Below are 144,179 nucleotides of genomic sequence, written 5' to 3'. Positions count from 1 at the left end.
GCGTTGTTAGGTACGAGGTGTCTTTGGTTTACTGTTGAGGTGCATTGTTAGAAAACTCCTGCTTTTATAAAATGGTTATTCCATATACATAGTAAGGTTTTCACAGAATAAAACAGAGCAAATAAAGTGTAATGACAATAAAAACTTATTCGTCTGCCATACAATGTAGTCCTCAGAAACGGTTGTGGTTCCAACAAAGTAGTTGCTGAGCAACACACTGAAGTAAACAAAGGTGTATGTTTGTAGTGTAATTAACAGCTTTGAACGCGGCTCAACCAATCAGAATCAAGGACCGGAACTATCTGTTTTATAAAGTTTGTTTGTAGTTTTGTTTAAGTATTTGATAAACAGAAGGAAGCATCAGTTTACTGTCGGGGATTTTTTAGTGTCGCACCACATCCAGTGTAGAAAACATCATGGGTTTTATTGTCTTTTATTTTCAATCAGAAATCATAGTTGTAATTCAGCCTGTTTTAAGATTCAAGATTCAAGAACTTTATTGTCATATGTACTACAGTACAATGAAATTCTTACTTTGCTTACTCCTCTCGAGAATGACAGGGTATAATGGGAACAAATGTAACTTACACAGGCAAAACAAAGTATGTAAAAAATATAGAAAATACAGTAAAGTAAGTAAAAATATAAATATATAAATAATAATAGCTTAAAAAAGAAAGTGATGAAAGAGAAAGAAAAGGGGGGAAAAGTGTTATGGTTGATTTGATTTTTAATCAGCTCTTTAATACTTAATGAAAGTGACGCATTTTGGAACATTTTGAACATATTAAATAAAATTCAAACATGATACTCTTGTACCACCACACAGATCACATTTAGCAGAAATAATGCTGATTTAATTAATAAGACAAAAAAAAATATAAAAAATGAAACAATTTTCTGTGAAATGACTGTTACTCAGATCAGTTTTTATTCTATATTCAGTTTATATTCAGTCTAAATGGGTCTTTATTCAGAAAAGTTTTAAAGCGTCCAAATCTTTTTTCTTCAGTGACCGCCCGAATCTGCTCCTTGAGTTTCTCTCTGTTGTTTGAGATGTTTTTTCCAGCGACGTCCATAAGATCAGCGATCATCTCAGCACTGTAAGCACCTTGAAATGTGCGATATTTTTTCCTCCAGTCCTTAACTTTATCTGAAGAAACAGTAACACACTTAAATCAGAACAATTTATTTCAGTGATATTTCAGGTTTATTCAGGACAGCTGTAAGAGCTGAACTTGCCTCCACAGTTGACCGCATTAAACAGAGGGATGTGGATCACGGTTGGAGTGTTTTGGCCTTTGAATACATAGAAGTCCTTTGGTTTCGTCTTGTCTTCACTGGTAACGTTGACTTCAGGGAAAGGGATCTTTAGTTTCTTGCAAGTCTCAGCAGCGTCATTTACTGTCTGCAATAGAAATGAATGAGAGAAAGGCTTCATTAAAAGCTTTTGAACAGAATGATCAGTGTAAATTGCTATTTTTTTTTAACAATATAAAGTACCACCCTTCCAAAAGCTAGATGAGATATTTACTTTTCCCAGAAGACAAAATAAGATAAGTTTACACTGATTATTCTGTTCAAAAGTTTTTATACCCCAATTAAAATTCTTTTTTTGAGCATCATGTTTGTAATAGTTGCATATGAGTTCCTCAGTCATCCTCATTGTGAACAGATGGATCTCAAAAAAAAAAACTCAATGTTAAAAAGGGTTCAAAATGTGTAGACGATGCTGGAAAAGAAAAGAAATTTGTTGTTATTTTCTGAAGAACAGTGGTCAGTTTTACTGTTCAGGATGACAGCATTAAAAAAACAAGCATTTATAAACTTTTGAACGTGTTTATTTGTGTACATTCAGTTATTAATATTGTCTATATGTGTCCATATATGGACTATACAGGTGCATCTCAAATTAGAATGTTGTGGGAAAGTTAATTTATTTCAGTAATTCAACTCAAATTGTGAAACTTGTGTATTAAATAAATTCAGTGCACACAGACTGAAGTAGTTTAAGTCTTTGGTTCTTTTAATTGTGATGATTTTGGCTCACATTTAACAAAAACCCACCTATTCACAACATCTCAACAAATTAGAATATGGTGACATGCCAATCAGCTAATCAACTCAAAAAACCTGAAAAGGTTTCCTGAGCCTTCAAAATGGTCTCTCAGTTTGGTTCACTAGGCTACACAATCATGGGGAAGACTGCTGATCTGACAGTTGTCCAGAAAAAAATCATTAACACACTTTACAAAAGAAGGGTAAGCCACAAACATTCATTGCCAAAGAAGCTGGCTGTTCACAGAGTGCTGTATCCAAGCATGTTAACAGAAAGTTGAGTGGAAGGAAAAGATGCACAACCAACCGAGAGAACCACAGCCTTATGAGGATTGTCAAGCAAAATCGATTCAAGAATTGAGTGAACTTCACAAGGAATGGACTGAGGCTGGGGTCAAGGCATCAAGAGCCACCACACACAGACGTGTCAAGGAATTTGGCTACAGTTGTCGTATTCCTCTTGTTAAGCCACTCCTGAACCACAGACAACGTCAGAGGCGTCTTACCTGGACTAAGGAGAAGAAGAACTGGACTGTTGCCCAGTGGTACAAAGTCCTCTTTTCAGATGAGAGCAAGTTTTGTATTTCATTTGGAAACCAAAGTCCTAGAGTCTGGAGGAAGGGTGGAGAAGCTCATAGCCCAAGTTACTTGAAGTCCAGTGTTAAGTTTCCACAGTCTGTGATGATTTGGGGTGCAATGTCATCTGCTGGCCCATTGTGTTTTTTAAAAACCAAAATCACTGCACCTGTTTACCAAGAAATTTTGGAGCACTTCATGCTTCCTTCTGCTGACCAGCTTTTTGAAGATGCTGATTTCATTTTCCAGCAGGATTTGGCACCTGCCCACACTGCCAAAAGCTCAAAAGTTGGTTTAATGACCATGGTGTTGGTGTGCTTGACTGGCCAGCAAACTCACCAGACCTGAACCCCAGAGAGAATCTATGAGGTATTATCAAGAGGAAAATGAGAAACAAGAGACCCAAAAAATGCAGATGAGCTGAAGGCCACTGTCAAAGAAACCTGGGCTTCCATACCACCTCAGCTGTGCCACAAACTGATCACCTCCATGCCACGCCGAATTGAGGCAGTAATTAAAGGAAAAGGAGCCCCTACCAAGTATTGAGTACATGTACAGTAAATGAACATACTTTCCAGAAGGCCAACAATTCACTAAAAATGGTTTTTTTTTTTTGGTCTTATGCAGTATTTTAATTTGTTGAGATAGTGAATTGATGGGTTTTTGTTAAATGTGAGCCAAAATCATCACAATTAAAAAAAACAAAGACTTAAACTACTTTAGTCCCTAGGTGCTCTAGCGGTTCAGAAATAATGCATGCGTCTTTCGGAAAAATAAGGATGAATGTGTTTTGCAGCATCTGCGCAAATGTGAGTGCTATCTTTTGCTGTTGTTTTGACTAATAATTGTTTTTAAATTAATAATGTTACATAAGTTTGTAACATCGCTAGTCTGATCAGGTAAAACATTATAATTTGAGTGGTATGCTAATATACCATTGAGTAACAAAAAGCCATCATTGGGTTGCTTTTAAAACATTTTAAATGTCTGAGTTCTTGCTATTTGAAAAGCTAAGTCAATGTTGATGATAGTTTCGTCACTCACCCTGTAGCTTTTTGTTTTGTTTGTAGACTTTGGGCGTTTCTATTTGGTTTGCTATTTTGCGTGGTCTATGATTGATATTTCTCACTTGTTGTGACGACCCTTACAAAAAAAGTAACCATGGTTTTATTATAGTAAAAATGTAGTAACCATGTTTTTTTGGCTGAGTGATTACCATTTGTATAGCCACAGTTTTACTACAAATACCACGGTTAAACGATTGTTAGTGTAGCCAAATCATGGTTAATTTGTGGTCACCATGGTTTAACTAGTAACCATAGTTTTTTGGTTTTATTTGTAGTGAATTTTCATAAGGGAATTAACCTACAGCTACGCTAACCCTACACCATACATGTGCCAAAGTAGCCAGGGCTAACTTTTTTTTTATTAGTATTATTTAGTAAATGATGATTTCTAGGTGCTCTATTTCTTTAACTTTGATTATAGTATGTGTTATATGTGTGTGTATTACCATGAAAGGATCGCCTTGACTGAAATCCAGGGAAATGATGAGGTCAATGTCTCGGTCTTCTCTCAGCACTGAGAAGTAGGGTGAGTTCAGCAACAGTCCGCCGTCTATATAGTCTCTCGTCTCACTTTGCAGAAGAGTGGAGTTCACTGCTTCATCTAATCGATTACAGCGAAAAATTAGTCTGTTTCTTATTCTCATTGAATTGCAAGTTTTTAGCAGGTCTGTTCTCACCTGTCATGTTGTGGAGTAAGTTATATTTCCTCCCCCAGATCCACTGAGCCATGCATTTACAAATACTTATCCAAACATCTGTAAAACAGTTATATATTTTATAAAGTTCTTCATTTCTTAAAACGATTCTCAGGTTTGCAAGAACCATTTTGGCTGTAGACTTTTTGACTAGATTGTTTCATTACTGCTTATTGTGCGTATGGAAAGCAAACAATTAAATGCTGCTAAATATATAAACCTGGCTACTGTTTATTGGTATTAATTTAAAAAATTGACCCGTTTCATTTATGTATGACTGACAAATATGCATCACTTAAGTTTATTGTGTAATCTAAATGGATGTGAATTTTATATGCAATTGAAATAGCCTACATAAATCTTAAATTTAGACCTATTTCACTAGTTAGGACCACGCCACAAACAAGCTATGTTAATTGAACAGAGAGTTGGGGAAGAGTAGAAAGAGGATGAGGGGGTCGAGGGAATGGGATGATCGTCAGGTTGATCAGGGCATCTAGAATTGATGGCTCAGAGAGGAGAGACAGGCCCCCCCGATATATATGGAGGTTTTTTAGAAGTCAGGTGATTGTTTGGGGCGTGCCCCTGCTCCCGAACATCTGTTAACCAATTAACTCTATTTGTTTGGAAATTATAGACAGTTCAACTTACCAATTAGCCAATTACTGGTCCGACTACTCAAATCTTCGCACACTTCCATGGTGAAATGCTTTATATCCTGTTTTTCTGCTCCTTTATCAGCTTTTTTCAGTGTTTCTATTGTAGAAATCGGCTGACTTTTGCCTCCAGAGAGGTCAGTAAGAAAACAGGACATGATTATATTATTATTACATATCATTGTTAATGTTACCTTATCCATATATTTTATTATATATTTTATAGTTATATATTTTATATGGATATAAAATAGTTATATAAACTATTTATAGTTTATATATACATATGTGACCCTGGAGCACAAAAGCAGTCTTAAGTCTCTGGGGTATATTTGTAGCAATAGCCAACAATACATTGTAAGGGGTCAAAATTATACATTTTTCTTTTATACCAAAAATCATTAGGATATTAAGTAAAGATCATGTTCCATAAAGATATTTTGTAAATTTCCTACCGTAAATATATCAAAACTTAATTTTTGATTAGTAATATGCATTGCTAAGAACTTAATTTGAACAACTTTAAAGATGATTTTCTCAATATTTAGATTTTTTTGCACCCTCAGATTCCAGATTTTCAAACAGTTGTATCTCAGACAAATATTGTCCTCCTAACAATGACTGGTTTTGGGGTCCAGGGTCACATATTTAGCAGATGCTTTTTTTTCAAAGCACAAATGACAATTTTTAAATGCAGATATGATGTGAAATATGGCTTTCATTCTAAATACCAAGTATTCTTCACAAATCTGTTGTCATTAAACAGTAGGTTCTCACTGTGATGTATAATGCTTTACCATTTAAATTTGTTCTGATGGATTTTTCAAAACCAGAAGGATCTTTGCCATTCAAAACAGAGAGATTCATGTTCACAAGATCCATGAGCGCCCGGTGACATTCATCTACAGACGGGGAGATTGGTTTGTCTGAAGGAAACCTGTATTTGCCGGAGTCTGATGGACGGGGCTTGGACAAAGAGTCCAGTACTGCTTCATTTCCTTCTGTTTCCTTCTCTTTTCTCATCACTTCATCTGTTCTCTCACGCTCTTCTGTCAATACATATATTGAGTAAAGATGAACACATTGCAAAAAAACAAAACGCTTTTTCCACATTCAAATTTATGATGTTACAATATCAGTTTTCCCACAACCAGAAGCAATTATATTTAAATAAAAATGTTGTACTTAAATAAAATACTTAAGTTCTTAATTAAAAATAGCTACTTATATAAAAAGCAGTAAGAAATGCTTTACCCTTCCTCATTGCCTCAAGTGTTGTTTCGTTTTGAAAGAAAGCTGAAAAACATTAAAAGGATTGTAATAAAATAACTGTTGACTTTAAATTAAAAAAAAGCAAAAATTCAGTCCTCAGAAAAAATGTTCACCTTTTATCTTTTGCCACATGGTTTTCTTAATATCCTCTTCATCCCCTAAAGCGCTGCCGCAAAGAGCTGCAGAAAAACACAACATCAACACTTGCAAAATAAACTGCTGAGATTTTGTATGATTGACCTTTTTAAGCAGCAAGGATGTGTCTCATGGCAATTTGTAATTTATTTAATAAATTTGTAATTTAAAATAAATGTTATCGTTTTATAGACAATTTTTGTCCCCTTAAAACACCTTTATTTGGGGAATAGATATCTCTCAATGTGTTTTGAGAATTCTTCTGCTAATAAAGAATTCTTTAGTTATTTGCAATTACAAACTGTTTAAGGGTCAAATCAAAAACGTACAGCTATTGAGCAACTCTGCTACTCTGATAAACCATTATATAAAACAATTAGGGTTTATGGGTTTAGGGTTATGGTATGTGTAGATGTTAATAAACCATAATTTTATCGACAGCATTTTTCGTTGTTGAATTGTACTACCCACTGTTTTTATGGGGTTAGGAAAATCTGACAGCGTAGGACAAATCGACAGAACACCGGCATTCTGACAGCGTAGGACAAATCGACAGAACACCGGCAGTGCTTCATGAAGTCGAACGCACCTGTTTGACTCGATGACTTAATCATTAAGACATTTACCACCACCTACTGGCAGTTTTAGTTTATTACGAAGAGTATCATTTCATTAAAGAAATAATTTTATATTTTCATAGTAATAACAATAAAATTAAGAAAATAATTTATTAAAGTTATAGTTCACCCAACCAAAAATGACAATTCTGTCATCATTTACTCACATGGCCCAAAAGAGGATATGTAAATTTTATCAAACAAAATATTTCTTGCTGAACCTACTTTTTGTAATCTGTGTTTGATGCTTTGCACAACAATGACTTTAAATTATATTTTCGGAGTAATTTCTCCAAATTTGATGTGCGATTATTTGGTTTAATTAATTACCACATCACGTAATTAATTAGATTAAAAAATTTAATCGCTTACTAGCCCTAATTATATTATATTATATGTTACCACAACTGATTCTAAGGAACTATATTGTTTGGTGGCAGAATACTGTTTTTATTAATCAACGTCCCTTAGCTGTTATAAATTCACTGTAAACCACAGCTTCTTTGGGCTTTTTGCTTTAATAAAAAATGGAATGAGCATCAAATGCAAAATAACACCCATAAATAGCCATGCTAATTATTTTTCTGAAATAGCAAATAATATAGACCTAGAACCATTTGATAACTCATCAGCAGAAATCAGTGTACAGTATGCAATCAATCTATTTGATATTACAAAGAAAGTATTACCCAAATATTGAACTTCTCTGTGACAAAGTTTTTTACCTTGCAGGTACAGCATGTCAAATTCATCCTGATTTTTTATTTTTGAGCCTTCGTGAAACTGGCTGCCAAAGTCGCCGGTGTCCACAAACACTCCAGAGAGGGAATAACCTGCTTCATATGGATTGATCTCAAACCAGGGGTCTGCAGACAGAACACATGTCCATGTAACTACTGTCACGATCACATTCACATTTCATCACTTTTCATGCATCACAAGCAGACCTCCGTCATTGCTCTGTTTGCTTTGCTTGTCGATCACTGCGTAGATGGGAAACGGGTCTTTATTGTGCTGCTTCCGCTGCTCTGTGAGTGTGTGCTCATCGATCTACAGAAAGACACACATCATGTTATTGTATTATAGGGAGACAGTTGTAGGACATTTAGTTTTTTATCTTAAGGACCTGAGGCTCAAATGGATTCATTACCATTTTATTCTCAGGTGTAGCCTACTAAAAAGAAATATGACTGCTGGCTTAGAGAGAAATGTACCTAGGATAGCAAAGTCCACTAAAGGAGGTAGAGCTTTGGCTCCCAAACTCTGGAATAGCCTTCCTGATAATGTTCGGGGTTCAGACACACTCTCTCTGTTTAAATCTAGATTAAAAACACACCTCTTTGGCCAAGCATTCAAATAATGCATCTCATAATTTTTGACTGCAGTTATATCTGATCAAATGTGCATTATTATTCTCTAGCTTGGGTTAAACGAATTAATTTTACTTGGCTGGAACAGCAGCTACGCTAATTATGTCTCTATTGTTTTCTCTGCTTTGCAACGGGATTTACATCCCGTGGTAACTAGGATTTACACAAGCTCAAGTCTGGATCCAGAACACCTGAGAAGAGATGAAGCCAGCCCCTCAGAGGACCTCAGATGATGCTAACCCAGAGACAACATACAGAACTACCACATTTTGCTATAAGTTTGATTGCATAATTGCTGTTAATAGTGTTAATCGTCTGTTTGTTTACGTCTTCTTATTGATTTTTCTGAACATTTCTGCTATATGCACATGAACTGACAATCACCACTGATAAGCTACTACTAAATATTGTAGAAACTTAATTTTCTGTAAAGTTGCTTTGTAATGATTTGTATCGTAAAAAGCGCTATACAAATAAACTTGAATTGAATTGAAATGTTCCATTTAAAACTTGAAGTACGTCCTTTTTGGAGATGTCCATCAGTTTTATCGCTAGGTTGGTTTGTTCTTTCTCAATTTAAAATTTAATCCGGTAACACTTTCTATGAAGCCCGTATTTATAAAACACTATAAGGGTATTCTTAAGGCATTGTAATGAATGCATAATGCATTATACATAAAAAAAACAAAAACAAAAAAAAAGTATAATATGTTGTATAAACTATAATCATAACAACAATCTCATGAATAATCATATCAACTCTATTTGTGGTTATAAGTTTAAGAGTATATTTATTTATAACATACAATGAACACCATATTAAATCTACTTACTTATTAAATCTACAGTATAATGGACTATATCATATCTTGACATTGTTTATTTAAGACCTGCACAGTATCTTACTACAGCTTGTGAGTGGTTAGATGTTGAGTGTTATTTGAGTGTTTCCTGTGGAGCTAATGTTAATTAATTGATGTGAGCTTAATACTCCAACTGAAAAAAAAAATGCAATGTTTTATATGGTTGCATTTTATTTTGATGGTCCCCTTAATCCATCGACTATAAGCAACTTTGCAACTACATGCCAGCAAACTCTCACTGGAGTATTTGTATGCTCAAGAATGGTAGAATCTAGTATGGTAGAATAAGTTGACGTGCTTGCAAAGACACTTATAGTCAGTTTATCTGTTGGTTGACCATCAAAATAAAGTGTTAGCATATATTTACAGTAGCAGACATACTAATAATCTAATGACGGCTAGTTGATCAACAGCTGTCTAAAGGGCACCATCAAAATAATCAAACTGATATTACAATAAAAATAGTTCAAAGCAAACTTGTCATATTAAACATTCATCTGATCTGATATCTGATCTAATGGCTGTTTCAGAGAAAATTTTTATTATTATTATTATTACTACTACTACTACCACTTATAAGTGGTCTTTGACCGCTTTAAGTAAAGTAGCATCAGAAAAATTGCAAGATATGGGACTTATAATACACTATAACTATGAGAAGCATAATCCATTGTAAAAGTGGATGCAACGTGTTCATTGTGTTATAAATCATCATACTCTTAAAAGCTATAACCAAAAAGTAAAATTATATTTTATTACAACTGTTCTTATTAATATTTATGAGATGATTCAAAATATTATAAGTTTTTTTTCTAATGCATTATGCATTCATTATGATGCCTGAAGAACACCCTTATAATGTATTATAAATATGGGCTTCATAGAAAGTGTTACCTTTAATACTTCTGTAGGCCTATGTAACCTATAAGTCTACTATAGTAGATGCTGGACCCTTTTTTACAAACAGAAATGTAGCATTGCCATAATAAATAACATTGTAAATCTATCAAAGTTCTTTCATATATTTTTTTTCAATGGCATTATAACAATTTATAACACTCATTTACCATGGCATTAAATGTGACCCTGGACCACAAAACCAGTCATAAGGGTAATTTTTTTCTAAATTGAGGTTTATACATCAGAAAGCTGAATAAATATTCAGTTCAATTCAGATATATGGTTTGTTAGGAGGACAATATTTGGCTGAGATACAACTATTTGAAAATCTGGAATCTGAGGGTGCAAAAAAAATAAATAAAATAAAATAAATTGAAATATTGAGAAACTCACCTTTAAAGTTGCCCAAATTAAGTTCTTAGCAATGCATATTACTAATCAAAAAATTAAGTTTTGATGTATTTATGGTAGGAAATTTACAAAAAATCTTAATGCAACATGATCTTTACTTAATATCCTATAATTTTTGGCATAAAAGAAAAATCTATAATTTTGACCCACACAATGTATTTTTGGCTATTGCTATAAATATACCTCAGAGACTTAAGACTGCTTTTGTGCTGCAGGGTCACAAATGACAAAATATGGGACCACAAAGCCCAACCTGTGTAGCCCGATTTAAGAACAAATGACTGCTATAATGAACCCGTTCTTTTTAGTGAGTCAGAAAAGAAAAGTCCAATTCAGGAACACTGAATCAACATCATTTGAATACTGAACTGCAAGATATAAATAAAAATGATAAACTAACCTTTTCTATACATCAAACTCAAACTATATGTTGATTCAGCAGTATTTGGAAAGACAGGCTGTAAATCAGTCCACCTTATAATTTTCTAAATTATGAATAAAAATTAAACCTGTAAAATCCATCCCTGGTCATGAATATTTACAGACCTCTTTCACATATGACGTGACGACCAGCACTGCCCAGACGTCAGTCAAACTGAAGAGGTCTTTCCCGTAGTAATATTTCTTCAGTTTGGCCATTGCGTCTGTCAAGCTGACTTCTGGACCTCTGATTCTCTCAATGATTTTGTTCTTCACGGTCTCTAGTTTAGTGGACCAGTCTGGTTCTTTGTATAAGGAGGCCATGCACTTCAGAGAAGAACATACAGTACTGCTCTCATTTTTGACATTCACCTCAATTCAGTCTCAGTGTGTTTGTTGTTTTCAGGGTTCGTACCAGGTGGATCCAGAGACTCCGCTCAGATAAAGGATGCAGTCCAGAAGACCCGCTTTATCAAGCTGAACCAGGGATCCCAGCAAACCCACCATGGCTCTTTGTCCTCCTCCAGAACCCAGTAATGCAATGTTTGGCACCTCTTTCTGAAATTCACACACCATTCAAAGTATCAGATATCAGAAGTATCAAAAAATTCCAATTTGGAACTTCTCACCACTTGCTTTGTAGTTTTATGGAAAATGAACTGAGATATCCAATAGTTTACAAACGCCTGTTCCCATCCCACAGTTTAATCCTGTGATTTACGTAAGAATTAAAAAACTCAGGCATGTCCAGTCTTGCTCCTGGAAACACACTCTTCCTTTACAAATGTTCATTGTAGAAAGTGTGAAAGTTATGCATTAACAGATTTGAGATAAAAAAGAATGTAATGCTACAAAAGTTAGAATTTTGATTGTGCTGAGCTTTTTGAAACAGCAAAGCATTGGAAAATCACATCAATGCTTGCTACCTATGAATGGCATTGTTTTTCACAATGAAGAGAGTGAAACTGATGCTTGACAGCTGATGTTCATCACCCAACACATCATTTGTAGTTCATTTCAAAATAAGCAGAAATATGAAGTATAACATAGGATGTTTTACCCGACTGCATTGAATCTTAAGCTTGTTCAGGGTTTGTAGAACAGTGTTTCTCCTGCCGGCTACAAACTCCTGCTCGCTGTTATTCAGAAAGTTTTTGTTTCTCCTCTTAACACTGAGGAAGCCACAGAGACAGACAAACAGATCAGTGCTGACATGAACATAACTTACTTGATATATTTAGATGTCAGATATTCTAGATTTCAATGCAATTAAATCTGAAGTTTATTTTGCAAATGTTATTCTCAGAATATAGCAGTTTGTTATATAAGAAATCTGGGCAGGATTACGTACCTTTCATTGGGTTTAGATGCACTCATCTGTAAAACAAGTCAAGTAAATTTCTATGATTTAAAATTAATATTTTTGAGGACATAGCAAGTCAGTAAACTCTGATAGGCTGTTTTTTTAGAGAATTACGATAAACCAAAGAAACAACAGAGTAAATGTGAAAAACATTTTCACAAGTTAATACAAACCTATTGTAAATAAAGTAGAAACTATGAGTGAAATATATTTCATCTTAAAATGAAAACACTTTTGAATAATTTATCTTTTACACAATGTGAAAAACATGATCTGAAATATTTTTTTATTTATTTATTTTATTCAATAAAATATTAGATGGCCAAATTACCGCTGATTACTTCAGACATCATGCAATCTTACATCTTTATAGTTTTTAGAGTCAGATTGTTAAACGTTCTATTACTGGATCAAAACATCAGTCTACTGTATGTTTCAAACATACAATCATTATAGTATATTTCAATAATTGTGTAAAGATTGTGATGTATAAAAAATGCAAAACTTTGTCACACTGAAATATGAAGTCCACAATTAAATCACTTTTCATCATCATTGCACTTTTGGTAGTGTGCGGGTCACTAATAAGGTTGTCGCATGCAATTTATAATGACATGAAACATTTAAATAGCCCTGACGTTATTTATATAAAGCTTTAAATCATATACTTACTATTTCTGTAAATTGTGAGTCTTCGATACCACAACCAAAAACCAGCCTGCAGTCCTTATCTGACATTCGGCCAGAAGATGCTCTTATAAAGGGCTCTGAAACTACACTGCAAGTCTAGACATTATCCTGAGGGTGGGGTTGTGAATGATGAATGACTCAATCATTCACTGAAACCAGAGAAAGGGTGACGTTTCCTTGTATATTAATTATGTAGCTTCTCCTAATGCACCTCACCTAACTTGTGTGACAGAAACAGGTTGTTCCGTTGTCCTTTTCAGTGAGAACAGGGAAAATCCTTCATGCTCATTACCAGCAGAACATGCTGCAACATGGTATTGCATAACTTGCATAAGTAAAATTAAAGATGGCATATATCGTCATTTAAGGTGTGCCAGCGTTTGGTTTTAATTTCAACTGACAGATTTCAGCTTTGTTTTCAGGTAATGCCTTATGAGCTTAAATATGAATCTTGACGGCAACCTTGAATATCACTTGTGAACAACGTTTTTATTGTTTCATTTTCATCAAGGTATAAATTTGTGAAATGGATGAAAATAATATTATTACATTATTACAATATTAGATTTAAATTTTTACCACTACATACATTTTAATCCATAAATGTTTAGAATATTGTTAAATATCATAAATGTTTCAAATACCAGACATTGTGTTTTTGAAGTTCATAAGAGTCATGTGTGCATGAATAGTCTACACAGGTAGCACTTTGTGGTATTGACTCACTAAAAAGAACCATACATTCTCCCTGATTGGACTACACTAGTCACATAACATGATTGTGATGTGTAGCAACCTTTATATACAGGTGCATCTCAATAAATTAGAATGTTGTGGAAAAGTTCATTTATTTCAGTAATTCAACTCACATTGTGAAACTCGTGTATTAAATAAATTCAGTGCACACAGACTGAAGTAGTTTAAGTCTTTGGTTCTTTTAATTGTGATGATTTTGGCTCACATTAAACAAAAACCCACCAATTCAACAAATTAGAATATGGGGGCATGCCAATCAGCTAATCAACTCAAAACACCTGCAAAGGTTTCCTGACCCTTCAAAATGGTCTCTCAGTTTGGTTCACTAGGCTACTGAGAATCTTCTGTCAAACTGCAACCGTTTACCGAGAAATTTTGGAGCACTTCATGCTTCCTTCTGCTGACCAGCCTTTTGAAGATGCTGATTTCATTTTTCACCAGGATTTTGCACCTGCCCACACTGCTAAAAGTACCAAAAGTTGGTTTAATGACCATGGTGTTGGTGTGCTTGACTGGCCAGCAAACTCACCAGACCTGAACCCAGAGAGAATCTTTGGGGTACTGTCAAGAGGAAAATGAGAAACAAGAGACCAAAAAATGCAGATGAGCTGAAGGCCACTGTCAAAGAAACCTGGGCTTCCATACCACCTCAGCAGTGCCACAAACTGATCACCTCCATGCCACGCCGAATTGGGGCAGTAATTAAAGCAAAAGGAGCCCCTACCAAGTATTGTGTACATGTACAGTTAATGAACATACTTTCCAGAAGGCCAACAATTCACTAAAAATGTTTTTTTTTTTTTTTTTTATTGGTCTTATGAAGTATTCTAATTTGTTGAGATTTGTGAATTGGTGGGTTTTTTGTTAAATGTGAGCTAAAATCATCACAATTAAAAGAACAAAAGACTTAAACTACTTCAGTCTGTGTGCATTTAATTTATTTAATACACGAGTTTCACAATTTGAGTTGAATTACTAAAATAAATGAACTTTCATGGAAATGTTTGCATTTATACACACATTTGCATTTTATGCACAGGGGTGGCAAAGGTTTTTCTTATGGACATACTAAACACTTCAACTGAAAAATGTGACATTAATGAAGCCTACCAAAACAGCAGAGGTTGAGGTAATGAATTACAACTACTCACGTTACTGTAATAAGTAGTTTTTTCGGCACTTGTACTTTCATGATTATATTTTTAAGTCTGTATCTTGTACTTAAGTACAAATTAATCAAAGTATTCTACTTCACTACTGTTAGAATCACAATTCGTTACTGAGTATGCCTTCTGGGGTCCACCTCATTATAAATCATACTTTTTTATAATAAATAATAAACACAGCAGAGAGCATCTGTACATATAAAACAACAAATCTTAATCAATATATATCTAATTGAGGCTTAATGATATTGAAATATAGCCTAATAGCAAAGACCCAAAATGTAGGCTAAGGTAAATAATGTTAAGCTGTTATCAGTTTATGAAACAGAAGATTATTTTTATTACAAAAATATATACCCAGGAAAGTTATCTTTACACAGAAGAAAAAACTTTAATCTAAAACTAAGTAAAATTTTATATTATAATATTTTAAGATGTCTATTTGCTGATGTTTTGATGTTCAAACATGAACAAAAACAAAAAATATACCCTATCTAGGCTATGCTATTTAACTAAACTTTTATGTTGTTTTTCTGATGTTGAAATTATATTATAATATTTTAAGGAGGAGGAGAGAGAGAGAGAGAGAGAAATTTCTGTAATTTACAAATTATTGTTAATTACAAACTTGGGGTGGTCTAATCTGATCAGGAGTGTGTTTCCCAAAAGCAACTATGGTCGCAAGTTCTGTCGTTTTTACAATTATACAGAAATACTTTGAATACAGACTTTGCTTAGGCACGACCTACGGCTTGATTTCAGAATGACCATAACAACATATAGATGCCATGAATGAGATCGGTCCGCTGCTGGTCAAGTTATCCCGTCTCATAGCGCATAGAGGAATTTATTCGGTAAATGTGTTTCCATCGTAGTTTATGTGCCTTTTTTCTTATCAGATAAAAATTTATCGTACTCGAATGTGCGCATAAGTTTTTTACAATTTAGGCGCATCTTGGCGTTTCCATACAGCATTTTTTAAATGCAATATTCCAAAATGTGCATAAAAATAGGTGGATGGAAACGCAACTTATGAATAAACAACTTGAATTTTTGATCTCTGCATGTGGGCTGGAATAAAATGCTCCTTTCCGCTGACTGGTCAACCAAACATTAAAGCGTGCCGTGATCAGTTCTTCCGCAGTTCTGCGCAGCAAAAAACAGTCCTGCTGCTACAGTTGTATGCGTTCTTAACACGTTTATTACAACTATATTTCATTCACTTTCATAATTTGTTGCATCCAGTGGGGACATAATTACTGATTATAATGACTTATACTGTATAATACCATGTCTGCATTTGTGATTGGAGAAACAACAAACAGCAAGCGCTACTCTACACTGCTCAAAACTCACGTTTGAATCAGACTGAGTCAGCAGCGCCAGACTGTCCTTGCAAAGTTGGAACTGCCCCACTTTATAGTAACAGACACTGGCATTGTAGGCTACTCTCCTCGTCCTCGTCCTCGTCCTCGTCCTCCATAAAATGTGCTGCATATATCTGAATATTTGGCTTGAACTGTTCTGGAACAGTGTTGTAGATACAACTTAACCACTGATTTCTAGTCATGTCCTCTTTTGGAAGACCAAACAAAGTAGTTTCACTTCAACGAAACACACAGCGACTCCACAACATGGTGCCAGCAGCAACAGATAGAATAAAAGTCACGCCTGCTTGAACATTTGGGCGGCATTATGTAAATCTTCCCACATAGTGACATAGAGATGTGGGGGCGTTTTTAAACCAGGCGTTTTAGCGGGGTGTAGACAAGTCGTAACTTTTATAAAGTATATCTCTTTGGGTTTGAGACTTTAGTCTTTGCAACTTTACAGATATTCTTCATGCACCAAGAGCTTGTAACACTCCAAAGGGAAAGGAAAAATTGAAATCGCATTATATGACTGCTTTAATTTGTATGTTCATTATTTATTTGTGCAATTGACACAATTAAAGGTTTTTTTCAAGTTTGTAGGTGTCCAGGTACAGAAACCGTATAATCAAATGTAAAATAGCACTGCATAGTTTTCACTGTAAAAATTAAATATAGAGTCAAACCAAAGTTTTGTCAGATAACTTTGATAGAAAGGTATGTAATGGATTACAATCAACCAAAAATTCAGACAACTGTTAGTATGACTATATTTACACAGCTATCAATACTTTGTTGACCAATTACCAAGCAATGCTTAATTTTGTTCAGTCTGTGGTGTAAAAAGTTCACATTAGCAATTCAAGAAAAAACACTTAAGCAAAAATTCAGAGTCTGAATAATTTTGGTCCCAAATTTTTTATCAATTTTACTGGTGGTCCACCACTATATGTAGAATTTTGGGGTATATGTCACAGTTTACTTTATTTTGTTATCCTCACCTACATAAATGAACTAAAGTGTCCTGCGCCCACTTGTAAAAAAGTATATAGGCTATAGGTAGCTGTGGGTGCAGATGTGAATAAATTAATATTTAGGCTATGAGAAATATAATAACTTATATTTTCTCGCGCAGGTTGCCAAATTTATGCCTACAAAGAAGTAAGGCCTGTCTATAGGCTCTGCCCCAGTATGGACTATTCGTTAGCCATTTGTTAGTCTGGTTGTTTGATGAGAAAGTGATGAAATATAGTTGTAATAAACCTGTTAAGAACGCATTCGACTGTAGCAGCAGGACTGTTTTCTGCTGCGCAGAACTGTGGAAGAACTAATGACGGCATGGATTAATGTTTGGTTGACCAATAAGCGGAAAGGGGCGTTTTATTACAGCCCACATGCAGAGATCAAAAATTCAAGCTGTTTGTTCATTTTCTTGCCCTGAAAGTAAAAACGGGAAATAAAGCATAATTCTTGCTAACCCTAATTCTTTTTTTTTTTGATGGGTAAAAAGGACACAAGGACCTGAAGTGGGACAATCATATTGACTCTACTGTGTATTTCTTTTGCCAGCTGAGAAAGTTCAACCTGCCACAGGAGTTGCTGAAACAGTTCTACATGGCCGTTATTGAGCCTGTGTTAATCTGTAACTCTGTTTAGTTTGACTCAGCTTCCAAATCAGACTCAGGAGACTACAACAGTCATGACTGCTGAGAGGATTATTGGTGCCCCCTGTTTAATCTTCAAGACCTTTACACCTCCAGAGTGAGGAAAGGGCTGGTACTGTAAAATCACTCTGGACCCCACATACCCAGCCTGCTTCTTCTTTGAGCTGTTGCCCTCTGGCTGGCACTACAGAGCAGTGAGCACCAAAACAGCCAGACACAAGGAGAGTCCCTTGCTTTTATCAAAAAAGGTGTGCTATTATGCCCTTTTTACAAAGTCTTGATTTGGTTTTTTGGGGTGTACTTGAGTAGGTTTTTCATGCTTTATTGTTCAAAAATGCATAATTTTTTAAAACATTTTTAACACATATTTTTATTGCAGTGCCTCTTTTCCCAGTCTGTCTCAAACACCTGTTCAGTTTCCTGTTTTGATTAAACACCTCCTTCTGAAACACGAGATGTGCTCTGATTGGTTAGCTGGCCCAGTGTAATGTGATTATTGAACCGCTAGAGCATGTTCCAGACATGGAACGTTTGAGTATGGTATATTGTTTTTTCCCCTTTTTTTCCGTATTCCCATGCATTTAAATGAGTGACACTGTGACTTCACTTTAACCGGAGAAAGCACACTATAGTCCAAATGAGCCGTTTGTGTTATATTTCTTGAAAAATAGTTTTCTGTTAAAGAATTGTAATCTTAAAGATCTTTATGCTCATACAATAACATTACACCCCGAACTAAAGATGATGATAGGCATTATAGGAGCCTCTTGAAGGTTATGTCTGCTTTAGATCTGTCATTGACATTTCTATAGTACTTTTTAGTGTCACAAATTTTTAAATGGCAATTTAACTACTTATAAAGAAAACACCTTGGTCCTTGTGAAATTAATAATAACCTATTGAAATATTCTAGATGTCCAAAGTACTAAAGTTAATGCTCATACATAATACTGAAACAAACTTTGAATTGACAAATCAGCATCGTGGACCACAGTTTTTATTTTTTTTTATTTGCATCATAAGAACAGTTCAATAATACTTTTGAATAGAAGCAAGGTAATACATATTTTCATCAGCAATTATGCATGTAGTTGTAATCATGTCAGTTATTGTTGAATTGTGTGTAAATAACATCCTTAGCATTTGATGCTCTTCTATTGCTGATTAAGTATTAGAAGTAATGCTGATTTAGTAAGTTTTTTTTTTTTTTTAGTTTTAGTAAGTTTTAATTAGTTTAGTACATCAGTGTAGTCAGAATTTAGACTGTTTATAGTATTTAGACATGTATTAGGTCTGGATTTTTTCAGCCCAACGGCCGACAACAATCTGCTCCAGCAGTTTCTCTCTGTTGTTTGAGATGTTTTTTCCAGCAACCTCCATGAGATCAGCGATCATCCCAGGGCTGTAGCACCTTGAAAGGTGGAATATTTTTTCCTCCAGGTCTCAATTTCATCTGAAGAAACAGTAACACACATCAGAATTTTTTTTCAGAGATTTATTTGTTTATTTGTGTTTTATTAAAAGAATCCCCATTAGCTGACGCCCGAAACGACAGCTAGTCTTCCTGGGGGTCCAAACAATACATACAAAACCCAATAATTACAATCACAATTACTCCCAAATATATCATATGTAATACACATGAGAGAGAAACAAAAAAAAAAAAAAAAAAAAAAAAACTACTAATTAAAATAATAATAAAAATAATGAAAAACAACATAGCACATAATACAACCTCACTCAAACCAATCCAGACAATGTTATGATGGTGACAAACAAATACAGTCTTAGTCTTTTTTTTAAAACCAGTTTTCCCTTGATTTCACGAACCCCAACTGGAAGATTGTTCCAAAACACAATTGACCTATAAAACACGGTCCTCTTAATAGAGTTCAGATTGTAGGTAGGGGTAAAGAGATCTGTCGACTATTCGCCCTCTTGTATAAATGAAAAAAGCATATCTGATAGTAAATTATATTATCATAAAAAAATTTTAGGAGTAACCGAATATTAATAATTCTATGAAGGTTCTATACAACATATTAACAGATAGCATCTATGCTTGACCATCAGCCAAGCAAGACGTTCATGCATCTCTGCAACACTAGTTCTCGAAGAACAACCAAGAACCAGTCTTGCAGCCTTGTTTTGAGCCACTTGTAAATTTTTAAATGACTACTTGATGCAGCAGACCATACAACAGACAGTAATCCAAATGACACAAAACCAATGTACAAACAAAACGACTCTGACTAAACAGCTGTGAATACGCACAACTGCTGCAACAGCTCTACCCATTTTAGCAAACAACCGTGTTTAATGTGATCAGGGCCATGACAGTGTGGAATCAAGCCAAAGTCCAAGAAGCTTTCACCTTTTTTACTTGCTGTATATTGTGAACATTACTTGTATATTAATTTTAGGATGTATCAGCCTAATCTATACTTAGAACCAAAAAATATATACTCATAGTTTTTGAAATATTTTAGGAGCAAGTTTATTTGTTTTGATCCAGTTATACACTTTGCTAATCTCACAAGACAGGAACCTGATTACGCTGCTGATACATGTAGGGGCTGCATAAAAAAGAGTAGTATCATCAGCAAACATAGTCAAGTAGCCTTGCTGAGTATATACGGCATATCCTTTGTCAAAAATTGAAAATAACAAAGGTCCGAGGCAACTTCCTTGAGGAACACCACAATCCAAAGACTTGCTACAGAGAATGCAGCCATAAAAATAACTCCTTTGCGACCTCGTTCCGACAAATAGCTCTTAAACCACTTGATTGCTGAGGACAAAGTGAAAAACAATAACTAATAAAGTTTTGAAATCAAAATTTCATGGTCCGATCACCATCGAAGGCAGCACTAAAGTCCAGTAGTAGTGTAGCCCACTAGCATTGGAATTATCAATTGATGTTTAGCCAGCTATCCGACCATTTGTGTCATTGCCAGTGGAGGTGGAATGACCATACCTATAAGCATGCGGGAAACATCGTAGTCAAATCATTGTTAGAAAAAATCAATCTTGGCACTTGCTTCCAACATACAAAGGCTTTTTCCAATAATTTACTTAGAATAGGCAAATCGGCTTATAGGTGCTCTATTTTGACCACAGACAGTTGCATTTTGTGTCTTTGCGGTGAAAGGAATTATCTTACACCTCCTTCCAAAGTTTTGGACACTCACATTTCAATCAGACAATCTGTTAAAAACTGTGGACAGATTGGTGAGTAATAGGTCCAGCTGATCAATTCAACAGAGCGACTATCCAAGTCTGTTCCTGCCTACCAACAGACACCCACCAACAATTCAACAGATCCTCAGCAACATTTCCACCTGCACAACATTAACCTGATGAAAATTCAAACACTACACAGTTTATCTTTTCATAATACACACTTTCCACTTAGCTCATTTGAGTTGGACTTCAACAGTGTATTTTCATTGTCCTCTTAAAGTTATGAAACCTTATTTACAAAATAATCATTACAATAATTTGCAATATGTTATGGGCCTTAGTCAAACTAAAACTCACCAATTCACATTCAACAAAAGATAGTACAAGTAAGATTTTTTTTCCCATGATTTCATTGAGAGACATTCCACCCCCCCATTCTCTTACAATCTGTTACCACTATCGTTCACATTCTATTTTTCTTGTTTCACTCTGTTCACACTTGGTTACCTGAGTCCTTAAAATTACAATAAAATTTGCTGTTCTCCAAAGAGTCAGAAAGAACCCGCACCTTTTAGGAGCCTCTTCCTTTGTAGCCATTATAGCCCTCCTTAAGCCTCGTTCTAGCTCAGTGTACTCAACCCCAAGGAGCACTTTTGGCTTCTTTAACTGTAAATTTCTTTAAATGGGGCATGATTGTTACCTAACTCACATCATAATAAGCCCTCACCAACTCGAACTAAATTAACTTCCTTGCAGAGAGATGCATCCACATCAGCAAGTGTCACTTATCAAATTTCCATTTAATATTATGCAATTCATGCTTTAGAAAACTCTCCTTATTAAATGCCCCTATAGATCTTTTCATACTATGACATCACTTTAGGACAGGCTCTTAGGTAGCTTAGTTCTTCCTAGAGAACAGCAATACAGTTGTGATCACTAAAGCCAACTGTTACACAAACGGGTGTTGAGCACATATCAGGATTATTGTACGTGTAAATATGATCAAGCTATAACATTTTGATGTTAAAGATCGTGTATTTGTTACTAGAAATTCTTGTTGGCTGATCCATTAATTAGATATACCACAGGTGTCTGTCATAGTTTTAAGCTTATTCTTCAGAGGACATAATTCTCCGACAGCCAATCAATATTTAGATCGCCCAGCCAGTATAGCTCTCTGTTTTCATCAGTCCCCATGTCTTGCATGTTACATAAACCATTTACATACTCTATCCTGGCACTAGGTGGCCTATAACAACAACCAAGAATAATCGGTTTTAAATGTGGAAGTTGTACCTGTAACTATAACACTTCAACATCATCAAACATTAAGTCATGTCTCAGGTTTAAACAGGGAAATGATTCCGCGTATATAAATGGCCACACCACCTCCAAACCGGTTTCGATCATTTCTATAAATTGAAAACCCCCCTATATCAACATCTGAATTGTCTATGAAGTGATCCAGATGAGTTTCAGAAATCATAAGTATGTTTATTTTGTTTAATTGTAAAAATAAAGACAGGTTTTGAATCTTGTTCCTTAGACTACATATATTAATATGTGCAAGGATTAAACCTTTAGGTAGTTTATTTATACTAGTCATCTTAGTTGAAGGTAAATAATTCATATATTATAATCTAATTGAAATATCTTTATACCCCTAAGTTATTGTTATCATCATCAAGTAGGCGCATACATATAAGTCCCTAGCACGGGGAACACAGACACACCATGAATTACACAACCATATATAAAATTGAGCTTTAAGCTCATTAGGCCAATAACTGACTTTGTCCAGCCCTGGGGTGATAAATCAGTTTATCATACTTCAAACTCGCTTTATCACCTCTCTCTGGCAGCTTTCACCTTCGGCCACAACTCTTTCCTCCTATGTTGCACAGCTTCAGAGAAATCTTCGTTAATGTAGATCCTAGTGCCCTTTAATTTCATGGCAGAAGAAAGAATCAGCTCTCTATCTTTAATGCAAAGAAGTTTGACAACAATTTTCCTTGGCCTTCCCCTTTCCTGAAACTGACCAAGTCTCTGGGCACGCTCAATGTCCATGTGTATTCCATCTAAGGCCAAATTTTTTGAAAACATTTCACGCACCTTTTTCTCTGATTCACACCAATTCTCACCTTTCTCGTCAGCAATGCCATCAATTAAAATATTTGTTCTCCTGCTCTGGTTTTTCAATGTAGTCAAGCTTGTTGAACATTGCATCCAATTCCTGCTTGGAAGTAGTGATGTTTGTCTCAAATGCCCTTATCTTTGCCTCAATCTCAGTGCATCCCATCTTCTCCTCTTCAAACTTTGTTTGGGTAAATTCCAAGCTGGTCTTCAGCTCCTGTACATCTCTGATAACACTATCCAATCTTTTGTTAGTTCCATCCATGATCAACTGAATAAAACATTTGAAGTTATCTTGCTGCTGCAATAACATATCGTTATAGATCCCTTTCTGCTGCTCCATTAACTGGGAGAGTACACTCATTGTGACAACAGCATCCTCCTCACAAGGAGATGTTTTAACATTTTTAGGAGGCATAATGTTTCTTACCAGGATGTACCGGAAGTTGATGAAAATTGCAAATGTTGATGGTAAAGATCTGTTTGTCAAGGTCCTAGTAGGCCCAAACGCCCATCAACTTGGGCTACAGCACAAGCTCAGCGGATAGTGGAAATATTGTCCCTCAATATTGAAACACAATTTAAATAAAATGCAACTTGAGTCAATTAACCACTAAATCTGAGAATACCAAAAGGATTCAGTAGATTTTTGTTAGATTCTAAGAGGCCAGGTTCTCAAAGAAATCTACTGGCAGCCATCTTATTCATATGAAGAAGTATGACGCATGAGTGTTATCACTATGTCGGTGACATGCTAGCTTTCCCAAATCCGGGTTTAAATCACGCTCAAATTAATTTGATTTTGATGCAATATTTACACTGAACCTTGCAGCAGGCAGCTATGGTAAGGGGCATGACATTTCCTAACTCAGGCGCCAATATATACACAGTTCTAGCATGAAACTAGAGATGGCGCAGTCCAATAGGTCTATCTCAATCTGACCTAATGACATCATTATCACATGGCACAGCTGATTGGTTCTCTCCTGTATCGGTAGCCAATGAGCTCACTGCACAACATTCAAATATATGACTAGAGCTTGCTGTAGCAGTTTGCAGCCTGCTTCAGAAACCCTCCACCTTCCCCAGCTCCACCTGAATAAATCTGCTATTGATTCATGTATGCTATATGGGGGTTAATTCATGTATGTTATATTTGCAGCAGCAGTATTTTCTTACATGCTTACTGCAGCATGAAGTGGATATATTGGCAGTAGCAAGTCTCGGTACTTGCTCTGCCACAGCAGCAGCAGCAGCGTAGCAGATCTATTCCGTCAAGACCAAATACATTAACATTGTCATGTACATTACCATGCCAATCCCTCCAAGAGTTGTCATACAGAATTCAGATTTTTTTTTTTTTTCAGGAAAATGATAAGATCTAAACTTGCCTCCACAGTTGCCCAAATTATCAGAGGGATGTGAATCATGGTTGGAGCATTTTTGCCTTTGAACACATAGAAGTCCTTTGGTTTCTTTGCGTTCTTCATTGGGAATGTTGACTTCAGGGAAAGGGATCTTTAGTTTATTGCATGTTTCAGCAGCTTCCCTCACCGTCTGCAGTGGAAAACCATCACAGTATTACTTCATGAAAAGGTTAGACATTTCAGTTGAAATTTAAGATGTTATCCACTGAAATTGAGTCCTAATTGTGTCCGTTAGTGAGTGTGGATCGCGGTTATATCCGTGGGCTCTGCAGATAATCTGCAAGATCGGGTAATAAACATATACATTCTGATTAACTGCAGGTGGATTAGATAAATGATTAATGATGCAAATATTAACTGGATTCTCTAAAAATATGAATGTGTTTTAAAAAATGCATTTTTCATTAGGCAGATAGAGACTTTATTTCATGTGTTTTTTTTCTTGATTTTTGGGGTTCTACAATGGGTTAGTTGGCTAAATGGTTGTTTTGTCTGGTTTAGTAATTGTGTTTATTGCTATGTCCTACTTTGTTGTGCTATAGCCTACCGGGGACAAAGTTCAAAAACACTTAAAAATCTAGTTATAAATGACAAGGATTAAAGATAAAACTCTGTTTTTAGTCATTTAAAATACATCCTCAATTATCTAATCATGTGCTTTGACACAGCATCCGTCAAAAAAAAAAAAAAAAAGATTAGCCTATCTTTAGTGAAGCAGTGCGGAGAGCCGCTTCTGAAACATGCCGCGGTGTGGCTGGTATAAACACAAACATTGACTAGTGTCCGTGATCTGCTCCAGGAGCCATAATGCACTGCAGACATGTGCAGTGAGACGCGAATAACATCACTGAATCTGCAGTTAAAAATTAACCATCATTTCATGCAAAACTAATAATTAGAATCATTGTAAAGTGACAATTGGGTGTGGGTCAGGGCAGATATCTAAATTAAAGCAGAAAAATATAGGTGCGGTGGATAACATATTTGAAGCAGCGGAATCAGGTGACGTTTGATCTGATTCGCCACATCTCTAGTGTCCATGCACTAGTTGGGATTTTCCTTAGTTGTCAGTTATAATCATCAAAATTAAAAGAAATAAACATTTGTAATATATCAGTCTTTGTGTAATGAATGAATACAGTATAATACACAATTTTCACTTTTTGAATGGAATTAGTGAAATAAATAAACTTTTTGATGATATTCTAATTATATGACCAGCACCTGTATATATATTTCACTTTTTGAATGGAATTAGTGATATATATATATATTATATATATATATATATATATATATATATATGTGTGTGTGTGTGTGTTGGTGTGTGTGTATTGGGGTTATGATCAACTTTTTATTGCCTTTAGAGATTATGTATATATATTTTTTTATGATGAGAACAGATGAACAGAGTCTGTGTGATGCATTGTTGTGTTCACCACACCACACAAAGTAGATAAATTGGAGATAAAAGTAAAGAGTAAGTAGATCTTTTGGTCTATATGTAGTTGCAATAAGCTCTCTCACAATAATGTGCTTTGTTACTTTTGATATTAAACAAAGCCTTAGATTTCAAATTCATTTTATTAGGAAATTTGTTTATTTTATTAGAAATTTCAAACTATATATATATAGTATATATATATATAATTTATATATATATATATATATATATATATATATATATATATAATTTGTGGCACTCTTTAACTCTATTTAGTCTTTAAATGCATACCTCTGGTTTTTAGTGACCCAGGACATCATCACTTTTTAAAGTTAGACCTTGACCTTCTTAGTATTCCTCAGTTTATTTATTATAAACAATATAACAAGACAAAAAAAAATCAATTAAAAAAACTAATGTCTGTTTACTAATTAATTCCTTTGTAAAAAAAAAAAAAAAGTGGGTTGCTAGTAGTGTGAACCCCTGAAATGATGGTTAATTTTAACTGAAGATTCAGTGGACGTTATTCACGTCTCACAGCACATGTCTGCAGTCGATTATTATGGCTCCCGGAGCAGATCGCGGACACCAGTCAATGTTTGTGTTTACCAGCCACACAGCGGGGCACGTTTCAGAAGCGGCTCTCCGCGCTGCTTCGCTAAAGATAGGCTAGTCTTTTTTATTTTTTTGACGGATGCTGTTTCAAAGCCGTACATGATTAGATAATTGAGGATGTATTTTAAATGACTAAAAACAGCTATTCATCTTAAATTCCTTGTCGTTCATAATTAGTTTTTTAAGTGGTTTTAACAGGCAGCTCTCTTTTAACACAGACTTTTAAGAAGGATGGATGTTTGCTTCAAGTGATAGGCCAGGTAAGTGAAATTATATTATATTGTTGTATGTGTGTCATTTTCCCTTTACATTTTCTCTGACTAAAAGCAACCAAAAAGCCATTTTAAATCGGTTAAGCAAATAATAATAATAATCGGCAGGGATCCCAGACCAACATAATTAGTTGTGCCTCCTCTATTTTAAAACCCACGAGCCGCCACTGCGCGGTTATATCTGTAGGCTCTGCAGATAATCTGCGGATCGGGTAATAAAATATATATTCTGATTAATTGCAGGTGGATTAGATAAATCATTAATGATGCAAATATTAACTGGATTCTTTAAAATATGAACATGTTTTAAATGCATTTTTCCTCAGGCAGATAGACTTTTCTTTATTTTACGTGTTTTTCTTCATTTTTGATGTTAGTTGGCTAAATGGTTATGTTTTGTCCGATTTAATAATTGTGTTTATTGCTATGTCCTACTTTGTTGTGCTATAACCTACAGACAAAGTTAAGCCGACTGCTGTAGCCTATGTCCAGCTTAGACATGTTTCCCCCTTTTTTAATTTGTATATATACTGTTTGAATGACAGCTTGGTAAAATCTGTTTGGCGATCAAATATTCAATATCGCTACTCATCATAAGTAATTAGTGCCTTATCTGTGCAGCGCGAGATGTTGTAATTTGTGTCTCTATGATGATTGGTTGATACCAGAAGGGAGGCTTGCCTCCTCTACGATGTTTCTTTTCTCAACACTCATCAGCGCTGAAAGTGAACACTCGATGCTGATTAGCTAATTTTTTTTTTACCAACTGAGACACAAGAGCTCAACTCTCTGCAGGCCTCCCCTTCTTTATCACCTAGCGGTTGTAATTATATCAGCAGATTCAGCACATTTGCGATAGAAAAGTGGCGCTTTCCAACTTCATTAACATTTTATGGTATTACAACTGTGAAATTACAAACAAAAAATACACATTCTGAGATATGAACTAAAATTAATTGTGAATTTTATTAACATTAAATAGTCCTCCTCCTATATTCACCTCAAATTTTTAGGAGGCTGTGCCTGCCTCCCCTGATGAGCCGCCACTGTAACCGCGATCCATGCTTCACTAACGGACACAACTAGGACACAATTTCAGTGGATAACATCTTAAATTTCAACTGCAATGTCTAACCTTTTCAATGAAGTAATAATGTGGTGATTTTTTCCACTGCAGACATTGAGGGAAGCTGCTGAAACATGCAATAAACTAAAAGATTCCTTTCCCTTAAGTCAACATTCCCAATGAAGACGCAAAGAAACCAAAGGACTTCTATGTGTTCACAAAGGCAAAAACGCTCCAACCGTGATTCACATCCCTCTGTTTAATTTGGGCAACTGTGGAGGCAAGTTTAGATCTTACCATTTTCCTGAAAAAAAATAAAATAAATCTGAATTCTTAGATTAATCTAGATTAAAATGGCTCATTTGAATTCTGCCGAAGGCATTCAAATTATGTTCAATAAGATGTACTTGTTAGTACTGATAGAGCTGTGCTGCACTACATTGCTTGGCCCGGCATCTTCCGCATTAGCTGAGGGATGCTTTGTGTTTAGGTGGTACTTGAGACTGGAAGAACTCCTACAGTAAACTAATTCCGCATTGCACAAGTTGCAAACAACCTTACGCCTGTTTCACACATACTCCGTCTGCAGTGCGTATGCGTTGCATGTTTTTTTTTTTTTTTTACGCACCCAATGTCAACGGACGGATTCCAGCATTCACGCGGTTGCATTCCAGGCGCGGTGCGTCTGCAGCAGTGCAGCGATTTGTTTACGTACCGAGCTGTGCTGCATGCATTGAATTACAATGACAGCTTATTGTTCGCGGTAAAAATAAACATGGATTGACACAAAAATGCAGTAATTTCACAATAAATGTATACTAATTAAAGCCTACTGTTCACACGCAACACATGGGTTTTTGGCTACATTTAAAACAAGAAAAAGAGCACCTTTAGATAAACGAGGCAACATGATATAGGCCTATGCACTTTTATGGAAGCAGAAAAAAAAAAAGTTCATTAAGAACCGTGCGATTGCTTGTAATAAAGATTTAAATGCAAAAGGCACGAGAGTCGACTGTTTCTGTCAGTGGTGCTTTAATTTTAAATATTTGCGATATTCCAACAAAAGAAAAGTTGCCTAATTGTTGTGTTTAAATTTTTTGCCGCTTGCTTGAGCAGCTTATACAAACCTAGAAGTCAAATGCATGAATAATATGTTGTTTATATTTATTAAGTTTAAACTAATGTCTATGATTATGAAAGATTGTTACTATTCTGTGATAAGAGTTACAATTTTTTTTTTTTTTTTTTTTTTTTTACATGGTTTGAAATATAGAATAATGGACAAATGTTGTGTTTGTGGACTAAACAGCCGCGGATCAGTAGCGGACTGCAAACGCGTCCTGTGTGAAAGCACAATGAGTCCGTGCTGCTTTTGCACCACACACGTACGCACACGGACTGCATACGTACTGCAGACGGAGTATGTGTGAAACAGGCGGGAGTCTTGTCGAGGTTTTTTTTTGGGAAGCTTGGTAATTTGACAGTAGGCATACACACAGGATCTATTTCGACCTCACTCAGACCGTCACCACGGTCTTACCTTGAATGAAGCCATTCCTCCGCCTATCCTCGAGACCTAATATCAACAATGTCAGGTGACTGACCTTAGGGGTTGGCTATATAACATCCAGGTGAACCAACCATTTCCTCTTGCCTTTCTCGCCTCATCTGAGACCGACGCGGTAGAGCGCATTGTTTTGATTACAGGAGAGATTAGTTTCAATCCGTCACGTTTTTTGTGCAGGTGCTTCAAGTCCCTGAGGATTGCAGTGGTTTTTCTCCTCATTTAAATATTTCGACGTGTCGTTGGAACGCATGTCGGTGTGTATTTCTTTATTTTTCTCTGTTTGTTTTCAGGCATTTATTGATGGTTCTCAGGTCAGCTGTTCACAGCAGACGAGAGTTTTCTTTTCCATTTACTGGGTGTGCGCACGTAGAATGATGGATATATAATTTTCTAATATGATTTTCAAGGAGTTTTCTGTTCGCAGACTTATTCTGATGATGAGTATGAAGAGTGATTCGTCACAATCTTTATATTAAATTGTACCTGGGTAATTGTGTTTAACTAATACCAGGCAGATATTTTTTGTGGATTAAGGAAGTGTTCAATTTGATTAATGATCTAGTGATTCGTCACAATCTATTTGTTAATGGCATGTTTGCTGTTTTTTTTTCAACTAAATGCTGAGTTATTTTGGAATCTTGCAGTTCAACTTCCAGAATTAGTTAAATACTGTGATTCATTACAGTTCATTTTCCCTTTCATATACTATCATTATATGAGTGACCTGACCTCGGACTTGTTGTCATGAGTCACTCAAAATGCTGTTTTTTGTGCCAAACTAGCACACACCCAAGAGATGGGCATTGCGAATGTCCCTCCTGTTTGGGTATGCAACATGTACTAGTCGATATTGAAATATCCCTGTGCAGCTGCAATTGAGCTATCTTTGCGGGGGAAAGAGTGCAAAGAGCTAAACTTTTAACTGGTGGTAATAAAGAAATTATTCCCAGTAGTTTCCTCTCATAAACGCAAGAGGCCAGATGATTTCATCAGGTCTTCAGGTTCTGACATGCCTCCAGATAAATGGAAGAAAGCCACAGTAGTCCAAGAACCCAAGGATGACACTCAGTTGCAAATCTTGGCAGCATTGCGTGACTTAGCTGGTAAGCTTGAAACACGTAATTCTTCAGTAAGCACACAGCCATCTGCACTCCGGGCTGGGGATGAGTTAACATCACGTCAGGAAGAGAGGGATGATTATACGGATGCCGTCTCACTGCATGCAAATAACTCCCTTTATGGTAGTGAGGAGAATGCAGACGAAAACGAGGGAGATGAATCCAGGTCTGAGGTTTCAGAAGGAAGCCTGCATTCTGATGTTCTTTCACGCATTTTAAGTGCAGCAAGGATCCTGGGCCTTAATGCACAGGAAGAAGCTACAGCTCCAGCCCCCACACAAGGTGTATGGGCGAGTATTTCCCCTGCACAGCCTATTGTGTCAATCCCTGTAGCTGAGGATTATTCCCAGATGTTGAGGAAAGGCCTGAATAATCCAAAAGCGGCACCACAGTTTAATGCAGGATGTACAGTAGACGGTTTGTTAAGTTGGATTACCCCGCTGAGAGTGGTATGGGGAACATGCCATCAGTGGAGCGAGAGATCGCAGCTTTAACCGCTTTGGGACCTGATAAGGTTACTGACAATCCTCGTTGTCCCGGTAAGGAGTGTCAAAAGAAAGACAGACCGGTTAATGAGCCAAGCATATAACGCAGCTATTCGGGCAGCCCCGTTCAGGAAATGCTCTAGCAATAGTTTCGGCTGCGTTAAGAAAAGTCGTTAATAAGGAAGAGTGTGATGTGATGAGCTTGATTGACACAGCACTCATTACACACTCACAGCTTACCAGGGACATAGGGGCATCTATGTCGTCTGCAATTTGAGCCAGAAGACAAATCTGGTTGGCTCAAACATCTTTACCTGATGCAATCAGGAAGGATCTGACTAATATGCCAGTGGTTCCAGGTCGGATATTTCACACTGATGCACAGGCTTCACTGGATACTGCTGATCAGGCAAGACGCAGAAGGGAGTCAGTTCAGCAAACATTTGCTGGCCCTACCAAATGTGGCCATAGGGCTGCTCATTCTTTTCAGCCCCCACACTTTCCTCGTTCAGACAAACTGGGGGTATGACAGAAGACGATCTAGGGGTTACCAGTACCATGATCATGGAGCAGACCTTTTTACCAGGCTCCCCAGACCGACCACGCTCATAATCCAGTCAGGGGAGGACCACTTAAGAGGCGTCCTTCCAGGGGTTTCAAAACCCCGGGGAGGCCAGGCATAGCAGTCTCGGAGTCGTCAGAGAATGCTCCCAACTGTGCCTGGACAGTTGGGAGAAGGTAACATCAGATCCTTGGGTTCTAGATACCATCAAGACAGGATACAGTATACAGTTCCGGCGGCCCTCCTACTTTTTCAGGGGTTCATATGACCATAGTCAGAGACCCAGTCCAGGCACAAATTTTGGCCAAAGAGATCACAGTCTTACTTCAGAAAAAAGCGATTGTACAGATAAACACCAGCAAACAGCTCACTGGGTTCTATTCAAAGTATTTCCTAGTGCCAAAGAAAGACGGGGGACTTCGACCCATTCTAGACTTACGAAAGGTGAATGAATTCATAAAGGTGTTGCCCTTCAAAATGCTGACTACAGCACAAATTCTGGAATCCATAGAACTGGGAGAATGGTTCACTTCCATAGACTTAAAGGATGCCTAATTCCACATACCCATCTGTCAGGATCACTGCCCGTTTCTTCGTTTTGCCTTTCAAGATCGGGTTTATCAGTTCAGTGTCCTTCCATTTGGCCTGTCTCTGTCTCCTGTCTTCACCAGGGTGGTTTCAGCAGCCCTTCGTCCCCTTCAGTGTGCAGGTTTGAAAATTCTGTCATACCTGGACGACTGGCTAATTTGTGCTCCTTCTCGCAGTCAAGTCATGAAGGACACAGAAATGGTGCTCCAACATGTCCAGTCTCTCGGGTTCAAAGTGAACTATCTAAGTCCCAGACAACAGACCGTGTTTGTAGGAATTTCGCTAGATTCCCAACTGATGACGGCAACTTTATCCCCCCCAGAGAGTGGTACAGTTGGTCAGTCTAACTCAATCATTCCATCTGAACAATAGAGTTTCAGTGATTTCCATCTGAACAAGAGAGTTTCAGCGATTGTTGGGCATGATTGCAGCAGCTGTGGTCCCACTCGGCCTTCTCAAAGCCCGTCCACTACAACGTTGTTTGAACAACTTTCACTTGCATCCCAAATTACACACAGACATGTAAGGATAAAGGTTACACGAAGGTGTGTTCCAAATGTTACACCCTTGGAAGTCGTTACCATCACAAGGGGTTCCTCTAGGCAACATCCCAGCGAGGCGGTCTGTGATAACGACAGATGCCTCTCTAACAGGGGTGGGGAGCAGTTTGGGAAGGCAGGTCCATTAGGGGACACTGGAGATTCCCCTGGACCACAGAGCACATCAACGTGCTGGAACTCAGGGCAGTCCATCTCTTCCTGAGGGTTTTTCTCCCGTTGTTACAGAACAAACATGTTTTGGTGAGAACAGACAACATGTCGGCAGTGTACCACATCAATCACCAGGGCGGCACCAGATCAGCGAGGTGTCTCCAGGTGACAAAGGAACTACTTTCTTGGGCATTTCCAAAGCTCTAATCACTCAGAGCAGTATACATACCGGGAGTGGCTAACAGAGCAGCAGACCTGCTGTCGCGAACTGGACCTCTCCCAGGAGAGTGGCGTCTCCATCCCGAAGTGGTGAGATTTATATGGAGGCGTTTCGGTATGGCAAAGGTCGATTTGTTTGCGACCACAGAGAGAACTCATTGCGATCTATGGTATTCCCTGAACAGCCAGGGAGGCCCTTTAGGGATCGATGCACTATCTCAAGAATGGCTGGAAGAATTGTTGTACGCTTTTCCTCCCCTTCCGTTGATCCACCTTGTGCTCAACAGGGTAGCTTTGGGCCGTCACAAGGTTTTACTTGTGGCCCCAAGTTGGCCAAAGAAACTTTGGTTTCCGACCCTTGTACATTTGGTCCAAGGTTACCCTTGGCAGTTACCACAGAGAGCAGTTCTCCTCTCTCAAGTGGAGGGCCAAATCTGGCACCCCAGTCCAGAGACACTTCAACTATGGGTATGGCCCTTGCTCAGTCCCTCTCTGAAGGCTTAGATGAAGCTGTATTAAGGACAATAAATAGTTCTAAGGCACCGTCTACATGGAGTAACTATTTTAGCAAGTGGTGAATATTCTCAACATGGTGTCATGACCGACAACTAGATCCGGCCAAGTGTGACACCAGTTTTGGTTCTTCATTTTCTTCAAACATTGATTGATTCTGGGAAATCAGTTAATACCATAAAAGTCTACATTGCAGCCATCTCACGCTTCCATGTGTCAGTGGATGGTTGCAAATATTGGCAAACACACCCTTTGGTGTCTCAATTTCTTAAGGGTGCAAAACGCTTGCGACCAGGGAGAATTATGAGATCACCTGCTTGGGACCTTTCTATTGTCTTACAGTCACTGGCCAAAGCACCTTTTGAACCTTTGGAGCAAGCAGATCTCAAGTTCTTGACATGGAAAACAGTTTTTCTACTGGCGATATGTTCAGCCAAGAGAGTTGGTGAATTGCACGCTTTATCAGTCAGTGAAGACTGCTTGAGATGGAAGGCAGAAAAAACAGGGGGGTTTTCTCTGGCCAAACCCATCATTCTTGCCCAAGGTCCTTAAGCTTAGCACAAAAAATCAGGTAATTGAGCTTGATGCTTTCCGTCCAGATCCCATTTGTTCAGGTGAAGAGCTGGATCATTGTTCTCTATGTCCTGTTAGGGCATTGCACATATATATTGAGCAAACTTATCAACTACGACAGTCACACACACAACTATTTGTATGTTTTGACAAGAAGTGTGCAGGCAAACCTGTGTCTAAGCAACGGTTATCTCATTGGATAGTGGATACCATTTCACAAGCTTATGTCAACCAAAATCTACCTATCCCTGGTGATCTGGTTGCTCACTCTACACTCTACCAGGAGCATGGCCACTTCCTGGGCGGCACTGAAGGGGGTAGCACTATCGGACATCTGTGCCGCAGCCTCTTGGAGCAGCTCGTGCACGTTTACGAGGTTTTATAGGATTAATGTGGCAAAGCCCAAATCCTTTTGAGTCTGCTGTTTTATCTGCGGCTAAAAATAAACAGGGGAAGGAAAATATGCTAGTCCCTTGTGACCCTGGTGGTATAAGTCATCCAAGGTAAGACCGTGGTGACGGTCTGAGTGAGGTCGAAATAGATCGTAAGTTATTACTATAACTATATGGATCTATGAGACCGAAAAACGCTACAGTAATAAAACACTACAGTAATAAAAACACAGAGGAAAAGAAAATGTCAATAGACAGAATTGTGAATGTGCATATGTACTATTTACAGAAGAAAAGTTTAATTACGTTACATTACAGTCCTGAGGTGTGTTATGTATTGTTCGGGGTGGGGGGGGGGTCTCTTCTTGTGTCTGGCTGTTTTGGGCTGTGTGTGTGGGTTCCAGAGTGATTTTACCAGCCTTTTTCCTCCACTCTGGGAGATGTAAAGTTCTTGGAGTTTTAGGCAGGGAGGCACCAATAATCTTCTTAGCAGTCATGACTGTTGTAGTCTCCTGATGTCTGATTTTGGTAGCTGAGTCAAACCAAACTGAGTTACAGATTAACACAGGACAGACTCAATAACGGCCATGTAGAACTGTTTCAGCAACTCCTGTGGCAAGTTGAACTTTCTCAGCTGGCAAAAGAAATACACCGTAGAGTCAATATGATTGGCCCACTTCAGGTCCTTGTTACCCATCAAGTGAAGTGACTGGGGCCAAGTATGGTGACCCATACTCGGGATTAGTGCTCTGCATTTTTTTCCCATCCCAAAGTGCACACACTAACACAGCAGTGAACACACCACACACCCTGAGCAGCGGGCAGCCATTTTTTGCTGCGGCGCCCGGGGAGCAGTTTTGGGGGTTTGGTGCCTTTGCTCAAGGGGCACCTCAGTCGTGGTACTGAAGGTGGAGGGAGCGGTGTACATACACTCTCCCCCCACCCAATCCCTGCCAGTACGAGACTCGAACCCGCAACCCTTTTTGGTTACGAGTCTGACTCACTAACCATTAGGCCACGGCTTCCCCCCACATCAATCTGCTCCAGAAGTTTTTCTTTTTGTTGTGTGAGATGTTGTTTTTTCCAGCAACCTCCACTGTAAAAACAGAAAAATAAGAAAATAGTTCCTTTTATCGTTTTTAAATTTTTCAAAAAAATGAAAAATCAAGAATTATGCTTGATTTCCCGTTTTTACGTTCGGGGCTAGAAAATGAACAAACAGCTTGAATTTTTGATCTCTGCATGTGGGCTAGAATAAAACGCCCCTTTCCGCTGATTGGTCAACCAAACATTAAACCATGCCGTCATTAGTTCTTCCGCAGTTCTGCGCAGCAGAAAACAGTCCTGCTGCTACAGGTGAATGCGTTTCTTAATGGGTTTTTATTACAACTACAGTACAGACCTAAAAGTTTGGAAACATTACTATTTTTAATGTTTCTGAAATAAGTTTCTTCTTTAATAATAGTTTTCTATTTGAATATACTTTAAAAAAATAATTTATTCCTGTGATGCAAAGCTGAATTTTCAGCATCATTACTCCAGCCTTCAGTGTCACATGTAACATCCAGTCTATCACATGATCATTTAGAAATCATTCTAATATTCTGATTTATTATGAGGTGTTGGAAACAGTTCTGCTGTCTAAATATATTTGATGAATAAAAGGTTAAAAAAGAACTGCATTTATTCAAAATAAAAAAAATATTATATATAATATATTTTCTTTACTATCACTTTTTTTTTATCAATTTAACACATCCTTGCTGAATAAAAGTATTGATTTTATTTAAAAAAAAAGAAAAGAAAAAAAATTACTGACCCCAAATTACTGACCAGTCGTGTATATTGTTATTACAAAAAACATAGCGGGTCTTTTTATTTTTTTTTTTTTTTTTTTTTTTTTACTTTTTATTCATCAAAAGTATCCTAAAAAAAGTATCACATGTTCTGAAAAAATATTAAGCAGCAGAACTGTGTTCCAACTTTGATAATGAATCATCATATTAGAATGATTTCTAAAGGATCATGTGATAATGATCCTAAAAATTCAGCTTTGCATCACAGAAATAAATGATAATTTAAAGTATAATAAATTTAAAAACAATTATTTTGAATTTTGTCAAATGGAAAACAGATATTAAAAGATAGTCAAATGGAAAACAGATATTATGAATTGTTGTTGTGTATAAGAATATTTTTTTTTTTTCTTTAAAAATAGTAATGTTTCCAAACTTTTTGGTCTGTACTGTATATTTCATCACTTCCTCATCAAACAACCAGAACTAACAAATGGCAAAAAAAACAAACATATATAACTATTTTTTTTAGTTTTGTTTATTATTTTTATTAGATAATTATTAGTAGTTTATTTTTAGTTGTTTTTTGATTTTGTATTGTGTTTAATTTTTTTTTTATACTTTAGTTTTATATTTTAGTTTTTTTCTAATCTTATTAAACATGTATGTCATCTTTAATGCTAAATTATTTAATTCAGTTTTTTTTTTAGAATAATTTGACACTATAGGCTGTTACCAAATAAATCAGTATCAACCAAATCCATCTTTGCACAGGTGTATTTATGGGTTAATGTTGCCCAGAAGGCAGTAAATGCATTTACACACCACAATTTGCATAATTTAATGTGATTAATGTTTTAAACAACATTTTGAATACAGAAATATATGGCAAAATGAAATGATACTTGGATTATAAAAGGATTATCGCCAGTAGGTGGCGACAAGTCATCGTGATTAAGAACGAGTTATCCATTCAAACTGATTCTTCAAAACGCTGATTCATTCTGTAATAAAAATCAAGTGGCTTTCTATACTATTGGGTCATTATAAATCACTCACATGACCGATGCACAGGGCCATCACTAGTGGGGTGAAAGGTGGTAACGATTATAGGGGCCAACGGCGGTCTCAACCGACCTGCTCAGGACAGTTGATGGGCCGCTTATCATTTGCACATGTTTTTAAGCCTTGCCAATATAAACATTCAAAAGAGTTTAAAGCATTCAAATACAAGACATGGAAAAACTCAGTTGAGTACTTGCGCACCGTGTTCTCATGGACAGCAAGACCGAACCGAGCTCTCTTTCGCGTCCTTCTGCACCTGAACGAACAAATACAGATCGCAGTTTTGAACATGCAAACAGAAAAGGATGTGAAAGAGCACAGCACCCGTGCACGCAGAGAGATGCGTCTCAAAGCACTTGAACACCGAAATTGTCCTCTTCTTGCTCTTGTACTGACAAATACATACAAAATTATGTCACAATACCCGTATCGGAGAGTATCATAAAAAAAAAAGCTGTCAGTTATGTCTTAAGTGAAAGTAAACAGTGGAGAAAGAAATCTGATGTGTATCATTATAATGGATTCATTGTCTCTTAAAGTGAACACGCCTAATTTACGAGTTGCTGTAATGTTAATCCAAGAAAATCACTCACTGCTCTTGACTGAATTACTTTGTGGATTAATTCTTGTTAAAACTACAGTCAAACCAAAAATTATATAGACACCAGATATAATTTTTGAGATTTTTTTAACTAGTGGGTGCAGGACACTTTAGTTCATTTATGTAATTGAGGATAACAAAAATAAAAGTAAACTGTGATATATACCCCCAAAATTCTACATATAGTGGTGGACTACCAGTAAAAATTGATTAAAAAATTTGGGACCAAAATTATTCAGACTCTGAATTTTTTGCTTAAGTGTTTTTTTCTTTAATTGCCAATGTGAACTTTTTACACCACAGACTGATCAAAATTAAGCATTGCTTGGTAATTGGTTTACAAAGTATTGATAGCTTTGTAAATATTGTTATACTAACAGTTGTCTGAATTTTTTGGTTGATTGTAATCCATTACATACCTTACTTTCAAAGTTATCTGACAACACTTTGGTTTTGACTCTATATTTCATTTTTACAGGGAATACTATGCAGTGCTATTTTACATTTGATTATTTGGTTTTTGTGTGTTGTTTTATATAGTTTTAAGTGATATTTTTTTAATTGTGTAAATTGCACAAATAAATAATGAACATACAAATCAAAGCGGTCATATGATGCGATTTCAATTTTTCGTTTCTCTTTGGAGTGTTACAAGCTCTTGGTGCATGAAGAATATCTGTAAAGTTACAAACATTAAACTCTCAAACCCAAATGCCTGTGGCAAAAATGAGGGGACACAAACAAGTATAGGCCAATCAAAGAAAAAGGTACTTTATTGTAAACCAAAACTATTAACTTTAACCAAAAGAAAAAGGAATGAGGTGTGAGAATGTCATAATGTAAGGTGTGTGTAAAGTGCATGGATGAAGGAATCTGTGTGTGTGTGAACATGACTGAGTGGAAACCAAGTAAAACTATAAAGGAACAAACGAAACAGGATCATACCTGGAGGAGCAGAGAGAGAGAAAAGAGTGATTAGAAACAGGTTAATTACTGTGGGAGCAGGTGGATAGAAAAGAGTGATTAGAAACTGCAATGCACATACCATTGCAGTGCAGAGGAGGGGCGAGGGGGCCGTGACACCCCCTCCTTAAAATGAGGGTCCCACCCTCAGCCCAAAATTTGGCCCAACCTATTTAAAACAATCCAAAGTTCCCCCCAAAAAAACAGTCCCGGCTCCTAGCAGTCGCCCCGTGTCCCCGGCCTGACTGTCCGCCCCTCAAACTCAGCAGCCCTGGTACCTGGGGAGCAATTTAAGAGAAAAGAGGCACAGACAGCCCGCAGGGGTCATCAGAGAGAAAATACAAACTAGATTAAAGGAGCACGGGACAGAGCATCAGCAATGATATTATCTTTACCACTAATGTGTCTAATATAAAGGTTGAATGGTTGCAGGAACAAAGCCCAACGCATTAGGCGCTGGTTGGGATTTTGCAAGGATTTCAGAAAAATGAGTGGGTTGTGATCAGTAAACACAGTTAAAGGGGTCAAACCGGAACCAACATAGACCTCGAGTGTGCTGTAGAGCCCAAATGAGACCTAAAGCCTCCTTTTCAATTACAGAATAATTTTGCTGATACTTATTAAATTTCCGGGAAAAGAAACTGACTGGACACTCCACATTGTCATCATTTTCCTGGAGAAGCACAGCCCCGGCACTGATTTGACTGGCATCTACCTGCAATTTGAAAGATTTTCCCAAAATTTGGTGCTGCCAACTCGGGTGCCAAACACAAAAGAGCCTTAGCTGCATCAAATGCCTCTTGACACTGGGTGGACCAGATAAATTCAACCTTGGCCTTCAACAGGTTGGTCAGTTGGGGACACTACTACCGAAAAGTTTTTACAGAAAGCACGGCAGTACCCCGTCATTCCCAGGAAGCGCATCAGTTCTTTCTTTGTGGAGGGCCGTGGAAATTGCTTTACAGCCTGGACCTTGGCTTCCACGGGGACAGACAAAACCCTGACCAACCACCTTCCCTAGGTATGTGACCGTAGCCTTGGCAAACTCACATTTTGCCAAATTAATAGTCAACCTGGCCCACACCAGTCTTTCGAACAAGGCTTGCACTCTCCCGATATGCTCCTCCCAGGAGTCTGAATAGATGACCACGTCGTCCAAATACACGGCACACCCCTTTCAGACCTGAGACCCACCCGATTCATCAGCCTTTGGAAGGTGGCTGGAGCATTCCGCAAACCTAAAGGCATCACTGTATAAGAGAACAAACCAGATGGAATTTTAAAGGCAGCAATTTCACAGGCTCTTTTGGTAAGCGGTACTTGCCAATAACCTTTTAAAAGATCAAATTTGCTAACATACTTTGCTGACCCAACTTGATCAATACAGTCCTCCATCCTAGGAAGAGGATAAAGGTCTGCTTTAGTAACATTGTTAACTTTTCTATAATCAGTGCAGGGTCTGAAAGTGGAATCAGACTTTTTGACCAGAAGACAGGGTGAAGCCCAATTCGAACAACATGGCTCAGCAATACCATTGTCCAACATATACTGTACCTCTGTTTCCTGTTGCAGTCTCTTCTCCTCAGATACACGATAAAATCTCTGTTTGATAGGCTTAGCATCTCCGATGTCAATGTCGTGCTCAATTAAATGGGTTTGCGTTGGAGTATCAGAAAACAAAACAGGGTAGTTTTTCTGATAAGCGCTACCAATTCATCACGTTTCTCAGAGTCTAAATGATCTACCAAAACCCCAAGGTTTTGCAAAGTCTGGGAATTTTTCAACCGGCCTTGCAAGACCTCATCAAAAAACCCTAACGACCTCCTCTTCTCCCCCCCTCCACAAAGCTAAAGCCACAAGATGCAGTGACGGGAGCAGCAGTCAACGCTGACCTCACCACTGGAGTGCCTTCAACTTTGCTTTGATCATGGGAGTGATAACATTTTAACAGGTTCACATGGCATAATTTAGAGGACTTCATATGACCAGGGGTTTCAATAAGATAGTTCAAATCTGACACTTTGCGCAACACAGTGAAACGACCACAGTATTTTGCCTGAATAGGTGAACTTACAAGAGGCAAAAGAGCGAGTACACGATCACCGGGACTAAACTCGCGCAGCTCAGCCTGTCTGTCATATCTCAGTTTCATTTTCTTTTGAGAACATTTTAGTTTCTCTCTTTCGCTAGTTCACCAGCCCTATACAACTTCAGCCTAAAACCATTTACATAGTCAATAAGGTTCCGAGGAGGTTCCTCAGGCAAACAAACCATCCTGTAGCGCTGCTAAGGGCCCACGCACCTTATGACCAAACACTAAGTCATTTGGGCTGAACCCTGTGCTTTCCTGCACTACTTTGTGAGCAGCTAGTAGCAGCCAAGGTAACCCCTCCTCCCAATCTGCAAACAGTTCTGTACAGTATGAGCGAAGCAAGGACTTTAACGTTTGGTGAAAACGTTCCAAAGCTCCCTGGCTCCGAGCATGGAACGCAGTAGACTTATTTTGTTTAACTTTAAGCTGTTTGAGAACCTGCGCAAATAAATGGGGGGTAAAGTTAGACCCCCTGATCTGACTGGATGATTTTTGGAATTCCAAATGTTGAAATAAATTGAGTTAACGCTTTAACTACTGATTTTGAAGTTATGGTACGCAAGGCAAAAGCTGCCGGATATCTAGTTGCTTGACACATAACAGTTAATAAGTAGTTATGACCTGACTTTGACCGTGGTAAAGGCCCAACACAATCAATAATAAGATGCTCAAAAGGTTGCCCTATGGCTGGTATTGGATACAAAGGAGCTGGCTTTACAACCTGATTTGGCTTGCTTGTGCGCTGACATGTATGACAAGTTTTAATAAACTGAGCTACATCCCGCTTTAAACGTGGCCAAAAAAAATAACGGAGTATGCGATCATAAGTTTTACAAACACCTATATGACCTGCCACATCACCATGTGAATTTTGCAACACTTTACTTCGCAAAGTAGTAGGTACTTCTGTCACCTAGTGACCAACGTTAAATAATTGACTCAGGTCCCAGCCACAGAAACCCAACAGACAGTCAAAGGTTGAAATACAAAATACACACTTTATTAATGGGCCAACAAGCACTAACTAATAAATACTAATATGTAAAGGAAAGTCCTCTAAGATCAAGTCTCTAAAACCCTTTGAAGAGTTTAAGGTTCAGTGACTGGAGGCTTCTAGGTAGTTCGCGACAGCGGTAACGGACACGTCCAAAGGATCACAGCAGTCATCAGACCCACAGGAGAACGCTACAGTACTCCAGGCAGCAAACGTTGACGGAGATTCCAGCATAACCAAGGCAGTCTTCACAGCAGCACTGGGCCCAGAACCCCAAAATGGATCAGCCAGAGGCTAGAAAAGAGCACCAAAAATGACCACCAACGTCACAGATAGCAGAGGTCACACACTGCAATGTGATAAAATATAGTTACTGCCCTTCAGGCAACATTAGCGAGCGTTGAGGAAGGTTCGAGGATAGCCACAATCTTCAAGACAGCACCAGACACTGGAACCACAGGATGGATATTGCCAAGGCTATAAGCAAGCAACCACAATGAACACCGACACCATAGATAACAAAGTGACACACATTCCCACTGTGTGGTAATAAAAGATTACAGCCCTTCAGGAAACATTAGAGAGCGTTGAATGAAATCCAGCTGCATTACACCGGTGTTCAAACAGAGAGGCCTAGGAACCTGGGCTTCATTTGCTGAACGGGAGAGTCCTTTGACACAATGGCAGCAGATCAACCATCCACCACCACCAGGCACCCCCTCTCTCCTAAAGAACCAGATTTTATCTCCTTCCACCAAAGCATGGCCAGCTGTTAACAATTAATCGCCAATTTCAAATCATCAGCAGCAAGGCAGAGGCAATAATAAGGTAACTCAATGACAGGAAGTATCGCCCAAATATGGGCAGAAAGGTGGTGCATGGTGACGAGTTCTAATAAACAGATTAAATCACATTAGCAAGGGAGGAAGCACAGTCCAAATATGGGCATAGTAATAAAAAAAGGAAGCAGGTTGCCAGGTTTGTCCATGAGCGGGGTGTCTAAAAAGAGTCAAATAGGGCAGATTAAATAATAGCAACAAAACCCACTACAAATTTATTACACACACATTTGATCACACACACACGGTGAATAACCACAACAATTCAGAGTGCAAATGTTCATGCACACAGTAAATACCACCACACATTAAGGCCCAAATGTCTCTACTAATTAAAAAGATTCCTTTTTTAAAAAAAAGGTAAAGAGTCCACCGGTGACAATTCTTGCTGAAAAGTTTGTTCTTCTAGAGGTGATTCGTATTTTGGAATGCATGTACAGATCTGAACGTTGACAAGAATGGGATAACACTGAGCACTATTACTTGCCACTGAATCAGGAACCACTTTATCAAACAAATCAGCCAAGGTAGTATCTACCCTTTTGCTCAGCTATCAATGAATCTCGAGAACTAGTCAACTGATCTGTTTGTAGTTTAACTGGCAACTCAAGACTTTCTGGCTTACTCTCAACCTCCTTACGTGAGACAGAGCAAGTAACAGCACAAAATGGAAATACCTTCGGAGACACAAAGCTGCAATCTGGAGATACCTTTGCAGGGGTCACTGAAGCTTGCTTTTTAAAGATGTTTATTTTGCCATCTGCCCACACCTTACTACCTGCCAAGTCATTCCCAAAAATCATATGGACTCCCTCTACTGGCAACTGGGGTCTAACCCCAACAGCTACATCACCCTCTACCAGACCACATTTAAGGGTAACATCATGTAAAGGAGAAAAGAATGGAACTAAAACCATGCCACATACCATTACACAACTGCCAGAATCAGACTCCTTAGAGAACGACAAAACAGATTCCAAAATAAAATAATCTAAAGCTCCAGTGTCTCTTAAGATCTTAATTGGAACATTTTGGTTGCCATCTACCAGGGACACTACACCATCTGAAATAAAAGCTGAAAAATCACATTGGGAAGACTCAGAACCAAACTCAACTATTGGCTGAAAAAGCTCACCATGGTGATCAGAGGCTGTAACAGGCACTGCCATCACAGCAGGTTTAAATTGACCTAACTTTTTTGATTTAAGTAGAGGACAATTTTTCTTCCAATGTCCTTCAACTAAACAATAGCGACAGGTATTAACATTAACTGGTGCTTTAGGGCCCCCAGAACCAAACTTCTGAGGCCTTTGGAACAAAGCTCCAGAAAAAGATGACCTATTCCTAGGAGTAAAGTTATGTTATGCATTAGCCTGTACTCATCTGCAAGGACTGCTGCATCACTTGGAGACTTAACTTTACGTTCATTAATGTATGTGGCAACCTGGTCAGACACAGAATTTTTGAACTGTTCTAACACAATCAAGTTAGACAGACCCTCAAAATTACTAACTTCAGAAGCTGTGCACCAACGATTAAATGCAGAAGTCAAATCGCGAACAAACTCAGAATAGGTTTGTGAATCTAGCTTTTTCCTGTAATGAAAATGTTGACGATATGCCTCCGGCAACAGCTCATAGACCTTCAAAACTGCGGATTTAACTTTAGCATAAAATTTACTGTCAGCTACACTCAGTGCTGAAACAGCCTCACATGCTTTTCCTGTAAGTACACATTGCAACGACAGTCATGTCCAAATCTGACCAAGCTCTAGCTTCCGCAATACACTCAAATAAAGTAAAATATGTATCTGGATCTGACTCATCAAATTTAGGCAACAAACGAAGATTCTGTGAAACATCAAACTGTGGTACTTCTGGTCTATTGACATTTCGCAATCGCGCTATTTCTAACTGCATTTGCAACAGCTCCCTCTGCTGTTCAAAGTTAATAAAGGGCTGGATTGAAAACTTGCACCCTCACTACTAGTAGACTGACCCCCAAGAACACCTACTTCCCTCAGACCCTGCTTTAATCTCTCTTTAACAGTCTCCTTAAGTTTTTTATCAGCAATCTCAATCTGATAATGGTCAGCAATTTCAAGTAACTGTTCCTTAGTACACATCTCTAAAACTATCTCTGAAGGAGCTTGCACAAAACTACTCAGCCTAGAAGACATTTTCCTCAACCAATACAACTACAAATGCTGACAGAAAAAGAAATATACACAACTCACCCGCTGCCAGTCTGGGTTCAGGACAGGAGCCACACCCCACTATCCTCCAAAAACAACTAACTGGCCCCTGGTGTTCGTGCAGTCACATGTGGTGGGTTTTTATGCACACAAAACCAGTGGAGTGGAAAAGACAACCAGAAACTGGCGGCCCCCCCACATCCATGGAGGTGCTCCGAGCCGATGTAGAGGGGAAAAAGGGAAAAGGAAGCTCTACCCACGTTCACTGCCACCTAAAAAAATAAAAAAAAACATGAGCCTCCTATTGACACTGGCTAATAAGCCTAAACAGGAGAGGACTCCCACCTGAACAAAAACCCAGACAAAGCCCAAAGTGAATTGCTAACCAAATTTAACTATAAAGCTAACTAAACAAAAGGAACACATGGCTCTCAATGCTCTCTCCCATCACACTGACCATACCAAAGCATCCCCTCAAACAAAAAGTTTGGCAATCTGAACTAAACAACAAAACTAACCCAAATTAACTACAAAACAATAATCAAATAAGCCAAACTACAAGTAAACTAACGTACTAATGATAAGACAAACAATCTAGACAAACTGTAACCAACTATAGAAATTTTTTAAAGTAAGCTTAAATACTAAAGTAACACTGAAATATAGTTAACTCTGCCTTGAAAACGAGGACGAGCCCCCACTTGTCACAGGCCAGCTCATAGCCTGTGGCAAAAATGAGGGGACACAAACCAGTATAGGTCAATCAAAGAAAAAGGTACTTTATTGTAAACCAAAACTATTAACTTTAACCAAAGAAAAAGGAATGAGGTGTGAGAATGTCATAATGTAAGGTGTGTGTAAAGTGCATGGATGAAGGAATCTGTGTGTGTGTGAACATGACTGAGTGGAAACCAAGTAAAACTATAAAGGAACAAACAAAACAGGATCATACCTGGAGGAGCAGAGAGAGAGAAAAGAGTGATTAGAAACAACTTAAACTTACCCTGAGCCCAGGGGGGTGGCTCCCAATCACTAACGACCCACACCTCTGCCTGCAGGAGGAACCCCCGCCCCCTGCAATGCAGAGGAGGGGCCGTGACACAAAGAAATATTCATTATAAAAGTTAAGACTTGTCCACGCCCCCCTAAAACACCTGGTTTAAACACGCCCCCACATCTCTACGTCACAATGTTGTGAAAATTATCCATATGCCACCCAAATGTTCATGCAAAGAAAGAAGGCGTTGACTTTTATTCTATCTGTTGCTGCTGGCACCATGTTGTGGATCGCTGTGTGTTTCGTTGAAGTGAAACTACTTTGTTTGTTTGGTCTCTTCCAAAAGAAGGACATGACTAGAAAATCAGTGGTTAAGTTGTATATACAACACTGTTCCCGAACAGTTCAAGCCAAATATTCAAATGTGTGCAGCACATATTATGGAGGACGAGGACTGTTTCTGTGAAGTACTGTTTTTACAATTTGGCCAGTGTCTGTTACTATACCCAAAGTGGGCAGTTCCAACTTTGCAAGGACAGTCTGGCGCTGCTGACTCAGTCTGATTCAAACGGGAGTTTTGAGCAGTGAGGCGTTAGAGAGGTTTTTGAGCTTGCTGTTTGTTGTTTCTCCCAATCACAAATGCCCAGACATGGTATTATACAGTATAAGTCATTACTAATCAGTAATTAGTCCCACTGGATGCCAACAAATTATGAAAGTGAATGAAATATAGTTGTAATAAACGTGTTAAGAACGCATACAACTGTAGTTCAGCAGGACTGCGTTTTTGCTGTGCAGAACTGCGGAAGAACTGATGACGGCACGCTTTAATGTTTTGGTTGACAGTCAGCGGGAAGGAGCATTTTATTCCAGCCCACATGCAGAGATCAAAAATTCAAGTTGTTTATTCATAAAGCCTGTGTTTCCATTCACCTATTTTTATGCACATTTTGGAAAATCTCATTTAAAAAATGCTGTTAAAACACTGGAAGATGCGCCTTAATTCTAAAAATGTGCATAAAAAACTAAGCCGCACATTTGAGTAGGATAAACTTTTTATCCGATAAGAAAAAAAGGCGCAATAAACTACGATGGAAACACATTTACCGAATAAATTCCTCTATGTGCAAAAAGTCATGTGACTTTTGCGCTATGAGACGGAAACACATTTACCGAATAAATTCCTCTATGTGCAAAAAGTCATGTATCTATATGGTCTATATGTTGTTATTGTTCACATTCTGAAATGCCTAAGCAAAGTCTGTCATCAAAGTATTTCTATATAATTGTCTTAAACAGAGCCGACCCAAGGCATAAGTGAACTAAGCGAGTGCTTAGGGCCGCCATGGCAACCAGAGGGCCCCGAAGAGTAGCCTACATAAAATGACAGTTTATTTTATTTTATTTTAATTTGTGATATATTATGTTCATGTGGACAGTGGTAATTATACGAAAGTGCAACATTAAATAATTTAATAATCTATACATATCATTTTATTATTTCCATAAGGAGTCTTTAAACGAGTTCATTTGCTCAGGTCAGTCATCCCTGACATGCCTTTTAAAAAATCTATCATCGTTCCTGTAACCAACAAAGCAACAGTCCATTCTTGCCTAAATGATTATCGACCAGTGCACTCACATCACTAATTATGAAGGTTTTTTAAAATCTTATCAAGAAACACCATCTGCTCCTCTATCCCTAACAACAATTGACCTACATTGACCTACACCATTGACCTAATCCCAGTTTGCCTATCGCCCTAATAGTCTCTACTGAGGATGCTGTCTCGCCATTCGTCCTGCACACCCCACAAAAAAAAAGAAAACTGTCACCCACACTGACAGCAATAAAGGGAATTATTTGAGGCTGCTGTTCATAGATTACAGCTTAGCCTTTAAACTATAGTCCCCCACAATCTGGTCTCCAGCTCAGAAACCTCAGACTGAATACCCCACTCTGTGACTGGGTTCTTGATTTTCTATCATGCAGACCTCAGGTAGTGAGGGTGGGTCAGACCACCTCCAACATCATCACCCCTGAGTGAGCGGTCAGACTGAGCGCATCTCCAGAAATCTCTCTCCCCTCTCTGCAAGACATCCACACCAGGAGATGTAAATCTAGGGCTGTAAGATCCTCAAAGACTCCACCCACCCTGGAAACCCACTGTTTAATCTGATTCAGACCCACCCGGCAAAAAGACAGGAACGCTTCTGCAGTTTGATGGGCAAAAACCGAGAGGCCTCAGAAGGAGTTATTCCCTCACGCTATCAGACTACTAAATATGAACATTAAACACACTGCACTTTAGAGACTCTGGTAGTGTAGGGTTCACCCAAAAACTCTTTGCACACATGCACTTTTTTGAGATAAACCTAGTGATAAAAATCATCCTCACTGTACATTGTTTATCATCTCTGCACATCATCTGAGTAAGCAGTTTCTGTGTAACATCTCTGCACATCATCTGTGTAGTAGTCTAATATATTGTGTATATTTCATTATTGGAGTTAATCTTCCTTCTTATGTTTTTTTTCTTCTTATTTTTTGTATATTTCATCATTTGTATTTAATTTTCTCTATTTTTTTGTACAGTCTTTAAAATAGTATGCCAGACTTACATTTCACTGCTTGTTGTATGCGATATAAACTTGTACGGCAAATAAAATCTTGAATATGAATATTGAAGATTGAATCTTGAATCTTGAATCTTGAAGTGACCATGTTGCTTATATGCGCGGATAAAAAAATTTTTTTTTTTTCCCCCCACCTCTTTCTCCGAAATGCTCGAAAGTAGTGGTTAGTGAGGGGAGAAAGACAGAGTAAAATTGATAAATCTAAACCCAATGTGTAGGCTATTTTGATATGATAAAACATTTGTTGTTTGCCATTAATTGAAAGTGTGTGGCATAATTAACAAAGTAAATGTCTTGTTTATCAAATTGAAGTGTATTTAAATGTCGAAACCTAAAATAAACTTTATTTGGTTGAAAACACTAAACAGTTATGAAATATGAAAAGTACTTTTTTCTTTTCTTTTTTTATCTGAGTGGTCTTTTTTCTGGGTCAGCACCAGGCCCCAAAAGTTTTTTTTTCTCTCTCCTCTCTCTCTTCTCTCTCTCTCTTATATATTATATATATTAAAATTTTAAATTTAACATTTTTTAAAAAAAAAAATAAATTGTTCTATACTGAAAGTGGGTTTTTACAAATTTACAAAAAACTTTTTCAACATCAGAAAAAAACAAAAAAAGTTTAGTTTTAAAAAGCATAGCCCACAGGTAGGGGGGTGTTTTTTTTTGTTTTTGTTTTGGGAAAATCAAAACAACAGCAAATAGACATTAAAATATTAATTTTAAAAATTTTTTCCTTTTTATAAAGTTTTTTTTTGGGTAAAAAAAATTTTTCCGGGTTAAAAGTTTTAAACCGTTTCCTTTGAAAAGAATTAAAATTATTTTCCTTAGCCCCGGGGTTGGGGCGAGTTGGGTCTTTCCCCAAAAAACAATTTTTGAAAAAAATTTTTTCCACCCCAGAAATCATTGGGGGGGGGGTTTTGATTTTTGGGGGAAACCAATTGTTTTGATTTTGTGGAAAACACCCTTACTTTGTTTGACCACTCAAATTATGGTTTTTAGGGAATGTCCTTTCTCTGCTGCCCGTTTTTATTAAGTGGTGGGTAGAATTTTTGGAAAAACCCAAAACGGAATTTTCCTTTTTTAAAAAGATGGCTACCGGGGGCCTTTGGGGCCTTTTAAACAAAAAATTTTCATCCCAGAAAAACTTCCCTTTTTTGACTTAATTTAATTCCAAAAAATAAAAACGTGGCCCGGGCCCCAATTTTTTCCGCTAAAAAAGGGTTAAAAATTCCCCTTAGATTTGGAGAGGGGGTTTCATTTTTGTTACCTTAAAACTTGGGAATTAATGGTTTTATGTAAAAAGTAGGCTTTAATCTACGGTTCAAATGTCCAAAATGCCTGTAAGGCCGTTTTTGGTGGGCCCCCAAAAAAAAAACCAATTTTCCCCATAAAGGCCCCCCCGTTTGGGGTGAAAAAAGTTTTTTTCCCCTTTCATTTTTTTGTCTAATGGGGTTTGCCTCCCCAAATTTTAGCTTTTAAATTTTTACCTCCAAAACGTTTTAGTCCGGGGGAAAAGGGAACCAAATTTAAAAATAAAGGCCCCTTTTTCCCGTTAAAAGTTAAAAATTTTTTAAAACCCCTCCCAATAGAAAACCTCCTCCCTTCTTCCTTTTTTAAAAAAAAAACCCCCTGGGTTCTAATTTGGGGGCCTTTTTAATTTTTAAAAGGGGGTTAAAATTTAATAATCATCATATTTTATTATTTCCAAAAGGAGTCTTTTTCAGGGTTTTTTTTTTTGGGTTTTCAAAAAAAAACCCATTGGGGGGGATTTTCCTTTCGAACACAAAAGAAACAAAAACAAAAAAAAAAAAACATTGTTTATCTTTTTTTGTTCTATTAAACCTTTATGGGGCAGGTGACATTTTTGAAGTTTTTTTTTTCTTTGTAAATAACAATCGGGAAACACAAAAAATAAAACCACTAAATAAAACCAACATTTATTTTTTTTTTTATTTTTATTAATTTTTTTTTTAAAAATTTCAAAAATGTTTTTTGTTTTTTTAAAAAAAAAAAAAAAAAAAAAAAAGAAAAAATGTTCAAAATTTTTTTTTTTTTTTTTTTGTGGTGTTAAAAACAAAAAAATGGGTTTTTGAAATCCCCATTGGGGGATTTAGTTGTTTGAAAAAAAAACCAGGGGACCACGGGTTGTGTTTGTTTTTGATTTTTCTATCAGCAAAAAAAAAACAAATAGTGAGGGGTAAAGTTGAACCACTCAACATCATCACCCTGGTGAAATCAGCTGGTAGCATCTAAACACATCTCTATCAAAAAAACTGCAAAAAATCCACAAAAAAAGATTTGTTTTTTTTTTTTTTGTTAAGTAAAATTTTTCCCCAAACCTTTTTTTGGAAATTTTTCCAAAAAAGGGGTTTTAATCTCTGAAAAAATCAGGCAGGACCATCTGCAGTTTGATTTTTTTTCCCCTGTCTGCTCAGAAGGAGTTTATTTGTTGGGTTAAACCCCAAAAAAAATCCAAAAAAAATGAAAAAGAAGATAAAAAAAAAAAAATTCCTGTAGGATTTCAAAACATCTTTGCCCACTGCAATAAAAAAGATAACCTAGTGATAAAAAAAAAAAAACAGTTTTTTTTTTTTGGACAACAACACAACAAAAAGAGTAGAATAAGGGGGGGAAAAGGAGTAAAAAAAATCTTTTTTTTTTTGTAATATATTGGGAAAACCCCCCATTTTATTTTTTTTTTCCCCACTCTTCAAACTTTTTTTTTTCTTTTTTCCAAAGGGTTTTTAGAAAAAACTTTTTGTTGCACTAAAAAACAATTTGTGTTTTTTTGTTATTTTTTTTTTTTTTTTTTGCTGACTGTTTATTTAACCAGTTTTTGTGCCATATAATATGCGTGACAAATAAAATCTTGAATATTGAATATTGAATCTTTGAATCTTGAATCTTGAATGTGACCATGTTGATTATATGCGCTGGATACAAATTCACCCCTCTTTCTTCCTCCAATGCCTGAAAGTAAGTGGTTAGTGAGCTGGGAGAAAAACAGAGTAAACTTTATAGTAATCTACACAATGTGTAGGCTATTTGATAGGAATAAAACATGTTGTCCATTGAGTGAAAGTGTGTGGCCTAATTAACAGATTAAATGTCTTTTTTTATTCAATTGAAGTGTATTTAAAATGTCACAAACCTAAAATAAACTTTATTTGGTTGAAAACACTAAACAGTTATGAAATATGAAAAGTACTTTTTTCTTTTCTTTTTTTATCTGAGCTGGTCTTTCTCTGGCTCAGCACCAGCCAACAGTTCTCTCTCTCTCTCTCTCTCTCTCTCTCTCTCTCTCTATATATATATATATATATATATATATAGCATCTCTCTATACATTTTGTAAAAAACAAAAATAAATTGTTCTATACTGAAAGTGCTTTGTACAACCATTTACAAAATAACTTCATTTCAACATCAGAAAAACAACATAAAAAGTTCAGTTATCAAGCATAGCCTACATGTAGGTAGTGGGCCTTTTTGCTTTTGTTCATGTTTTGAACTTATCAAAACAACAGCAAATAGACATCTTAAAATATTATAATATAAAATTTTACTTTCACTATTCCAGCTTTCATGGACAGTAACTCCTTGTTACCAACGTCATAGTTCCTCTCAGCAGAAGTAAGTTTCCTTGAAAAGAAAGCACATGGATACAACTTAGCTGGTTGGCCATGACGTTGTGATACTACTCCCCCAATTCCACAGTCTGAAGTATCCACCTCCAATACAAATGGCAGGTTAGGGTCAGGGTGTTTCAAGATAGGGGCCAAAGGTGAAGCTTGTTTTGAGTTTTGTGAAAGCAGCCCGGTAGCTTCAGTTTGACCATCTCAACTTGGATGGTTTCCCTTCAGGAGAGATGTCAATGGTGATGCAATCATGCTGCCAGTTTTCTGATGTAAGCTGGTGATAGAAGTTAGCAAAACCTAGAAATCGTTGAAGTTCCTTAAGTGACGATGGCTGAGGCCGCTCCGTGGCTGCCTGGAATCTTGGAATTATCCATCCTAGAGCTCCATGATGAGACTTATGTGATATCCTAAAGAGAGGTAGTGCGCTGTACATGGAATTCACACATTTCTCTGCTTTCAAAAGGCTGCTGATGTTCTTGAGATATGAGAGAGGATGGTTCAACATGTTCAATGTGTTCATCTTCAGACTTGGAATATATAAGGATGTATGTAAATGTAGGCAATCAATCATACTGGTTCAATATGTCCTAAGAAGGTGCCGTCGTAATGGAACACAGCTGGGGGTGTTGGCTGGCCCAAACTGGCATCACCAAGTACTCATAGTGACCTTTTTTTTCCCCAAAGGGGGGGGGACACTGGGTTTTTTTTTTTTTCCCTTAAAAGGGGGGGGGGGGGGGCTTTGACAAAATTTTTTTTTTTTTAAAAAAAAAGAACTCAAAAAAAAAAAAAAATGGCGGCAAATCCAAGGGGAATTTGGGTAGGGCTTTTTTTTTTTTTCCACATTGTTGAGTTTTCTTTAATCAGTGCAAAAAAAAAAAAAAAAAAACGTCTTCCTCTTATATAAGAGCCCCGCTGCTAATTTCCATGGTTGGAAAAAAAAACCAAGGTTCAAAGCCTCTTTAATGTAATTTTTCATAGCCGGGGAAAAAATGGCGTGAAATTGGAGTGGGACCTTACTCTTGGGTGCTTGGCATGGGGGTGTGCAGGGGATCGGGGGTGCACATCCCAGGGGCGGTTTTCTTGGCAGCTTCTGGTGACTTTGTTCCCCCCCACAACTGAAAAGTCCTGAACCAAAAAAAACCTCCTAAATTGGGGGGGGGGGGGGGGGGGGGAGGTTTTATTTTTCATTTACCTTTTTCTTTAAAAACTTTTTTGGTTAAAATTTTAACAAGTGATATTTCCATGTTTCCAGGTAATAAGGACATGAGGGGATAGCAGGGACCCTGGATGTTTTCATATCGGGGTGCAAGAATAGAAAGGAGAGTTTTCTTGGGAACAACCCAATCTGTAAATGAGCAGGTGCGTTTGTCTGGTGACACCTCCCTCAAGGGTTTTATTGTTGAAGGTGCAAATAGTGGGACACAAGGAGTGGGTTTAAACTCTACTTTTTGGTTTCCCTTTTAACCAGATTCAAGGGGGCACTGGAGTCAATCAACACTGTAAAAGTAAGGGGGACCATCTTAGTAGTTAGCCGAACAGGAATGGAAATGACTTTGAGGATGGGTAGAGAGAATTGATCAATACTCACCGGCGGGTAGCAGGAGGACCCCCGGGTTTTGTGTAGGCACTCATTCGATGGCCTGTTTCACCACAGTATGAAGATTCGGGTTTGAGGGGTTGAGTTCTTCCCCTATCAGAAAAAGAGCAAATTTTTTTTGCGGGCTTGGTGACGAGGGGCAGTGAGGGGGTTAAACAATGGCTGGGGAGTGGATTTTTCTTGGGGTGGTTTCTCAGCAAATTACAATTTTGATGGCCATGGTGATGAATTTCAGAAAATTTATTCTCACCCTTTGGGGCTAACTAGCCGAAGCTCAAATTCAAACCTTTTTAAAACCGCCTTCAATGACACATCTTTCCCATTCCTTTGAGCGCCAGAGTTCTAATTAGGGGCAAAACTGAGGGGGGGGTTTCCCCGGGTTTTTGTGAAAAAAATTTCCCTTGCCTCCCTCAGGAATTAAAATACTTCACTTTTTTTTTGAACGTCTCAAAAGACGGCGAAATCGTGAACCCGTCCCCCAAACCCGCTGAACCCCAAAAACGCCTTCCCAGATAACAAAGACATAGAACGGCACTTATTCCCTCGGGAAAAAAGGTTTCCCTTTGGTTTCCACATAGAACAGACGTGAAAAACCCACAACTTGTTCTCCCAAACCATCAACTTATTGGCCCCCCATTTTTACGTTGGGTGGGGGGGTGAGGGAAGCGCAAGTACGTAGGTTGACAAAAAAAATGGTAACCCCGTGTCCCGCGCCACAGGGGCGGCATTAACGCAAGTCAGTCGCGTGTTAAAATCATTTAAAATCAGCAAGGGCAATTTGCGATGATTAATTGTAAAATGAAAGGAAGACGTAAAACAACAATAACATTTATAAATACTTTTAAAAACACCCTTTAAAAAAGCCATAAAAAATTGGAAGTTTTAGGCTACAGTTATCATAAAAAATTTAAAGAAAGCCTTACCAAAGGTCTTATGGATGCTATAAATAAGTTTTAAAAAGCAAAAGTTTTAAATTTTGGGTTTCATTTTGGTTTTAAAAAAAAAAAAAAAAAATCTTAGGTTCCATTTGCGAGGAAAGGAACGCTGCGCTTTTACAAATAATTTTTAATTTGTTATTATTCTTGTTTTTCAAACTGCTAAACTTTGCATTTTGATTACCCTTTACTGTGGACCTTTTTAATTGACTAGATGGCTGGTCGTCCAACATTTTCATTGCAAACAGCAGTCATTCACGAGCCATGCGGGCGAAAAGGGCCACTTTGGGATTTTTTGCAATTATGCTTTTTTTTTTTTTTTTTTTAAAAAAAAAAAAGCCCATTTTACTAAGAATAAGGTTTTGCTTCAAATGGGCAACATGTTTGGATTTTTCCCCAATGAGAGAGAAAGCCAAACCTATGTATCCCTTTTAAATTTTTTATTTTTGTTTTGTTTTAAAACTATTTAAATTTATATGCAATTATATTTTTCCATTAGAATTAAAAGGTCCTTCTCAAAAAAAAAAGCATATTTTGATAAAAATTCATTATTTTCCCAAAAGTAATGATAAAAAAATTTAAAATTTCATATATTTTTTGATTCATTGCAACCAACGGAAAAAATTTTAGGTTTTTTTTTTTTAAACTGATGATTTGGATACGTCATGAAAACCCAAATTCCCATCCAAAAAATTAGCATATTTCATCCGACCAATAAAGAAAAGGTTTTAATACAAAAAAAGCAACCTTCAAATAATTTGTTCAGTTTGCACTCAATATTGGTCGGGGAAACCTTTGCAGAAAAGTGCTTAATCGGGTGGCATGGGGCAATCGCCTGTGGATGCTGAGGTGTTTTGGAGGCCCCGGATGTTTGAAAGGGCCCTTAAAACTCATCCAGAGTGTTGGGTCTGCCTCTCAACTTTTTTCACAAACCCACAGATTCTCTAGGGGTTGGCAGGGAAGTTTGGGAGGCCAATTGAGCACAGTAATCCATGGTCAGTAAACCATTTACCAGTGGGTTTTGGGACTGTGAGCAGGGGGCCAGGTTTGAAAAAGAAATCTTTTTCCCATAAGCTTTTAGCAGATGGAAGCATGAAATGCTCCAAAATCTCCTGTAGTGGCATTGACCCTGCCCTTGATAAAGCACAGTGGACCAACCCAGCAGCTTGACATGGCACCCCAGCCCCATCACGACTGGGGGACTTGCACTGGGACTTCAGGCCATTTTGGCATTTCCTCTCCCCAGCTTCCCCCCTCCAGCCTTGGCACCTTGATTCGAATGACATGCAAAATTTGCGTTTCATCCGAAAAAAGTACTTTGGACCATAGCAAAGTCCAGTGCTGTTTCTGTAGCCAGGTCAGGCGCTTCTGCCGCTGGCCACACTTTTTCTCCTTCCCACAGACTTCCCACTGAGGTGCCTTGATACAGCACTCTGGGAACAGCCATTCGTTCAGAAATTTCTTTCTGTGTCTTACCCTCTCGCTTGAGGGTGTCAAATGATGGCCTTCTGGACAGCAGTCAGGTCGGCAGTTCACTCCCATGATTGCGGTTTTGAGTAATGAACCCAGGCGGGGAGTTTTTAAAAAGCCTCAGGAATCTTTTAGCAGGTGCTTAGAGTTAATTAGTTGATTCAGATGATTAGGTTAATAGCTCGTTTAGAGAACCTTTCATGATATGCTACTTTGAGATAGGACTTTGGGTTTTCATGAGCTGTTGCCAAAATATCAGTATTTAAAAAAATAAAAGACCGAAAAAATTTTTAGTTTGGGCTGCAATGAACTAAAATATATGAAAGTTTAATTTTTTTCATTACATTATGGGAAAAAAAGAACTTTTACACAATTGCAATTTTTTGAAGGACCGTTAGTTGTAAATTTTTGTTCTGTTCTGTAAATTTTTTGATTTTAAAAGGGTTTGTTTTTAAAGTGAAGGGAACTAAAAATTGTTGGTCATCAAAATAGATTATTTGGGCCCGCGTTATTTTTTTTGAATGTAATAAATGCAACTCCACAAATTTTATCTATTTTTTGGTGTTTACAAAAGTCTACGTTTTCTAAAAATGAGATTAATTATCAATTGAGAATTTTTTATTATTTTTGGGTTTGTGATAATAATATGGGCTGCGGGAAAATAATAAATAAAAAGAGTAGTGGGGGCATGTTTCAAATCCGTAACATGACAACACACCGTTCCCCCGCCCAAAAAAAAAGCAAAAGTTCAGCTGGAGGGGGGTTTGGGGGGTTTTTGGGGGGGTTAGTTTGTTGTGGGGGTCGAGAAAAGGGGGAACTTTGGGGGCTTTTATGGGCATGTTTATAGGGTTTCAAATTTCAGAAAAAGGTTTTTAGGCAACTTTTTAAAAAAGGGTTTTATTTCTTTGTGACTATGTTAGCAAAAAGTTTTTAGTTATTATAACTAACCCAGAAGTTGCCTTAACTCAAAAAAAAAAAAAAAAAAACGTTGCAAGGGTGGGGATGGCCTAAAAAAATCCCAAATTTTTTTTTACAAAAAATCGATTTTCGATTTAAATCGATTTTTTGCCCCCACAAAATCAATATTCAAAATGACAAATAAAATTTTTCAAAAAAAGTTTTAAAATAATTCTTTACATTTTCCGTCAAATTTTTAACTGAAACAAGATGATAAAAAAAGCGAATGTTATTACCTTTAAAGCTGGAAAGACCTTTTTTTTATTTATTAATTTTTTTTTTTAAACTAGCCCCCTCAGCATCTAAATCCATTTGGCGTTAAAAGGTGTTCAGATTAAAACTCGTCCGCAGTAGTCGTTCATGGCGTAGGACAGAGCAAGTGTAAATATGTTTTTTTGTTAATTTTATCTCAAATAAACCCTTTAAAAACCATTTTAGTGTTTTAGGTAATCAACACCCCACAGCAGTGCCAGCCACCCCAAAACACCAACCAGGGGGGGTTAAGTGCCCACCCGGCCTGGCCCCTTTAAAAGCCAACAACTGCAACACAAAAAGGGGAGCAATACAACAAATGACAAAATTTTAACACAAACATCAAGCTAAAAAAATAAAAAAAAAAAAAAAACCAAAAAAACTTAAAAATAAAAGGGGAAACAGTGGGGGGCGCCGACAGGGCGGGGGTATTACTATTACAAGACTGTTTTTCAAGCCGAGCTCCCCTATCTTAGCCACCCCCGGCACAATTACCACCCATAAGCGGGTGTAACTGGTAGGGGCACGGGTTTTTGTCGGCCCTTTAAAATACCTACAGCAGGGTGCCACACATCGGGATCTTATGACGCCCTTTGATGGCGGTGATTTTTTAAATAAACATTGCCCTTTACTAAACCAAAGATCAGAGTGTACCTTTTAGGCATCCAAAAGATAAAACCGCTTCAACTAAATTTTTGCTAGGAAGGGGAATTTGATCTTTATGGGCCCTGCCTGTTATATTTAAAAAAGACATCAGTCATGTCAACAGGTTTTTTGACGTTTAAAGGGGGGCCACATCGAGAACCAGGGTTAAGTGGCTAAACATCGAGCACAACTTGGAAAGGCCACCTACCTTAAGAAACAACTTTTTTATTCCCCTGGTCACATTAAACCCATTGCACCAAAATTTATACGGGTCAATCTCCCCCCCCTTTATCAATTATTGAAATAGAGCAGACACTGTCACCCTTTACACGGACGGCTTGTTCATTAGAGTGAAAATCTCTCTCACTGGCAGCGGTAGTGGAGTAGCAGCAACTTTTTCCCCCCGGCTCCGAGATTAATAAATCACTGCTCTCCTCCGATATCGAAAAAACCGACCCCCCTTCACCCGGGGGAAAAAGTGAAATTTATGTTCTAATTTAGCCTAAAAAAAAAATAAAAAAAAATAAATAAATAAAAAAAGGGGTTTCAAAGGGGATTCTTTTTTGCTGTTTGCTGTGAAATTTTTTTTGTGATAAAATAACAGTTTTTTTGGTCTTTATTTTTACAGACGATGTTTCTTGAAATTTTTCAAAATCAGTTAAGAAAGCACACTGTAAAATTCATTTGTTTTAATCATATTGGGGACAGCGATTTCGGGGAATTGTTGTACCCGTTTAAAAACATCTTTTTCCCCAAATAATCAGTAAAAAGGGAACGAAAACCCTTGAAAAGCCTGCAAAGCTGACTATTGCCCTCTTAACCTTTGACGGGAGATTTTGTGTATCAATAACTAAATATGGGTTTTCATGGAATTCTGCTAAATATGCGTTTATTATGGGTTTGGAAGAATTGTCTCGTGATGGAGCGGTGGGAGTGAGTGAAAAAACGATGCTCCCTTTTAAAAAATCCTCTCCCGCTCCATGAAAACAGGCCCGCTCATATCTCTTGGGACGGGGCTCAAGGGGGGGGAGGCTGAGCCCAACAGAATACGAGCCCGATGGAGCGTCGGCTTTTTTTTTGTTGCGCCTACAAATTTTTTGAGTGGAAATATAAATTTTCAAGAATGGCCTATTCATGGGTAAAATAGGAAGTTTTTCTAATTTCCCCAAAAAATTTTTTTTAAATTTTCTTTTTTGTGTTTCGAGGAAAACCCTGTTAAAGGACTCCTTTAAACCCTTTTGAAAGAAGAATTTTGCAACGGGATAAAAAGCTTTTAAAAATTTATCTGCCAAAAGCCGGCGAATAGAAAATTTTAAAAAAAAGGGGAAATTTTTAAATTTTTTATATAAACTTGTCGGCTGTAAGATGAAATTCACGTGCGGCTCTCCCCAGGGCACTTTAGAGAGAAATAAAACCCCACAGATTAATAATTTTTTCGTTTGTTTGATTCATTAAAAGACATTTCAAGCTTTCTTGTATATTATATGTAGTGAGACTCCCAATTTTCAGTTATTTCATTATAAGGAAAAAATCACGTGACCGAGAGGGTGCCTCCCGTCATGCATGCGTAATGATTTTCGCACAAACACTTGAATATGAAATAATAATTCACTTTTTGCTATGCATTACAAGCAAATATTTTTTTCATGCAATTATCCTAATAAAACCAAACAAGATTTGTAAGAAATAAAATATGTAGACAAATAAGAATAAATGCCGCGAGCACTCAGCATCATGCCCGAGCAAATCTTTGCACTGTATTTTAAAGGGAATATTATACAAACCTGCATTTAAATTTGGCTACAATTTATTTATTTATTATTTTTAATTTTTTTCCCTTAAATTACATTAAAGCAAGTAAAGAAGACGGAAGTTGTCAATTATTGAAGCTTTTTTTTTACATTGTGTGTATTTCGTTGATTATAAGGGAGAGAACTTGAGTTTAATCATGGGGAAACGTTTTATTAATCAGTCCATTCTTTAAGTTTCAATGATTTAGTTAAAATCGTGCAGGTTTAATTTTTTGTTTCTTGTTTAATTAGGCCTAATAATGGGAGCGAATTATCAGTGCCTCACGTTTTACTAAAATAAAAAAAATAATTTATAAACATGCAAGCCTAGCTCACTATGCTACAACTTTTAATGCTCCTGAAAAGTAAACCAAAATTTTCTTTTGAATAATATTACACATAATTCATATAATATAAAAAATACTGCACACTATTTAAATGTGTCAAATCTAAAATAGTGTGTAGAGAAAATATAAGCACAGGCCTCTAGGTTTGATATTTATCCTGTTTGAATTGGGTTCTAAGAAAACGCATATCTTCAAAGGACAAACTTTCATCTGTGAATATTAAATATTTTTTCTTTCATTTTCCCCGACTGCAGTCAAATATAACACATAGGTGAGGCAAGCTGAGTCTATTTGCGAAAATGTGCTTTGATGCGCTTTTTGAAAATTGTGATTGAAGCACCACTCAGCGGTCAAAGCTGCAAATGCACTTTTGCAGACGCCGCGCCGGTGGTACGGCGGCGGTAGAACCCAAAGTTTGGGATGGCCCACCTACTGTAGTGGGTTAAATGGTCGTTGCAGATTGTTGAGTTGTTCCTGGTAATTTTCAACAACTCGCTCTTTATAAGCGAAAGCTGCTTGGAGCTGAGAAACCTCTGCGGATTCATTGGTGGCAAAGTATTCTGTAATGTGGGGGGCAGAAGCCGAAGTAGAATCCATATGCAGGGTTTATTAAACAGTTCCACAAATCCAAATTCAGTTTTCAGCAAAGGCAAACGGTGAAGTCATACACAAGGAGGCAGCCCGAACCGAAACAGGCAAAAGGCAATCCAAAGATTAGTCAAGAGAAACAGAAAATAAGTCATACACAGGAGAACGACAGTGAAACAAACGCTTGGTAAGGCAGGGGTTAAATGAACAATACTTCGCAAAGATGCAATGTGGTGGCCAGTTAATATGCCCCCAAACAGGAAGTTTGCTGCAGAAGAAGAGCTCACAGTCAACTCAGGCGAGAGCTCCCTCTGCAGGCCTGGTGTTACAGAATTCTACTGAGGTGGACCCCAGAAGGCATACTCAGTAACGAATTGTGATTATAAAAGTAGTGAAGTAGAATACTTTAATTAATTTGTACTTAAGTACAAGTTACAGATTTAAAAATATACTAATGAAAGTACAAGTGCCAAAAAAAAACAAAAAAAAAAAACTAATTTATTACAGTAACGTGAGTAGTTGTAATTCATTACCTCAACCTCTGCTGTTTTGGTAGGCTTCAGTAATGTCACATTTTTCAGTTAATTAGAATACTCATAAGACCAAAACACAGTACAGTAAAAATATATATATATATATATTAGTTATATATATATATATATATATATATATTATATATATGTATATATATATATATATATATATTTAGTGAATTGTTGGCCTTCTGGAAAGTATGTTCATTTACTGTACATGTACTCAATACTTGGTAGGGGCTCCTTTTACTTTTAATTACTGCCCAATTCACTCGGCGTGGCATGGAGGTGATCAGTTTGTGGCACTGCTGAGGTGGTATGGAAGCCCAGGTTTTCTTTGACAGTGGCCTTCAGCTCATCTGCATTTTTTTTTTGGTCTCTTGTTTCTCTATTTTCCTTCTGACAATACCCCTATAGATTCTCTCTATAGGTTTTTCCGGTCTGGTGAGTTTGCTAGCCAGTCAAGCACACCAACACCATGGTCATTTAACCAACTTTTGGTGCTTTTTTGGCAGTGTGGGCAGGTGCCAAATCCTGCTGGAAAAATGAAATCAGCATCTTCAAAAGCTGGTCAGCAGAAGGAAGCATGAAGTGCTCCAAAATATCTTGGTAAACGGGTGCAGTGACTTTGGTTTTCAAAAACACAATGGACCAACACCAGAAGATGACATTGCACCCCAAATCATCACAGACTGTGGAAACTTAACACTGACTTCCAGCAACTTGGGCTATGAGCTTCTCCACCCCTTCCTCCAGACTCTAGGACCTTGGTTTCCAAATGAAGTACAAAACTTGCTCTCATCTGAAAAGAGGACTTTGGACCACTGGGCAACAGTCCAGTTCTTCTTCTCCCTTAGCCCAGGTAAGATGCCTCTGACGCTGTCTGTGGTTCAGGAGTGGCTTAACAAGAGGAATACCGACAACTGTAGCCAAATTCCCTTGACACGTCTGTGTGTGGTGGCTCTTGATGCCTTGACCCCCAGCCTCAGTTCATTCCTTGTGAAGTTCATTCAAATTCTTGAATCGATTTTGCTTGGACAATCCTCATAAGGCTGCGGTTCTCTCGGCTGGTTGTGCATCTTTTCTTCCACACTTCTTTTTTCCTTCCACTCAACTTTCTGTTAACATGCTTGATACGAAGCTACATAATTAATTACAAGGAAATATCACATTTTCTCTGGTCTCAGTGAATGATTGAGTCATTCATCATTCAACAACCCCACCCTCAGTATCATGTCTAGACTTGCAGTGTAATTTCAGAGCCCTATATAAGAGCATCTTCTCCAATGTCAGATAAGGACTGCAGGTTGTTTTTTGGTTGTGGTATCTAAGACTCACGATTTCTAGAAATAGTAAGTATATGTTTTAAAGCTTTATATAAATAATGTCAGGGCTATTTAAATGTTTCATGTCATTATAAAGTGCATGCACAACCTATTAGTCAAAATCACTCTCACTGACTTTTTCCTGGACTGCCCCAGCTGGTGGAATGCCCTCCCGATCTCACTAACAGCTGAGTCTTTACTCAATTTAAAAAATATCTAAAGACCCCATCTTTTTTGCCTGCACTTAAACCAACTAATACTAGTACTTACCTTTTCTTGTTCTTGTCTATCATATTCTTTTTTATAAAAAAAAAAAAAAACCCTGGCTACGTGTTCTGTACTAGACTAACTGAGACTTGTCATAGCACTTGTTCTCTTGTTGATCTGATTGTTTCTACTGTTCTCATTTGTAAGTCGCTTTGGATAAAAGCGTCTGCTAAATGATTAAATGTAAAAATGTAAATGTAAATTAGTGACCCGCACACTACTAAAAGTGCAATGATGATGAAAAGTGATTTAATTGTGGAATTCATATTTCAGTGTGACAATTTTCACATCTTTAACAATTATTGAAATATACTATAAATAATTGTATGTTTGAAAAATATCTGATGTTTTGATCCAACAGCAATCTACTCTAAAAACTATAAAGATGTAAGATTGCATGATGTCTGAAGTAATCAGAGTTTTTTGGGCCCTTTTCAATATTTTATTTAAAAATAAATAAAAATATACACATACATTATTTATATACACATACATACAATAATACATACATACTCTATTATATAGATCATGTTTTCACTTTATTTAAATGTTAATTATTCAAAAATGTTTCATTTAAGCTGAAACAAAATTCACCATTTTCTACTTTATTTAAAATAGGTTTGATTTACTTGACGCATACATAATATTATGTTTTCACATGTACTCTGTTTTTCTTTATCAAAAATTTCTAAAACAGCCTATCAGAGTTACTGACTGCTATATCCTTAAAAAATATTCATTTTAAATGATCAAATTTATTTGACTTTTGTTTTACGATGAGTGCATCAAACCAAGGAAAGGTACATAATCCTGCCAGATTTCTAGATCATGGAAGAGTGAAATAACACAATTGTATAACAAACTGCTATGTTCTGAAAAAACTGTGCAAAATAAACTTAAGATTTAATTGCATTTGAAATCTAGAATGTTTGACATCTACTATGTGGACCCTCCCAGCACAAAAAAGCAGCCTAAGTCACAATAGCATTGTAGGTCAAATGATTGATTTTTCTTATGCCAAAAATCATTAGGATATTAAGTAAAGATATGTTCAAAGATATTAGTAAATTTCCTCTATCAAAACTTATTTTTCGATTAGTAATATGCATTGCTAAGAACTTCATTTGAACAACTTCTAAGGTGATTTTCTCAATATTTCATTTTTTATTTTTGCATCCTCAGATTCCAGATTTTCAAATAGTTGTATCTCAGACAAATATTGTCCTCCTAACAAACCGTAATCAATGGAAAGATTATTTATTCAATTTCGAAAAATTGACCTTTATGACTGATTTTGTGGCTCCAGGTTCACATATATCAAAAAGTCTGTCATGTCAGCACTGATCTATCTGTCTGTCTTTTTTGGCTTCCTCAGCATTAGTAGGATATTAAAAAAAGTACTAAATAGAGCGAGCAGGAGTTTGTAGCCGGCAGGAGAAACACTGTTTTACAAACCCTGAACAAGCTTAAGATTCAATGCAGTCAGGTAAAACATCCTATGTTATGCTTCATATTTCCAACTGCTTATTTTGAAATGAACTACAAATGATGTGTTGGGTGATGAACATCAGCTGTCAGCATCAGTTTTAATTTTTCTTTTAAAAAAAGAATGCCATTCCTATAACTTGGGATCATACATTCTGTTGTTTTATCTAAATCTATTAATGCATAAATACTTTCCACACTTTCTACAATAAAAATTTGTAAAGGAAGAGGGGTGCTTTCAGGAGCAAAACTGGACACGCTTTTTTAATTACATTAGGGGTTTAACTGTGGATTGGGAACAGACGTTTGTAAACTACGTTTAGCTCAGTTCATTTTCCATTAAACCACAAAGCAAGTGACAAGAGTTCCAAGTTGGGGTTTTTGATACTTCATGTTAACTGATATGTTGAATGGTGTATGCATTTTTAGAAAGAGGTGCCAAATATTGCATTACTGGGTTCTGGAGGAGGACAAAGAGCCATGGTGGGCTGGGATCCCCCGGTTCAGCTTGATAAAGCGGTCTTCTGGGCTGCAAACCTTTTTCTGACGGGGTCTCTGATCCACCTGGTACGAACCCTGAAAACAACAAACACACAGAGATTGAATTGAGTTGAATGTCAAAAATGAGAGCAGTATGTTCTTCTCTGAAGGTGCATGGCCTCCTTAACAAAGAACCAAACTGGTCCACCAAACTAGAGACAGTGAAAGAAAAAATCATGAGAGAATCAGAGGTCCAGAAGTCAGCTTGAAGACCAATGGCCAAACTGAAGAAATATTACTACGGAAAGACCTCTTCAGTTTGACTGATGTCTGGGCAGTGATGGTCGTCATGTCATATTGAAAGAGGTCTGTAAATATTTATGACCAGGGATTGATTTTACAGGTTTAATTTTTATTCATAATTTAGAAAATTATAGGGGGGTATGATAACAGCCTGTCTTTCAAAATACTGCTGAATCAACATATAGTTTGAGTTTGATGTATAGAGAGGTTAGTTTATCATTTTTATTTATATCTTTCAGTTCAGTATTCAAATAATGTTGATTCAGTGTTCCTGAATTGGACTTCTTTTCTGACTCACTAAAAAGAACTGTTTATTATAGCAGTCATTTGGGCGTGAATCGGGCTACAGGTTTGGGGTTTGTGGGCGATATTTTGTAATTTGTGACCCTGGGGCACAAAACCAATCTTAAGCATGTTTGTAGAATAGCCACAATACATTGTATGGGTCAAAATTTTAGATTTTTCTTTTATGACAAAAATCATTAGGATATAAGTAAGATCATGTTCCAAAAGAGATTTTGTAAATTTCTACTATAAATATTCAAAACATATTTTGATTAGTAAAATGATTGCAAGAGCTCATTTGTACTCTTTAAAGGATTTTGTCAATATTTTGCTTTTTTTTTTGTTTGTTTTTTGCACTTCAGAAGATGTTCCACTCAAAAGGGACGAAAAAAACTGGGGCTAAGAGAGCCAATTCAAAGAAACGTTTTATTTTGATAAGATAAATACAAAACAAAGTTATGGTAGTATCTTAAAGCAGTAATGGCTCCTATGGGTTGTGTGAGAGATTTTATGTTGTGCTGTAGTTTTGATGATGCAAAAAGAAAAAACCCCCGATCTAAATTTTCAAACAGCTGATTTTTACTAAATTTTTAAAAATATCAAAGACTCATCTTTTTGCCTGCACTTAACCAACTAATACTAGTACTTACCTTTTCTTGTATTGTCTATTCATATCATTTAAAAAACAACAAAAAAACACGGGCTACGTTGTCTGTATAGACTAACTGAGACTTGTCTATGCACTTTTTCTTGTTGTCTGATTGTTTCTTATGTTCTGTCATTTGTAGCGCTTTGGATAAAAGCGTGCTAAATGAGTAAATGTAAAAATGTAAATGTAAATTAGTGGACCCGAACAATACTAAAAGTTGCATATGAGTGATGAACAGTGATTAAATTGTGGCTTCATATTTTCAGTGGTGGACAATTTTCAAAGCTTTACACACATTCTTGAAGTTATACTATTTAATCAATTGTATGTTTGAAACAGTAATGTAGGTTTTGATCCAACATCGAATCTGCCTATAAAAAAAACTATAAAGAGGTAAGATTTTGCAGGATGCTCCTGAAGTAATTCAGCATAATTCTGTGGACCATTCGCCAATATTATATTTAAAAAGAAAATAAATAGATACATCATACATCATCACTATATATTATATACATACACATTATAATAGCATTATCCTGCACATAAGAAAGATCCTGTTGTGTAGCACTATTATTGACAGAATGTTTAAATTAAATTTCAACAAAGGTTTTCATTTTTGTAGAGCTGCGAAAAACCTATTTCCCACCAGTTCTAACTGTATTTACACATAGGTTTGTATTTCACTTGGACGCATACATAATATTAATGGTTTTTTCACATGTACTCTGTTGGTTCTTTGCGTTGATCATAATTCCGAAAAACAGACTATCCATAAGGTTACGACCTTTCTATAATCCTTAAAAAATATTCATTTACAATTGATCAAAATTTACTTGACTCTTGTTTTAGCAGATGAGTGCCTCTAAACAAACACCAGGAAAGGTACATAATCGACTGCACCCAATTTGTAGAATCATGGAAGCAGTGAAATAACACCAGTCTGTAGCTACAAAAACAATACGCTTATGTTCTGAGAATAACTGGTTGCAAAATAAACTTAAGACTTTAATTGCAATGAAAGCGAGAATGTTTTGACATCTACATACTTGTGACCCTTGCAAGCACAAAAAGCAGCTTTAGTCCCAATGATTGTATTTTTAATGGGTCAACATGGAGTTGGATTGTTTCCTTGTCATGCCAAAAATCAGTAGGATATTAACAGTAAGAGATCATGTTATTCCATGAATATAGTTAGTAAGGTTCCTTACTATCAAAAATTAAATTAATTTTGATTAAGGTACTCATTGCATTGCTAAGAACTGATCTTAATTTGAAAACACAACATGTGTAAGGTGATTGTCCTCACTAATCTTGATTTGCTTTTTGCTCATCCTTCAGACTTCCAGATTTTCAACTTTTTGTAACATCTCCGACAAATATTTGTCCTCCTAACCGCAATGAACGGACATAACGCAATGGCAAAGATTATTTCATTCAATTCGAAAAAATTGACCTTTATGACGGATTTGTTGTGCTCTCAGGTTCACGATATAGTCACTAAGTACATAGTTTCATGTCAGCCACGGATCCTAATAACGACGTCTGTCCTCTTTGGCTTCCTCACGCATTTAGTAGAATAATTAAAAATGTACATAAATGAAGAAGCGAGCAGGAACTTGGGTAGCCGGCCCCACAGAGGGTGGGCGGGGGAGGGATTAAAACACTGGTTTCTACATTAACCCTGAACAAGCTTAAAGATTTCAATGCCGTCAGGTACAAACCGATCCTTGTTATACTCTCATATTTCACAAACTGCTTATTTTGAAATGAAATGATAATGAGTGTGTTGGGGGGGGGTTGAATGGCAAGATCATATACAGCTGCTCACGCAATCAGTCTTCACCTGCCCTCTTAACACTTGTACAAAGTACAGAAGCCCATTGCTATTAAGACTTTGGGATCATTACATTCTGTTGTTTTATGCACGAAACTATTAATGCATAGAGAAGACGCTTTCACAGCTTCGTCTAGAACCACAAGTAAACATGTTGTTAAGGAAGAGTGTGCTTTGCACGCGATGCAAGACGGGAACACGCTTTTTTAATAATTACATTAGGGTTTAACTGTGGATTGGAACGAGTTGCTCGTAAAACGTACTGTTTAGTCTCAGTGTCATTTTCCATTAACCAGAAAGCACGTGACCACACGAGTTCCAAGTTGGGCTTTTTTGTCACTTCATGTAAGATATGTTGATGGGTATGCATTTTTAGAAGAGGTGCCACACATTGCATACTGTGGTTCTGGAGGTAGGACAAAGAGCCCATGGTGGGTTTGCTGGGCTCCCCTGGTCAGATTGATTAAAGCGGGTCTTCTGGACTGATCCTTTTTCTGAGCGGAGTCTCTGGATCCACCTGGTACGAACCCTGAAAACAACAAACACACAGAGATTGAATTGAGTTTGAATGCTCAAAATGAGAGCAGGATGTGTTTCTTGTCTTGAAAGGTGCATGGCCTCATTATACAAAGAACCACAACTGGTCCACCAAACTAGAGAAGTGTGATGAAGACAAAATCATTGACGAGAATCAGAGGTTCCAGAAGTCAGCTTGAACAGACGCAATGGCCAAACTGAAGAAATATTACTACGGGAAAGACCTCTTCAGTTTGGACTGATGTCTGGGCAGTGATGGTTGTCCTGTCATGTCAATGTTGAAATGAGGTCTGTAAAAATTTATGACCGAGGCTGGATTTTACAGAGTTTAATTATTCGTATCATAATAGAAAATATGTTAGGGTGGTATTGATGTAACGAGCCTGTCTTGTTCCAAGCAAATACGCTGATATTCAACATATAGTTTGAGTTGATGCATAGAGACGGTTAGTTTAGCAATTGTTATTTATATCTTGCGAAGTTTCAGTATTCACATGATCTTTGCTTCACGGTTCCTGACTGATGGAGAAATTACTTTTCGGAAACGCCACCGTAAAAAGAATTGTTCGGGGTATCAGTCCATGTTGGGCTTTATCGGCGCTACAAAGGTTGGGCTTTGTGTCGCATTGTTGGTGATTTCGTGACCCGGGAGCACACAAACAAATCTTAAAGTCACTGGGGTATATTGTGTAGCATGATAAAGCAACACCAACTATTGTATGGGTCAAGAAAAAAAATTGAAAATAAGAGAGTATTTTCCTTTTATGCCAAAATTATGCATGTGTAGGCATTGAAGTAAAGAAGATCTAGTTTCACATGAAGAGATTTTGTAGAATTTCTCTACCGCTAAATAGATCAAAAAACAGTAAGTGTTATTTAGTAATATGCCATGATGAAGAGCGCAATTTGTACATCTTTAAGAGGGCGAATTTGTGTCAATCATTTTGCTTTTTGTTTTTGTTAGTTTTGTTGAACCATCAGAACATTGTACGCCCAGTGAATTAAAAGGGACGCAAACAAAAAACGGGGACTTAGAGGAGAGCCAAGCCGTAACGACAACGTTTTATTTAAGATTAAGACAAATAATACAAAACAACGTATGGTAGTATTTCAAATGTCAGTAATGGCATCCTAAGGGTATGTGTGAGAATGTAATGTTGCTGGTGCTGTAGTCTCGTGATGTATGCAAAAAGAAACATTATCAAACCATAACGAAAAGCAATCAAGTTGGCCCGCCCGCGCCCTCTGCCATCGAGCTTGGCTTCTCTTAAAGAGGCAAAGGGAAATTGGGCACAGGTGTCACGGATGCAACCAGGTTTACGGGGGGGCGGAGAGTCATCAGTCTTCTACTGGGAAACAAAAAAAAACCAGTGAATACCCCAGGTCGTCACACTCCTCCCCGTAGAACGGGATCTGTTAAGAATCCCTGCAAACAAACACAAACAATTAAAACAAAAACATAAGCCCCATACAGAAGAAAAAAAAAATAAGTACCAAAGACAGCAACCAGAGCCAAAATAGTGTTTTTTTTAAACACCAACTTAAGCCTCATTCATAGGGGAACGTGACAGTGCGTCTGCCACAACGTTTCAGAACCTCTAATGTGCTTAATATCAAGGCAATAAGCCTGAAGAAACAAAGACCAACGTATCAGCCTTTGGTTAGGACAGTGAAGAGAGAATTTAAAAACGTCAATGGGTTTTGGTCTGTATAAATGACAACAGGTTGACTTTGAGCCAACATAGATGTCAAAATGCTGTAACGCCCAAACCAAAGCTAGAGCCTCCTTTTCCACCACGGAATAATTTAGCTGGTATGAGTTGAACTTGCGCGGAAAAAGAAGCTGACAGGCCGAACAACCCCCTGTTCATCAGACTGTTGGAGGACAGCTCAGCTCGCTCCAACCTGATTGTGTCAACCTGCAAAGAGAAAAACCTTTCAAAAAGCAAGGAGCCGCAAGGACAGAAGATGAAACACAATAGAGACTTAACATTTTCAAAAGCTAGCGCACAGCATTGACGACCATATGAACTTTGTTTTGGTTTTCAAAAGATCGGTAAGTGGTGCAACAACTGACGAAAAGTTACAGCAAAAGGAACAATAATAAACCCACTAAACCCAAAAAAACGCATAAGCTCTCTTTTGGTAGTAGGCGCAGAGTATTCTTGAATAGCTTGAACTTTTGCATTTAATGGTCGAAACTTCCCCACTTCCGACTACTTTAGGTTTACCCAAGTTTGTCACAGTGGCCCGAGCAAAATCACACTTGGGCTAAATTCACAGTCAAGCTAGCTTCCGAAAGGCGCATCAAAACTGCATGCAGACGTTGTAAGTGCAAGTCCCAACTGTCACTGAAGACAACCAGATCATCTAAATACACAGCACACCCCTCAAGGCCTGATACCACACGGTTCATCAGGCGTTGAAAGGTGGCAGGAGCATTTCTAAGCCCAAAAACTCATTACTTTGTAGGAGTAAAGACCTGATGGAGTAATGAAGGAAGAGATTTCTTGAGCTCGCCAAGTCAAAGGCACCTGCCAGTAACCTCTTAGCAGGTCAAGTTTAGTTACATACCTAGCTGAGCCTACCTGGTCAACACAGTCATCCACCCGAGGGAGTGGAAAACAATCAGGCTTTGTCACAGCGTTTACCTTTCGAAAGTCTGTACAAAAACCTTACAGACCCATCAGGTTTTCCTACTATAGACATGGAGAACACCAGTCGGAACACGAAAAAAACTGCAATATCATTTTCTTGCATATACTTAATCTCTGCTTCCATCAAATCTCTTTTTAATATAATAACGCTGTCTGACAGGGGAAGCATTACCCACATCAATATCATGCTCAACCCAATCTGTTCGCGACGGCGCTATCTCCAAACAACCCAGGGAAACTCCGCAAAAGTGCACTCAACTCCGCTACCTGTGAAGGAGACAAGTGGACCAGATCATCGTTTAACCTTTCCAGAGACTCAGAATTATTTAAACGTCCACGTAAAATACCATCATCTGGTTCTTTACCCTCATCTCCCATTTGCCCGGAGCAAAACCCAGCTCCAGCACCTGAAACAGCAAGGAGAGCAGAACGAACAGGGTTTACTTCCGCACTAGACTTCTCATAATATGGTTTCAGTAATTCACATGATATAATTGAGTTAACTTTCTCAGAGACGGAGTGAAAATCTCATAATTTTCATCTCACTCAGTTACGCTTCACCACATACGGGGCCTTCAAATTTTGCTTCAAAAGGAGAAGATGGCAAAAGACGTGACACAAGAACTTGGTCTCCTGGCTCAAAAAACACGACGTTCCACCTGGCGATCATACAACAGTTTCATACCTGCCTGTTGTTTTTTTAGTTGAACTCTGGGCCAGTGCTCTAGCCTCAATTAACCTCTGTCTAAACCCATAAACGTACGACAACAGACTTTTCTGTGAGTCAGAAAATTTTGACGGAACTTTGTAACACTGCCAAAAGCCCACGAACTTTATGAACAAAAACTAAATCGTTGGGACTAAACCCAGTGCTTTCGTGCACAACCTCACGTGCAGCCAGTAGTAACCAGGGCAAACCCTCCTCCCAATCTCTGTCCAACTGCACACAATAAGCACGAAGAAGAGACTTCAACGTTTGATGAAATCTCTCCAGTGCTCCCTGGCTTTGCGGATGATGCACACTAGCAAGATTATGTTTGATTTTAAGCTGTTTTAAAACCTGTTGGAAGAGATAAGAGGTAAGGTTTGTACCCTGATCACTTTGAATGATTTTAGGAATGCCAAAAAATGACATGAATTGTGACAAAGCTCTTACAATTGATCGCGATGTAATTGTTCGCAATGGATAGGCCGAAGGAAAACATGTAGCCAAACACATGACCGTAAGCAAATATTTGCTTCCCGATTTTGAAGGTGGCATAGGGCCCACGCAATCAACAATAAGATGTTCAAAGGGATTACAATCAGCAGAAATTGGATGTAATGGAGCTGGTTTCAGTTTTTGATTTGGCTTACTGGTTACCTTACAAACGTGACATGACCGTATGTAGGTTTAAATATTGCTCTTTAAACGTGGCCAAAAAAAAAATACTGCAAAACATGATCATAGGTCTTACACACCCCAGAATGACCCGACTTTTCGTGTGCAACCTCCAACACGCCATGCCGAAATTTTGTGGGAACCACTACCTGAACAATAGGATCTCCCACAAAATTCTCACCATGCGGACTCCATTTCCTCAGCAACAACCCCATCTTGTACAAAATAGCTTCTAGCCTTATCTGGTACGTCGCCATCCTGAAGTGCAGTGGTAAACAGCTCATCCAAAGTGGAATCTAACTGTTGTTCTTTACTCAGCTCATCTGCAGACAGAGGAAAAGGCAGAGTAGACAAATCAGGTACAGGCAAAAAAAACGTGCTGTGCCTTTAACTCACTTCTTTCTTGAGGCTTCAAATACTCCATACTTTTAGCCATAGCGCGAGTTACAACACCCACAGGGTCTACCACCATTTCGTGCTCACTCAACTCTCCACTAGATGAAACCATTTGGCCACACCCTGTCTCCTGCTAATTTGTTTCCCAAGATAAGGTGTACACCCTCAATTGGTAAAGCAGGACGCAAACCCACTACTACTTCCCCAGTCACCAAATCAGAGTGAAGCTTAACCTTATGAAGAGGAACTGTTAATGTATTTAAGCCCATACCTCGAACTAAAACACTATTACCAGTTTCAGATTGCACCGAAAACGGCAAAATGGACTCTAAAATGAAAGAATCCATAGCTCCTGTGTCACGTAGAATTCTGACAGGAACTTCAACTCCTTCTGACAATGACACTCGACCTTCTGTAATAAAAGGAGCACAAGTGGACAAATAATCATTAAACAGTTTATTCTCAGACTCAGCACCACTTGAATGAACAGAATTTGCAACTGCAGCAGGCTTAAACTTATTTACATCAATCTGTTTTTTTTTTCTCTTTAAGTCTAGGGCAGTCCCCTTTCCAATGGCCTTTTCCCCGACAGTAATTACAGATTTTAGATGGATCAAACTTCCCTGAAGAAAAGTAACCACCCTGAGAACCAGCATATGTAACGCGATTCGCGGCAACTTCACGTGTTCTCCAATCAGCAGCAGTGGTTTTTATGAGTGAGCACAAAGTCATCAGCCAACAATGCTGCCGCCTCAGGAGACTCAATTTTGTGCTCACTGATATACATCGCAATTGGATCAGAAACAGAAAGTTTAAACTGTTCAACTATAATCAATTCAAGCAGTTCCTCAAACGTTTTGGCCTTAAGCGACGCACACCAATGAGTAACATGTCGTCTTAAATCTTGCACAAACTCCAAATGAGTCTGTCCCTGCTCCTTTTTACAAGACCTAAAACGTTGTCGATATGTTTTCTGGTACACACTCATATGCTTTCAAAACGGCAAATTTAACGGGTTTCATAATCTCTACAGTCACCTGTACTCAAAGCAGCAAAAGCTAACTGCGCCTTACCAACCAATACACTCTGTAGTAACAGAACACAATCGGTTTTAGACCAACCTTGTAACACAGCAACACGTTCAAGCATAGTAAAAAAACATCCGGATCAACCTCATTAAATTTAGGAACAAGTTTTTAAGCTTTGATTCAGTGGAAACTTCTCACTCTCACCAACAGTTGACCCAACGTCACCAACTTTTACCTTCTTCAATGAGCTTCAGTTTTAAAAACTGCAAGTCCATCTTTGCTTTATCTAATTCCATTTTATCACGCTCCGACTTCTGCTTTTTTTTCTCATGTTCCATTTGTAACAATAATAACTCTTTTTGCTGGTCAAAAGTTAAAGCAGACTGTATAGTCAAACTTTTTACGTGCTGGTCACTTTCACTCATTTCAGCTATCAGAACTTTCTTATCAACCAGTTTATTTTTTAACTCAGTTTTAATGCTACTTTCTTTTATGCTCTTATCGCTAAGTTTTACTTCATAATATTCAGCGATTTTCAAAAGTTGTTCTTTTGTACACTTATTTAACAACACGTGCGACGGCGATTCAACAAATCGGTCAATATCAGCCATAAGCAAATAAACCACAGACTGAAAGTATTCAAATGTGCAATCAAATACTTGGAAATTAACCCACTATCTAACTCTTAAAAATCTACCTACTTAACTAAAACCTAATCTTCATGTGGATACTGGCGGGGGGGAATTAAGCACACAAGCCCAGTGGGTGGAACTGCAACTGGTTAAACCAGCGACAATTCTCAACACCATGGAAATGCTCCCGAGACAACCGCTACTGCCCACGTTCACCACAACACTACAAAAATAACAAAACCCGATATGTTTCAAAGGAAACACACCGCTAAACCTAACAGGGATAAATTCCAAGTCAAAACAAACACTATTGCACAAAGGAAACTTACCAGTCGGAGGATTCAAACAACGACCAAACAACTGCACAAAATGCTTTCAGATGTCCCAAAGCACCTATCGAACAAACAAAGTATGGTAGTATTCAAATGTCAGTAATGGCGTCCTAAGGGTATGTGTGAGAATGTAATGTGCTGTGCTGTGTGCTGTGCTGTGCTGTGCTGTGCTGTAGTCTCATGATGTATGCAAAAAGAAACATTATCAAACCATAACAAAAAGCAATCAAGTTGGCCGCCCACGCCCTCTGCCATCAAGCTTGCTTCTCTTAAAGAGGCAAGGCAAATTGGGCACAGGTGTCACGGATGCAACCAGGTTACGGGGGGCGGAGTCATCAGTCTTCTACTGGGAAAAAAACCAATGAATACCCAGGTCGTCACACAGATTTTCAAAAAGTTCTCAGCCAAATATTGTCCTATCCTAACAAATTTGAAGAATTGACACTTATGACTGGTTTTATGGTCCAGGGTCAAATATGAAAGAACTTTTCATAGATTTACAATGTTATTTATTATGGCAATGCAACATTTCTGTTTGTAAAAAAGGGTTCAGCATCTCCTATAGTAGACTTATAGGTTACATATGCCTACAGAAGTATTACATTTTTTAAATTGAGAAAGAACAAACCAACCTAGTGATAAAAACTGATGGATATCTCCAAAAAGGACGTACTTCAAGTTTTAATTGGAACATTTCTCTCTAAACCAGCAGTCATACTTATTTTAATAAGGCCACTCATGAGAATGAAATGGTGAATCTCTATTGATTCTCTTAATAAAGTCTGTTACTGTAAAAATGTCCTATGAAGCTCCATTTGAGCCTCAGATCCTTATTAAGAGAAAAAACTGAATGTCTCACAACTGTCTCCCTATAATACAATAACATGATGTGTGTTTTCTGTAGATCGATGAGCACACACTCACAGAGCAGCGGAAGCAGCACAATAAAGACCCATTTCCCATCTACGCAGTGATCGACAAGCAAAGCAAACAGAGCAATGACGGAGGTCTGCTTGTGATGCATGAAAAGTGATGAAATGTTAATGTGTTCTTGACAGTAGTTACATGGACATGTGTTCTGTCTGCAGACCCCTGGTTTGAGATCAATCCATATGAAGCAGGTTATTCCCTCTCTGGAGTGTTTGTGGACACCGGCGACTTTGGGAGCCAGTTTCACAAAGGCTCAAAGATAAAACATCAGGATGAATTTGACATGCTGTACCTGCAAGGTAAAAAACTTTGTCACAGAGGAGTTCAATATTTGGGTAACACTTTCTTTGAAATATCAATTTACATAGCTTAATACTGTCATAATCATGGACTTCTGTTCTTAGTTTCCTTATTTGGTCATGTTCCTTTTCTTGTTTAGTTAATTAATTAGCCCCACACCTGTTTATGTTTTCCCACTGATTACATTCACTATTTAAAGTCTGTGTTCCCCTTTATTCCTTGGTCTGCTATTGATGTTAGATTATTTGGATGATGTGTTTGGATGTGGCCTTTTTTCTCCTGAGGATCATTAAAGGAACTATTTTTGTTATCTCCTTCGTCGTGCGATTACTTACACACCAACACGTGTGACAGAATAGCCGACCTAAAAGTGAGTTAGTTTAGCAGTGTTTTTCTTTCTTTCTTGTTTTGTTTTTACCCTCTCCCGGAATGGCAATCCCAGCAGTCCTACTCCTGTGCCTGGAGCAACCGGACAATTCTCTGGAGGACCATACCAGGGATTTTTCGATCTGGCGTGCCTTACAGACTTCCCAGACCACTCACTCTGTGCATTCTATTATGCCAGCCTGAGCGAGCGGATGTAAGGCACGCCTACCAGGGAACGGTCCCAAAGAGGATTTCGCCACTTTCATGGAGTGGGTGCGGGAGAATAACGGATCACAGTTCACCGTCTGCCCCGCTGAGGAGGATATCTCCAGCCCCACTCCCGAACCAGAGACCAGCCAGCTGTCATCCCGCTGTGCGGAGCAAGTGCTACAGCCCACCACAGAGCCCAAGCCGGACATGATTACAGAGCCAATCATCGCCCCGGAGCTAGGACTCGAGAGCGCGACTGACCAGGTGTGTGAGCTGGCAACACCGTGCATCGTGGGAGTACTGGTGGAGATTGAGGGCTTGGAGGGAGGCCCCGCCCACAATCCTGCTGCTGAGGGTGAGCTGCCACTGGTCACTGGACTATATACAGAGGAACTTGTGGACATTTTTGAAATGGATTTAATAGACTGGTTTGGGGAGGTAACGCTGTGTCTCCGCTGGTTCCGCCCAGCCCTGAATCTCCTGTGTCTCCGCTGGTTCCGCCCAGCCCTGAATCTCCTGTATCTCCGCTGGTTCTGTCCAGCTCAAGTCCTCCTGTGTTCCCTCCCAGCCTCCCTCTTCCACCTCCTCCTAAACCAGCCAGTTCCTCAGCTCCATCTCTGCTGGTGCCTGTCAGTCCCTCAGCTCACCCTCAGTCAGCGCCATCTGGGTGCTCTGACCCGCCTCGGGACTTCCAGTCTCCAGCTCCGCCTTGGTGTGAGGATCCCCTGTCTCCGCTTCCAGCCTTCGAGTCCTGGACTCCACCTCGGTCCTTCGACCCATCGGCTCCGCCTTGGCTCCAAGCTCCCTGGTCTCCAGCGTGGCCCGTCATCCCCACCAGCTCCACCAGGTTCCCTCATCCCTCCGGCTCCACCTTGGTCAGTCGTCGACCATCCCCCGCCTCGGGACTCCACTCCTCTAGCTTCGCCTCGTCACTAAATCCCTTCGGCTCTGTCAGGCTCCTCCTTCCCTCCGGCTCCACCTCCATCCTCAGTTGCTCCTGCTCCGCAGCGGTCTTCCGGAGCCCCGCCTCCTGGCTGGCCTCTGGATTTCCATCTGGCTCCCCCTGCTCCGGGCTCCTCCCTGGCTTCTCTCTCCATCCACTCCACCCTGGTACAATGGTCTATTCTCCCTCTCCATTGCCTGCCCCTTGCCTGCCCCCAAGCCCGCCTCCTGAACCCCCACCCTCCCACCACTCTGGACTATTTTCTGTCGTGCGGTGCGGGGGACGAACCATTCCAGGAGGGGGCGAACTGTCACAATCATGGACTTCTGTTCTTACTTAGTTTCCTTATTTGGTCGTGTTCCTTTTCTTGTTTAGTTAATTAATTAGCCCCACACCTGTTTCTGTTTCCCACTGATTACATTCACTATTTAAAGTCTGTTCTCCTTTATTGGTCTGCTATTGATGTTAGATTATTTGGATTTGTGTTTGGATGTGTCCTTTTTTTCTCCTGTGGATCATTAAAGGAACTATTTTTGTTATCTCCTTCGTCATGCAATTGCTTACACACCAACACATGTGACAGAATAGCGGACCTAAAAGTGAGTTAGTTTAGCAGCGTTTTTTCTTTCTTTCTTGTTTTGTTTTTACCCTCTCCTGGAATGGCAATCCCAGCAGTCCTACTCCTGTGCCTGGAGCAACCGGACCATTCTCTGGCTAAAAGTGGGCTTTTTCGATCTGGCGTGCCTTACGGACTTCCCAGACCGCTCACTCTGTGCATTCTATTATGCCAGCCTGAGCGACTGGTGTAAGGCACGCCTACCAGTGAACGGTCCCAAAGAGGATTTATGTACGGTATGTACGGTATACTGTCCATGTTGAGTAAAGTTATTGTATCATCATCAAAGTAGTCCATGTGACATCAGAGGGTCAGTTAGAATTTGTTGAAGCATCGAATATACATTTTGCTCCAAAAATAACAAAAATTACAACTTTATTCACCATGGACTACTTTGATGATGTTTTTATTACTTTTCTGGACATGGACAGTATACCGTACATACATTTTCAATGGAGGGACTGAAAGGTCTCAGACTAAATCTAAAATATCTTAAACTGTGTTCTGAAGATGAACGGAGGTCTTACAGGTTTGGAACGACATGAGGGTGAGTCATTAATGACATAATTTTCATTTTTGGTTAATACGGTGAGGCTCTGTCCACCAGAGGTCATTCCACCTGATCTTCCTCTCCACAACTTGCTCCCATCTCGTCCAGGCGCCTTGCTGTCTCATTTCCACTGCTCTGCTGGTCCTCTCCTCCTCCACGGCTGCTCTCACATCGTGCTGGACCAATTGCGTCCTCTCCTTCCCCCGAGCCTTGTCGGGGGGGGTGGGGGTTGTGTTATAGTTCCCAGTCCAGCCCTTCCTTTGGCCACTGTTCCCACTAGGACTCCATGACATAGCTGTGATTCTGCTTCATCCACTGCATCCTCTGCTCTCCACTTCCTGCCGGTCCTGACTGCTACCCCTGCTCCGGAGACCTTGGGGTCTGATGACTCATGGAGTTGCAGCACCTCTCTTGCACGTGAGACTTTGAACTTCTTCTCAAGGTATTTTAAGGGGAGTGTAAGCTTGCCTGAGTTCCCATATAGGGCGATGCTGCTCAAGCTCCTTGGCAGTCCTAACCATCTCCTCAGGTAGCCGCTAACTCTTCTTTCCAGATCTGAGATCGTAGTGATCGGAAACTCATAGAGGAGCAATGGACACAGTATCCTTGGCAGAATCCCATGTTGATAATTCCACGCCTTGAATTTTCCTGGATGGCCTGACTTGTCAACATCCTTGAGCCATACTTCCAGCTCCTCACAAGTGCTCTTGATGGAGGCTGTGTCCCTGAGGCTGATATCAAAGAACTTCCCCAAGCTCTTGATCGGCTTCTCGCAGATGGTAGGAATTGGTGTTCCTGCAATGAAGAATCGAAACTTGTCCACCACTCTGCCCTTTTTTAAGACAAAGGATCTTGATTTTGCAGCTTTTATTGACATCCTGGCCCACCCCATCACCCTCTCCAGCCCCGCCAGGATCCACCTGCCTCCAGGCATTGACTCGGTGGTCACTGTCAGATCGTCCAAGAAGGCGCGAATTTGCGGTTGGTGGATCCCAGACTTAGACTTGGGACCTCTGCATTCTGGTTCAGCCGATTTCACCAACATCTTCATTGCCAGAGCAAAAAAGGATCACTGAGGTGGTGCAGCCTGTGATGATTCCCACCTCCAATCTGTGCCAGTCTGATATTATTGATCCTGTGGGGGCTCTCAGGCTGGAAAACGCTGTAATAGTCCAGGATGAGTTATCTTACAACGACTGGGACATGGTGCCTCTTCAGGGTTTCAAGGACCAGTTTGTGGGGCATTGAGCAAAGGCATTGGTCAGATCTAGCCACAGCACCACTAGGTCTCCCTTGTTCTCCCTTGCATCTCTGAGGAGCTGTGTGACCATGCCCATGTGCTCTAAACACCCTGGTGTGCCCGGGATGCCACCTTTCTGCACAGAAGTGTCTATATACCCATTCTTGAGGAAGAACTAAATTTTCCCTTCAACACTGAGCAGCAAGATGATACGGAACTGGCTGATGTTCTTGGAGTCATCCTCTTTTGGGATCCACACTCCTTCTGCAACTCGCCACTGCTGCGCTGCTTTTCCTCTTCTCCAGATTACCTTCAACATCTTCCAAAGCCGATGCAGTAGCTTGGGACAGTGCTTGTTGAACTTGTAGGGTGTTCCGCTTGGTCCTGGTGCAGACCTTGACCTTGCTTTCTGCACCACTTCCTGAACTTCTTTCAGGAGTGGCTCCCTCAGATCGAAGGCCTCCGTAGCCTCTGGTGGTGTTATCACAGCCTTGCACTGCCCTAGCTCCTGGTCTCGCATAGGGTTGCTGAAGGTGTCTTGAAAGTATTGGTCGACTTCTTCCTTTGTACAGGCCAGTCGTCCACTGCGTTTCTGCCCGAGGACCTCTTTTATAAAGCCAAAAGTGTTGTTGAGGAAAGCGGCCCGCTTCTTGGCCCTTTCCTTCCTTCGTCTACTGTAATGTTCGGCTCTGCGTAGAATTAGGAGCCTCTTCCTGAGCATTTGACGGAGTCCTGCAAGTGCTGCCCTTTCCTCTTCACTGGCTTCCTTGTGTTGTTTCTTTAAGGTTTTCAGCTCTTTCCTGATGTTATGGATCTTGATTGCCCTCTGGTTCTTGATGTAAGGCAGCTTCACTCCCCTCTCCTCCTCCACACCAAACCTCTCTGCAGCCATACTCACTATGATAGTCGTCATAGTCTGCAATCTCTTCTCAACATCCCCTTTGGCTGTTGCTTCCAACACCTTGTCTACATCCTCATCAATCTTCTGCCACTCTGTTTTAAAGGCTTGGGGCAACCTGATCCTTCTCTTCTCGGACTTCCTGGTTGAAGGGATTGTTTGCATCACTTGGAGGCTCTGGGGCTCTGTGGGGTGCTTCTGGGCTCGGCTCCTCTTCTGTCTCACCAAAGTGCCAGACCTATGCATTGTGATGCTTGCTGTCGCTCCTTGCACTTCATCCTTGTTTGATGGATCTTAAGGCTCTTCTCATTCTTGCAGATCTTTCCACACAAGCATTCTCTGCTCGTCATCAACGTTCGTCCATTGCTGATGGTCGTTAATCATGAATCTGTCCGGTTAACCTTGAATCTGTCCGGCTGAGGTGCTCCTAACACCCCCCCCTGGCTCCCCTGGGGGTATATTTCCTGTCTTTGTTCCGTAGCTTCTTTGGTTCCTTCTTCACAGAAGGTGCGGTTAGGAGTGCTAACCCGTGCCGCCCCGGTTGCCGTCTTCCCGAGCTGCCAACTGTCTCTCCAGCTGTCACCAACCTGTTCTTGGTCATCAACCAGCCTTTCTTGGTAGTCACTTGACCTCAGAGCATCATATATTCTAGAAATTGTTTTATATAATGGTTTATCAGAGTAGCAGAGTTGCTCAATAACTGTACGTTTTTGATTTGACCCTTAAACAGTTTGTAATTGCAAATAACTAAAGAATTCTTTATTACCAGAAGAATTCTCAAAACACATTGAGAGCTATCTATTCCCCAAATAAAGGTGTTTAAAGGGGAAAAGCATTGTCTATAAAATAATAACATTTATTACAAATTACAAATTTATTAAATAAATTACAAATTGCCATGAGACACATCCTTGTTGCTTAAAAAGGTCAATAATACAAAATCTCAGCAGTTTATTTTGCAAGTGTTGATGTTGTGTTTTTCTGCAGCTCTTTGTGGCAGCGCTTTAGGGGATGAAGTGGATATTAAGAAAACCATGTGGCAAAAGATAAAAGGTGAAATTTTTTTCTGAGGACTGAATTTTTGCTTTTTTTTTATTTAAAGTCAACAGTTATTTTATTACCATCCTTTTAATGTTTTTCAGCTTTCTTTCAAAACGAAACAACACTTGAGGCAATGAGGGAGGGTAAATCATTTCTTACTGCTTTTATTTAAGTGGCTATTTTTAATTAAGAACTTAAGTATTTTTAAGTACAACATTTTATTTGAATATAATGCTTCTGGTTGTGGGAAAACTGATATTGTAACATCATAAATTTGAATGTGGAAAAAGCGTTTTGTTTTTTGCAATATGTTCATCTTTATTCAATATATGTATTGACAGAAGAGCGTGAGAGAACAGATAAAGCGACGAGAAAAGAGAAGAAAACAGAAGCAATAGAAGCAGATACAATCTCAGATGCTTCAGATGATCCTATCTCCCCGCCTCTAGACGAATGTCACCGGGCATTCATGGATCTTGTGAACATGAATCTCTCTGTTTTGAATGGCGAAAATCCTTCTGGTTTTGATAAATCCATCAGAACAAATTTGAACGGTAAAGCATTATACATCACAGTGAGAACCTTCTGTTTAATGACAACAGATTTGTGAAGAATTCTTGGTATTTAAAATGAAAGCCATAGTCAAAACTCTCTAACCAATAGGCCACAACTTCCCTCTCTTACTGCCTAGGCGGAGCTCTGGAGAGCGGAGGCTTCAGCAGAACGACTCTCTAAAACAAGAGAAGACCTGGCTACACTCAGCACCAGAGGCAGTTAGCGAGGCTCAAAGAAAGAGCCTACACTCATATCACTGCCCATGACAGAGCTCTTAAGAGTGAAGGCTTCAGCAGGATGACTCTCTTGAACGAGAGGAAGCCTAGCACTCAACCCTATTGGAGAAAACTCTTAAGAGTGGAGGCCCTCAGCATGACGACTCTCTAGAACGAGAGGAGACCTGACTACACTCAGCGCTAAAGACAGTTAGCGCAAGGCTCACAAAAGAAGAGGAGCCTACCTACCAATAGTACTGTCCAAGTGGAGCTATTGAGAGTGGAGGCTTCAGCAGAATGACTCTCTTAAATGAGAGGAAACCTACACACTCAATCCTAGTTTGAGTTCTTAAGAGTGGAGGCCTCAGCATAACAACTCTCTTAATCAAGAGGAGGCCTGACTACACTCAGCGCTAAAGACAGTTAGCGAGGCTCACAAAAAGGAGCATACATACCAGTAGTAATGTCTAAGTGGAGCTCTGGCGAGTGAAGGCTCCAGCAGGATGACTCTCTAAAATGAGAGGAAACCTAACAACGCTCAACCCTGGTAGGAGAGCTCTTAAGAGTCGAGGTCTCAGCATAACAACTCTCTAAACCGAGAGGAGACCTGGCTACACTCAGCGCAAGAGGCAGTTAGCAAGGCTCAAAGAAAGCGCCTACAACTCATATCACTGCCCATGACGGAGCACTGAAGAGCGAAGGCTTCAGTAGGATGACTCTCATAAATGAGAGGAAGCCTAGCACTCAACCCTCCTAGAGAAACTCTTAAGAGTGGAGGCCTTAGCATGACGACTCTCTAGAGTGAGAGGAGGCCTGACAACACTCAGCGCTAAAGACAATTAGCGAGGCTCACAAAAAGAAGGAGCCTTTAAACCAATAGTGCTGTTTAAGCGGAGATATAAGGAGCGGAGGCTTCAGCAGGATAACTCTTTTAAACGAGAGGAAGCCTAACAACACCCAACCTAGTTGAGGAGCCCTTAAGAGTGGAGGTCTCAACATAACGACTCTCTAAAACGAGAGGAGACCTGACTACTAAATGCTAGACACAATTAGTGAGGCTCACAATAGAGCCTACATACTAATGGTTCTGTCTAAGCGGAGCTCTAGGAAGCGGAGTACACTGCCAATGACTCAAGAAGCTAGAGTACTAAGCTAGGAGTACTAACCATGCTCCTAAGTGTCATAATCGGTACAAAGGCCCTCAGATGAGGGGAGTACTCGGAAGCTTGCCTGAAGAGCGACTCCTCAAGGAGGCCCAAAAGAGCCTAACAACCAAGCAGCCACAGAGCTCTGTTTGAGAGAGCACTAGGAACTGTGATCTCAGCATAGCAACCCTCAAGGGAGGGGAGCTACCAGGCTCAAGCATCAAAACCTGGGCTGAGAGGATGAGGAGGCTCAGAGGAGGCACAAATAAGAGCCTAACAACTAAGAGCCTAACAACTTTTTTTACACCAAGTCAGGAGCCTCCTTCATCAATGTAATGTAGATTAGCCACATTATACACAGTTCCTTTGTAAAAAATAGAAACAAAAAGGAATCTGGAAGAAAAAGCATTCCTTGTCAGATTCCTTTCATGCCCCGCCTACAATCCCCGCGATCGGCCTGAATAACTGCCTCGGCACCCACGAGACCCGAAACGCGGGTGAGAGACGCTAAATTCTCAAAAAGAATTAGGCATTCTCAATGCAATCACATCTCGCAGTGTGGCTATCTCTCATCTGAGAGCCGTACACACTCTGTTTCAAACACTTAATTCCCTCAAGAATCGGGCAAGAACAGAAACCGCCGCGAATGCATCGCATTAAGCTTGTTCAACTCCCCCGAGAGGAAGTTGAACCAGGAATGCAAGAGTAGTTCCAGGAATGCAACAGTGAGCACATCCTTCTCTCTCGTGAGTCAAACAAATATGTGCTTCATACACAAAGTCTCTTGAAGACAAAAAAGAGGATGATGTGTTTTACAGGTGCCCTTTTATATCTGCAGTCGCTCATTTGCTTACGTCATAGGCCTCCGCCTGCCAATGTCAAGTTCATTGTCATCATTTCATTCATGCTTCAGACACCGGTCACGCTGACAGCGTTCCCATAGCATACAATGTTTTTTTTGATATTTATTTAAATATACCCCAGCGACTTAAGACTGCTTTTGTGCTCCAGGGACACATATGTATTAGGGGTGCATGATATATATCGGCCTATGATTAATGCGCATCTCGTCAGTAAAGCCTGTTATCTGATCAGCGGTAACGTAGCGGTAACGGAGACGTTGTTAACTGACATGCTGCGCAATTCCAAGCTGATAGTGAACATGGATTTGCGCAGCTTGTCAGTTAACAACAGCTCCGTATAGTAACACCTGCTCTATGTGAAATCACGCACCTGATGGAATTTATCGCTGATTAGATAATCCGCTATACTAACTAGATTCGCGTTAATCATCGGCCGATATATATCATGCACCCCTAATATGTATATATAAACTATAAATAGTTTATATAACTATTTTATATCCATATAAAATATATAACTATAAAATATATAATAAAATATATGGAATAGGTAACATTAACAATAATATGTAATAATAACACAATCCATGTCTAGTCCTGTTTTCTTACAGACCTCTCTGGAGGCAAAAGGCCGCTGATTTCTACAATGGAAACACTGGAAACTGCTGATATAAGACCAGAAAAACAGTATATAAACCGTTTCACCATGGAAGTGTGTGAATATTTGAGTAGTCAGATCCAAAATTGGCTATTTGGTAAGTTGAGCTGTCTATAATTTCCAAACAAATAGGTCTAAATTTAAGATTTATGTAGGCTATTTGAATTGCATATAAAATTTCTATCCATTTGGATTACATAATAAACTTAAGTGATGCATAATGTCAGTCATACATAAATGATACGGGTCAAATTTTTGAATTAATACCAATGAACAGTAGCCAGGTTTAGATATTTATCAGCATTTAATTGTTTGCTTTCCATACGCACAATAAGCAGTAATGAAACAATCTAATCAAGAAGTCTACAGCCAAAATGGTTCTTGAAAACCTGAGAATCGTTTTAAGAAATGAAGAACTTTAGAAAATATATAACTGTTTTACAGATGCTGGGATAAGTATTTGTAAATGCATGGCTGAGTGGATCTGGGGAAGGAAATATAACTTCCTCCACAACATGACAGGTGAGAGAACAGACCTGCTAAAAAAACTTGCAATTCAATGAGAATAAGAAACAGACTAATTTCTTGCTGTGATCGATTAGATGAAGCAGTGCACTCCACTCTACTGCAAAGTGAGACAAGAGACTATATAGATGCCGGACTGTTGCTGAACTCACCCTACTTCTCAGACAGTGCTGAGAGAAGACCGAGACATTGACCTCATCATTTCCCTGGATTTCAGTGAAGGCGATCCTTTCATGGTATTACACACACATATAACACACACTATAATAAAAGTTAAAGAAATAGAGCACCTAGAAATCATCATTTACTAAATAATACTAATAAAAAAAAAGTTAGCCCTGGCTACTTTGGCACATGTATGGTGTAGGGTTAGCGTAGCTGTAGGTTAATTCCCTTATTAAAATTCACTACAAATAAAACCAAAAAACTATGGTTACTAGTTAAACCATGGTGACCACAAATTAACCATGATTTGGCTACAGTAACAATCGTTTAACCGTGGTATTTGTAGTAAAACTGTGGCTATACAAAAAAAAGCTACAGGGTCTGTGATGAAACTGTCATCAACATTGACTTAGCTTTTCAAATAGCAAGAACTCAGACATTTAAAATGTTTTAAAAGCGACCCAATGATGGCTTTTTTCTTACTAAATGGTATTTTAGCATAGCACGCAAATTATAATGTTTTACCTGATCAGACTTGCGATGTTACAAACTTATTTAAAGTTGTTAATTTTAAAAACAATTATTAGTCAAAACAACAGCAACAGATAGCACACTCACATTTGCGCAGATGCTGCAAAACACATTCATCCTTATTTTTCCGAAAGACGCATGCATTATTTCTGAACTGCTAGAGCACCTAGGGACCGTAAAGCTTGTATGTTGTTTTGATTTAGTACAGTTCTCAATAAGCTATTTCACATAACAGATGTTTGCATACAGTACAGGTACATCTCAATAAATTAGAATGTCGTGGAAAAAGTTAATTTATTTTCAGTAATTAAACTCAAACTGTGAAAGGTGTGTGTTAATTAAATTCAATTCACACAGACTGATGTAGTTTAAGTCTTTGGTTCTTTTAATTGTGATGATTTTGGCTCACATTTAACAAAAACCCAACAAATCTCGACAAATTAGAATACTTCATAAGACCAATAAAAAAAAAATAATAATAATTTTTAGTGAATTGTTGGCCTTCTGGAAAGTATGTTCATTTATTGTACATGTACTCAATACTTGGTAGGGGCTCCTTTTGCTTTAATTACTGCCTCAGTTCGGCGTGGCATGGAGGTGATCAGTTCGTGGCACTGCTGAGTGGTATGGAAGCACAGGTTTCTTTGACAGTGGCCTTCAGCTCATCTGCATTTTTTGGTCTCTTGTTTCTCATTTTCCTCTTGACAGTACCCCATAGATTCTCTCTGGGGGTTCAGGTCTGGTGAATTTGATGGGCCAGTCAAGCACACCAACACCATGGTCATTTTACCCAACTTTTGGTGCTTTTGGCAGTGTGGCCAGGTGCCAAATCCTGGTGAAAAATGAAATCAGCATCTTCAAAAGGCTGGTCAGCAGAAGGAAGCTTTAAGTGCTCCAAAATTTCTTGGTATACGGGTGCAGTGACTTTGGTTTTCAAAAAACACAATGGGCCAACACCAGCAGATGACATTGCACCTCAAATCATCACAGACTGTGGAAACTTAACACTGGACTTCAAGCAACTTGAGCTATAAGCTTCTCCATCTTTCCTCCAGACTCTAGGACCTTGGTTTCCAAATGTAATACAAATTTTGCTCTCATCTGAAAAGAGGACTTTGGACCACTGGGCAACAGTCCAGTTCTTTTCCTTAGCCCAGGTAAGACGCCTCTGACGTTGTCTGTGGTTCAGCAAATTCCTTGACACATCTGTGTGTGGTGGCTCTTGATGCCTTGACCCCAGCCTCAATCCATTCCTTGTGAAGTTCACTGAAATTCTTGAATCGATTTTGCTTGACAATCCTCATAAGGCTTCAGTTCTCTCGGTTGGTCGTGGATCTTTTTTTCCCACACTTTTTCCTTCCACTCAACTTTCTGTTAACATGCTTGGATACAGCACTCTGTGAACAGCCAGCTTCTTTGGCAATGAATGTTTGGGGCTTACCCTCCTTGTGAAGGGTGGGTGTCAATGATTGTCTTCTGGACAACTGTCAGATCAGCAGTCTTCCCCATGATTGTGCAGCCTAGTGAAGCCAAACTGAGAGACCATTTTGAAGGCTCAGGAAACCTTTGCAGGTGTTTTTGAGTTGATTAGCTGATTGGCATGTCACCATATTCTAATTTGTTGAGATGTTGTGAATAGGTGGGTTTTTTTTAAATGTGAGCCCAAATCATCACATTTAACAGAACCAAAAGACTTAAACTACTTCAGTCTGTGTGCACTGAATTTATTTAATAAATGAGCTTCATAATTTGAGTTGAATTACTGAAATAAATGTAATTTATAATAAACTTTTCCACGACATTCTAATTTGAGATGCACCTGTATAGTCCATATATGGACACATATAGACAATATTAATAACTGAATGTACACAAATAAACCAGTTCCAAAAAAATTAAAAATCCTTGTTTCTTAATGCTCATCTAGCTTTCGGAAGGTTGGTACTTTATATATTTACAAAAAAAAAAGAGCAATTTACACTGATCATTCTGGTTCAAAAGCTTTTAATGGAAGACTTTCTCTCATTCATTTCTATTGCAGACAGGAAATGATGCTGCTGAGACTTGCAAGAAACAAAGATCCCTTTCCCTGAAGTCAACGTTACCAGTGAAGACAAGACGAAACCAAAGGACTTCTATGTATTCAAAGGCCAAAACACTCCAACCGTGATCCACATCCCTCTGTTTAATGTGGTCAACTGTGGAGGCAAGTTCAGATCTTACAGCTGTCCTGAATAAACCTGAAATATCACTGAAATAAATTGTTCTGATTTAAGTGTGTTACTGTTTCTTCAGATAAAGTTGAGGACTGGAGGAAAAAATATCACACCTTTCAAGGTGCTTACAGTGCTGAGATGATCGCTGATCTTATGGACGTTGCTGGAAAAAACATCTCAAACAACAGAGAGAAACTCAAGGAGCAGATTCGAGCGGGTCATTGAGAAAAAAAAAGATTTGGGCGCTCTAAAACTTTTCTGAATAAAGACCCATTTAGACTGAATATAAACTGAATATAGAATAAAAACTGATCTGAGTAACAGTCATTTCACAGAAAATAGTTTTTTTTTTTTTTTCTTATTAATTAAATCAGCATTATTTCTGCTAAATGTGATCTGTTTTTTTTTTTTTACACAGAGATATCGTGTTTGCATGTTATTGAATATGTTCAAAATGTTCCAAAATGCGTCACTTTCATTAAGTATTAAAGAGCTGATTAAAAATCAAATCAATCATAACACAGGCTGAATTACAGCTATGATTTCTGATTAAAAATAAAAGACAACAAAACCCATTATAATCAGTGATGTTTTCTACACTGGATGCGGTGCGACAATAAAAATCCCCGACAGTAAACTGATGCTTCCTTCTGTTTATGACGTACTGGACACAAAGTTTAAATCTATTTTTATAAAACAGTTCCGGATCGTGATTCTGATTGGTTGAGAGCCGCGTTCGAAGCTGTTGTAAATTACTCTACAAACATGAACCTTTGTTTATGTTTGTGTGTTGCTCGGCAACCACTTGTTGCAACAACAAACCGTTTCTGAGGACCTACATTGTATGGCAGAAGAATAATGTTTATTATTATCATTACACTTTATTTGCTCTGTTTTATTTTGTGAAAACCTTACTACGTATATGGAATAAACGTTTTATAAAAGCAATAAGCCCTGTGAAGTCGTGGTTTACAGTGAATTTATAAACAGCTGGACTTGTACCTAACAATGCCCTTTAGCTGTTATAAATTCACTGTAAACCACGGCTTCAAACATTTATGATATTTGACAATATTCTAAACATTTATTGATTAAAATGTATGTAGTGGCAAAATTTAAAACTAATATTGTATGTTTTTTTCATCCATTTCACAAATGTATAGCTTGAAGAAAATTAAACAATAAAAACGTTGTTCACAAGTGAGATTCAAGGTTGCCGTCAAGATTCACATTTGAGCTTCATAAGGCATTACCTAGAATTAAAAAAAATAATAATAATAATTATGAAAATCTAATAGTTTAACAATTAAAACCAAACCATTTGCACACCATAATTGACAATGTATGCAATCTTAAATTTTTCGTATGCAAGCCGGTAAAGCATAAGTAGCCTTATGCAATACCCTGTTTGAGGCATGTCTGCTGTTAATGAGTATGAAGGATTTCCCCTGTTCTCACTGAAAAGGACAACGGAACAACTACCTATTTTCTGTCACACCAAGTATAGTGAGGTGCATGAGGAGAGGCTACGTAATTAATATTCAAGGAAATATCAGACTTCTAGTGTCTTGGGGTGGGTATCGTAAGGTTTTACGGTATTACTCTGATACCGATACTGTCTTATCGATGCTGGGTACTTTAATGGTTATCTGTATGGGTGTACTTTTTGAGGTTTTATAGATATATAGATCTATTCTATATTATTCGTATATATGCTGTGTGTGTGTGTTGTGTGGGGTGTTCTGTGGTGTGTGTTGTGTGCCGTGTGTGTGTGTGTGTGTGTGTGTAGTGGTGTGTGTGTGTTGGTTTGTGTTTCCTGTGAAACATTGCTTTATATTCTGAAATGTAAATGCACCAGTGTGCAACGGCATTTTGTAGTGTTTTGATACTGTGATATAAGATAAAGATACAGTAAGAAACGTGAAACAAAGAAAACAAAGCAAAACAAAAACTGACTAAATACAATAAAACAAATATACAAATGAAGGAAAAACAGTGCTTTTTCATGTTTACCCTGAAGGTCTAATAGACTTACTGTTCAGGTAAGTAATTACAGTAATAAAGTATTGCAAGTAAATTAAGTAATGACAGTTTTTACTAGGCCTATATGTATTAATAGATTAATGCTTATTTAAGCTCTAACGTAATTCAGATTAAGAGCTGTGAGTGATTTTGTCTTTGCATGTTGGTTGGTTGATTACCTGATGGCCCAAAGCTATATTAAATGTAAAGGAGTTCATGGTCAACTGAAAATCAAAAGATATGAGCGCTGCGCATTTCAAGATCAATGATCAAATACCAATTAATTTTATTGCATTGGGGCTAAGTTCAGAAGACATATGAAAATATTAAAGTCTGCACAAATATATTTTAAAAACATTAAATGAATGGTTATTTCAAATCCAGTCAACATCAGAATGCCAGTGTTTGACTGAACTATAAAAACAACATCCAGCCAACAACGAGGGTATCATTCCGCACGTGCACGAGCCTGAGTGACTTCGCGGGAGAAACAGTGCAGTGCCTTGTCAAGTTCACGCCGTCAGTTAACTCGCCACTAAATATATTTATTGTTTAGACTAAATTTAAGGAGAAAGACATGCAACATATTCGCTTTTTTTTGATTGGACATTTAGAAAGTGGTTTATGATTTGTATATCCGAAGCAAAGTGGGGTATAAGACAGTGTATAGTCAGTTTAGGCGGTCAGTAAATCAAGTGGCACATTACTTCAACCTCAGACTGAATTTAACTAAAAACGTATAATTTAAAAGGTGTAAATGTTTTTATTTAAAACGTTGATATTTATAAACAAACGTAACAACATATATAAAAACATCGAAATAAGCGATATTTGTGAGGGAAAGTTTAAGTGAAGGAAGGTGGTATTTCACCTTGTTTAATCCATAAAACACGTCTAAAATATCAAAAGCTTAGTGTTGCTCTAATGAATTTTGAGCTAATGTGTGTGTGTTGTAAATATTTTTTTTTGGTGTTTCTTGTAATGTGCAAAAGTACGGAGCCCCGCACATGACATGCAAGAAAAAATCAATAAATTGTGCGCACGCGATATTACTAATCGTTTTCCCTAAATGTACTAAACCGTGCACATGATTACTATTTGCGTTCCCTCGATTTACTATTTCGTTCACAGAAAACGCCATAATCGATTTACAAATTGTGCTCACGATTTACTAATTCGTTCCCTCGATTTGCTAAATAGTGCGGACAATTTATTTATTTTTTCTTGTTTGTCATGTGGGGGGCTCTGTAGTAAAGAATATGAATATAAATCGCGCGTCTTTCTCTCTCGTTATGCACATGTAAAAATGACCGTGAAATTTACAGAAAAACTATGTAAAAATCCATACAGAAAAGTATTGTTAAACCCCAAAACATATTTTTTTTTTTTTAATTCAACAGTGGGAATTTTGTAAACTATTAAACATAATATTTTGTTATATTTACAATTACAATATGTGATTGTAATCAAAATATTTGTTTAAAATTACAAAATTTTTTTTGGGGGGGGTAAAAAAAAAAACAGAAAATTCAAAAACAGAGAAATACTGTAAACTCATAACAAAACAATTTGTTAATTTGACATGCAAATATTGTAAAAAACTAAAGTTTTAGTCTGTTGTTTTTAAAAATACAAATAAAGTATGTATGTCACTTTACCACAAGTTTATGCTGTAGACTAATTTTAGCATGATTGAGGAAACGATGACAAATTGAGGTAATGACATTTTTTTCCACAAAAAAATAAAATAATTGTGAACGCTGAGAGGTTGCCCATCTATATATATAAAAAATATGGCTCTCAATTATAATAATATTGTTTTTAATAATTTAGGCTATTTGTTTGTAGCATATTGTACACTGTAAAAAAAAATAAGTGTCCATTTTAACTGTACAATTTTGTAAAAACGCTACAAAAAAAAGTGTTTAATAGGTTAACAGTAAAGTTCCTGTACTATATACAGGGAAAAAACTGTAAAAGATCTAACCAGACATTTCAATGTAATTTTACAGTAAAATGCTGTTAATGTTTTAACAGTTTTTTAGAAATAAAAAAAGAACAAATTCAATGTATAAATTTACAGTCAAAAAAACTGTAAACTGATATTCCCAGAATTCCCCTGTGTGACGCTCCACACATTTGAAAGTATTTTGTTTAAAATAATCATGTTTTTTTAATAGTTTTTTTTGTTTATCAGTGTACATTTGTGCTTTATGTTACATCTTCTGCTGTTTAATGAAAGTTATATTGATTTGTTTAAGTATCGTGTGTCACCATGATGGTGTGTTGTGTTCGCATGAATTACTTTGTGCACCTTCTATATATTAATATAAACTTCTGCTTGTGGCGAAGCTACTTGTGATAAACTTCGATTCTTCATGTGGCTTTCTCTTTTACCACCTGCATTATTATGGTGGTTGTCAGTATGTTAAAGGTACAAAACAGATTTTAATAGCAGTGTGCGTTGGTGGAATTTACTGGTTTACATTCAAATTTTCTTGTTTGTAAATAACAGTTTATATACTGTAAAATTTACAGTTTTTGGCCATAATTGTGTTTACAGTTTTTTCTGTATTTTTTACAAAAGTATTTCTGGCAACCACAGCTGCCAAATTAATTTTGTAAAAACTAACAGACTTTTTTTACGTTGTGACTGTAAAATTTACAGTTTTTGGCCGTAATTGGGTTTTACAGTTTTTTTTTCTGTATTTTTACAAAAGTATCTGGCCAACACAGCTGCCAAAATTATTTTGTAAAAACTACAGACTTTGTTTTTACAGTGTGCTAATACATCGACAGAACGTAACCGAAATCTATGAAACGTGTAACTTAACCCTTGTGCGGTCTTTGGTCATTTCTGACCGGTGAATTATATATTTTGAATTTTTCACCAGAATGGTAGGAAACTTGGTGACTTGGTATGTGACCACACAATTATTTATTATTATTTTTATATTGTATTTTTATGCTATTTGAGGTAACTTAGCCCGATGTAAATGTTCTATTACAAATCCAGTCAACATCAATGCTCCCTGTTGTGCACTGGGATTGTGGAATGGACATTTGTGTAAAAAAAAAATGTGTTGCAACACTTCTGTTTTTCATCAAAAATTAATATACCTGATATTGATACATTGTAAATTATTTAAAAGGCATCATTTAATTTTTTTTTTTTTTTTAATTTAAAACTTACTTTTCTTTCTCTACCAAGGTGTGGCCAAAGGCTTTCATTGGTGCTTTGTCCATCATTGGCAAGATTTCAGATGCAATCCAGTCAGTTTTTTTCCAAGGCACCCAGACTGGGCACGTGACCAGACTGCTCCACTGCAAACTACAGACTGTGTGTACTTTTCAAGACTAGGAGTTTATTTGTTTTTATTCCAGGTAATAGTTTGTAAAATGTTTAAAAGTTTTTACTACAATACCAAAATGGTGTCTTTAACTGTTCTCAGTGGCATCTTACGTTAATATTAGTCTGTTTTCCACACTCTTATTCTGAGGTGAATGTTGTCACCCAGATCCAGTCTTTATCCAGATCAGGTGGTGGATCAGCACCTATAGATTACAGCCCTTTATATCAGCAGAGGACTTTGTCAGCTAAGATGTGGGCCCCCCAGATGACAGATCCTCACCTGAAGACACTCAGTTGTCCAGTGGGACACGACCTACAAGACGCAGAACCAGTCTCTGCTCAATCTTGACCTTTGGTTGTCAGCCTAGAACTTCAACCACCATTGGGCTGTTTGTTTTTCTGGCCAGCTTATTTGGGACCAACGTGACGGATTTCACAGATCATTACTGGAAGAGAGGCTAAACTGGATGATGTCAACACTGAATCACACATGATTGACTTTAGGCGGGTAAATGACTTGTCAACGTGTCCCCTTCTACGCCCTGTATTTGACAAACTAGTTTTCTGTTTGACTCTGTTAAAGCTGAACTCTTGAACAACCAGTACTTGTATAAAGCACTATGTAAATACGGTGATTTGATTTTATATATCTGTAACACCTTGTTCATATTTTTATTTATTTCTTTATTATCAGTTATTTTTAACCTTCTGCCCTTCATTTTAAAAGGTTTTTTGTGTTTTTTTTTTTTTTTTTTTTTTTGTGTTGCTAACATGTTGTTTTGCTTGTTAGGTTTTTTCTTAGTTCATTAAAAAAAGGTTAAACTGAATTTAGCAGTTGTTTTACAGATGTAATGTTTGTCAACCTGGATGTAGGGTGACTTTTTTTTCCCTTAATTTCCAGTATGTTTAGTTGTTGTGAAAAATGTTAGAAAGGGATATTGTTATTAACAATCAAGGATGTGTTGTCAAAGTGTGTGTTTTTAAATAATCTGAGCAAACAACACCAGATTACTCATTTTTAATAATTTTTTCTTAAACTACTGTAAACTAGATATGTTTATGTAGTTCCAACAGCGATTTCTCTATGAGTCCACAATATATAAATATTAGTTTGAGGTAACACGTGAAACACATAGTAAACTGTTCAATTTTAATTGACATAAATTGCTGTAGTCTTCTACATGTTTGACCAATTTATACATTTTTAGTTGAATGGACATATAACAAACTATTTCGCTAAAGGTGAGACACCACTAAAACATACAACAAGTGCAGATAAACCACTGTGAAAGTCAGAAATTGGACTGTACATCAAAGTTTCTGTGAACTTTGTTACCTCAAGTAATATTGAGTTGAATACCTGGCTTGCAGTTTTTTACAATGTGTGTATTTGTGTTTGATCACACGTGTTCATCCTGGGGAAAGGGCGTCTCTTGTGCGGATTGTGCTTCACAAAACGTGTTATTATCAAACCAGGTCCCGCAATAAGCCACAGTAATAAAGACGGACGGCCTTTTCTTTTAACAATCAACCGATTGTGCTGAATTCTGACTACATTAAGGTTTGGGTCTTAGGAAGCGCAATGAATGCGCACCCGCCGTGCCTGTGAAGGTCAAAATCGACAATAAAAATATAAATAATAATAGCGCTAATAAAACAGCCACAGAACCTAAAGTTAAGCCAGTCCGTTTTAATTTTTAGTTTCTCTATCATGAAGCATGTGCTTTCGTGGTTGCGCGTGCCTGAGGCTCTTCGCTTCTGACTTGCGAATAGCAACAATAAGATCACGATAGCCGGTTTCCATTCAAAGTTGCGAATTGTAACTAGCGCAAAATTGGAATAATTTCCCCGCACAAAACATTTGCGTACAAGCACCGTTGCCATCACGAGTCAAAGAGAAACAAAATTCGTCACTTCCTGATACAACTGGCACCCCTTAAAAAGAAAGTAGGAGAAGCCTACTGAATATAATAATTGTCCTATATACTAATTACTTGCACCTCGGCGAGAATACGAAACACGATGAGTGCGGTATGATTGCTTTGTCGGAGTGTGGATGCTATCGGATGCTATGGGAACGCAGCTCGTTTAACAGTTCCTGGGAGGCAATTATATAGAACTCCCTTTTGATGACAAGACTTTTGCATCGGTAACATTTCAGAAGTTACAATACACCAACATTTCAGATGCCTGTGGAACAAGATCGGTCCGCTGGTTTGTCAGGATTCGTCAGCCGTACCACAGCGCAAAGTCACACAACCCGTTTGATGCGCTTGGAGGAATTTATTCTTCGCAAATACATTTCCATCTCCCATTATTCGCATTATCCCCTTTTTCTCACAAATCAAAAGCCACCTCAACCGAGCGTAAAACAACATTTTTGTTGAATTAAGGCATTCGAAATTCAGCGTTTCTCAAATCACTTCGAATTCTGATGCTATACGTCAACATGCTGCATAAAAATCAGCTGGCGACTCTGGTGAGATTTAAATTTGCATAGATCATCTCCACGATTACTCTGACAGTCGAATAACCATTAACTTCAACGTTGTAATCGAATACTCCGGTCTTTTTATAATTTAGACCCATGGACCGAATATTAAATACCGGTTTTGCGGAGTCCCACCCTTAGTCCTCAGGGACTACATTGAGTCATTCATCACTCAAACCCCCCCTTTCGGATGAATTCTAGACTTGGCAGAGTAGTTTCAGGACACCTAGCCTATATAAGAGCTCTTCTGGCCCGAAGTCAGATAAGGGCTAGCTGTCTGTGTTTTTTGAGTGTGGTATATCGAAAGACTCACGATTTACAGAAATAGTAAGTATATGTTTTAAAGCTTTATAAAATAATGTAAGGGTTATTTATTTTTTTCATGTCATTACAAATTGCATGCAACACACCGTGATTGGTGACCCTCAAACTACCAACAAAAGAGCAATGATTTGTGGAAAAATATTTAATTGTGTGGAATTCATATTCAGTGTGACAAAGTTCATCACATCTTTACACACAATTATTGAAATACTAGGGCTGGACGAATTAATATCGAATTTCTAATCCGCTATTACCATTATGGATGCCACAATTACGTAATCCTTCAAGCAATTAAAAGTCCATTTATGTTTCTCCGCACTCTTGTTTTTTTTTTTCTTTCTCACTACATGTTTTTTCTAAAGGGTGTTTTTCCATTTGTTTTAATTTTAGTTTTAGTATAATATTATAATACCATTCATATTTTTACTTTTTTATAATTTAAAGAAAAAAAACAATCCGATGAAGCCTATATATGACATTTGATGCTTAATAATATAGAAAAGCACAAAAGTTGTTTTTCAGTTAGAGTGTTTTCAGCTTGTTTATTTTCATATATAAATACTGGCATGCAGCTGCATCAAACTTGGTACAAACATCATTCAATAGTCAACTAACGGGATAATCATAATTAAGAAATCGCAATTACAATTTCAAGGGAATAAATCGACAATTATGATTCTTGTCATAATCGTGCAGCCCTAAAATATACGATAAATAATTGTATGTTTTGAAACATCTATACTGATGTTTGATCCAATAATAGACACGTTTAACAGTCTGACTCTAAAACTATAAAGATGTAAGATTGCATGATGTCTGAAGTAATCAGCGGGTATTTTTTAAAAATGTGTTTCAGATCATGTTTTTTTCACCTTATTTAAATGTAAAATTATTCAAAAAATGTTCTAATTTTAAGCTGGAACACATATTTCACACAGTTTCTACTTTTATTACATAGGTTTGTATATACTTTGACGCATGCATAATTTTAATGTTTTTCACATTTACTCTGTTGTTTCTTTGGTTGATCATAATTCTCTACAAACAGCCTATCAGAGGTTACTGACTTGCTATATCCTTAAAAAAATATTAATTTTAAATGATCAAAATTTACTTGAATTCTTGTTTTAACAGATGAGTGCATCTAACACCCAAGAAAAGTACGTAATCCTGCCCAGATTTCTAGAATCATGGCAGCAGGTGAAATAACACAATTGTACTACAACAAACTGCTATATTCTGAGAATAACTGTGCCAAAATAAGCTTCAGATTTAATTGCATTGAAATCTAGAATATAATGACATCTACATAATGTGATCCTGCAGCACAAAGCAGTCTAAAGTCGCTGGGGTATAATTGTAGCAATAGACAAAAATGCATTGTATGGGTCAAAATTACTTATTTTTCTTTAAAGCCAAAAAATCATTAGGATATTAGGTAAAGATCATGTTCTATGACGATATTTTGTACATTGGCCTACCGTAAATATATCATGAAACTTAATTTTTTTGATTAGTAATTTGCAGTTGCTAAGAACTTCATTTGGACAACTTTAAAGATGGTTCTCTCAAATATTTAGTTTTTTTTTGCCACCTCAGACTCCAGATTTTTTCAAATAGTTTGTATCTAAGCATATTGTCCTCCTAACAACACATACATCACTGGAAAGCTTACATTTATTTAGCTTTCAGATGATTTATAGATCTCAATTTCAAAAAATTGACCCTTATGACCTGGTTTTGTGGTCCAGGTTCATCACATATATCAAGTAAGTTATGTTCATGTCAGCACTGATCTGTCTGTCTGTCTCCTGGTGGCTTCCTCAGTGTTAAGAGGAGAAACAAAAACTTACGTGAATAACAGCGAGCAGGAGTTTGTAGACGGCAGGAGAAAAACTGTTCTACAAGCCCTGAAGAAGCTTAAGATTCAATGCAGTGGGTAAACATCTTTATGTTATACTTCATATTTCCAACTGCTTTATGTTGAAATGAACCTACAAATTATGTTGTTGGGATGATGAACATCCGCTGTCCAAGCAATGAGTTTTCACTCTCTTCTTCATTGTGAAAAACCAATGCCATTCATAGGTAGCAACGCATTGATGGTGATCTTCCAATTCTTTGCTATTTCAAAAAGCTGCACACACTCAAAAGTTATAACTTTGGTAGCATTACATTATCTGTTTTATCTAAAATCTTTAACTGCATAAATAACTTTCCAAACTTTCTACAATGAACATTTGTAAATGAAGAGTGTTGCTTCCAGGAGCAAGACTGGACACACCAGTTTTTTAAACTGTGGGATGGGAACAGGCGTTTGTAAACTTACTTTATATCTTAGTTCATTTTCCATTAACTACAAAGCAAGAGTGCTCGACGAGTTTCCAAGTTGGGAATTTTTTGATACTCCTGATACATCTGATACTTTGAATGGGTGTGTGCATTTCAGAAAGAGGTGCCAAACATAGCATTACTGGGTTCTGGAGGAGGACAAAGAGCCATGGTGGGTTTGCTGGGATCCCTGGTTCAGCTTGATAAAGCGGTGTCTTTCTGGAACTGCATCCTTTATCTGAGCGGAGTCTCTGGATCCCCCTGGTACGAACCCTTGAAAACAACAAACACACTGAGACTGAATTGAGGTGAATGTCAAAATGATAGCAGTACTGTATGTTTCTTCTCTGAAGGTGCATGAGCCTCCTTATACAAAGAACCAAACTGGTCCAACACAAACGTAAGAGACTGTGAAAGAAAAACACATCATCGAAAACCTCAGCGGACCAGGAGTCAGCTTGACAGATGCAATGGCCAAACTGAAGAATCTTTACTACGGGAAAGACTTCTTCAGTTTGACTGGACGTCTGGGCAGTGCTGGTACGTCACGTCAATTGTGGAAAGAGGTCTGTAAACTATTCGTGACCATGGATGGATTTTTTACAGGTTTAATTTTATTCATAATTTAGAAAATTTATAGGGTGGTATGATTTACAGCCTGTCTTTCCAAATACTGCTGAATCAACATATAGTTTGAGTTTTAATGTATATAGAAGGGTTAGTTTTATCATTTTCATTTATATCTTGCAGTTCAGTGGTCAAATGATGTTGATTCAGTGTTCCTGAATTTGACTTTTCTCTTTTTGACTCACTAAAAAGAACTGGTTCATTATCATTTGTTCGTGAATAGGCTACACAGGCTGGGCTTTGTGGTTGGATAATTTGTATTTTAATGCCAGGGTAAGTGTTATAATGTACATGACATTTAAAAAATATTTAAATATAAAAGAACTTTGATAGATTTACAATGTTATTTATTATGGGAAATGCAACATTTCTGTTTGTAAAAAGGGTCCAGCATCTCCTAGACTTATAGGCCATATAGGCTTACAATATTACATTTTTAAATTGAGAAAGAAACAAACCAACCTAGCGATAAAACTGATGGACATCTCCATTCAAGTTTTAAATCGGAACATTTCTCTCTAAGCCAGCAGTCATATTCTCTTGATAAATGCTCTCACTGTAAAAATGTCCTATGAAGCTCCATTTGAGCCTCGGATCCTTTTTAAGAGAAAAAACTGAATGTCTTACAACTGTCTCCCCTATATACAATAACATGATGTGTGTTTTCTCTGTAGATCGATGAGCGCACACTCACAGAGCAGCGGAAGCAGCACAATAAAGACCCGTTTCCCATCTACGCAGTGATCGACAAGCAAAGCAAACAGAGCAAAGAAGGAGGTCTGCGTGTGATGCATGAAAAGTGATGAAATGTTAATGTGTTCGTGACAGTAGTTACATAGACATGTGTTCTGTCCCTGCAGACCCCCTGGTTTCAGATCAATCCATATGAAGCAGGTTATTCCCTCTCTGGAGTGTTTGTGGACACCGGCGACTTTGGGAGCCAGTTTCACAATGGCTCAAAGATAAAACATCAAGATGAATTTGACATGCTGTACCTGCAAGGTAAAAAAATTTTGTCACAGAGGAGTTCAATATTTGAGTAACACTTTCTTTGTAATATCAAATACATTGATTGCATACTGTACACTGATCTCTGCAGATGAGTTATCAAATTGTTCATAAAAATAATTATCATGGCTTTTTATGGGTGTTTTTTTGTATTTGATGCTCATTCTATTTTTTATTAAAGCAAAAAGCCCAAAGAAGCCGTGGTTTACAGTGAATTTACAACAGCTAAGGGACGTTGATTAATAAAAAACATTATTCTTCCACCAAACAATATATTTCCTTAGAATCAGGTTGTGTGGTTGCAACAAAGTGGTTACCGAGCAACACACAAACATAAACAAAGGTGTATGTTTGTAGAGTAATTTACAACAGTTTCGAACGTGGCTCAGCCAATCAGAATCAAGGACTGGAACTGTTCGTTTTATAATATACTGTATTTCTGATATAGTCAAAAATGATTTCATAATAAATAAAAATTTTCAAATAAAAAATTGTTCATTATAAAACGGACAGTTCCGGTTCTTGATTCTGATTGGCTTAGCTGCGTTCAATTACAAATTTATTAAATAAACTACAAATTGCCACGAGACAGTTTGCAATTCAATCATACAAAAATTACTCCAGTTATTTTTGCCATTTCCAATGTGTTTGAAATGTTGTGTTTTTTCTGCAGCTCTTTTGCGGCAGCGCTTTAGGGGATGAAGTGGTTATTAAGAAAGACATATGGCAAACGATAAAAGGTGAACATTTTTTCTGAGGACTGAATTTTTTACATTTTTAAAGTCAACAGTTATTTTATTATCATCCTTTTTATGTTTTTTCAGATTTCTTTCAAAATGAAACAATACTGGAGGCAATGAGGGAGGGTAAAAGCATTTCTTACTTGCTTTTATTTAAGTAGCTATTAACATTAAGTATAATTGCTTCTGGTTGTGGGAAAACTGATGTCCTAACATCATAAATTTGAATGTGGAATTTTTTTTTTATATATTGACAGAAGAGGGTGAGAGGAGTGAGGAGAGACATGATGGGATGAGAACAGAGAAAGAAACAGATCCAATCTCCCCGTCTGTAGATGAATGTCACCAGGCACTCATGGATCTTCTGGATAAACATAATTTACATTTGTGCCAGTATTCGGTAATGCGATATATCACAGTAATGCATATGCACGATATTGATATCGTGGGAACTTCTAAATATATTACAAATTATTCAGAATTTGGAATGCATTTTAAGAATACTTTTCCCATCACCTGGTCAAAATTCACAACACCTGTATGCTGCATGTGCTCTGATGTAAACAAGCAGCATGAGAAGCACTTGGGGGAACACGTGAGAGACGCACTGAATGAAAGCACATTCACTAAACTGCAGACAGAATGCAGCCTGAAAACCCCATAAATAAAGCAGCTGCTCTACTTTCTACAAGTATTTAAACAGATTTAAATAGCCATTCAGATTTGTGGATTTGCTGTGGTGTTCATCACAGCCCCAAATACTTAAATATTTAGACTTAATAGGCTATTTATTTTCAAACTTTTTTTTTTTTACATTATAATCTGGACTACAGCTTGCCCTAGATATTGTTTGAAAGTGATTTGATTCTTTATTGTTCGTTCACACTTTACATTAGGGCTTCATTAGTTAACATTAGATAATTCATTAGTTAACATAAACTGCCAATGAAAAATTCTTCTAAACATTCATTAATCTTAGCTATTCCAATATTTAATAACACATTGTTAAAATCAAAAGTTGCAACTGTGTTATTTAATGAGCTAACATGAACTATTTTTTTTATAAAGATTAATACAGCAAATGTAGCTATTGCTCATTGTGAATGGTAATGCATTAACTAAGGTTAACTAATGAGGTCTTATTGTAAAGTGATACTTATTGGTCTTTATAGTTCTTTTGCACTTTAATCTGTGTAAAACTTTTAAATTTATATATTTTACTGTATTGTTTTATTGTATAGTTATTTTTGTTATAAGAAAAAAGTTATTAAACCTGTTATACTGTATTATGACTAATTTTTGAAACTAAATTTCAATATCGTGATAATGCCGTATATCGTGATAAAAGCATTAGCAATTAATCGCAACATGAAAATTTGACACCGGCATATCCCTACTTGTGGACATGAATATTTGTGTTTAAAAATTGTCATTTGTGCTTAAAAAAAAAAAAAAAAAAAAAAGCGTCCGCTAAATATGTGACCATGGGGCACAAAACCAGCCATAAGGATATTTTTTTTTAATTGAGATTTATACATCATCTTCCCATTGATGTATGGTTTGTTAGGAGGACAATATTTGGCTGAGATAGAACTATTTGAAAATCTGGAATCTGAGGGTGCAAAAAAATCAAAATATTGAGAAAACCACCTTTAAAGTTGTCCAAATGAAGTTCTTAGCAATGCATATTACTAATCAAAAATGATTTTTTGATATATTTACGGTACGAAATTATCAAAATATCTTCATGGAACATGATCTTTACTTAATATCCTAATTATTTTTGGCATAAAAGAAAATTTAATTTTGAACCCATACAATGTATTGTTGGCTATTGCTACAAATATACCCCAGAGTGCTCCAGGGTCACATATGTACATATAAACTAAAAATAGTTTATATAACTATTTTATATCCATATTAAATATATAACTATAAAATATATTATATATTTTATTTTTATATTTTTTTTAAATTTTATATATATGTTTTATTTCCATATAAAAATAATATGTAATAATAACACAATCATGTCCTGTTTTCTTACAGACCTCTCTGGAGGCAAAAGTAAGCTGATTTCTACAATGAACACAGCTGATAAAAGAGCAGAAAAACAGTATATAAAACGTTTCGCCATGGATGTGTGCGAAGATTTGAGTAGCCGGATCAAAATTTGGCAATTTGGTAAGTTGAACTGTCTCTAATTTCCAAAAAATAGGTCTAAATTTAAGATTTATGTAGGCTATTTGAATTGCATATAAAATCCATTTGGATTACACAATAAACTTAAGTGATGCATTTTTGTCAGTCATACATAAATGAAACGGGTCAAATTTGTTATTTGTTAATCAAATTAAGAGTTAATACCAATAAACAGTAGCCAGGTTTATATATTTAGCAGCATTTAATTGTTTGCATTCCATACACACAATAAGCAGTAATGAAACAATCTATCCAAGATGTCTACAGCCAAAATGGTTCTTGAAAACCTGAGAATCGTATAAAGAAATGAAGAACTTTATGTATAAATGCATAACTGTTTTACAGATGCTGGGATAAGTATTTGTAAATGCATGGCTCAGTGGATCTGGGGAAGGAAATATAACTTCCTCCACAACATGACAGGTGAGAACAGACCTGCTAAAAACCCACAATTTTATGACAATAAGAAACAGACTAATTTCTCGCTGTGATCGATTAGATGAAGGAGTGAAGTCCACTCTTCTGCAAAGTGAGACGAGAGACTATATAGACGCAGGAGTGTTGCTGAACTCACCCTACTTCTCAGTGCTGAGAGAAGACCGAGACATTGACCTCATCATTTCCCTGGATTTCAGTGAAGGCGATCCTTTCATGGTATTACACACACATATAACACACACTATAATAAAAGTTAAAGAAACAGAGCACCTAGAAATTATCATTCACTCTTTGTCATGTCATGTTCAATGATTTGCCACCTGATTTATGGGCTCACAGAAATCATCCCTGGCCACGAACCGCTGAATTTTAGAATTTCTGATTTTTGAAATCACATAACTTTGGCAGTTTGATACATGCTTCGAAGCACTGGTTCAAAACAAAGGTTTCAAAGCTTCATGAAGCAGTTCTTGGAATGTGCCCTATACTAATCATATCCTAATAAATAAAAAAAAAAGTTAGCCCTGGTTACTTTGGCACATGTATGGTGTAGGGTTAGCGTAGCTGTAGGTTAATTCCCTTATGAAAATTCACTACAAATGAAACCAAAAAACTATGGTTACTAGTTAAACCATGGTGACCACAAATTAACCATGATTTGGCTACACTAACCATCATTTAACCGTGGTATTTGTAGTAAAACTGTGGCTATACAAATGGTAATCACTGAGCCAAAATACCATGGTTACTACACTTTTACTATAATATAACCATGGTTACTTTTTTGTAAGGGTCGTCACAACAAGTGAGAAATATCAATCATAGACCACGCAAAATAGCAAATCAAATAGAAATGCCCAAAGTCTACAAACAAAACAAAAAGCTACAGGGTCTGTGACAAAACTATCATCAACATTGGCTTAACTTTTCAAATAGCAAGAACTCAGACATTTTAAATGTTTTAAAAGCGACCCAATGATGGCTTTTTTCTTACTCAGTGGTATTTTAGCATAGCACTCTAACAGAGAAATTACAACGTTTGACCTAATAACCTGAATTTACACAAATAAACCAGTTCAAAAGTTTATAAATGCTTGTTTCTGAATGCTGTCATCCTGAGCAGTAAAACTGACCACTGTTCTTCAGAAAAACAACAACTTTTGGAAGGGTGGTACTTTATATCTTTAAACAAAAAAGAGCAATTTACACTGATCATTCTGTTCGAAAGCTTTTAATGAAGCCTTTCTCTCATTCATCTCTATTGCAGACAGTAAAAGACGCTGCTGAGACTTGCAAGAAACTAAAGATCCCTTTCCCTGAAGTCAACATTACCAGTGAAGACAAGAAGAAACCGAAGGACTTTTATGTGTTCAAAGGCCAAAATACTCCAACCGTGATCCACATCCCTCTGTTTAATGTGGTCAACTGTGGAGGCAAGTTCAGATCTTACAGCTGTCCTGAATAAACCTGAAATATTACTTAAATAAATTGTTCTGATTTAAGTGTGTTACTGTTTCTTCAGATAAAGTTGAGGACTGGAGGAAAAAATATCGCACCTTTCAAGGTGCTTACAGCGCTGAGATGATCGCTGATCTTATGGACGTCGCTGGAAAAAACATCTCAAACAACAGAGAGAAACTCAAGGAGCAGATTCGAGCGGTCACTGAAGAAAAAAGATTTGGGCGCTTTAAAACTTTTCTGAATGAAGACTAATTTAGACTGAATGCAAGCTGAATATAGAATAAAAACTGATCTGAAAAACAGTCATTTCACAGAAAATAGTGTTTAATTTTTATTTATTTTTTTTATTCTTTGGTCATCATTATTTCTGCTAAATGTGATCTGTGTGGCAGTGCAAGACTATCATGTTTGCATTTTATTTAATATGTTCAAAATGTTCCAAAATGCTTGACTTTAAGCAATAAAGAGCTGATTAAAAATCTATGATTTCTGATTAAAAATAAAAGACAATAAAACCCATTATAATCAGTGATGTTTTCTACACTGGATGCAGTGCTACACGAAAAATCCCCGACAGTAAACTGATGCTTCCTTCTGTTTATGACGTACTGACACAAAGTTTAAATTATTTTTATAAAACAGATAGTTCCGGTCCTTGATTCTGATTGGTTGAGCTGCGTTCGAAGCTGTTGTAAATTACTCTACAAACATACACCTTTGTTTATGTTTGTGTGTTGCTTGGCAACAATTTGTTACAACAACAACCGTTTCTGAGGAACTACATTGTATGGCAGAAGAATGTTTTTATTATCATTACACTTTATTTGCTCTGTTTTATTCTGTGAAACCTTACTATGTATATGGAATAACCGTTTTATAAAAGCAATAAGCCCCGTGAAGCCGTGGTTTACAGTGAATTTATAACAGCTCGTACCTAACAACACCCCTTCACGGCTTCACAGGGCTTATTGCTTTATTATTACATTGTGGACAACCTCTATATTGCTATCGTGACAAAAGCGACAACAGTGTTACCCCCAACACTGGTTATGGTTTGGTTTCACTGTAAGTAATGCAATAATTTCTGAGAAATTTTTATTTGCACTTAAGAGAGATTTTAATACAAAAAAAAGAAGAATAGAGAATGCGTTGCATAGTTCAATTATTAATTATTTGAATGTATTTGATTTTAGTAAAATAGCCTATAACCATACTTACGAAACTTATGTAAATATATGACTTAATTAATATATATTTTAGTTTATTTCAGTTTAAATCTCATTCTTGTTTCTATTTTGTTGATAAATATGGATTCAAAAGACAGTAGTCACTGATGAACTGAATGTTTTCAAATGTTTTATTGATGTGAAACTGTTAAATGTTTATGGCATATTTAACAAAGAGCCAAAAAAAATCACTATGTATTCATAAATTAAGTGTAATAAAAAAATAGTAATAGTAATAAATACAGTACATAATTGCGACTTTTTTTATTAGTTCAAATTGTGGGATACGAACTCAGAATTGCGAGAAAAATGTCATAATTGTCAGATAAGAAGTCGCAATTACGTTTTTCATTTTTTTATTCGGTGGAAGAAATAATATATTGAGCTGGGAACATTGCCAGAGATTTAATAATAATAATCTGAAACTAGTGTTGTGTCATACTGGGCCATTCACACTGAAAGTGTTTTTCGTGTGCGTGTCCATCCAAGATGTTTTGGTTTTACTATATAAACATGGATGTCATTGACGACCAGTTCAAGCTGTTTTTGTTAACATGTTAACAAGCTGGTCAGAGCACTCAAAGCCAGCTAATGCAATGAATGATTCCCAGTCATACAGCAGAGCAAAATCAATATACATGTAAAATATCAATATGTATCAGAAGATGAGTATATGATTAAATTATGAGGATATGTGTATTTTGAGTGTGTTTGTTTTTGTTAGCACATTTGTTAGTGTGTTTTTTTTTCTTATTCTCATTTTTTACACTTTCAGATAAGTATATGATTAAATTATGAGGGTATGTTACGTAACAATTTTCATATTTCGTGAATTTCATGAACGTTTCAATCTTATAGTAAATCATGCATTGTTTTGACAGCATTCTGTGGTGGAATGCATCTATATTCACTAAATTACAGCTTGATTGAAGATACATAATAAAAATAATGTTCACAAGTTTTACCTTGATTTTTCTGTCTTCTGCACACATCACATCACATGTTTCCACTCAAGCTCTTCACTGACACTGATGTCTCTTTGGTAAACAAGTACACTAACTTGTGCATTAAATATTTATATCATTTTCATAAATAGATTTAGAATTAGGGGTTAGAAGCTAAATAGAACCTGGAGTAAAAAATGCCACCAAAATGACTAAAAACGCCCCAAAATTCAAGATATACAGGCAAAAGTAATGACTTTTTTAACACTGAGTCCAATTACTCAGTGAATCATTGATTTGAACAAATCAGTTGAACGAATGATTCAATGCACCATTCATAAAGCGAATCACTTGCTTCGCTCCTGAATAAAGTTTTGAACAGCAGTTTTGAACGAATCCTCTGGATTAAATATAATTTAAATATAAATATATTCATAATGATATATTTAAATCATTGATATTATAACATTACATTGCATTAATTTTTTCAATTGTAAATGCTGTGTAAATGCATTTATGAGTATTTTACAGTCTGTTTAAATAGACTAAGACTAAAGAAAGTAAGAAAGAAAGAAAGAAAGAAAGAAAGAACCCTAAATAGAAAGTCCAAGACTTCGACTTTAAAAAACAAAGCCCACTATTGTTGAGTGTCATCCCAACATCTGTAACAATGAAAGTGAAATGGCACAAGCTGCTTGAATAAAATTATTCATTCAAACATAATAAAAATGACAAATTAATACAAATGATAAAATAAAAAAAAATAAAAAGGGAATTTATTCATTTTGTTTGGTGATTTAATAATTAATTGAAAGAATTCTGTGTTTTTAACAATTATTTATTTAAAAATTTGTGTTTTATTTACAATGATTTATTTAAATATTTCATTGTAGAGGATTTTTTGTTTTACTTTTTAGGGCTTAAAATAATGTGCATGAAGCCTTTCTCTATGGTGGCCGAGAGAGCTCAACATGCTGCAACTTCAGAAAACACATGCAAATAGAAAAAGCACCAGCAAATCAAGAAAACATATTCATCAGTTTGACAGCAGGTGCTGCAAATGCTCACAATGCAAACGAATAAAGAATTTTATTTGTAGTGCATTTCTTTGTTTGGTTGTGTTGTGAGCATTTGCAGCTCGTGTGCTGTCAAATTGATGAAGTTGTTTTCTTAATTTGCAGGTGTTTTTTTCTATTTGCAGAGTGTTGAGCTCTCTTGGCCACTGTATTTCTCCCTGCAGTGACAAGATCGTTCTATCGACAAGTTCATCCAGATCAACCTGTTCCCTGGCACTCAAACTTATTAAAGGTGAGGTGCAGCACCACCCTCCCCAACACACCCACATACAAATCTGTGCTGGTGTTGTTGCTGAAGACGATCCGCAGTAACTGTGAGTATATGTTTTAAAGCTTTATGTATAGATTAGGTATTTTCAGCAATAGAAGAGCAGTTAATGTTTTGATGTCATTATACTTGGCAGGGGACAACAGTAGCATGAATGAATCCAACATTTGTCAGTAATAAGCTTTAAAATAACTATGACCTGCACATGACATCATGGTGAAAAATGATTTGAGGGATTCATATTTCAGTGTGACAAATATTTCCATTATCTAATGTTATATTTGAAAGTAATCTCAAATCATAGTGTAAAATAATAATTGTAGTGTAAAATAATCAAATAGATTTCAGATCATCAAGCTTTTAACTTTTAAAGGGCACATCAGATGCCCATTTTCCACAAGTTGGTATGATTCTTTAGGGTCTTCATGAAATGTCTGTTACGTACTTTGGATAAAATTCCTCAATTATTATGTAAAACAATTATCTTTTTCCATAGACCAAAACAGATCCATTCCCAGAGAGCAGTTTTGGTGCATGTCTCTTTAAATGCTAACGAGCTACTGCTCACCCCACCCCTTTCTTCTGTGGGGTATATTAACACATGACAGTGAATTGCTCATAATTAAAACAGTGTTTTAGGCTAAAGTTTAATGTGGGTGGGAGTAATGAACATAATATGATTGTTTTATTGGTCCAAATGGTCCCCATTGTATATGTACTTTTTAATACAGCATAATATAAATAAATTTACCATATTTTCAGGAAAGTTGCACAAGGTCAGGACAAAAAAAAAAAAAACACATAAATTGCATCAGTGAATAAGTTGCATTTTAATGTTACTTTTAGAAATAATTAAATACTGATAAATAAAACAAATGTTAAGAAACCTAACAAACATTATAAACACAATAAACATGTACAGTCGTAGCTAAAAATATTGGCCCCCTTGGTAAATATGATCAAAAAAGGCTGTGAAAATTCATCTGCATTGTTAATCCTTTTGGTCTTTTATTTAAAAAATTCACAAAAATGTATCCTTAGGTGTATATTGGATATATAAGAATTTAAAATGGAGGGGAAATATCATTATGAAATGAATGTTTTTCTCAAAAACTCGTTGGTCACAATTATTGGCACCCCTATAAATTCTTATGAGTAAAATATCTCTGAAGTATATTCCCATTCATATTCACAATTTTGAGCACTCCACCATGATTATAAACATGAAATCATCCAGCTCTGGCTTCCTGTTTCACAGAAATATAAAGAGGAGGGAAAACAAAGCCCAAATTCTCTTAATCATTCATTACAATGAGAAAAACCAAAGAATATATTTCTGATGTGCAGCAAAAGATAATTGAGCTTCACAAATTAGTGAAGTGACTTTAAGAAAAGAGCTAGAGCAGTGAAAATTCCCATTTCCACCATCAGGGCAATAATTAAGAATTTCCAATCAACATAAAATGTTACAAAACTGCCTGGAAGAGGACGTGTGTCTATATCATCCTAATGTGCGGTGAGAAGGAGAGTTTGAGTAGCTCAAGACTCTCCAAGGGTCACAGCTGGAGAATTGCAGAAAATAGCTGAGTCTCTGGTTCAGAAAACGTTGTTTGGGAGGGTTACAAGAAAAATTCTCCTAGCTCATTCAAAAACAAACTAAAGCATATTCAGTTATCAGCCATGACTGGAACTTTAAATGGGAATGGCTTCTATGGTCAGAGGAAACTAAAAAATTAACTTTTTATCAGCAAACACTCAAGATGGGTTTGGTGAACACAGAGAAAAAAAAAAGTACCCCATGTGTACAATGAAATATACTGCTGTATTTTTGATTGTTGTGGGCCTATATTTCTGCTGGAGGTCCTGGACATCTTGTTTAGATACATGGCCATCATGGATTCTATCAAATAGCAAACAGATAAAAAATCAGTAAGTGACTCTGTTAGAAATCTTATAATGGGCCATGTTTGGATCTTGGACCATGTTCAGATCCCCAAACACAAACCTCAAAAACAACACAGAAATGGGTCACTGCCTCAAAACCAAGCTTCTGCTATAGCCATTCCAGTCCTCTGACCTGAACCCTACGGAAAATGAGAGGAGTGAACTGAAGAGGAGAAGCACCAACATGGAGCTGTGAATCTGAAGGGTCTGGAGTGATTCTGGATGAAGGAATGGTCTCTGATCTCTTATCAGGTGTTCTCTAACCTCATCAGGCATTATAGGAGAAAATTTAGACCTGTTAAACTGGCAAATGGAGGTTTCAAAATGTATTGAATAAAAGGGGGCCATTAATTGTGGCCAATGTGTATTAGAGAAAAACATTTATTTCATAATGATATTTCCCCTCATTTTAAATTCTTATTATCCAATGAAAGGATACATTTTTTGTGAATTTTTTAAATAAAAGACCAAAAGGATTAACAATGCAGCTGAATTTTCACAGCCTTTTTTGACCATATTTACCAAGGGGGCCAATATTTTTGGCCACTACTGTACTTCTTCTCACTCCAAATTGTTTAAATGTAGTGGCATTCAAAACATAACAAAAATAAAAACATATGAATATATATATATATATATATATATATATATATATATATACTGCATATATAAATTGTAGTGCCATTCATTACAAACAATAACATTTATTTTAAATGCTAAGCCTGTAACAAACCTGACCCCTGTTACATTTGTTTGCTAAGCTATTATTTGTTATGTAAATAATACTTTGTTCTACTTTCATGTATGAATATCTACATATTGTACAGATGATAATGAATAGGCTGCGATGTCAAGTTTGCAATAGAACTAATTATGTTGTGTGCATGCAGTAGGCGCTGGCACAAACACTTGGGTTCCTCATATCAGTGGAAAGATTTGATATTCGTCAGATAAGAGCAAGACATCATTCAAAATTATTTGTGTACCTTTAAAAAAACAGTGGAATGTTGTACTTTTGTAAAATAAACAAAACAAACAAAATGTGCTTGCCGTCTCGGTCTACGTGAACCTCTTCCTGAAATGAAGAAAAACTAAATTCAGCAATTCTGTTTACTTGTCACACAGATGTGAGAAATATATTTATAGAAACTTTGAAGTGCCCACTTTTAAGTGTTTACGCTTTGCTTATTTGACATTAAATGCATTATTTAAGTCACTTTGGAATATAAATCAGCATGTTTCAGCAGATAAAACTTGTTGTCCTAAAAATACAGACGAGCAAATTATTTTGCAGACCCCCTAGCTTTGGGTCACAGACCCCAGTTTGAAAAAAAATGGTTTATTGTGTTATTTCTTATTTGATGCATCATTACCAGATGCTGCGTTTTTTTGTTTTGACGGCTCGCCATGTGCTCTGCTGTCATCGCTATGTTTTCTCTGCCCCTCTTGTTATCCCTGTTAGCGTGTTCTCCCTCACCTGCACCCTGTTTGGTTCTGATTATCTTCCCTTTATCATGCCCTTGTGTTTGCTTTCTCATATCAGTCCGTAAGTGTTGTTAGAAGCTCTGATCTTCTCTTTGCCAGTCGTGTCTCTGACCCAAGCCTTGTTTGTTTATTTTTTCCAGTCTAGTCGGTCTGGTGTTCCTGTTTTTTGTCTTCTCTTTTTACTCGCCTGCACTTCTAGGACTCTGGGGTGCTCTCCGCCTTGTCTCTCACTGTTCGTAAGCCTGGGTCTTCTAGTCAGACGACTTCACACTCCATGCTCACACTCAGCATTGCCTCTGGAATTCAGTGGCGGCTATCCACTGCTGGCGCGCCACCTCCCTTCACCATTGGTCGGCAGATGCCAGTTCGATCTCCGCGCTAATCTTGCTGACTGAGTGCTGGCAGTTTCACTATCCGGCTAATTAGTCTACGGAGTTTTTTGTTAATAAACTTTGAAATTTATTCACCTGCAGTTGGATCCCAGTCTCATTTCTGACCGTACGGACTGACCAACTGATGGATCCAGCGGGTGAGGAGTTTGTTCGATCGGCTATCGCTCATCAAGGCGCTCTCCTCGGCCACCACGCCAGCCAGCTCTTGTCCACCCCTCAGGAAGTGGAGACTCTCACTGCCCAAATGGCTGAGTTAAGCGGCCACTTCCACGTATTTCAAGACGTTCTGTCATCCTTCACTTGACGGTTTCCCTGTCTCTCTCTCAGCGCGAGCCCGAGCCGCACGCCAACAACCCTCCCTTGTATGATAGCGATCCGAATTCATGTCAGGCATTTTTATCACAATATGCGCTGCAACCACGCCGATACGCTACAGAGCGCTTAAAGGTTGCTTGCGTTATCACTCTGCTGACTGGAAAGGCTCGCGAGTGGGGGATGGCCATTTGGGATGCAAGAGTCCGCTTCTGCATGGATTTTGAGGAATTTCGCTGTGAAATGACTAGGCTTTTTGATCGCTCTGTTAAGGGGGATGAAGCTGCATCCAAATTAGCACGGCTCCGTCAAGGAGGTCGTTCCGTGACTGAATATGCCATCCAGTTTAAGACTCTAGCAGCCTCTTGCGACTGGAATGAGGGGGCGCTGCGGGCTATGTTTTGGGAGGGGCTTAACTTTGAAATACAGGATGAGATTGCTACAAATTATTTACCTTTAGACCTGGAGGGCTTTATTAATCTGGCCACTTGAGTCGAGAGCCGCCTCCATTTGCATCAGTGACGCTTGGCTCCCCGCTTGTTTTGGGGGCTAGAGGAGAACCAGCCTTTTAAGGGCCACAGACCACCACAGTCGCTTCTGACTAAATCTAAGCCCATGCAGTTGGGGCGACTTCGATTATCTGCCCAAGAGAAACAACAAAGTCTGGTGCAGGGCCTCTGCATCTACTGTGGAAAGCCAGGCCACTTTGCTCAATCATGTCCTATAAAAGCCAAGGCCCCACTTGTAAACTGGGGAGTCCTGGTGGGCACTTCTTCTCTTATCTCCCCTCAGACATGCATCCAGTTCTCTGCCACCATCACCTACCAAGGCTCCCCTTACTCCTGCAAGGCCCTTATTGATTCTGGCACCGAAGTCAGCTTCCTGGACTGCAGCACAGCTAAGAGCTGGGGCATCCCTGCCATTCCCCTCTCTTCTCCTGTCATTGTCTGGGGCCTCTCTGATCAGCCTGTAGCCACTATCACCCACATCACCCCCCGTGTAAGTCTTGTTGTGTCAAGCAATCACCATGAGTCAGTTGTGCTGTTCCTCCTGGAGTCCCCTTATGCTAGTCTTGTTCTGGGGCACCCTTGGTGGCTCAGCACAGCCCTCATGTGGATTGGTCCCGCAGTCAGACTGTGTCTTGGAGTCAGTCTTGTCATGCATGTTGCCTTGGTGCTGCTTCTCCTCCTGTGTCTGTGTCTCCTGTGTTCAGGTTGAGGCTGCTGACCTCACCGGGGTCCCGGGGGAGTATTGTGATCTGCAGCTGGTTTTCAGCAAGTCCCGGGCCACCTTATTGCCTCCTCAATGCCCGTTGTTTTTGCCATCGATCTCCTCCCAGGGACTTCTCTGCCCCGGGGTCGTCTGTTTTCCCTGTCAGGTCCTGAACAAGAGAATATGGACAAATACATTCAAGAATCCCTAAAAGCCTGTCTCATTCGCCACTTGTCTTCCCCTGCTGGTGCTGGGTTTCTTCGTTAAGAAGAAGGATGGCTCTCTGTGTCATTGCATTGATTACCGAGGGTTAAATTACATTACTGTTTAGAACAGGTACCCCTTGCCGTTAATGTCATCTGCCTTTGAACTCTTGCAGGGAGTCAAGGTCTTCACTAAGTTAGACCTCTGCAACGCCTATAATCTCATCCGCATTCGTGAGGGCGATGAGTGGAAGACAGCCTTTAATACCCCCAAGGGACATTATGAATACCTGGTCCTTCTGTTCGGGCTTACTAATGCTCCTGCTGTCTTCCAGGGCATGGTCAATACCGTGTTGGGAGACATGATTAACCAATTTGTCTTTGTGTACCTCAATGATATTCTCATCTTTTCTCCATCCCTTCAGGTACACACTCAGCACGTGCGCCATGTCCTCCAACGGCTGCTGGAGAACCAGCTTTACGTCAAGGCGGAGATGTGCAAGTTCCACACCAAGTCGGTCTCATTCCTGGGTTTTATTGTTTCAGCGGGGGAGATTAAGCCGGATCAGGCCAAGGTCGAGGCTGTTGCCAAGTGGCCAGTCCCTGACTCCAAGAAGGCTCTGCAGCGTTTCTTGGGCTTTGCCAACTTCTACCGCCGATTCATCAGGAACTTTGGCCAGTTAGCTGCACCCTTAACGGCGCTCACCTCCACCTCCTCGCTTTACCCCCACTGTAACCCTCAAATCACCCTGTCTATTCACCGAAATAGCCCTCTTCTGTGGTGCAGAAGAAGAACTAGATCAGGGCATAGGTAAGGGGACTCCACCTCTCCTGAGGTATTGGAATCTCGACCACAAAGCCGAAATGGTCATCCTCCCGCAGTGAGAGCATGACTCATCCAAGAAAGCAGCCTCAGCATGCTTAATGCCAAAACAAGTGTGGCATCTATCGTGACTGTCATCCGGTGCCAGGTAACGACTGCATCCAGAAACACACGGGTGGTGTTACATATGCATGAAATTTTATTTTATTCTCAAGTAATATCTTGTACTAATTACATCTGCCCCCTAGTGGCCAAGAATTGTTTTATTTGTCTTCGTTTATTAGGTGCCGATTTCATACAGCTGTGTTCCTTATGAGCTGAGCGGTATAAATGCTGTTGTGACACTGGAAGCAGTTGCGGGACTTTTGCTGGCAACTGGAGGAAAACTTGACCAGGGGCTGAATCAGCAGTTTTGCTGTGACTTTCTCTCTGTTTTGGTTAAAAGAAACTCTTTAATAAATATCCCCCTTTTAAAACGAGCCTTTGCTTGCCTCCGCCTCTGTTATGTTCATACACGTAACAGGTGGAATGACGTCTTTAAAAAGACACACCCGTATCTTGCTCTTTTAGGGAAATTAGCTCTTTCAGAACTGCTGAAGTGCACAGGAGAACCCTCTTCAGACAACAGGCAGAGCAGAACAATAGAACTTCTTGGCTCTGAAGCGAAAAGCTGAATATGTGTTGCACCTGCTGCTTACTTATGCTTGTACCGTGACGAGCAGCAGCTGGATGAAATTACTGCATGCCAATGTGCATTGGCTCGTTTAGTTTACACTCAAAGATGATAGGGCTCTCAGGGCGAGATACCAATTCGTGGTGACTCGAAGTGATAGACTGAAATAGAACCTCTAACTCAGGGGTAGGCAACGTCGGTCCCGGAATGCCGATGTCCTGCAGAGTTTAGCTTTAACCCTAAATGAACACACCTGAACAAGCTAATCAAGGACTTCAGGATTAATAAGGCTTTTTTTCAGGGTTGGAGCTAAACTCTGCAGGACATCGGTACTCCAGGACTGACGTTGCCTACCCCTGCTCTAACTCAATGCGAACCAACAAGTTTTTTCCATGACAAAGACGGTAGGCTATCGGTCACTCAGTAGGTACTTTTAATAATTTTAAAAAGGTTTAATATTTTTTTTTTAGATTATAAGCTTGTTCATTTCGTTGGAAAGTGCAGTGCACTTCTGAATGGCTGTGATATTTGAGTGATGGAAGAACCTCAAGCTCTGGATTTACTGATTGGAATACCAGGGCTGCATTATTTTGCTCAGTAATATTGAAAAATATTATTATAATAAAAAAAGAACTGTTTTCTGTTTAAATTAATTTTAAAATGCAATTTATATATAAAAAATATATTTTTTTTTATAAAATTGTATTTTTGCAATATACTATCACAAGGAAAAAATTACTGACTCATAAGTTTATCAAATGATTTTCAGAAAATGTACTTTAATGCAAACTCTTTTGTTTTTTAGATGAGTGCATCCAAACCCCAGGAAAGGTAATTCTGCACACATTCCTAGAATGATGGGCTAACAACTGTGCTGCATTTCTTACACAATTAACATCTATAACAAACTGGATAATTCAGAGAATAAACTATTGAAAAGAACTGCACAATAAATTTTATTCAGTTCTAGAATACTTATTTTAAATAGGTGAAGTTAAAATTAGCACTGCTCTGTTTGTCTGCCTGTGTCTCTGCTGCAGCGGTGAGGTGAGATTAGGACACTCTCTGAATAAGAAGGAGGAAGAGTTTGTAGCCAGAAGGAAAAACACAGTTCTGCAATGCCTGCAGAAGTTTAATATACACTGCAGTCAGGTGGTAAGTCTTATTTTATTATACTTCATATATCTAAGTGGTTATATGGATATGACCAACAAATAATTCTCCCTTACAGAAGAACCACATGAATTTCACATTTGTCACATGTGATCACGTGTCCACATATTTTGCATATGTGATCACATGTTGTCCACATGTCATATAATAGAGCATATGTGGCACAATGGCTCAAGTTGTTAGGTCTAAATATAACAAAATAACAAGTGAGACCAATAACTATTGAGTTAATTGTACTAAATAGTCTTTCGGTGTACTTCTATCAACCTCAAGTTTACTTCATGCTATGGGAACGGTGATTGAAAACACTGAGTCACATATTTTTTTTACATTTATAAACAAATCTGAAATAGTGCATTCCCAATTATTAAGATATATATATATAAATGCATTGCTAGGATGTAGTTATTCATTTTAATTTAGTTATTCATTTTAAATTCTTCATAATATGAATAGTGTACAAGGATTACTCAATAAAACCTAATGGAATTTTACTATACAATAGAGACCTTAAAGAGGATTATTATTATTTATTTTTTTTGTCAAGCATAAGTTTCACTCTCTTGATTGTGAAAAACTGTTTTGTTAGGTTTATGCTATAAGTGGTGTGTGTGTTTCAGGATAAAGTGCCAAACATAGCATTACTGGGTTCTGGAGGAGGACAAAGAGCCATGGTGGCTTTGCTGGAATGCCTGGTTCAGATTGATAAAGCGGGTCTTCTGGACTGCTTCCTTTATCTGAGTGGAGTCTCTGGATCCACCTGGTACGAACCCTGAAAACAACAAACACACTGAGACTGAATTGAGTGTTTGAATTGATTTGAATGACAGCAGTATGTTCTTCTTCTGAAGGTGCATGGCCTCCTTATACAAAGAACCAAACTGGTCCACCAAACTAGAGACCGTGAAAGAAAATATCATCAAGAGACTCGGCGGACAGGAGTCAGCTGGGATGACAAATCAGCCAAATTGAAGAAATATTACATGAAAGACTTCTTCAGCTTAACTGACCTCTGGGCAGTGCTGTTTGTCACATCATATGTGAAAGAGGTCTGTAACTATTCATAACACAACCCACCTTGACTGGTGAGGAAAGAAGTGGCCATGTTCAGTTTTAAAGTGCATGTGTTTTTGTGTTTTTAGGTCTACCTATGGTGGATTTTATGGATGATATATATATATATATATATATATATATATATATATATATATATATATATATATATATATATAGTCCATTATTATATATTACATATCACGCATATTACTTAAATATATACATATATGTGTGCGTATTTCTATATACATATACATATACACAGTACACACAGATATAGCCTGATATGTAAACACAAACATTTATTCTGGATGCGATTAATCATGATTAATAGATTTGGCAACCCAGCATGCAGCTGTTATGCTGATAATATTAATCGCAATGAACAGTTTTAAATTTTAACGAATTTTTAAATTCTAACAGTAAGATGCAAAAATATTTTTGAAATGTTGAGAAATTGAGAAAGACTTTTGGAAAATTTAAAATGATTAGAAGAAGTCAGAGCAATCACAGCTTTTATTTACTCACTGCTTTAATAACATTAGCGACAGTGTTAAAAGTTTCATTCATGAGGACGAATATAATGAAATCTACTCTCAGAAAAGAGCCACTTCTTTTAATGAAGTAAAGTCCCTGGTTTAACCTTCTGCAGAACATCAAATATCCTGTTGTAAACTCAAAAAACCTCAGCACATTATTTCAAATATCTCAAAGCCTTTTCTTTAGGATTGTATCAGAGGAAGAACCGCTGACTGTCTTCATTATTCCTCAGAGAAGTGTCCTTTCTAAAAGCGATCTGAAGAACCCCAAATGTTGCATCAAGTTCTTTTTAATTTGTACATTTACAGCTTGTTTTTAAAACTTTACTTAGGACATGTTGAGCAAATGTCATCAATCAAACTTTTTCATGATCACCCTGGCAGTCTCCACCACAATATAACACTACAATAAAAAATATGTTCTCATCAGATCGATGAACAAACACTCACAGATCAGCGGGACCAGCACAATGAAGACCCGTATCCCATTTACGCAGTGATCGACAAGCAATGCAAAAGGCGTGAGGAAGGAGGTCTGTGTTTTTGTCTGAAACAGACAGATTTTTAATGTGTTTGTTTCAGCTGTTATATGGAGGTGTTTTCTGTCTGCAGACCCCTGGTTTGAGATCAGTCCACATGAAGCAGGTTATTCCCTCACTGGAGCGTTTGTGGACACCTGTGACTTCGGCAGCCAGTTTGACAACGGCTTAAAGAAAAAACACCAGGATGAAATGGACATGCTGTACCTGCAAGGTAATAAACTCTGTTCCAGGACTGCTGTAACATGCAGAGAGAGAAATGTAATCAAGGATGATTGGAAATGTTCAAAAATAATTTAAAACTTTATTTTGCATTAAAATTGCATTAATTTATATAGCACAAATAAACACAGCAGGAGCTGACCACTGCGCTTTACAGACTATAAGACTAAGATACATGAAAAAAGCAAGAGAGAGAAAACAGGAACACATAATGAAATAAAAAACATAATTAAGATTTGTTAAATGACTAGAGAAGAAAATACAAGTTTTAACTTAGATTTAAACTCACGTACAGAGGACAGGGGTCTTAGAGATAAGGGGGGAGGCTATTACAGAGCACTGACAATCATTATAAAACACAGTAATATGTTCACATTTGCGCACTCAGTTTCATTATCACACACACAAATGAATACTTGCAGACTCCTGACACATCTCTGCCATGAGCTCTGTTCAGGAAGCTGAGGGATAACATTTGTTTCATTTATTTGAAACGTTGTGTTTGTTTCATCTTGTGTTTTCTGCAGCTATGTGCAGCAGTGCTTTAGCTGATGGAGAGGCGACCTGGAAGTGGATAAAAGGTACAACTTGAATTGTAAAACTTGAAGATTTAATTCTGCTTAAAAGTCATTTAGTTTTCATTTGATTTTGTTTTTCAGCTATTTCAGTGCCTGAAATAAAATCGGTATTAGACAAATTGACCAAGGTATAGAATTTTAATGTTTATTTATTGTTTAGTTCCATATATTCAAATATTTGTTGATCTGTCATTTGTAGCCAAGCAAATGTTCAAACTACAAGCTGAAAAATTAAGTGTCAGACAGTAAAATCAAAATTTATTCAGACACCTTCAACATTTCTCACATTTTCACTGTTTATTTGCTATGGTGTTTAGAAAATTATAATAAAATATAGAGTTAAACTGTGTCAGAACAAATTCATCTTGATAATGTCAGATAAGTTGATAGAAAGGTATGTAACAAAAACATGCTCAGGTCAAAGTGTGAAATCAAATTTTTGCTCCCAAATTTTTTTATTAGATTTCTGGAAGTCTACTGTATGAAGAATGTTTGAGTATAATATGTCACAGTTTACTTTATTTTGCTATTCTCACTTACATAAATGAACTATAGTGTCCTGCACCCACTAGTAAAAAAAAAAAAAAAAAAAAAAATTCTAGTGTCTGATTAATTTTTGGTTTAACTGTATGTATTAAAAAGGTCTCTTCAAAAAACTGTTAACATCCCATGCATAAACATGTAGCACTTGCTAAAAATATATCACCAGCCCTGATGTAATATTGTTTTGTATGATTGCTTCTGTTTGTGGGGAAACACCTGCTATTCACTGTGTAAAAAGGAAAAGATCACACCGGAGGAAAACGCCTCTAAAACCACTCAGGAGCCTGTCGGTGAGGTCAGTGAGGAACTTACCAGGGTTCTTGGCAAACTCTTTCAAAAGGAATGAACAACCGGAATTATTTCATACAATACATTAATGCAATTCATGGAAGCACAAAAATAATGCAATACATTAGCGTTAACTAAAAACCAAAATCTCCTTTAAACTGTCAGTTATTAAACTTCTTTCCCCAAGGATTACAATATAATGTAAATTGCAATCAATGTAAAGTAATAATAATAATAATAATTCATCATACAATAATAGTTCATCATGCAATAGAAGAGCAATGAAAAAGAAGAAGCAGTTGGTTGAAAATAAAGATATTTTCCATTAACACGCATCTGTCACAGGTAGTGCTAAGCAAGTTTGATGAAGAAGGAGAATCCAAAAAAATTGTCTTTCGATACAGTTATGGCCGAAAATATCGGCACCCTTGGTAAATATGAACAAAAAAGGCTGTGAAAATTAATCTTTTTGATCTTTTATTTTAAAAAAAAAATCACAAAAATCTAACCTTTCATTGGATAATAAGAATTTAAAATGGCGGGAAATATCATTATGAAATAAATGTTTTTCTCTAATACCCATTGGCCACAATTAACGGCACCCTTTTATTCAATACTTTTTGAAATCTCCATTTGCCAGTTTAACAGGTCTAAATGTTCTCCTATAATGCCTGATGAGGTTAGAGAACACCTGACAAGAGATCAGAGACTATCCTTCATCCAGAATCACTCCAGACCCTTTAGATTCACAGCTCCATGTTGCTTCCCATCCTCTTCACTTCATCACACTCATTTTCTATAGGGTTCATGTCAGAGGACTGGGATGGTCATAGCAGAAGCTTGGTTTTGTGTTGTTTTTGAGGTTTGTGTTTGTATTATTGTCCGGTTGGAAGATTCAGACATGGCCCATTATAAGATTTCTAACAAGTCAGTCACTTTTTGATTTTTTTATCTCTTGGTATTTGATAGAATCAAAGATGCCATGTATCTAAACAAGATGTCCAGGACCTTCAGCAGAAATATAGGCCCACAACATCAAAAATACAGCAGTATATTTCATTGTACACATGGGGTACTTTTTATCCCTGTTTTCACCAAAACCCATCTTGAGTGTTTGCTGCTAAAAAGCTCATTTTTTAGTTTCATCTGATCATAGAAGCCAGTCCCATTTAAAGTTCCAGTCGTGTCTCATAACTGAATATGCTTTAGTTTGTTTTTGGTTGAGCTAGGAGATTTTTTCTTGAAACCCTCCCAAACAACATGTGTTGATGTAGGTGCTGTTTGACAATTTTTATTAAGGTTTTTTTTCTGAGAGAGTGAATTTTTTTTTTTTATTTATTTATCTGTGACCCTTGGAGAGTCTTTTGCTACTCAAACTGACCTCCTCACCGTGCATTAGGACGATAGAAACACACGTCCTCTTCCACGCAGATTTATAACATTTTATGTTGCTTGGAAATTCTTAATTATTGCCCTGATGGTGGAAATGGGGATTTTTACTGCTCTAGCTCTTTTCTTAAAGCCACTTCACTAATTTGTGAAGCTCAATTATCTTTTGCTGCACATTAGAAATATATTCTTTGGTTTTTCTCATTGTGATGGATGATTAAGAGAATTTGGGCTTTGTTTTCCCTCATATTTATATTTCTGTGAAACAGGAAGCCTTGGATGGATAATTTAATGTTCATAATCACCCTGGAGTGCTCAAAATTGTGAATATGAATGGGAATATACTTCAGAGATATTTTACTCAAAAGCATTTATAAGGGTGCCAATAATTGTGTCCAAAGGTGTATTTGAGAAAAAACATCATTTCATAAAATGATATTTCCCCCCGTTTTAAACTCTTATTATCCAATGAAAGATTAGATTTTTGTGAATTTTTTAAAATAAAAAATCAAAATGATTAACAATGCAGATTAATTTTCACAGCCTTCTTTGATCATATTTACCAAGGGTGTTGATATTTTTGGCCATGACTGTATATCCACAAGAAGAAACACACTGGAAATCATAGGAATCAATTGTAAACTGTAATTTATTTCTGTGATGCGCAGCTGTATTTTCATCATATTATTACTAGGGTCTTCAGTGTCCCATGATCTTCAGAAATCATTCTAATATGATGATTTGCTGCTCAAGAAGCTGTTTTGTAACATTACACTATTCCATTCAAAAGCTTGAAATGGTTTTTGAGCAGCAAATCAGAATATTAGAATGATTTCTGAAGATCATGGGACACTGAAGACTGGAGTAATGATGCTAAAGATTCCGCTTTGAAATCACAGGAATAAATTAAATATTAAAGTATATTAAAACAGAAAAATTACTTTAAATAGTAACAATGTTTCAAAATTTTACTGTTTTTGCTGTACTTTGGCTCAAATAAATGTAGGCTTGGTGAGCAGAAGAAGAGATTTTGACTGGTAGTGGTGTGTATATATAATCAATACATTTGCAGTGTGCTTGTGTTTGGTTAATGTGTTTCTCCGTCCCTGTTGTCTTATAGACGAATGTTACCAGGAGCTCTTGACACCCTGTGGACGCTGACCCTTCTGCCCTTGAGCAGTCCTCCAAAACAAAACTGACCGGTAAACTTTTCCTAAAGTGTGCTATAATTTTTATAGAGAATATTTGGGGCTAGTTGTCACACTTACTGCAGTGAATATGCATGTTTGTTTATCACTGCAAACGTAGATAACGTTTGAACTAATGCAATGAAAACAAGGCTGATGGAAATATGTCTGAAGGTTTTTTTTTTGTTGTTGTTAGGGAAATAAATATTTTTACTATTTTATGTTCACAAGGGTAAACAATAGTACAACTCATTGTACATTATGGCTATCTCTCACAGACTTGTTTTCACATCAAATTAACATCAAATATAATTAAATTGTTGTCTGTAGTGTGGGGCACATTGTCACAGAGGGGACATTATAAAACGCTTAACGTTGAAAACGCTTAATGCGTTAAGACTGTAATAGTAACCTGTAATAACATCTATCGGCCCCACCCTACTGTCTAAAAAAAGCCATATTTCACATCATATCTGTATTTAACATTGGCATTTGTGAGTCTCTTTGGAAAGTATCTGCTAAATAATGTGAATTTATATGTAAATGTAATATAGTCTATTTAAAAGCTTTTAGAGAATTTTAAATAGTAAAAAAATTATGAAAATAAAATCATGAAAACTGTAAAAAATGGATAGGACTCATGTGCCATAATATGAATCAAACCACTTAATGTGTTTTTTTTTTTTTTTTTTTGGGCTAATTGTTAATTATGCTTGTAGAAGCACAATCTAGAATAGAAGAAACAAATGGACTAATATATATGTCCCCCTCTTTTTGCAGACTTTTTTGGAGGCCAAAGGCAGTTTGGCCAAACTGCTGATAAGCACAAAAAAACTGCCAGGTCAGGTTACCTCTATTTATATAGCACTTTATAAAATACAGATTATGTCAAAGCAGCTTTACAGTGTTAAACATTAAAGGTGAAAAGGTGTGTAAATGTTGCAAAAATTATTATATTATGATATTATGTTTTTTTTTTTTATTTTGCCAGTGCTCGAGGATGCTTTACAGTAAAGATACAATTAGAAAAAAGAACATCAGTGTAATAAACAAGAATGAAAAACATTAGCACAAGTGAAAAAAAAAAACAGAATGAAACACAATAAGGAAGCACAACAAAAATTAAGAATGATAACATTGAGAAAAACAAAGAGGTGTAGGATGTAACTTACAAATGATAACGGATGAGTTTTTTGAGGTGTTTTAAATTCAGAAATATTATTGACACAGCGGAGAGTTCCATATTTTGGGTGCAGCAACACTGAATGATCTTACCCTCCAGTGAAGCAAGGTGATATCCGAGAGATACTGAGAAGACCAGAATCAGTGGAGCGTAATGAGTGAGCTGGGGTGTAAGGGAGGAGCGGTTCACAGAGATACCAGGGACCCAGGCTGTGCAAAGTGAGCAGGAGAATTTTGTATTTAATACACAATATACAACTGGGAAAAGCCAATGGAGATTCAACAGAATTGGAATAATGTGGGGCAGAGCGCTTGATGTGAGTGAGTAGTCTAGCAGCAGAATTTTGAATACTGTAACCTGGAAATGGAACTGAAAAGGGCCATTGCAGTAATCAAGGCAGGATGTGACAAAAGCATGAATAATGGTTTCAGCATCTTTAACACTAATGAATGCGACATAATTGAAAGAATGCGGATTTGGTGACAGAATTAATATGAGCTTGAAAGGAGAGAGATGAGTCGAAAATACAATTAAGATGATCTAATTGGGAGTACCAGCTATCTCACAAGAAAAGTCATTATGAATGCCTGCTAATGCATGCCAGGGTTTCAACAATAATGATCTTAGAGCGGTGGTTTGTAACCATGCTAGAAGAGACTTTTAAAATATTAGAGGTTATCCAATCTTGTACTTCAATGTAAGCAAGCAGAAATTGTACCCAATCTGAGCGCGGAATAGAGTGGGCCTACAGATACGAGCCCTAGTGAGTATCATCAGCATGTAAACCATGTCGGTACAAGATTTGACGCAGGGGGAGTATGTAAAATAATGAATAAATAGTGGGCCAAGGACAGATCCCTGGGGGACACCTTGCTTCAAATGGACCAGTAGGGGATCAAAAAAATCCTGCACTGAGATGTAGAACTGTTCGTCAGAGAGAAGAAAACCAGGAAAGAACAGCACCAGAAACACCGCATCAGAGAAATAGTAAATTATGGGAAACAGTATCCAAAGGCAGAGCTAAGATCAAGTAGAATCGCAGAAGTATAGAGAGAACCAGTCACAAGAGACTAGTTAATCATTCAGTACCTTTACAAGTACAGTTCAATTCTATGCAATGGACGAAATCCAGACTGAAAGGGATCAAAGAGGTTATTTTCAGCTAGAAAAGACTGAAGCTGGGAGGCAACAGTACTTTCCAATAATTTAGCAATGACTGGTATATTTGAAATTGGACGATAATTAGATTGGACGATAAATGATGATAAATGGGTTTTTTGAAAACTGGGGTGAATGCAGCAGTTTTAAGTGGCACAGGGAATAATGCAGAGGTAAGAGATAAAGTGATGAAATGAGAAATAGGTGCAGAGATGACACAGTGGCACCGTTTTAGAAGAGGAGTAGGTTCAGGATCAAGATAACAGGTTGACGAATTAGCTTGCAAAATTAACTCAGAAACAGAAGAGGGACTGGTCAGAGAAAAGTCTGCCTGGGACTGCCCAGAGAGATTGGACCTAAAGCTAAACTTCGTAGCCTCATTGGAGAAACACTGGTGAAGGGCATCTGTCTTTTCTAGTACATACTTCATGAAGGAAAGCAAAATTGATCTGAAGTTAAAAGCATCATGAGTTGGAGGTTGGGTAAGGTATTTTATTGTGTAAAATAATGCTTTTGGCCTATTACATAATTTGTTGATTGTAGCTAAGACAAAACTCGATCTAGCCAAGTTCAGAGCAGATTTGTATTTATTAACGATGTTTCAAGGAATGCTTAATAATGAATAGTAAGGCCCCAAATTTGACAAAATGACAAAACAAAAAATATGTATTATTCAACCGTTTTAAGACTGCGATAGGATATGACAGTCTTAGGACGTTTCCCCCATACACAGGCAAGCTAAGCTAAAGTCAAGAAGTAAATGATTCGAGGATAACGGGGTCAGAAGAAGAGATGGAGGAGATATCAACCCTTGATATTACAAATCAGATCAAGAATATGGCCATGCTTATGAGTAGAAAAAAATAAACTTTAAGTCTTACAATAATTGGTTAGATTTAGAGCAAAAAGCATCAACATGAAGATTAAAGTTATTGAGCAGGAGCACAGAAGATGACAAAGCAGGGACTCACCCCCCACGGAAAAAATCATGTTTACAGTTGGCCAGGTCCATTCACAGTCTCTAAATATGACACTGTGATCATTATGAGGAGACACTTATATCGTATTAGAGACACTGTGATGTGCAGGTGTGTATCCATGTAGTTTTTCCTATACTACACAATACATTTTAGCAGCTGCAACTGAGATTGCAACTTTACACACAAGATTCCATAAAAATACTGTTTATTTCCTAAGCTTAAAAAAACACTAATCTGAAGATCCTGTAATGAAAATCTTTTCAATCTGCAAAGAACCATGTAGTTAAGAACCCTATACAGCCAGGAGTTATTGATAAGACCAGAAGAACCAGTTTACTGAGCTGAAGAACTGAAGAGTTTTAGAAAACTAGTGCATTTGTTTCATTGATCTTTTGTAGATGCATGTACTCAGAGGATCTGGGGCTAGGAATTATAACTTCCTCCACAACATGACAGCGTGAGAACAGACCCGTTTGGTAACTGGGAAATTCATTCTGAATAATTAAAATGCGATTACTTCCAAGCTGTGGTTGTGTAATGATGTAATCAGTACCAGCTGCCTCTTTTGCAAAAAAGAGACGAGAGCTCTTATGAGACGCCGGACGGTTGATCAACTCACCCTACTTGTCAATGTGTCTTTTTGAGAAACAGGAAGCGAAACATGACCTCTTCATTGCATCTGGATTTCAGCGATGGAGATCCTTTCACGGTATATGGCTTATTAAAATAAATAATACCAGACATTGGTCTCAAAAAAACAAAAAAACGTTGAATTGAAAAGGAATGCCCAATCCCCTAGAAATGTAAAATTCCATCACCTTTTACTCTCCTCAGGTGTTTGTGATCCTGTATCTAAACTCGTCGGTTCTTCTGTGGAAGTGCAAACTGCATTTCTTTATGTTATTTATTTAGTTTTTAAATAATGATGGACATTCATAGTTGCCACCATCAACCTATAAAAACATACAGAACTTCAAAAAACACTGGACAGATAATTACAAACGTTTGTTCTATCCATCTGAAAACAGATAAAAACAAGAAATAAAAACATTTGCAGCAGATTTTATTTTGAGTTCTGTAATAGTTCTGGATAGAGGCATCCAATCCATCAGGTTTTCCATCATTCTCAGTGCGTTGGTTTCTTAACCCTGGTGCATGGATGAAATAATAGGCTACACATAGGTAAAGGGGTTGATTTAAGCGAACTAAACTGTCATGCTCAGGTCTGTCACAAAAATGTGCTTGTTCTAAGACCTTTTATTACATGTGTCTACTGCTATATATTTGTCCCATTGCAGACAGTGAGAGGAAGCTGCTAAAACGATGCACAGAAAACTAAACATCCCTTTCCCCGAAGTCAACGTTCCCAGTGAGTGAAGGAAAGAAACCAAACGGCACTTCCTATGTAGTTCAAAGGCCAAAACGTTCCAACCGTGATTCACATGCCTCTGTTTAACGTGGTCCAATCTGTGGAGGCAAGGGTTAACATCTGTCCAGTCATTACTGAATAATGCAAGAAATGCTGAATAATGCACTGCACGCCTCTAACCAGACTTCGCTGTAGATTCGTCAGAATCAAGATATAATGGTTGATAAACTGTTAACATGCATGTCAACATTCTGGATCTAGGTATGGTAATGTGAAGAAGACTCTATACAAACATGAACATATTACACCTCTGACCACATCAGTTATAGCTTCATTGTAGTTCATGGTTAATTTGACAGTAAATGAATGCGTGCTCCTTTATTCTGTGCTTTCTTGAGTGACGGAGGGCGCGGGTGACCTTTTAGTGAAGGTTCAAATTAGACTCGCTCAATGGCAAACGACAAGAGTTTTATGTAATAGAAACATTGTGGACTAAAACCCTGCTGATTTATGTTTATTACTGTGTATTATCAGCTAAGCCTGGTGATTGGAGGAAAGGAATATGGCATCTGAAACGGTTCTTACAGCGCTGAGATGGATCATAGCTAGTTAGGGGGGTCGCCGGAAAACCCATTTTCAAAACAACATAGCGAAACTGCTGGAGGAGATGCGTGCAGTCGCTGAGGCTAAATGGATTCCTGGGCAACAATACAGGAATTATATGACTGAAATCAAATTTTAGTAAATGCATTTTGGTTTATTGTTCAATATTCATGCTTCTTATTCTATATTAAGGCAGATTCCTCTCTGTTGATGTGGTATGTGTGGCATATAGTATGTTTGGGACTTTTATTTCGTTTATTAGTATGCCTATGTAAAATAGTTGTGCATTTTCAGCCCTTTTATTATTGTAATACTAAAGAAGCTAATCATCAAATCAACATAACACAGACTGGATTTTGCATGATTTTAAATATGATGTGCTTCTGTTTCCATATTAATAAACTGTCTTAAAACAAGGTTTCGTCTGAGTCAATGAATTACATCAGCAAAAATATCAGCCTTTGCAGAGCTCTTGGAGGCAAACCGCTTGCTTTTTGTCAGTACTGAATTTTGCGGTAAGCCCGGCAAAAACGTATAAGACACAATACACCTCCGACTACTGGAGTAGTTTTTTTCTTTTTTCCACCTAAATCAGTGGGAAAACTGCCCTAATCCTGTAGGGACTTGATTTTTGGGCTTTCAAAGCCAAAAATCGGGAAAATAAAATTTGTTTTTAAAAGGCCCTTTCAACACCCCAAATTTTTTTCTTTTTCACCCTCTTTTAAATTTTCGCCCCCAACTTTTCTGTAAAATGGGTCTTTTGATAGAAAGGGATGCAGTCTCATTATTGACAGAAAACCTAGGGCATAGTCATTTTGGACCCCCCGGAGCCAGCAAAAAGTATAAACCAAAATTTAGGTTTTTTTTGTGGGCTGTTTGGTGGAAACCATTTTAAACACCCTGACTGTCAAAATCAAATGAAAGACCCAAAACTGTTTTTTCCAAATGTTTTATTGATGTTAATTTGACATGGAAGTTCTTCAGCAGTTTAATCAAACGGGCCAAAGCCCATGCCCTTTCGTCAACCCCGGGGGACCCCTCCTTGGGGCCCCCTTTTGGCCCGCGGGGCCAGACTTGACCTCCACCCCAAAAGGCGGCAGGAGCACCCCCAAAAGCCTGGGACCAGCCAAAAGGCCTTCCCCGGTGGGGGAAAAACCAATCCCACTCAGACATGCTTTTAGCCCCAAATTTAAAGGGCAAAAAAACGTGTTTTGGACTGCCCTGAGCCCCAAGGCCCGTCTGGGGGGGAACAGCACGGGACATGAAAACAGGGGGGACGGCGGGGCCGGGGGTGGCTTTTGTGCAGGGGGGGATAAAGGGGAAACGGCCGGATCAGGGGCCGTAACCAAACCCTTTCCCCTTCTTGGGAATCTGACTTTACCTTCTCACCGGGGGAAAGGGAGTGTCTTTTTCCACGGCAACAGCCAGGACCCTCTTTACCGTTGAGAGGGGGGGGGGAGGGAAAGGGGCGTGGGGTCCCTTTCTGCAGAAAACCCCACTGGCGATGTTCCTCAAAACCCCTGAGCAAAAACGGCCCTTTTTTAAAACCCGTCGGGGAAAAAAATTTAAAAAACCTAAAAGGGGGGAAAATTGGGAAAAAAAATGCTTTAAAAAATAATTTTTTTAAAACCAATTTTTATTAATTTTTTACATTAAAAATTTTCAAGTTTTTATTTAAAACATTTCCCTTTATTAAAAGGGGGGAAAAAAAATTTTTGGAAAAATTTAAAAATTAAATTTTTTTTAAATATTTTTTAAAACTAATGTTTCGTTTAAATTTTTTTTTAAATAAAAAAAAATTTAAAAAAAAAAAAAATTTAAAAAAGGGGTTTAAAAGATGCAAAATAAAAAGAATTTAAATTTAATTTAAATTCCTTTTTAAATTGGTTTTTAATAAAATTTCTGTATCCAAGTACATTTTAAAAATTTTTGCCCCCTTATTTTAACCCCTACTTTATTTTAATTAAATTTATGTAAACAATTTAATAAAGATAGTTAAAAACTAAAAAAAAAAAAAAAATTTAAATTTACAATTTAAAAAAATTAATTTAAAAAAAAAAAAAAAAAAGTGCCCCTGAACCCAAGCGCCCCCTTGGGGCCCCCGGGGGTTGCAAAACGGGGAAAAAGGGAAAAGGGGTTTTTTTGGCAAGGGGGCGAAAAGAAAGGGGCCCGCGGCTCATAATGATCCGCATCTTTAAAAATACATCCCAAGCCCAAAAAATTTTGGTTTTTTTCCATTTTGGGCCGGTCATTTCTTTTTGGGGTTTAAAACCCCCCCTTTGCGCTTTAAAAAATTTTTCCCCCGGGAAACCCTCCTTGTGCGGGGCGTTTTCCCAGTGTGTCCACACCTCCGGGGCGTGGGCGCGGGGTTTTCCCCAACACCTGTTTATGATCCCCGTAAAGAAGGGCCCGAGATGTTCACATGTTGACCCAAGCGTGGCCTGGCGGGGCCCACCTTGCCCCTCCGGGTTTTGATCATAACCCCCTCTGTGGGGCCCCCTAAGTTTAGTTTTTTTCCCCAATTTTAAGGGGTTTTTAAAAATTTCTAAGACCAAGCTCCCTTAATTTGGGTTTAAAACCCAAAGGATAAAAAAACAGGTTTATTTGTGCGGGGAACACAAACCAACTGTACAAAAACCCCGGGCCCATAATTTTGATCCTGCATCCTAACTCACCCCAATTGTTGTTGAATATTTAAATTTGGGCTAAAAAACTTTAAAGGGTTCAATTTCATAAAAAAAATTTAAAAAAACATTTTTAAATAAAATTTTTGGACATTGGGGAAAAAATTTTTTGAAATTTTTTAAAAAAAATTTTTAAATTTTTTAAAAAAAAACCCAAAACGGGGCAAAATTAAAAGGGCCCAAAGGTTTTTCTTAAAATTTAAAAAAAACTTAAAATTTGTAACATTCTAAAAAAAATTTTTTTTTTCTTAGAAACCAAAAATTTAAGATTTGCCATTTTTTTTTTTTTTATTTTTTTTTTAAAACCCTGTCCAAAATTTTAAAATTTAATTGGAAAACGGGATTTGATTATTTGTTTTTGGGGGCTGCTCCCCAAGTTTTTAGGGGTTTCCCCTCTGGAATCTTGGTGGTGTTTCCCAAAGCCTGGAAAGAAGGAGGTTTTCTCAGGAGATCCGGTTTTTCTGACCGGGGACGGTCCCCTCCCCGGGCGAGCGCCCGGGCCCACCCCAAGCGGGTTTTTCCCTCCGAAAAACAATGAAGAAAGGGGCATTCAAGCCCTGAAGGGACAATCCCCAACCTCCGGGGCCCCCACTTTTTTTTTCCCAGCAGAACCCCGGACCTCGTCAGATCCCCCTTTGGGGGAAAAGAAGCCCCTTTCCCACGGTGGGGGGGGAAAGCCTGCAAAAAAGGGAAAAAATTAAAACATTAACCGGGGTTTTTTGGAACTAAATTTTAGATGTGCTGAACCCCCAAGTTCGAGCCCCAAAGCGCCCCCTTGAGTGGTGGGATGCAAAAACACAGGGATATAAAGGGAAACGGGTTTTTATTTATTGCGGGGAAAACGAAAAACCAGCATTGGGACCCCTGACCCCCGGCACCCTCTTATCTTGTATCTGATCATGAATGTTTGTGTTTATCTGGATTTATAATGACTGGATCAAAAAGAATTTTTTTTAAACCCATCTGTTGGTGGTAAATTTTTAAAGAAAACTGGGTTAAAGGGCTAAAAAAAAAAGTTTTCAAAAAACAGTCCCCTTTTCATCTTTTAAATTTTTTACCCTAGCGGGTCAAAAACGGGAAAAATTTTTAATAGAATTTTTTTGCCTGTTTTTCAAATTTTAATTTATTTGAATGCGGGGGAAATAGGGGATCCTTTAAAAATCCAATCTAAATTACCTTTATTTCCCTTAAAAAAACCTTAAAGGGGGGAAAATTTAAAAGGCGTTGAATAAAATTCATTTTGGTTTTTCCCTCCTAAATTTTTTTAAATTGATAAATTTTCCGTTTTAAAAAAGGGGGAACCTTTTCAAATTTTTAACATGCTTTTTTTTAAAAAGGCCTTTTAAAAACCACACTTTTAAATGTAAAAAGGGGTTTTTTGGGCGGCGGTTTTTTTTTGGCTTTTTCAAATTCAAATTTTTTTTTAAAAATTAACAAATTGCGCCAAAACCCAACCAAAAGAAAAATTTTTTAAATTTTTTCCTTTTTTTCAAAGTTTTTTTTCCCCCAGGGGTTTTTTTGGGGGCCCTTTTTTTTTGGAATTTATGGTTTTAACAAAATGCCAAAAACCTTCGGGTTTCTTTCCTTTGGCATTTTGAAAACCCCTGTTTAAAAGGGAAATTGGGTAAAAAAGTTTTGGGGTTTTCTTGTTTAATTTTTGGAATTTTCACGTTCCTTTGGTTTTTGGGGGGTTAAAAAGGGGTAGGGCCTTCCAAATTTTGGGTTTTGTTTAAAAAAAAAAAAAAAAAAAAACATAATTTTTTGAAAAAAGGGCGGGAAAACCCTTAAAAAAACCTTTTCCATTAATTTTTAAAAGATTTAAATTTTTTAAAAAAGGAATTTTAAAAAAAGCCTTTGTTTTCTTACCTTAAAAATTTCATTTAAAAATCCTTTGGGTGCCCTTTCCTCCCAAGGCGGGTTTTTTTGCAGGGAAAGGGGTTTTGGCCCTTTTTTTTCATTCATGGTTTTTAAAAACCCTTTTTTAAAAGCGGCTAAATTTGCCGGGTTTAAAAAAAAAAATTTTTTTAAACCTTTCCAATTCTGCTTGGAAGCCCAAAAATTGGTCAAGCCCCGTTTTAAAGCCAAAATTTTTTTAAAACTTTCCGGGCCAAAAAAGAAAAAAAATTTTTTGGAAAAAACCCTTTGCGGCGGATATGGAAAAGACAAAAAAATAGTTTTTAAGGAAAAGAAAAAAATTTTTAAAAGCCGTCATTTTGGGTTTTTTTGAAAATTTTGGGAAATTAGATTTTAAACTTTAAGTTTGAAAAAAGAAATTTTTTTGTTTAAAGGGTTAAAAAAGTTCCTTTTTAAAGTTTGCCAAAAAACTTAAAATTTTTTAAAAAAATTATATCATGAAAACCCCCTTAAAATTTTTAAGGATTTAATTTTTTCCCCTAAAATTGAAAAGGGGGTTTGTTTGGGAATGATGGAATAAAACCGGGAACCCAATCTTAAAAAAAATTTTTAAATAATTGTTGGCGTTGGCACGGTTGGGAAAAAAATAAAAAATTTATTACCCCCAAATTTAAAAAAGAAAATTTTTAAAATTTTTTCAAAAATGGGATTTAAAGGGGGAAGTTTTTTTAAAAGGTTTACCAAAAAAATAAATTTTAAAATAAAAAAAGCAAGCAAGATTTACTGAAAAAAAAAGTTTTTGGCCTGGGAACAAAATAAGCAAGATTTGTGATGCCTTATGATTTTTAAAAAGTTTTCAGCAGGGAAAAAAAATTATGCATTTTTTTAAAAAAACAATTTTTAAATTGGGAAAGTTCAATAAAACATTTTAAAAATTCTAAAAAAAAAATATTTTTCAAAAAAAAATTTCCTTGGAAAAACCCTTTGGTTTTTGGGAAAAAAAAAAAAAAAAAAGTTTTCACCGTTTCCCCTTGGGCTTTTTGGTTAAAAATTTAAACTTTGATAAAAATTTTTTTTGACCCGCTCACATTGAGGTAATTCCGAAAAACCAAGCGCCCCTGAAAATTCCGTGGGACGGCCCCGGGCCGGGGATGGTGGGGAAACAGTTTGTTTGTTAGGGGAACGAGACCTTTGACCCCGCGGGCCTGTAGTTTCCTCCCTGTAGATCTTTAAAAAAACAGAAAACTTAGGGTGATTTTTGAAAGTTTGGACCCACGGCCCCGGCCCTTCCCCTTGGGCCCCGGACAGGCTTAAGGATCGGTGAACCCCGGGTTTAAAGACGGGTTTAAAAATCGGGGACCCGGGGTTTAAAGCCGCCCTTTTCCGCTCTGAAAAACATGTAGTGAAAAAGGGTTGGCTAACCCTTTCCCCAAAATCAAAAACTATAAATTTGCGGAAAATTTTCCCGGGCAAAAATGGGCTTTCTACGGGGTTTAAATTTTTCCTAATAAAATGTCTAAACCAAGCGCCCCTGAAGCCTTTGGGCACAGACAGACGGGATTAAAAACATTTTTATGTTAGGGGGGGGAACAAAGGACCAGCACTGCCACATTTTCCTTAGATGTCCTGTTTTTAATGGATCGTTTTGGTTTAATAATAATAAAAATAATAACCAAAACTTTCAAATTACACGTTTTACCCCGATATAAAAATAACGCTAAATAACAATACCCCTTCCCTACTACACAAATAATAAATCAAAAATTTCTTTTAGGGTTTTAATGGCGTTGGGCCCTATGCTAAAAAGGCTTAAACCTTCCCCCTAAAACAAAATTTAAATCAGTTTTTAATGTTCCGCTATAAATTCTTAATACATCTATGACTTATTCGTTTAATGTCCGTTATCGTTTAAAAAGGGAAGGAAACGAAAGGGCCGTTTTTCCCCCCGGTTTGGGCATGAAAAAAAGAAAGGGGGCCCCGGGGGGAAAAATTATATTAAACCCCAAATAAAATCGGCGGGGGCTTTTGTGCGCTGATTGGGGCCCAACCCCACATTTTTCTTCCTTTCCCCAAATGACGGGCCCAAAAAGCCAAATAATTATAAACACACTTGCCCAAATTTTTTGGGTGGCTGAAATAAATAATAAAATAGGGGAAAAAAAAATTTTTGGGGAAAATTTTTTAAAAAAAAAAATTTAAAAAAAAAAGGGCGAAAAAAATTTAATTTTTTTTTGATATAATTTATAAATTTTTGAATTTTATAATATAAATTTTATATAATTAAATTTTTTATTTTTTAAATTTATTTTTAATAAAAAAATTATAATATTTTTTCCTTTTTTGTGAAATTTTTTTTCCCAAAAAACTATTGTTCCTCACATAAAAGTCTTTGGAAAAAACCTTTTGCAAAATGAAAAAATGTAAAAATTTTTGTTTTTTTTTTTTTTTTGAAATTTGGGGTTTTTGAAATTTTGATTTAAATTATTTACAAAATTAATTTCTTTGTAGCCTGATATTTACATTGTTTTTATTTTTTAAAAACTTCCCCAAGTTTTTGGGGCTTGTATTAAGTCACCCCCAAAATGAAAAAAAAAATTAAATTTTTTTTTAAATTAAGAAAAACCCCCACTGGTAAATAATTTAAAAAAACTTAAAAATGATTAAAAATTTAAAACACAGGCTTTTTTTTTTTTAAAAAAAATTTAAAACAGGGTCGGGTTTACAAAAAAAAAACCAAAACCCCCATTCCAAAATTTTTATAATAAATTTAATAAAAAATAAAAAGGGAAAAGAAAAATTTGGTAAAGGGGGGGAAAGGGATTATTTTTTTTATTTCATTATTATTTTATTTTTTGGTCCGTCTGTAAAGGGGCCCCCCGGGCGGCGGGGGGCGCCCAGACGGCCCCGGCCCCCCCGGAGCCAAAACCGAGGGGTTTAGGGGAAAAAGCGGCGGCGCGGGTTCCTCTGCTGCCCGTCTTCCATGACGAGATGGGCCCTTTAACCTCCCCCGCGCGTCTCCCGCAGATCATGCCCCCCCCGGCCCGCCCTCCCCCCCGGCGAGATTTAACCCGGGCTCCCCCTTTCCCCGCCTGGATAAAAGGGGGCGCTGCTGCTGCCCAGACCGGAAAACGGCCCCGTCAACGTGGACGCGCAGCGGCCCGGCCCCCCATTTCCCCGGCCCACCAAATACCTTTCCGACGGCCATTTGCGGGTTTTTCATGGGAAAAACCGCACACACACAAAAACGTTTTTAAACTCAGTGGTCCGGGGGGCCCGTCCCTCGCCTCGTGTTTGTTCCTTTGGATTTGGCATGATCTTGGATTTTTGGGTTTTAAAAAAACTCATCCTGGATTCGGTTTAAAAAACCCCTTGAAAAAATTTGCTCGGGACGCTCATTTAATGTAAAATGGATTGGATTGCATTTTTTAAAAGGGTGGTGATCTTAAAAATCTTTTCCCGCCGGCTCCTTAGAAAGAGTCCCCTTCTGATCCCGGGAAAATTTAATTTAAAAAATAATTTTAAAAAATTTGAAAAAAATATTATAATTTTGTGTAATCAAACCCAAATTTAAAAAGATATATTGTGTAAAAAAAATTTTTTATAATTGTATTAAAGCCCTTAAACACATTTTTGGTTTTAAATTAAGAAATTAATTTTTTAATTTTTTTTTGGGGCAAAAGGGAGAAAATTTTATCTTAAACCTTAAAATTTTAAAAAATTTCCAAAAAAATTTTTAAAACTTATTTACAATTAAATGTATCACAGGGAAAATTGGAAAAAAATTGCTCCGGGTAAATGTTGGATGGGGTTTAAAAAGTTTTTTAAATTTCCCCAATAAAAACTCCATATGACTTCTAGTATAGCTAAATGTGCTTCCTAAAACCCAAATTTTTGAATATTTTGTTTTTTTAATTTGGTTTTGGGTTTAACCCGTTTATGGGTAAATTCACCTTTCTTATTTTAGCTCTTTTAAAAAAACAGATTTTTTCCCAAAATAAAGCAAAATTTTTAAAAAATTGGGAACCCGGAGTTTCAAAATTCGGGGGTTTTAACTAATTTGACACAAAATTGGTGAAAGAAAAAAGTTTATTTAAAAAATAAAAAAATTTTAAAATTTGGAAAATTTTTAAAAAAAATTAATTTTTTAAAAGATTTCGGTTCAAAAAAACATAAAAAGGAAAGTAAAATAACCCTTGGAAGAAAAAAATAATAAAAAATTTGGAAAAAGGCATTTTGGGCACCGTTTTTAAGGGTTTTTTGGGGGAAAAAATTTAAAATTTGTTTTTTAAAACCCCTTTTTTTTAAAGAAAAAGGGATTTGAGTTGGTCGTGGAAACAGTGCAACCCTGGGTTGGACGTTTGAAAAATTATTTTAAAATTCAATAAATGAACAAAGCCAAAGGGCCCCGGGTTTGTTTAATTTAATTTTTGGCATTAAATTTGGCACACGTTTCTGGAAGTTTTGGGAATTATCATCGATTTTTTCCCGCCCATTTAGTTCGGTTTAAAAGCATCGGTGCAATCATGTGGGAAAAATCCCTGGATTTTTTAAATTTCCCCCAACTAAAACCCGGGGGAACCTAAAAAATTTGGAGAAAAACCAGGCTGGTGGGTTGGTTTTTCGGGCCCCGAGAAAAAAAACCAGGGTTGTTCCATGTTTGCAGCAAAGCCCAGATTTGCAGGGGATAACGGGTTCCTGGGTTTTGTGGGCCGGTTTTTTTCCCGGTTTTTGGTGGGGATTTTTTTTTCAGAATGCCATAATTTTTTTCCGCGCGGGGGGGCCCCGGGAAAAACCCCAAACCCAGATCCCATACCTGTTGGGGCCCGGGCCCTTCCGGCCCGTAGGGGCATCATGGGCATCTTTTCCCGGGCGGGGGCTGGCGCCATATCGCTAGCAGCAGGGTTGGCCGAAGAAAAGGTTCCCCTGGAAAACGGGTTTAAATCCCCTTCCTCCCTTTCTCCCATCTGCATCTCTGAGTTTTTCCCATGTTTTCCACACTCTGGTCTCAGGGGGGCCCAACGGTCGTTTTTGAAGACGCCGGGTTTCGGGAACCAAAGCTAAATTCATTGGGACGGGTGTTGAAAAACTTGGGGCGGGGGACCCTTTAAACCTCCCCCGTGGGTTTTTAAGGGGCTCAGGGAACCCTTTCCCCCGTTTTGGCTTTCGGACTTTTTGAAGGCCCGCTAAAGCAAAAAGCGCTTAAAAAAACAAATTCCTTAAGGGTCGGGAGAACAACATTTCACAAATGCTGTGTTTTTTTTTAAAAGGCCCTCGAAAAAATTTTGGTACACTAGTTTTGTTTGAAAAACCTGCCCCTTATCCCAAGATAAAATTAAGACATTTTTTTAGAAATTTGGGTTTTCGTTTTGAATAAGCATCCCCAAAAGGGCCCTGGTTTTTGGGGTTTTAACTGTAAAAGGGAAACCCACCCACAGGGCTTATTTTTTTATGGGTTATTCCAAACGTAGTGTTACTTAACCAAAAAAAAAACCCGAGCAAAAAAATTTAAATAATATTAAAAAAAAGTGTTTTTCCCACTTAAATGTATTCCTTAGAATCCGTTGTGGTTGCAAAAGTGGTTTGCCGACAACACACAAAGTAACCAAAGGTGTAATGTTTTAGGTTAAGTCCATGTGGTTTTGATTTTTATTTTTGTTTTGTTTGTTGGGAATTTTTCTGATTAATCCGACTAATGTAAAATATATGAATTTTTATTTTTAATTTTAGTTTTTTTTTTAGGCTCCATCTAGTTTAGTTTTGTAATAATTTTTTTTTCAATATTAATTTCTTCTGTATTCAGTTTATATTTATGTAGTTTTCTCTAATATTGTGAATTTCTATTGAAAAAATAATTTAAATTTGTAATTTTTTTGTTTTCCGTTTAAAATTTAGTTCGCAAATTTTTAGTAATTTTTTTGTAGTTTTTCTTCGAGATATGTATATATAGGTTGCTCTTATTTTCCAGTTTTAGTTATTTTAAAGCTAAATAACAAATAAAAAAAACAAATAATCTTGAATAAAATAAGATGAGATTAAAAATAAGTTGGAGTTATTTAATAAAAGTAAAATGTTTTAATACTACAATTACTGCAGTTCATTCGTTCTGAACTGCTTAAACATACTGTACAGGGATCCATGAAATATCCATGTTTTTGTGTGAACAAGTTTAGGATTTACAAATGTGAAAATCTTTTTATAGATGTTCAGCATTCAAAAATGTAGTGATGTGTGACATCAGTATATATATTTGCATTGCTGGACTCTGATTGGTCTCATATTTGGTCGCGTGTATATTTATCATCTGTAATGTTTTACTGTGAGTGAATGCTGTTGGTCTGTAGGGTTGTTGTGATGTCTGCCACCAGGGACGTTTATCTGTTTCTCTCAATTTACTTCAACCGAAGCACTCGGTTCTGATTATCTGGATGCCGCAGCATCCCCATTCAGTATCTACTACAGCAGAACCAACAGCAGCCTTCAGTCCTCTATCTTCATTGCAGCTCTCGTCTCCATATTTCAGATTCACCCAGTCCTCCTCCAGCACATACACCACGCCCACCACACACACCACACACCCACAGACGCACGCACAACACACCACACACACACACACACACACACCACCCACCACACCACAACATTGACAGATTAAACGTCACACGACATTTGAATCACGTCTTTGACTTCTAATAAGGTTGTAATGAGTTTGCTCTGTGTGTTTTGGATTTGATTACCAGTGTGTCCTTGTCTATTTTTCACTCTATTTCTTTTGCTCACACAGTTTTTTTTTTTTTCATTTTTCAAAAAGTCCATTTGGATTTTTTGAATCTTGAAGAAGTGCAAGAACTATTTTTTCCAAATTTTTTCTTTTATGTTTATTAAAAAAAAAGGAAAACTTATTTAAAAAACCATAAACCAAAACAAAAAACACACTTATTTTCCTGTTAAACAATTTTTAACAACACTTATAAATTCCCCTCCCAAAAAAAAAAAACTTTAACAAAAACTAAAAAAAACACATCACCAATACTGTGTTTCTTTATCACTTATTGTTATTGTACAAAAATCCTTATTTTCTTTAAAAAAAAAAACAACTTAATTTCCTAATTTAAAGTCTTTATCTCTTTAAAAAAATCTGTACACATATTTTCTTAAAACATGCTTATTTTCCAAAAAAACAAACAAACTTATTTTGTTTAAAAAAACAAATAAAAACAATAAAATTTTTCTTTTAAATCTATAATTATTTTCTTAAAAAATACAAAATAATTAAACATTACTTGTTTTATTTAAAAAATAAATAATAATCTTTAAATATATTTTTCTTATTTTATTTAAAATAATTTATTTTCCTAAAAAAAAAAACAATACTTAGTTTCTTTAAAATGCCTATTTATGGAAAATTATACTTATTTTCTTTAAAATAATAAAACCAATTATTTTCTTTAAAAAACAATTACTTTACTTTTTAAAAAAACTTTTTCTTCCTTCTAAAAAACTTTAAAAACATCTTATAATCTGTGAAAAATATAAAGCATTACTTTTTTAAATACTAATACTAAAATCTTTTATAAAATGCTATTTTTCTTTAAAAAAAAAAATACTGTTATTATGTTATTTAACTACCCTATTAAAAAAATAAAAACTATAGTTGTTTTCCCCCCCCTTACAAAATAATACTTTTTCCCTACACGTTTTTACCTCAACAACTTTTTTTTTAAAGATAGATATTTTTCCCTCTCTCTTAAAACAATGATTGGCATATTTTCTTACAGAAGCTCCAGCGCTCTAGCATGACATCCTGGTGTTTCATGACGGGTCAGGAGTGAGATCGAAGAGCGCTGGCCCGCACCTGTCGGGTCGGACATTTCCAAACACACTGCCGGAGGAGCTGCGGGCCCGATGACGGTGGTGCCGCTCGCGCTATGGCCTCGCTTGCCCCGCCGCCGGCTCAGCAGCTGCGGGTTGTTTACAGCCCGGCGCCCAAGGTCCCCCGCAGCACCACAGACACTGACGCCACACGTCTGAACCGTTGCTGCTCGCTTCACGGGGGGGACCCTGCTGCCTGTGGCTTTACAGGGGTCCAGGAAGGTGGTTCTCTCCACAAACACGCAGAAGAAACCTCCATCACTAGCCTCCGGCCTCAAATAACTGGGTGATCGACACACGGGGATGGTGAAAGCCAAACGCTACAATCCAGGTCAGACGCCAGACCCTCCTGAAGCTCACCTCCTGTGTAGAATATTATAGAGTCAGAATCTTTATGGTCATATATACAGAAAAGTGCAACGAAATTATGTGCAATCCTATTCAGGGGGCAAAAAACAGGAACCACTCTAACCAATTATGCCATGGTGCAAAAACATATTTACAGATAAAATACTAAAATAAATAAATACTAAAAACACCAGTGTGTGTATGTATATGTATGCGTGTGTGACAATGGAGCACAAAAACCAGTCTTAAGTATCAGTTTTTTGATATTGAGATGTATACATCATCTGAAGCTGAATAAATAAAATCTCTCCCCATTTGATGTAAGGTTTGTTATGGAGGACAATATTTGTCTGAGATACAACTATTTGAAAATCTGGAATCTGAGGGGAGCAAACAAATCTAAATATTGAGAAATCATCTTTAAAAGTTGTTCACATGAAGTTTCTTAGCAACTTGCATATTACTAATCAAAAATTAAGTTTTTTACTATTTTTACATTAGAAAAATATACATATAATATATTATATATAATATCCTATATATATATATATATTATATATTATATATATATTATATATATATAACACATATCGACTAAATGATATAATATATGTATATAATGATCCTATGATTTTTGGCATCAAAGAAAAATGTATACATTTTAGAACCCATACAATGTAATTGTTGTCTAATTGCTACAAATATACGCCAGAGGACTTAGAGACTGCTTTCGTGCTCCAAGGGGGTCACACACACACCCATCACACCACACAAGACACACAACACACATCACACACTTCCTCACCCCTGCCAGCACCATGGACGTCATAACACGCACGCTCCTCACACACACACACCACCACACAAGCCACCACACAGCACACACAGGCAGTCCTTTTTTTCAGATTTTTTTTTTTTGCTCGTATTGTCCTGTAGCACCACTTCCGAGGGTTAACAGTTGAGGTGCTGGATGGATGCAGTCCTTTTTCTGTGTTCTGTGGCCTGGCTTCTGATCCTCTGTGCTGTACTGATGAGGTTGTTTGTTGTGTTGATTCAGACAGCGGCTCTGGAGGGTGTTCTAGCGGTCTCAGCGCGTGTCTAAAGCTCCAGGCCTAGCGCAGCGCTCCGGTCGAGGACAGCCTGAGAGAAGAACTCCGGCTCATGGTTACCGTCTCTACACGTGAAGAGGAGTTTGGAACACCTCAACCTCGCCAAACATGACCTTTGTACCGAGTAAATGACCCAGATACGCGGTTACGGTCCCTCAGCGTCTGCACAGGGGTAGTTACACAGACACCAGTATATAGCGCGTTCCACAAAACAAAGAACTGTTGCTTGCATTTCATCTGCATGGGTTTTCGTTTTTGAAAAGTTAGAGCCACAACGAGTTATTTTCTTAAAAAAAAATTATATATTTTTAAATGAATACGAGACTTTATTAAAAATAGTAATATGTGTATCTTTTTAAACAGATGGTTTCTTTAACAAAAAAATGCTTTTTTCTATATGATTTTCTTCTTTAAAAAAATTGATTTTCTTCTTTAAAAAAATTGTTTTTTCTTTCATTAAACCCGGATAACTTATTTTGTTTAGAAAAAAGTTTATGCTTATTTGCTTGTACAAAAACAATTCTTCTTGTAACAATACTTGCTT

General features: G+C 37.3%; 1 protein-coding gene and 3 pseudogenes across 1 annotated transcript; 3 read left to right on the top strand and 1 right to left on the bottom strand.

Moving 5' to 3' along the window:
* Positions 1-908: 908 nt before the first annotated feature.
* LOC109050185 (cytosolic phospholipase A2 gamma-like) lies at positions 909-13,206 on the bottom strand. Its single transcript, XM_042723481.1, has 15 exons — positions 13,076-13,206; positions 12,392-12,417; positions 12,101-12,212; positions 11,456-11,598; positions 11,167-11,368; positions 8,024-8,126; positions 7,802-7,942; positions 6,438-6,503; positions 6,307-6,348; positions 5,797-6,101; positions 5,048-5,294; positions 4,379-4,456; positions 4,148-4,302; positions 1,243-1,408; positions 909-1,153 (listed from the first exon to the last, which is right to left on the bottom strand). The coding sequence occupies exons 1-15, from the start codon at positions 13,139-13,141 to the stop codon at positions 942-944; spliced, it is 2,064 nt and encodes a 687-aa protein (XP_042579415.1). The 5' UTR covers positions 13,142-13,206; the 3' UTR covers positions 909-941.
* Positions 13,207-53,065: 39,859 nt separating this feature from the next.
* Positions 53,066-89,737, top strand: LOC109049289 (annotated as a pseudogene).
* A 9,052-nt stretch (positions 89,738-98,789) lies between these two features.
* On the top strand, positions 98,790-106,873 carry LOC109078949 (annotated as a pseudogene).
* Positions 106,874-109,890: 3,017 nt separating this feature from the next.
* On the top strand, positions 109,891-121,960 carry LOC122137403 (annotated as a pseudogene).
* Positions 121,961-144,179: the final 22,219 nt, after the last annotated feature.

Source organism: Cyprinus carpio, chromosome B5, assembly GCF_018340385.1.
Source record: "Cyprinus carpio isolate SPL01 chromosome B5, ASM1834038v1, whole genome shotgun sequence".
NCBI classification, from domain to species: domain Eukaryota; kingdom Metazoa; phylum Chordata; class Actinopteri; order Cypriniformes; family Cyprinidae; genus Cyprinus; species Cyprinus carpio.
The sequence above is the reverse complement of the archived record's forward strand: the minus strand, read 5'-3'. Positions and strand labels throughout refer to the sequence as shown.

What these genes read in the sequence shown, in the direction of transcription:
- LOC109050185 (XM_042723481.1), bottom strand. Translation starts at nt 13,141, where the DNA reads ATGTCAGATAAGGACTGCAGGCTGGTTTTTGGTTGTGGTATCGAAGAC. An exon ending in CATGTGGCAAAAGATAAAAG is followed by an intron (nt 6,349 to 6,437) that starts GTGAACATTTTT and finishes AATGTTTTTCAG; the next exon opens with CTTTCTTTCAAAACGAAACA. An exon ending in GTCAAGGCGATCCTTTCATG is followed by an intron (nt 1,409 to 4,147) that starts GTAATACACACA and finishes TTTCTATTGCAG; the next exon opens with ACAGTAAATGACGCTGCTGA.